General features: G+C 41.3%; 1 protein-coding gene across 1 annotated transcript; it reads right to left on the reverse strand.

Moving 5' to 3' along the window:
- Positions 1 to 13,703: 13,703 nt before the first annotated feature.
- Positions 13,704 to 90,559, reverse strand: LOC142142664 (alpha-1,4-N-acetylglucosaminyltransferase-like). Its single transcript, XM_075200524.1, has 3 exons — positions 90,476 to 90,559; positions 24,413 to 24,934; positions 13,704 to 14,321 (listed from the first exon to the last, which is right to left on the reverse strand). The coding sequence occupies exons 2-3, from the start codon at positions 24,911 to 24,913 to the stop codon at positions 13,749 to 13,751; spliced, it is 1,074 nt and encodes a 357-aa protein (XP_075056625.1). The 5' UTR covers positions 24,914 to 24,934; positions 90,476 to 90,559; the 3' UTR covers positions 13,704 to 13,748.
- Positions 90,560 to 144,179: the final 53,620 nt, after the last annotated feature.

A 144,179-nucleotide genomic window follows, 5' to 3' on the forward strand; every position in this document is an offset into this window, starting at 1 on the left:
ATGTGCGATGGTTGAATTCTGGTAGGATGTATATTTTGGAGAACTTCAACCACTGGTAAGTTAGAAAGTTATGAGTTAACAAACATTTAAGATTTAATAAACATTTAGTAGACTGTGTCTTTCATTATAGTTGCATATGTTGCAACACGCCTAAATGAAAGCAGATTTACAGTGTGAAATAAGAAATGATGAGCCAGGAATTTGAAAATCTTTTCCCTAAAAGGTAAAAAGGATTATAATTGTTTAAATATTTGTGTAACCTTCTGTCTCTGGCACCATATTTTTATATCTGGTATCAGCATCATATTCTGTCTTTAAATGACATCTAAAGGGAATTGTGAGGTTTCAGATTATTTCTACAATGATTTAGAGATGAGCGCACTCGGATTTCGTGAATCCGAAAACCTGAAACCGAGGCTCGGAGTCATAATTCCGCTGTCGAATCTCGCGATACTCGGATCCTATAAATTCCCCGCTAGTCGCCGCCATCTTCACTCGGGCATTGATCAGGGTAGAGGGAGGGTGTGTTAGGTGGTCCTCTGTCCTGGTAGATCTCGTGCTGTGCTGTTTAGTTCTGTGCTGTGCTGTGCTGTGCTGTGTTCTGCAGTATCAGTCCAGTGGTGCTGTGTGCTGTGCTCTGTCAATTGTGAGTTCAGTGGTGCTGCTGGGTCCTGTGCTGTGTCCTGTTCAGTCCAGTGGTGCTGTGTCCTGTGCTCTGTCCTTCTAAGGGCATTGTTATTTCCCCATTATTCCCAAATTATACAAAATTTCAAAAAAGTTATAAAAAAAATTACAAAAAAAGAAATTATAAAGAAAAAAAAAATATATCCCAAAACAATCCTGCAGTATAAGTCCATTGGTATACTGCTATATTACAAAGTTCACTGATTCTGCAGTATAAGTCCAGTGGTACTGCTATATTACAAAGTTCCCTGATTCAGCAGTATAAGTCCAGTGGTACTGATATATTACAAAGTTCACTGATTCAGCAGTATAAGTCCAGTGGTACTGATATATTACAAAGTTCACTGATTCAGCAGTATAAGTCCAGTGGTACTGATATATTACAAAGTTCACTGATTCAGCAGTATAAGTCCAGTGGTACTGATATATTACAAAGTTCACTGATTCAGCAGTATAAGTCCAGTGGTACTGATATATTACAAAGTTCACTGATTCAGCAGTATAAGTCCAGTGGTACTGCTATTACAAAGTTCACTGATTCAGCAGTATAAGTCCAGTGGTACTGATATATTACAAAGTTCACTGATTCAGCAGTATAAGTCCAGTGGTACTGATATATTACAAAGTTCACTGATTCAGCAGTATAAGTCCAGTGGTACTGATATACAAAGTTCACTGATTCAGCAGTATAAGTCCAGTGGTACTCTCCTGTGCCGCATACAATTTTTAAAGGCTTTGCCGAGTGTGTGTGGCTTAGGGGTACGCTCTCTTGTGCTACATATAATGGAAAACCAAAATTTGTAGGATAAAGTAGGGAAAGATCAAGACCCACTTCCTCCTAATGCTGAAGCTGCTGCCACTAGTCATGACATAGACGATGAAATGCCATCAACGTCGTCTGGCAAGCCCGATGCCCAATCTCTTAGTACAGGGCATGCAAAATCCAAAAAGCCCAAGTTCTCAAAAAATAGCAAAAAGAGAAACTTAAAATCATCTGAGGAGAAACGTAAAGTTGGCAATATGCCATTTACGACACGTAGTGGCAAGGAACGGCTTAGGCCCTGGCCCGTGTTCATGACTAGTGGTCCAGCTTCACCCAAAGATCTAAGCCCTCCTCCTCCAACCCCTACAAAAAATTTAAGAGAGTTATGCTGTCAGCAACAACAACAAAACAGCAAAGAACTCTGCCTTCTAAACAGATGACATCACAAATCCCCAAGGCGAGTCCAAGGGTGTTGGTGGTTATGAAGCCTGACCTTCCCATCACTGTACGGGAAGAGGTGACTCCATCCAGCATTTGCAGCACGCCCTCTGCATATGCTGGAAGGATCACCCACAGTCCAGTTTCAGATTTGGCTAATGAAGGTGTGAATGTTGTACACCGGGAGGAGGATATTGATGTAGCTGGCGCTGAGGAGGATGTTGATGATTATGATGCAGACAGATACCAAATTGCCTTTCTCAATTTCTATTTATATTCTAGATTATATAACGACTGAATAGTTTTCTATTTTACTCCTAGTGGAGAGGGGATCTGATGCAGACAGATACCAAACTGCCTTTGTCCATTTCTTTGTATATTTGAATTTCTAGTTCTACAGTCTATGCAGGCTGCTTTTTTTATATTCACTACAAGTGTAGGGCGGGGGGGGTGGGGGGGGGCATAGATAGCCACCAAAGTAACGTGGTCCATTTAATTTCACTTTCTAGCTCCACAGTCTGTGCAGCCTGCTTTTTTTATCTTCAAAGTATTTACAAGCCTTGCAATCTAAATTAACTAGAGGTAGTGACATGCTAGAACTCCACCCTCTATATGCTGCAGAGGATGGAGGAGCATCAAAAGGCCATTCAAGCCTACACAGCCACCTACGACATAGGAAAAGGAGTGGGGATGCGCCTGAGTCAAGCGCACTGGAGAATGATTTCCGTGTTGTGCAAGGTTCTGCAGCCATTTGAACTTGCCACACGAGAAGTCAGTTCCGACACTGCCAGCTTGAGTCAGGTGATTCCCCTGATCAGGCTTTTGCAGAAGCAGCTGGAGAAAGTAAAGGAGGAGCTGGTACACCATTGCTATTCCACCAAGCATGTAGCTCTTGTGGATGAAGCCCTTCGTACGCTTTGCCAGGATCCGAGGGTGGTCAGTCTTGTAAAGTCAGAGGAATACATTCTGCCCACCGTTCTCGATCCTCGGTTTAAAGCGTATGTTGTGTCTCTGTTTCCGGCGGACACAAGTCTACAGCGGTGCAAAGACCTGCTGGTCAGGAGATTGTCCTCTGAAGAGGACCGTGACATGCCACCAGCTCCACCTTCATTTTCATCACTGTTTGTGCAGTTCCAAAAAAGAGGAACTGCCATTTCTATTGCTACCTTCTTTCTTTCTATATTTAAAAAAAAAAAATAACTGACATTTATAGTACTACCTTCTTTCTTTCTCTATTTCAAAAAAAAAAAAATAACTGCCATTTCTAGTACTACCTTCTTTCTTTCTCTATTTAAAAGAAACTAACTAACTGCCATTTCTAGTACTACCTTCTTTCTTTCTCTATTTAAAAGAAACTAAATAACTGCCATTTAAAGTACTACCTTCTTTCTTTCTCTATTTAAAACAAAAAAAACTGTCATTTCTATTACTACGTTAATTGTTTGTGCAGTCACAAAAAAGAGGAACTGCGCCCTTAACTGCTATGTTGGTTTTAGACGTCCATCCAGTGTCCGCCATCTGTTCCCTGGAATTCAGACCAGTTGAGTTTTTTTTTTATTATATTGTGGGGACCACTCCGTCCACTACGCAGTCCAAATACTTTTTTGGTGGAATTCAGACCAGTTGAGGGTTTTTTTTATTATATTGTGGGGACCACTCCACTATGCAGTCCAGATACTTGTTTGGTGGAATTGAGACCAGTTGAGGTTTTTTTTTATTATATTGTGGCCCCGGTAAAAAATTGTGTACCGGGGCCACCCCACTACGCAGTCAAGAAACTTTTTTTTTGGAATTCAGACCCGTGGAGGGTTTTTTAATTATATTGTAGGGACCACTCCTCTACGCAGTCCAGATACAATTTTTGGTGTAATTAAGACCAGTTGATGGTTTTCTTATTATATTGTGGTGACCCACTCCTCTACGCAGTCCAGGTACAATTTTTGGTATAATTAAGAAGACCAGTTGATGGTTTTCTTATTATATTGTGGTGACTACTCCTCTACGCAGTCCAGGTACAATTTTTGGTGTAATTAAGACCAGTTGATGGTTTTCTTATTATATTGTGGGGACCACTCCACTACGCAGTCCAGAAAGATACCTCGTTGCAACGTTTTGGACTAATAATAATATTGTGAGGTGTTCAGAATACACTGTAAATTAGTGGAAATGATTGTTATTGAATGCTATTGAGGTTAATAATAGCGTAGGAGTGAAAATAAACCCAAAAACTTGATTTTTGAACTTTTTATGCTTTTTTAAAAAAAAATCCTAATCCAAAACCTTTCGGCAGGTGTTTTGCGAAACAAATCCGAACCCAAAACCTCAAGAAAATCCGAATCCAAAACACAAAACACGAGACACCAAAAGTGGCCAGTGCACATCCCTACAATGATTTTATCTTTCATACCATTAGATGTCTCTGTGTGAAAAATATGTCTATACCTATCAGGACATATTTAATATTCGTCTAGTTCTCACCAGGCCTTAAATTTGATAAATCTAATGACAGATAACACATAAAAGATTTTACTTTGTCATTCATATAAAACCATAGGTGCCTATTTTCCTGAAATGTCCAGGATACTCCCGAATTTCTGTGAGTTCTCCCAGACTCCCAGGGAAGCAGTGCAACATCCCGCATCCTACCCTCTGCCTTAGTGAAGTGGGTGGGGGCGGGGCTTAGTGTAGCAATGCAGTGGGAATCGCATCATTGTGGCCCCACCCCACACTATAATAGGCCAAAAATGGTGTCATTTTGCAGAGGGGGTGGTGCTTAATGACGCTGTTCAAATGATCATGTCCCCAGGATTTGGCAGCGAGATCTCCCCTCCTGGACGGGAGATCACAAATGCCAGCAAGTATGTATCAAACTATACATGTCCAGTTTTTTTCTGATGTAAGAGTCATTGTCCTTTGCATTTACCTTGGTGACAACAGACATGTAGATCCCTGTATGTAGCTTTTTCTGCTCATTCCTGGGTAGGCTGCTAGATGTCTTCAATGTTCTCCATTTGTGAATAATCTTTCTCACTGTAGAATGCTGGACTTCAAATTGCATGGGAATGACATTATAACTTTTAATATCCTGTCTAATGAGCAGTAACAATTAGTTCACTGAGATCACTGCAGATGGTATTAACACAAAATGCTCCAGATTGAACTGCCAAAGACTTTGATTTTATATATATAGAGCCAGCAGCACATCCAGATGGTCAAATAACAAAGTGCACCATATTAGCAGAACCTGATTCACGTTACCGTCTTTACTGATATGGAAGCAGAGGGCTTTGCTTACTCTTTCACACGTGGCTTCCTCAGGTTGGTTTATTTTTTTGTTGAATATATAATGGCAGATTTTACTTTTATTGTGTCATTTATTTTAAAATTACTTGTTATATTTTACGGATGGATAAACAAAATTGACAAAGGATCCTTGAAATAAGGATTAAGACAAATGAAAAAAGAACACTCAGCCATAAACATTATATGACATACAGTATAAACAACTAATGGATAAAACTGTATTAAGCACAACAGGTAGGTATACAGGTAAAAGTATATAATTAATATGTGTCAATAAAGCTTCATTAAATTATTTAAGACACATTTTATTACATTATGAGTCCTTTGATACATTCATTCTGCATATAACTAAATAGACTATTTTATATGTATATTATCTTTTCCTGCATATCACAGGTAAGTCTGCTATGTGTTTTAAATACAAAGAAGAAATGTTTCCATTCAGGAAGGATAATGCGATAAAATGACAAATATAATTAAAGTGACAGCATAGATTCATATACAACAACCTGTGTCTCTAGCTGAGACTTTAGGGAATTGTGTGTAAAAGAAACCTGTAGACGCTTCATAGGCAATGTATATAATCCATAACAGAGGCTTAATTAGAAATGTTTGGGGACCATCACAAATTTGTCATGGGGCCCTCTATGCACCGTCATCATCACCATATGGTACATGTATAGTTGTATTTGTTATTTCAATGTCAACTAAACAATTATTAATGATTCCATAGATTTCAAAACAGTATTTATTTTGATTGAGTGTATTACAAGGCATTGATTCAGTATCACAACCGGGCACAGAAAAACACAGTAATTCATATCTGACTGGAACATAGTATATATCCAAAGTTTATGTTAGAGATGGGCGGGCTCGGTTTCCTTAAAACCGAACCCACCCGAACTTACAAGTCCTTGCAGGCTTTTTGTCTGAATTTGCACCAATAAGTGTATGGTCTAATATACACCCAAAGAGAAGAGCTGTGTTGGTAATCTTACAGTTGATAACATAATCAATAAACATTATACTTAAACTTAACTCTTAAGTAATATATATTAAAGACACCATACCAACTTGTTGGCAAATAACTCATGTTTATTTAACTTAAATTAAAGCTGCAATGGTGGCGGGAGAACACTGTACTCGACCTTGTCCTTCCGTCCACAGGCATCACGGAACTTGTACCCCTCTTGGATAATCATAATGCACCGCAAGTCAGCCCAGAAGAGATGCACTTGCACCGAACCTAAGCTGCCTCTTTAAAGGGCATGAGTTCCAAAAGCCTGACTAACATAAATATGTGCTTTACCACATTGCTTATCCTGTACAGTGTTCACCTGCCACGCCAGGTTCCCTCCTGAACCTAGGCCCATCACCATACTACACCTTAAGCCAGTTGCCTAACGCCTCATAAATCTCCCATATAAAAATACTTAACCCTACCTCCCGTAAGGTGCACCCCATCAGGCCTGTAGAAGGCCGGGTCCTGAAACCTGATTCCCAGATGCTCAATGCGTAGCCCATCAATTGACCACAGATACCTGACCCTCCCGGTAGCGGTGAACATATCCACATATCGCCCCTTAAGAATCCTATCCGGCACTGAAGCACGAACCCCTGTATATATGGCCGTATTCTCGCAGCGCAGCATCTCAGATCCTGTGAGCCGGATCGCCCTACTATGCCCACCTGTCCTATGCACACCCTTCTGTGGGACAAAGCATTTGCGCAGTGTTTTCATCAATTTGGGAGGGCATGCACCAGAACTATCCGAATTCTGACTAGTGCTATAACATTCTGACCAGACAAGCAATTTGTCATCAAGATTGTCAACCAGAGACTCATCCATTCCCCGATATCCATCAGAGGAACCTGATATGGAATCCGGGCCCTCCTGCAGTTGCTCCGACCTGTAACTGCTGCTGTGAGAATACTGATCCGCATCCATTGCCTGGTCAGCCGCGTCCTCTGCTGGGAAAGATAGGTTAGTTTCATTCTCATCAAACAAACACAGTGACGCTTGGCAATCCTCAGATGACGCAGCACGAGAGCAGCTCCTGCCCCTCTGTGAACACTGTGAACTGGATGCCCTGCTGCGGAAAACAACCCTTGACTCAGCCTCTTGCGTCCCTACCCTGGGTGCTCCCATCATTACAGCAGTGCCGCGGGGCCGAGGTATCCTACTGGGGCACACTATGACCCTGGCTGCAGATACCACTCTTTCCTCCACTTGTAGCCCACTGCTCCCACCATGTCCTGCTCCTGAACTGGGCTGTCATGAAAGTGTGCCTTCCCTACTAAAAATTTGCTCCTGCTGACGCCTTGCTCCCCTGTCAGGTTCACTTGCCGGGTAGCGGCGGGCCTGATACCCATGGAGGCTAGTGTCTCCTACCAACCGTATGCCCCTGCGTGATTCAGTTGTAAAGTACTGAGTTTCAAGGAGAAGCCGATCAAATGGGGTGTTGAAGCCCTCCACTATTACCACTTAAATAGGGAGTTTACCCTGGTGATGGACCATGCACTGTTAAAATGGTTGTAAGTAAACAAAGAGATCAATGCCAGAGTGAGATATTGCAGCCTTTCCACTTCACTGTGGAGCATAGACTGTCAGCTATGCGTAAAAACACACATGCTCTCTCATGTAAATATGCTCTGTTAAGGGAGAGACTAATAATTTCTCTGGCAGTCTATAGACTCATGCTGCAGACAGGGTTAGTTCTCCACACTTCTCTACACACAGATCACAGGCTCACAGGTGGAGCACATGGGTGTGATTAATTTCTAGTTGAGGTAGTTAGCGGTGGGGAGGAAGCATAAATAGCTGGATTTGTGTTGTGGTTGGAGGAGACTGGCGCTGAAATAGTTGGCCGGTCATTAGTGAGATGACTGATCGTTTAGCTCAATGCAGGGTCGCGGGAAATTGTAAATACTTTTGTTTGTTTGACTGCTGGAATTACAAGACTTGCTGACTGTACCATCCTGACATCCCTGAGCAAAGTGCAGCAAACCTGTGTAAGCATCATCTGGTCGGCATGCTTGTCACAATATATAAATATAATGCATGAGATGCATAATATAGCTACCTGATGCATGAGATGTCTGTGTGTCCTTCTCTGTCTTTTGTACAACACCTATTGTTCACTCCAAATTTCTTCATCTCCCTTTTCCTTTCTCTCTCCTCATTTGTGATTCTGTTTGCTTCCTCCAACTATCTGTATTTTGTTTATACCCCATTCATCACTCTATTTCAGATTTTTCCAATGATGATCAAAACATTTTTCTCAGACTGCCTATCTGTATGTGAAATTTAAATTAGAGTGTCATAAATTATGTACAGTTTCCTTTCATCAAGGTATCTCCTGTGCTACTTGAATTGTAAATAACATATAAACAAGACAACAACACTGTACTACAACAGAATCATTTTAATTCGATCTTGGTAGTTGGTACAATCGTGTTATATCAACAAATGAACCTTTCCAATGTAACTGGAAATTCCTATTAGATCATTGCCTTTGGTAACATCTTCTTGTCAACAAATGTATCTTCAATTTGAATGACCCCTACCTTAGACAAAACATAATGAAAACCATTTCTACGTATAATAGGTATTTTAAACTTGAGATTCTGGTATACACATGTACATACACTTTCTACCCAGATATATCCTAGAGTCTATTTAATTGACTTATTGTCTAAACAGAAAGAGCAATTTTTTTTAAACATTTTATTTTCAACAGACAAAGGTAAAAGTTACATATGTTATGCTGATACAATGACAGAAAAGAATGCAAAATACAAGGTCAACTTTTTTCAAACAAAATCAAGAATAAGAGGTGTACAAGGAAAAAGGAGGATAGACTGGGGAGGAAACAGGGATGGGGGAGGCAAGATCACGTAGAGCTAATGGTTGCTAATGGAGAGGGAGACCAGGACAAGAAAACACCTACTATTTTCGAGGTCAATGGAGTTGGCAGAGTTCAACATAAAAGGATAGATGGGGCCACTCATTGGAAAGTTCTAAGTGTGAGAATGGTGACTCCTGTCAAGACCTATATTAATTAGTCTGATAGTCAGTAGTCTTACAATTTTAAAGGAAGTTACTGTGAAAACACCACACCCTATATTATATACACAAACAAATACACATACATATATATATATATAACCACAACAATAGATATACACTGGCGCTATCTACCACATCAGTTAGTATTATATATAGAGGTTCACAATACTATATAGTATCAAATATAATAATTAGTAGTCCACAATCACTTCACTCATGTGTGAGTGGCAGCCACGTATAAGCCTGTATCCAGATGGTCAATCCAGAAGAAAATAGTCACTAGAACAAAGCACAGGCGGGGCGCCTCATAGTGTTATACCAGGACAACAAGGAACAAAATATGTATATATATGCGTACCGTCAGGTAAAGATGTATAATCTAGACTTGAGTGGATCCTCTTAGGGAGTTGTAACACTGGATCTCAACTCAGGAACAATCCAAAGGCGTGGAAAAAGGCAAACATAGTATAATATTGTAGTGCAAAAGATAATGCACCACGTGAAACACCACAGAATATTCAAAAGGGTGTGATATTCAAGAATGCACCAGGGTATATATATAGAACAGCGTAGCCCAGGAAAACACACACCACTTTATGTGTAGGTAATAATTCATATGCGTACCAGAAATATGAGCATAATAGCCAAAAGATGTTTTCTTTATAAGAAGCTGTATCTCATACAATGGATACCCAGGGATATGGGCATAATAGCCAGAAGATGTTTTCTTTAAAAGCAGCTGTATCTCGTGCAATGGACACCTGAAACCAGGAACAGAAACACATGCAGGTAATCCAGGAACAGACACATGAGCAGGCTAGGAACTGGTCATTGAAGTTCCTAGCCTGCTCATGTGTCTGTTCCTGGATTACCTGCATGTGTTTCTGTTCCTGGTTTCAGGTGTCCATTGCACGAGATACAGCTGCTTTTAAAGAAAACATCTTCTGGCTATTATGCCCATATCCCTGGGTATCCATTGTATGAGATACAGCTGCTTATAAAGAAAACATCTTTTGGCTATTATGCTCATATTTCTGGTACGCATATGAATTATTACCTACACATAAAGTGGTGTGTGTTTTCCTGGGCTACGCTGTTCTATATATATACCCTGGTGCATTCTTGAATATCACACCCTTTTGAATATTCTGTGGTGTTTCACGTGGTGCATTATCTTTTGCATTACAATATTATACTATGTTTGCCTTTTTCCACGCCTTTGGATTGTTCCTGAGTTGAGATCCAGTGTTACTACTCCCTAAGAGGATCCACTCAAGTCTAGATTATACATCTTTACCTGACGGTACGCATATATATACATATTTTGTTCCTTGTTGTCCTGGTATAACACTATGAGGCGCCCCGCCTGTGCTTTGTTCTAGTAATATATATATATATATATATATATATATATATATATATATATATATATATATATAAAATATATAAAAGCCTAGCGGCGTGTGTTAGTGTGTGTGTGTGTGTGTGTGGAAAAAACTACCAGGTGACAGAGTGCTCAAGCTGCAGCGCCACCTGCTGGGCGGAGTTATATACTACACTGACCTACTAAATTCTTAGCATTATCTTCTAATATATAAAAGCCTAGCGGCGTGTGTTAGTATGTGCGTGTGTGGAAAAAACTATTTTCTCAGAAAGGGCTCATCCAATTGACCTAAAATTTGGTATACTGACATTATTTGACAAAAAAATTATAATAGTGAAGTCAGTTAACTTCCATCATCCTCCCTTCCCCCCGTGGTAGGGGTAGTAAAGGCTAAATTTACGAGTTGAGGGCTCAAACTCATTTTCGTGAGGTAATTTTACCTCATGAACACACATGCTGTGTTAGTGTGTGTGTGGAAAAAACTACCGGGTGACAGAGTGCTCAAGCTGCAGCGCCACCTGCTGGGCGGAGTTATATACTACACTGACCTACTAAATTCTTAGCATTATCTAATATATAAAAGCCTAGTGGCGTGTGTGTGTGTGGCGATGAAGATGACAACCTTTTTAACACCTTAAGTAGCTTGATTTGACTAGAATGCATGAGTATCATGCACGGGTTAACTTGTATATGTATATATATATATATATATATATATACACATATATATTGCACAGTGGCCTAGTGGTTAGCACTTCTGCCTTTTCAATTCCCGAACATGGCCTTATCTGTGTGGAGTTTGAATGTTCTCCCTGTGTTTGCGTGGGTTTCCTCCGGGTGCTCCAGTTTCCTTTCTCCGGTTTCCACTCCAAAAACATACTGGTAGGTTAATTGGCTGCTTTCCAGACATTGACCCTAGTCTCTCCCTCTCTGTCTGTCTCCCTGTCTGTTTGTGTGTGAGTGTGTGTCTGTATTAGGGAATTTAGACTGTAAGCTCCAATGGAGCAGGGACTGATGTGAATGAGTTCTCTGTACAGCGCTGCGGAATTAGTGGCGCTATATAAATAAATGATGATGATGATATATATATATATATATATATATATATATATATATATATATATATATCTCCTAGACAAAATACCTTACAGTTTAACATGACCGAATAAGGCTTCTGATACTTACTCATATATCAAAATTTAAGAAAACTATTGAAACTCTTCCACTCAAAATCCTTGAAGCAATACTAATAATAGATGCATACCTTTGGCAGCACGGGGCGTAGTGGTTAGCACTTCTACCTTACAGCACTGACGTCATGAGTTAAATTCCCGACCATGACCTTATCTGTGAGGAGTTTGTATGTTCTCCCCGTGTTTGCGTGGGTTTTCTCCAGATGCTCTGGTTTCCTCCCACAGGTTAATTGGCTGCTAACAAATTGACCCTAGTCTATGTGTGTTATAGGGGTTTTATACTGTAAGCCCCAATGGGGCAGGGACTGATGTGAGTGAGCTCTCAGTGCTGCAGAATTAGTGGCACTATATAAAATAAATGGTGATGTGTGATGGTGAATACATACATGGTGTGCCATCGCTTCCTGTGGTTAGTTCAAGATTCATCATTATCACGGAGTGAGTTTGGTCTTACAAAATGGCAGAGCTGCTAATTCACAGATTTGTGTGTTCTCTGGAATGCACATATGCAGTATATAAAACTGAAGTTTTGAGCAGTCATATTGCACAAATGATAGTCCCCACACCCATCCCACTTAATCCTGATGTAAGGTAATTTATTTTAGTGTGCATGCAAATTTGCAGCTACTTACTGGGCTGGAGTGTAGAATTGTCCCCTCTACAGGTTTAAGAAGAACCCATTTGAAGGCACAGGGATCCACATGGAGTATAGTTATAAACTACAAGGAGAGTTAGTACAATCCTACAAGGAAAGATGATCACCCAACATTTAACTTACAGAAAAACAAAGACATATTCATTATCACTAACACCAGAGGTGCCTAATCAAAGTATAATTCAAACTCCCACAAATTCAAGTCCCCTTATTGCGTGGGATATGTGAGACCAAGGTTTCACTTGACAAAGGAAGAGACTAGAATGTAGTATATAGAGAAACTAATATCTGTATAAGAATAATGCTTAGCGCTAGAATATGTACATGTATTGTGCCTTCATTAATCAAAATACACTTATAAACAATGTGGGACAGAGTCATTAAGCAGAGCAAAGCAAAATAATGGCGTAAATTTGCTCCTGGATAAACCATGTTACAATGCAAGCTGTGCAAATTAGTTTATTATTTTGCACATAACTTAAATACTGACTGTTTGTCATGTAGCACACAGATATCTGTTAGCTTTATTTTTACACTGAAATTTAAAGTTGTTCAAGGGCATGCCCTACCCAAACTATAAATCTGTCCCTACATATTAAATTTACCTCCCCCTTTAATGCAACATGGATTTGCCCAGGTGCACAGTTACTCATTTTTTATGCTTTGCTCTCCTTAATGATGCAGGCCCTGTAAATCATTGGGTTACCTGCATAAATTCAGTACATGGATACTGTTAATCCTTAGTTTGACACATCACCTATATGTAAATTACTATGAATGTTATAGCTGTGACATAGCTCCACATTTTCTAATTCGGTGGTAGTCAGTTTAACAGTACCGACTACCCCGACAACGAAGAGGACGACAGGAGGACACTGACTTGATACTGCAGCGACCTGAAAAAAATCCTACTTACCGAGATGCAAATGTCTTCAGGGGACGACTTGGTGTGTTGCCGACTGTGTTAGATGATGTCAAAAGAAAACGTGACTTGTCTTAAAACTGCAATGGACAGACCCAGCTGTCATTCACGGACCCAGCTGTCATTCATTTATTTAGGGGTTAGAGTTAGGATTAGGGTTAGGGTTAACCCTAACCTTACCTGTCTAAACCTAATACTCATAATCCCTAAAATAATACTTACATTGCATCAATGACAGCTGGGTCCCTGAAGACATCTGCATCCTGGTAAGTAGGATTTTTTTCAGGTCCTCTTCTTTGTCGGGGTAGTCAGTACCGTTAATAGGTACTACACCCTTCTATTTCCTTATCATCTCTGCATATGTAGAAGGACAATGCTGTTTGTAGAGATGTTCCACCAATGTGTTACTACCAGGAATCATAATTAATTTCCCACGGCCCATGTAATTCCACAGGTGCAATGCATAAGAGTCATTGAAAGTTGGCAATGTTTCCCACACCTCATGATACCTTTTCCAAGATGCGTCTCGAAGAGGATAAAACCGGTCAGGATGTAAGAAGGTGATATTTCCACATGTTATATCTTCAACACTCTTAAAGTTAGGTAAGACACAGTACTGTTTTAGAATGCGGGTAAAGAGAAGTGGTCCTTGTTGTCCCCATATTTGGCCATTATAATTTTGAGCAAAATCTATCATACTTTTCCAGTTGAAATAATCATGGGAAGTGAACCCAAAGACACCATTGCTAGAAATCTGATTAGATTCTCCAGCCAGAAAGTTCTTATGTGGGATGGTCCGAATTGAGATAGTGTCAGTGTCCATATAAAGGCTGCCATATTTCCACATCAGAGCCAACCTACAGGCATCAGCACTGATATGGGTCCAGTGGATTTCTGCTTTTGGATTGACCTGCAAGTAAAATGAAAACTCAGATAAGTGTCAGTATTTTATAAAGAAAGGAAAATAGTAAACAGATAGTGGATACTGTTGTTATGTAAACAGAGGGGGAAATAAAAATTATTCTACCAACTGAGACAATACATTTTTGTGTTTTTAATTGCTTTGTAGAAACTGCTATGCATTATTTTGAACACTTCTCATTTCATTTCAGTGCATTTGATATGTGTCCCCCCAGCCCAGTGGTAGTCATATACCAATGAGTAGAATTCCGACAACAGGGATGTACAGTCATGGCCAAAAGTTTTGAGAATGACGCAAATATTGGTTTTCACAAAATTTGCTGCTTCAGTGTTTTTAGACCTTTTTGTCAGATGTTGCTATGTTATACAGAAGTAAAATTACAAGCATTTCATAAATGTCAAAGGCTTTTATTGACAATTACATTAAGTTTATGCAAAGAGTCAATATCAGCAGTGTTGACCCTTCTTTTTGAAAACCTCTGCAATTCGCCCTGGCATGCTGTCAATCAACTTCTAGGCCACATACTGACTGATGGCCGCCCATTCTTGCCTAATCAATGCTTGGAGTTTGTCAGAATTTGTGGGTCTTTGTTTGTCCACCCGCCTCTTGAGAATTGATCAGAGGTTCTCAATGGGATAAAGTTCTGAGGGTGTTTCCTGGTCATGGACCCAAAATTTTGATGTTTTGATCCCCGAGCCTTTTAGTTATCACTTTTGCCTTGTGGCAAGGTGCCCCATCATGCTGGAAAGGGCCTTGTTCATCATCAAACTGTACTTGGATGGTTGGGAGAAGTTGCTCTTGAAGGATGTTTTGAACCATTCTTTATTCATAGCTGTGTTCTTAGGCAAAATTGTGAGTGAGCCCACTCCCTTGGCTGAAAACAACCCCACACAGGAATGGTCTCAGGATGCTTTACTGTTGGCATGACATAGGACTGATGGTAGGAGTCTGTCTTATAAACATTATTAACTGTACTGCTGCCAAAGTTAATAGTGTTTATAAAACCACCTCTACACTTTTTATTTTAGCTTTTGTATTAACAGTTGTACCTTATCCCTGCATCAGTTGGTTGCATCGTCCCCTTAAGACCAGCAATCTCACTGTCGGCAGGATAAGTGATGAGAATCAGACTTCCGGCATTGACTTTTTTCTGTAAGTCTACATTTACTACATGACGTTATAATACCCATGACCATTTTAGTGTCTATTCTTCTCATCGATAATTCATACCCCACCCCACCGCAGCCTCCCTCCTATTGTCACATATGCTCTCCCTACCCTCATATTGTAACACATGCTCCACTACTATTCTAGCTTGTCACATATGCCCTTCACGCTTCCTTTCCCCATCCCTACATCCCACCCTCCATTACCAATAGCACAGGTGATTTATGCTCATGACATCAGCAATGCTCTGAACAGACGGCCCAGAGCAGCAGCAGTGCAGGACAGCCCTTGGTTCCCTACTTCACAGGACACCACATGAGGGTAAGAGATACTGGAGTCACAAAATATCATCATCTCCAAGCAGTAAACAGTCTCTTAATGCAGAAATACATGTTTATTTCTCCTTTAATAAGGACATTTTCTTTCTCAAGTAAATGATAAAAAGATATTTAAAATTACGATTACAAATATGGCAGAATTTTTTATTAAATAAACTGGTTCCTAATGTATACTTAAAACATTTATTTAAAGCATATTTTAAAAGTTAGTACACCTTGTATCTGTTGAGATATAGCAACAGATTCAGTCTTAATGTTGCATGAGTGATTACATTGGAGGGACTGCAGGTGGAGTTGTTCCTATATGTGTTATTGTGTTGTCACTTTGTATTATAGTATTTTATTCTCTTGTACAAAGAATCTTCTAGTTTCTTCTCATGCTGATGTTACATGCAAGATGTGTTCTGTCTGTATGCTGATATAACTGCATAGTCTGATATAAAGTTATTAATGTAGCGCAATCTGCAACAGATTAGTGGCCTAGACACAAGTATAAGAAGCCCAGACACATGTATAAGGGCCACAATGACTCAATTCGCTAAGCCCCACCCCCACACGCCCACCTGTCCCCCATATCTCCCAGGAAGTTGACAGATGAAAGTTGGAAAGTCTGGACTTAGCAAAGAGGGACTAAGAGGAAAGAATAACACAGAATCTACAGTAAAAGAAAATTTCTAGCGGGCAGCACATTTCGAAAGTGGTTTCACAAACATCATTAAAAAGATTATCTTCTCAAAGGCAAAAGTTAAAGAAGACTTCTAGTACGTTTTCCAACACTAGAGGGATTATCACACTTGGAAACTTTGATCCTGATTGAGATTGAGCTATTAAGGATTTTGGACACTATTGGTACAAAAAGTGTTGCACTATTATTGTGTTTTTTTCTGTTTTTGTATACCGCACTTTAGAAATTTGTTGGAGAAACAGAAGATCTGCAAACAACATTTAATGACTTTAAATATATTTTTGTTAATGTTTTATGTGAATCGAATAAGAGATTTTTACAGTGCTTAATTTTTTTTAGTTATTATTGTTATATGTATGTTAAACTGGTGTATGTTTTTTTTAAGAACTATATGGGCTGCAGTTGATAGTGGAGCGCTTTAGGAACTTCTTTATTTAAACTTTCACTAGTAGAGTTTTCGGGCGTAAAGTATTTATCTTCATTCCCGTGGAAAGACTCAGTAAACTGTAGAACCAGGTGGAAGGAATTCTTGCTGTTTACAGCGAATGTTACAAAGGATACAGAATCTTACATCCAAATGCAGAAAAAAATGACTATAAGCAATAGTGTAACATTTGTTGAGGGACTGAGACATGAAATGATGATCCCAGAAGATCCAAATAAAGAAGAGAGCACAAACGCCAAAAACACAAGCAAGACAGCCACTGAACAAGACATTGAATTCAACTGTAAACCAGATACCAAAGGTGAAGAGAGCATGGCTGATGAAGTAAGGTGCTGAACTAGAGAAAACAAAAGTAAAGCACCTGTGCGCCTCTCATATAAAGCCACCGCAGTCAATATATGTGGATCCACATCCAGGGAAGGAATATCTGACCTACCAAAAAGTCTACAACCTGATAGATTGGAAGTTCTTGGAATAGAGCAGGAGAATGTGGTGAGCAAAAGGGCAGAGGGGCTAGTCCATTAGCTGGAGAATGACATCACAGACTATCCATAAATATGGGTCTAGTGGATTAAGCCTCATCTGTTGAGAAGTGGTGTTGAGATATAGCAACAGATTCAGACTTAATGTTGCTTGAGTGATTACACTGGGGGAACGACAGGAGGAACTGTTCCTAAATGGGGGTTGTATTGCCACTCTGTATTATAGTTATGTACTCTGTTGTACAAAATAATTTTCTAGTTTCTTCTCATGTTGATGTTACATGCATGATGTATTCTGTCTGTATGCTGATATAACTGCATAGTCTGATATAATGTTATTATTCCATAAAGAAATCACTGTGCCTATGGACAGTGTATGAAAGAAGTGCAATCTGCAACAATAACAGCATTCTCTCATAATGAGGACATAACTATACATTTATATAAAAGCAAATATTAGATGTTCAGGCAGAACACAATATTTTCTGCAATCTTGTATTGTTGCAACATTAGAATAAGTGCTTAATTCGCCACAATTATTGTCATACATAGCTACACACATGTATACACAGACATATATAGTCAAAATTGGTGGTATGTTATCAATGTTTATTTTTTATGTTAGTTTTAATGTGCGGTATCATTTCATTGCTAGCTTTAATGTGCGTTATCAATGATATTTTTAGTGTGCGGTATCTTTACTAGTTTTTAAGTGGTTATCAATGGTATTTTTAATGTGCGGTATCATTGTTAATTTTAGTGTGCGGTATCATTTATAGTTTTAGTGTGCGGTATCATTGCTAGTTTTAATTAGATATTGGTTTTGGTTTTGGATCCCTATTTTTTTTCTAACATCCCTATTTGTTTTGCTAAAATCACATAATTTTGTTTTTTTTGCCCCCCACATTTATTAACCTCAATAACATTAATTTCAAGTAATTTGCAGTCAATTTTGACCATCTCACCAGTCACAATATTATTTTCATACACTTTGACACAAATGACTCAAACACACGGTAGTTCATAGCACATCTAGGAAACATTGCCACACAGCAGTGGCAGAAAGAAAAGTGGTGCAAGATGGAATTGTTCTTGGATCATGAAATCAGTTATGGTTCATTTGATCGCTCCTCCTGTTCCTGGGATAACTGTGGTAAATCTACAGCTATTACATGGCGGCGAGCGCTGACCCCCTCCCGGGATGCGTGCTTTTATCAGACCCAGACCAATCCAGGGTGTCAGACAATGCACTAAAAAGAGCCATTGTAATCCACAACAGAAAGCAAGTTCATCACTGAGCTTCGAATCAGCCCCAATTCCCAAAAAATTATAATATAGTTAGGTACCTTTGATATAAAGTGCAGATTACAAACACTTTGTGCAATACTGATGAAACAGCAGCAAAGTGGAAGGTAATACATATACACGTCTATTTAGACATCCATGCTTACATTACTGTGGCTTTACAAATGCTACAAATGGCTAGACAACTGTTTTTACCCAAACAGGATTTGGGTAAAAATAATTCCACACATAAGAGGTGGATTTTTTGGTCTTATATCCAGGCATGACACTGGCTTCTTCTTATCACGTGCAAGAACTGCTTCCACTGGTGCAGGACTTACACAAACAACACCATCCTCATCAACATCCTCATTAGCGCCCTCGTCAGCTACACAAATATCCCCCTCATCCTGTTGCAATTCCAAAGTGGCATTCTCAATTTGTGTATCACCGTCTACACTTGGGCTGTTCATGCACACATCTGCAGAAATGCTGAAAGGGGCCTTCTTTATGGCTCCGCTATCAGAAAGGTCAGGATTACACATAGCACTCGTGGATAGACTCTCCTCAGGGATTTGTGTCATTTCTGAATCTGAACATTCATTTTCTTCTAATGCCTTACTGTTTTCTTCCAGCTCGGCTTTTACACCTAAAAGTATTTGGACACCAGTTTTGGAGTCCGAATGACAAGGTCTTGCTTGGACATGACTGACCTTGCAAGAAGATGCCTCAGTGACAGTTGCAGAACTCGCACTCATAGAGAGAGGAGAAGGCCTCACTATTTCTTTGCCACTGCGTGTATAGAATGGCATGTTGGCAATTTTATTTTTTTCTGCAGATAACTTTGCCTGGATTACAGGTATTTTTTTCTTGAGGTAAAAAGTGTTTTCGTACATTTTTGTTTCCCTGACTTAAACTATGCACTTTAACATCGGCTTTAACAAATGACATAGAGGGATTACTATCATCATAACTGGTACCAGCAGCTGCTTGGTGCTCCTGTGTCACTCACCGGACCGTGAGTGCCTCTGCGCTGGTGCAAGGTTCTCTAGCCTTCCTGCCGGCGCCTGTCCTGAGCCGCGGCCGTCCGCCATCTTGATGGACTGCGCATGCGCAGCCTCCAAGAACTCTTATGACCTTTGCTTTTAATCTAATTGGTGGATCAGGCTCCTTATTTAAGGCACCTGTGCTCATTACATCGTTGCCTGATCTTGAGTCTTATTCCCTGTGAGTCTCTGAAGGTGTCTCCTGTGTCATGCTCGTGTCTTCAGCTTCCTGCTGATTATCTGCTCCACTCATCGGTGGATCTCATAGCCGCTACTGACTTCTGTATCCTGCTCGTGTTCTCAGCTGTCTGCTGGATTACCTGCACTGCTCACCTGCGGTTCCCATACCCGCTTCAGCCGTTCAGCGCTCCTGCTGTGCCTGCATATCCTCGTGGACAAGCTTCTCTACTCATCAGCGGTATGCTTACTTGCTATTGACTTTCAACTGTTACCTTGCATATCTGCTTAGGACAAGCTTCTCTACTCAGCAGCGGTATCCATACCCGCTATAGACTATTAGCTGATACGCTGTATATCTGCTTAGTACAAGCCTCTCTACTCAGCAGCGGTACATACCGCCATAGACTATTAGCTGATACGCTGTATATCTGTTTGGAGCAAGTTCCTCTGTGCTCTCATTGTATTTATACAATTATTGACTCTATTCATTCCTCCACTTATCCTGCACCTGGACAAGTCTTCCCTTCACAGCAGTGGTACAACTTGCTGAACGCAGACCACTGACTTCCCGCTACTTACCTGCACCTGGACAAGTCTTCCCTTCACAGCAGTGGTACAACTTGCTGAACGCAGATCACTGACTTCCCGCTACCTACCTGCACCTGGACAAGTCTTTCATTCACAGCAGTGGTACAACTTGCTGAACGCAGATCACTGACTCTCCCATTACCTTCCTTCACCTGCTCACGTCCACCCTGCTCTCCGTGGTTGAAACCTGCCTTCCACTATAGCTGCAAGTCGCTGACTCATCTACCAGTATAGCTGCAAGTCGCTGACTCATCTACCAGTATAGTTGCAAGTCACTGACTATCATCAATTCCATTGGCATCCTCTCTCCATCTGCTGTTATATACGTTCCACTATTCACCCTGCTGCCAGAGGACCGCTGTGCAAACTCCGCCCCTCTGGTAAGCATAGTCAACTGGTGAATCCTGGGCAGAACTCCTAGTGCCCGTGACATCCTGGTCTTTTGTGTACTGCTGTGAATCCAATTTGATAACACAGTACAATGTGACTGCAGATTAAGACCAAGCCTGCCAGCCCTATTATTTCATTTTCAGCAATGAAAAATAGCAATGGAGCAATGGAGCTCTCCTGAATGTCACTAGAGACTTTGAAGAACACTGCTACACCTCCTCTTTCTTTTCTACCTATGACGCTGCCCAACTGCACTAGAGACTGTCAAGAACTGTGCTACCCATTCTGTGTCCCTCTGTGAAATGACGCTGGATCGCCTTGGAGGGCAGTACTTATAGAATCCAAAACTCGAGAGACTCGATGACGTTTTGCCTCATTTTCAATTCTGAGAGCACGCGAAAGTACCGAGCCGACTTGGCTAGTTTTAATGTGTGGTGTGAATACCCATTTTAATGTGGGGTTTTGATGATTGTTCTAATGTACAGTATTTTAGTTTGTGGAAGAAATGATTTTTGTTGTGCAAACAAACTAGGTGAGACCTCTGGGAGAGCTGTTAGTGTCATACTGTGGGCTGTAGGTGTAGGATGTGCCAATGCTTATAGCCTTATACCCAATGGTGTTATATTACATGCGTTTTATACAGAGGTGCCTGTACAATTTACATATATATATATTATATATGTATTACATCCCACCATCATACCTTCACGTCTTTGTGGACCTTACCAGCTTTCCAGAAGGAGACCACTGGATTGGAGTAGAGGCATGCAGCTGTAAGTAGTTGTAATATATATATATATATATATATATATATATATATATGTATATATATATATATATGTGTGTGTGTATGTAATAAAAATATATAAAATATAATAAAATGTAATATAATATATAAAACACTTTATTTTTTCACTATTATGTTTGGATTAGAGATGGGCGGGCTCGGTTCCCCGAGAACCGAACCCACCCGAACTTTGGGTATCCGAGTACCGAGCTGAGTAGCTCTGTACTCTCCCGCCCGCTCCGAATTCAAATCGAGGCAGAACGTCATCGTGACGTCGTCGGATCTCGGGGCTCGGTTCTCGCGATACTTCAAGATTATAAATACACGCCTTTACAGCAATCTATCGCCATTTGACAGAGGGAGAGAGCAGGGTGTAGTCACAGGCTGATTAGAGCAGGGACAGAGAATCCAATATTCTTATTCCAATTGTTGTAACAAAAATCGCTAGAGAAGAGAGGAGGATAGAGTTTTTTTTTCTTTTCAATATTTGGCACTCCCCAGTGCTTTTGGGGTGTCCCCCATAATTGTGCTTAAATATTTCTGGCTGTCAAAATTACTATCTGTCAGCAGTATCTACCAACTAATTGTTAGCACTCCCCAGTGCTTTTGGGGTGCCCCCCCCTAATTGTGCATAAATATTTCTGGCTGTCAAAATTCCTATCTGTCAGCAGTATCTTACCATATAATTTTTAGCACTACAAGTGCTTTGGGCTGAGAATGGATTCAAAGCAGTCCACATATGAGCAGAATGAGCAATCAGGTTCTGTCACCAGTCCTGATGTTAGTGTTCCCAGTACGTCATCTGGGCAAGGCGATGTCAAACTACAGAGTGTTTCGAAATCAGTCCAAAAAACAAAACAAAATATTTTTTTACTGTGTTGAAGCGAAAAAGAAGTGTTACTGAGCAAAAGTTAAGTGCCGATAAAAAAAAAATTGCCAACATGCCATTCTACACACGCAGTGGCAAAGAGAGAATGAGGCCTTCACCTTTGGCTATTAGTGGCAGATCCCAAAAAGTTACCGAGCCTACAATTGGTGCACAACTACTGTTACGCGTCACGTCAAAGCCGAGCTGCAAGATAACAGTAAGGCATTAGAGGATAATGTTTGCTCTGATTCACAAATGACACCAATCCCTGTGGAGAGTCCATCCAACAGTGGGATGTCTAATCGTGAGCATTCTGTTAGTGTACCCATAAAGAAGGGCCCTTTCAGCAGTTCTGCTGATGTGTACCTGAAAAGCCCGAGTGTAGCCGCTGATACACAAATTGAGGATGCCACTTTGGGAATAGAAGAGGATGAGGGGGAGATTTGTGGAGGTGACGAGGGCGCTAATGAGGATGTTGATGATTATGATGCAGACAGATACCAAATTGCCTTTCTCAATTTCTATTTATTTTCTAGATTATATAACGGCTGAATAGTTTTCTATTTTACTCCTAGTGGAGAGGGGATCTGATGCAGACAGATACCAAACTGCCTTTGTCCATTTCTTTGTATATTCGAATTTCTAGTTCTACAGTCTATGCAGGCTGCTTTTTTTTCTATTTTACTACAAGTGGATAGGGGGGAGGGGTCTGATGCAGACAGATACCTAACTGCCTTTGTCCATTTATTTGTATATTCAAATTTCTAGTTCTACAGTCTGTGCAGGCTGCTTTTTTATATTCAACTACAAGTGGAGGGCGGGGGGGGCATAGATAGCCACCAAACTACCGTGATCCATTTAATTTTACTTTCTAGTTCCACAGTCTGTGCAGGCTGCTTTTTTCATATTCAACTACAGTGGAGGGCGGGGGGGCATAGTAAGCCACCAAACTACCGTGGTCCATTTAATTTTACTTTCTAGTTCCACAGTCTGTGCAGGCTGCTTTTTTTATATTCAACTACAAGTGGAGGGCGGGGGGTGGGGGGCATAGATAGCCACCAAACTACCGTGGTCCATTTAATTTTACTTTCTAGTTCCACAGTCTGTGCAGGCTGCTTTTTTTAATATTCAACTACAAGTGTAGGGTGTAATATACACCCAAAGACGATGGCTACATTGCCAATAATCAAAGATGGAGGAGGTAGAGAACCAGGTTTGCCTGTATAATTTGCAGACATCAAAATTTGCAGACATTTGCAGTGATCAAATTAAGGACGGCCTACCAGGGATTAAACTGTTTTTTTTCATAATTTATTAGCTTTAGAATTACCTCACTTATCTAAGAAACTGGTGGAGCACTAAATTAGGTTATTTTAGACCAAACAAATGGTATTTTTTTCGAAAATAGCAAAACAAAACCAAACAAAACCAAAACCAAAACACGCAAGGGTGGTTTTGCAAAACTAAAACCAAAACACGAAGGTAATCCAGATCCAAAACCGAATACAAAACCAAAACACGGGGGTCAGTGACCATCTCTAGTTTGGATACATGTTAAATAGCTATTCTTTTTATGAATTCGTCTGATTCTCTCTTTAATATTCACCGCCTACTTGTAACTCTCTCTTGTGCATGATGACATGATGACACAATGCTCTTAGTTTTAGATCTTGTCTTAAGTACCCCGGGTGCCTTAAACCAGCTCTGCATGTATAACGCATGTTTGTTCTGAATGCATCCATATGACAGCATCTACAATACAGTGTAGTTCGATTTTACAGTATGTTATTACACCTGAGTTCATTGCCATGTTACGTACCTTTGTGTACCAGGGGAGAAGTGGGGTGTCTTTTAAAATATCTTCCATTTTCAGAGGAAAGAAATGCACATTCTTAAAAGATGACAGGGATGGGAAATATTCCTTTGCTGTGGCTTCAGCGTTAACATCATTCAGTCCTTTCATGAAGAAGACCACGGGTCTGTCCTTGTACACACGAGCTGCTGACTCAATGGCACATAGCACTAGTGAAGGTGGCGGCATTCTGTCTGTGGTCTCCAGAAATATGATATTGTCACCTCCTTCTAATATGTCTAATGGATATGGAGAGTTTGAAGAAATACTTCCTGTTGTTATATTAGACAACACATCTGTGGCATTTTCGTTAGTTGCAAATAGTTTTGAGTTCAAAACTTTAAATAATTTTTCTTCTGATATAAAAGACACATAGGAAAAAATAGGCTGCTTGTTGGTGATTCCATAGAAGAACCCAAATGCTACCAAGAGAAGCAAGACGACCAATATCTTCAGGGCTTTAAACATTGTTGTAATATGGTTGCCAGACTGCAAGAGAAAACATATTACTGCAGGTTAACACACTGTAATATTACAACAGAAATCTAAGAAAACAAAGAAAATTCACATGTAACATATAATATGTTATATCAAATTGAAAGGACCAAAGGAAGTCTGTCTTCCAAGAACCCATAGATAAATAGACTAAAGAACATATAAGGGCCCAGATTCTATACAATCAAATTTGGGATAAAAAGTTTACATTTATTGATATTGAGCAGCTGTAGATATTAAGGGTCATTTACAAAAGTGTACAGCTGCAATTCAAACGCTATTATGTAGTGTCAAGTGCCCACTTTTGCCCGATTGCACCCATCATCATGTGTGGGTGTGTGGGGGTGCAAAAGTTTGCACCGTCTGTGGAGTTTGGCAGAATGGGGAAGTTTCTGGCTGAGTATATATTAGGAGCAGGAGTCCGCATTCACCGCATTGTAGAAGGGCACAGAGCCTTTTTTCCCCCTCAAAAGTATTTGATTTTTCCACCACTTCTAAGGTATTGGATCTCAACCTATACTTTTAGGGGTTGGGTACGGAATAATGATAGTCATTATTCCGACACTACTTACCCCGACGTGGAGAGACCAAAGGGCTCCTTCCCCGACCAGCGTGCAGGACGACTTCTGTGTATTGTGACTGGAAGTAATGGCGATCATTGAAGAAGGCAGCGCCAGCTGATCACGTCACCGATAACCGTGTTGCGGTCATCGGTGCTGTGAAGGGGGTAATGTAAGTATTACCCCCTTCACAGAACTGATGACCGCTGTGCCAGCTGATGACATCACAGATAACCATGACACGATCATCGGTGCTGTGAAGGGGGTAATGTAAGTATTACCCCCTTCACAGAACTGATGACCGCTGTGCCAGCTGATGACATCACAGATAACCATGACACGATCATCGGTGCTGTGAAGGGGGTATTGTAAGTATTACCCCCTTCACAGCTTCGATGACTGCGTTGCGGTTATTTGTGACATCATCAGCCGGCGCCGCCTTCTTCAGGGATATCCATCACTTCAGAAGTCGTCCTGCACGCCGGTCGGGGAAGGAGCCCTTCGGTCTCTCCACGTCAGGGTTAGTAGTGTCGGGGTAGTCAGTATCGATATGCTGACTACCACCAACTTTTAGTGGGGTCTACATTCTAAATTCCAATTGCAATTTGGATGAAAAGTGCTTTTGTAGAATATAATAAAAGCATTCAAACACATGTGTAATAAATACAGTCCTAGAGCCTGAGTCATTAAGGAGAGCAGAGCTTAAAAAAGGAGTAAATTTGTACCTCGCCAAAACTATGTTGCGTTGAAGCCCCCCTCCAATGCAACATGGGCTAAATTTAAAATCTGGGGATACACATATTTATAGTTGGGGTAAGGCATGTCCTAGATCAACTTTAAATTTCAGTGTAGAAATAAAGCTATTAAGTATTTGTGTGATACATGAAATTAATAAACTAATTTGCACCCCTTGCGATGTGGCCCCTAATATCTAGAGATGTTCACTGACATGTTTTGGTTTTGGATCTGAATTAACTTTGTGTTTTGGCTTTGGTTATGGCAAAACTGCCCTCACGTGTTTTGGTTTTGGATCCCCATTCTTTTTTTTTGCTAAAGCCCCATAATGTGGCTCTTTTTTTGTCTCTTCATCATTATTAACCCAAACTTAGGGGATCCGAGTAGGCTTGCGAGCCGGTTCGGTACTTTTGCGCGTCTTCGGATCTGAATCGAGGCAAAACATCATTGTTGCGTTGTTGGATGTCGTGGGTTTTGGATTCCATAAGTACCTCCCTCCCCAGGAGATCCAGCGCCATTGCTCACACAAAAACAGGGTGTTCTTGTCACTCTCCAGTCTCCAGTATCATTGCTTAGTGCCATTGTTCATACAGAAACAGGAGGAGTAGTAGTGTTCTTGTCACTTGACAAAAATTTACTTCAAATGACTGGAAATTAATGTTATTGAGGTTAATAATAATGTAGGTACAAAAAAAGAGTCAAATTATGTGATTTTCGGAAAAAGAAAAAGGGATTTTAGAAAAAAATAGGGATCCAAAACCAAATCCCACAAGGGTAGTTTTGCCAAAACCAAAACCCGAAGTTAATCCAGATCCAAAGCCAAAGCCAAAACCAAAACACTGGGGCCAGTAAGCATCTCTAATCTCTACTAATATCCCCTCACTCTCATGGTTAATTCAAGCTATATCTGAAGCTGAACCACACAGTATTTTAAGAGAAATGGAAATTTTGAAATTATTGATGCAGATGACTGGTCTGAAATTAAAATTAAGTCTGGGGCTAATTGCTAGTTTTTTGCAAGCCTGTCATTAACATTCTTAAAAGTCAATTAAAATTGTAGATTGCAAGCTTAGTCCAAGTGTAATTATTACCTTTTTAAAGAAGCCTTGCAATAAAGGGGTGGCTAAAGTAAGGGTATTCCTTTCTACATGAGAAAGTGTGCAGTGCAAAAACAAGTTTTCATGTTAGAGATTAATTGAGCAAGAAAAAGGGGGTTTTAGGGGCATTCCATGCTGTGCACTGGGTCATTGGCAATTTTGACTCAAAAAAAAGACATTAATTTTGCACCAAATTAGAGCTGAGGTCTTTGGGTCTTATCTTATACTTTTAATGGCACATTTTTTTTTTGCATTTATTTTGTACATCGGTGAAGAAGCTCATTTCTAGGTGCACTCTGGGGAATATGATGAAAGGCTTTAAACACAAATGCCACATGTAATAAAAAGACTCCCTCACTCTCTTGACAAATTGAAACCACAAATTAAGATAACAATAGCAGTATTTTAGGAGAAAATTTTAAATGCAGTATAATGAAAGAGGTGGTGCTAAAGTGGTTGAAGCTTGGACTTCGATGTGACGGTTACACGTTTGCACACTGCACATTTTATTATTATTGATTATTATTTTTAAATCTTTAGATTTTTCAGTCTCTCCACACACGTCTGAACACTTCTTGATTAAGGAGGCATCTACTGAGTGTGGACAGTGGGCCGGAGTCATTAAGGAGAGCAAAGCAAAATAAAAGGAGTAACTTTGCACTGTGGTAAAACCATGTTGCATTGGAGGGGGAGCTAAATTTAAAATGTAAGGACAGATTTATAGTTTGATTAGGGCATGCCCTAGATCAACTTTAAATTTCAGTGTAAAAATAAAACTATCAAGTATTTGTGTGCTAGATGAAAAAGCAGCCAGCATTTTCCTTACATGCAAAATAATAAATTAATTTACACCCCTTCAATTGTAACATGGTTTGTCCAGGAGAAAATTTACTCCTTTTTTTGTCTTACTCTCCTTAATGACTCAGGCCCAGTACGTATACATTTTGATGTTTGCTGGGAAGAGCAAGAAGGCACACTGGTGCAAAAACAAAATGTTTTGAGATGCATTGCCTAAATGCTCCAATATCTCTTACTGTACCAATCAGTGGATACATCTATCTAGTTGAGAGGTGAGATGATGTTACCAGAGAGGAACAAGCTAAATTCTAAAAATACATAGCAAATAAGACAATGAGATGGAGAAGGTAGAAGGACAGTGTCATTTCTAACAATTATTTTTTTACAAGCACTGGTACTCTTGCATCCCCAAACACAATTTAAATGAATGCCACTGATTTAATGTCAGTTACTGTACTGTTAGAGCTAACCTGGTTCAATTGGGTGAATTAATCAGAAGTTATGGACCTGGATCTCTAGCATTACTTAGGCCAGCCATGCATGCAAAAAATGTCATTCAATTTAATCAAGTCTGCTTCATCTGCAAACACTGCAGCAGAGACTGCCATTTGTAGAAATCCCTCTAAACTGATTTTTGACAACATTTATTTTGCTTATGAGCTATAAAACTCCATCTGACATGTTGGAGATAAAGCATGTTGGGTGGCATACAGACGGCAGTTAGAGTAAGCTATAGATTAGCTCAGTTCTATCCCCAGGACCCACTATTCCTTATTCTCACAAATATAAAGCATTGGATATTTCTGAATACTTTTGGCAAACATCATAGTAGCACTGAGGATTCACTTCACATCAAAAACAAGGCTCCTTTTAGGATCTACTGAACTACCAACTCTATTCAGTTTCTGGAACCACTGATCTCATCTGTCATTGCTGTTGCTATCTCTGTTCAGCTGTGGGACCCTTGAAGTTAAACTGTCATTGCTGTTTCCATATCTGTTCAGCTACCCACTAAGTTTAATTGTGATTGATGTTGCAATATTTGTTTGGCTACTAGCCCTTCTGCAACCAAATGTCAGCATCCTGGTCTTCCTCATGTCAGAGCTGCAGAAACTGTCTACTCTATTAACCCCAGCCAGGGGGTGGTAAAGTGTTCTTCACTTCCACCATTGCCCTGCACAATTTGGAACAATTGTTCCTTCCCACTCTTGTAACCTACCATAGCTAATCCACATCTCTCACATATCTTCATTATGCATTTTCTCAATTTACACTCTATGAGGCACGCATACTGAGCGCAATGTAGGTTTGCTTTAGAACGCTCGTAAGTCCAGTAATCAGATGCCTGAAGTCATCAAGGAGCGGATGAGAGATAGGTGCGGCGACAGGGCCGGACTGGGACTAAAAATCAGCCCTGCCATTTAAAATACAGAGGCCCACCTCAGTTCAAGCATGAAAGAAGCTTTGTGCCGCCGCGCAGCGGCAGCACCGAAAAGGGCGTGACTTCATTGTTTTGTGGGTGTGGCCAACATGGGGCATTCATACATACATTATAATAACACAATACATTTATCACAGCCCCCCTCAGTGAAACAAAGGCCCCAGTCAGTGAGATACACACAGCCCCAGTCAGTGAGACACACAGCCCCCCTCAGTAATACACACAGCCCGAGTCAGTGAGACACACAACCCCCCCTCAGTAATATACACAGCCCCCCCTCAGTAATATACACAGCCCCACCTCAGTAATACACAGCCCCCCTCAGTAATATACACAGCCCCCCATCAGTAATACACACAGCCCCCCTCAGTAATACACAGTCCCCCCTCAGTAATATACACAGCCCCCCATCAGTAATATACACAGCCCCCCTCAGTAATATACACAGCCCCCCTCAGTAATATACACAACCCCCCTCAGTAATATACACAGCCCCCCCTCAGTAATATACACAGCCCACTCAGTAATATACACAGCCCCCCCTCAGTAATATACACAGCCCCCCCTCAGTAATATACACAGCCCCCCTCAGTAATATACACAGCCCCCCTCAGTAATACACAGTCCCCCCTCAGTAATATACACAGCCCCCCTCAGTAATATACACAGCCCCCCTCAGTAATACACAGCCCCCCTCAGTAATACACACAGCCCCCCTCAGTAATACACAGCCCCCCTCAGTAATACACACAGCCCCCCTCAGTAATACACAGCCCCCCTCAGTAATACACACAGCCCCCCTCAGTAATACACAGCCCCCCTCAGTAATACACACAGCCGCCCTCAGTAATACACAGCCCCCCTCAGTAATATACACAGCTCCCCTCAGTAATATACACAGCCCCCCTCAGTAATACACAGCCCCCCTCAGTAATATACACAGCCCCCCCTCAGTAATATACACAGCCCCCCTCAGTAATACACACAGCCCCCCTCAGTAATATACACAGCCCCCCTCAGTAATACACACAGCCCCCCTCAGTAATACACAGCCCCCCTCAGTAATATACACAGCCCCCCTCAGTAATATACACAGCCCCCCCTCAGTAATACACAGCCCCCCTCAGTAATATACACAGCCCCCCTCAGTAATATACACAGCCCCCCCTCAGTAATATACACAGCCCCCCCTCAGTAATATACACAGCCCCCCTCAGTAATACACACAGCCCCCCTCAGTAATACACACAACCCCCCTCAGTAATACACAGCCCCCCTCAGTAATACACACAGCCCCCCTCAGTAATATACACAGCTCCCCTCAGTAATATACACAGCCCCCCTCAGTAATATACACAGCCCCCCTCAGTAATACACAGCCCCCCTCAGTAATACACACAGCCCCCCTCAGTAATACACAGCCCCCCTCAGTAATACACACAGCCCCCCTCAGTAATACACAGCCCCCCTCAGTAATACACACAGCCCCCCTCAGTAATACACACAGCCCCCCTCAGTAATATACACAGCCCCCCCTCAGTAATACACACAGCCCCCCTCAGTAATACACACAGCCCCCCTCAGTAATACACAGCCCCCCTCAGTAATATACACAGCCCCCCTCAGTAATATACACAGCCCCCCCTCAGTAATATACACATCCCCCCCTTAGTAATATACACAGCCCCCCTCAGTAATACACACAGCCCCCCTCAGTAATACACAGCCCCCCTCAGTAATATACACAGCCCCCCTCAGTAATATACACAGCCCCCCTCAGTAATATACACAGCCCCCCCTCAGTAATATACACATCCCCCCTCAGTAATATACACAGCCCCCCTCAGTAATACACACAGCCCCCCTCAGTAATACACAGCCCCCCTCAGTAATATACACAGCCCCACCTCAGTAATACACAGCCCCCCTCAGTAATACACAGCCCCCCTCAGTAATACACACAGCCCCCCTCAGTAATATACACAGCCCCCCTCAGTAATATACACAGCCCCCCCTCAGTAATATACACAGCCCCCCCTCAGTAATATACACTCACCTTGTTGCTCGGCGGAGGGAGCTCAATGTGATGTGCGGCTGTTGCCAGTGATCACATGGGACGCGCACCATGTGACAGGTGCTGTCCCATGTGATTAATATCACATGACCGCACATCACATTGAACTCCCTCCGCCGAGCAGCGCACAGTGAGCTGCGCTGCTCGGGCGGGCATGGTGCCCCCATCGGATCGGCCCAATTAGCCATCGGCCCTTCTGGCATTTGCCAGAAGTGCCCGATGGCCAGTCCGGCCCTGTGCGGCGATGACTATGGGTGTAGGTTTACTTTACTCTACAAGACAAGACACTGCAGGATACATACAATTTCTATGTAGAATATAAACTCACTAAAGAATGCATGTAAAAGAAAAAAGAATCTAATCTGTTAATAATATGAAAAAATATATATAAATGAATAAACATGTAAATGACAAAAAAGTTTAGTTTTCATTTTTTTTTCATGAAAAACAATTAGGCTGTTCTCAATGTGTACTGTACATAGTATGCATGTTTACAGTTGCTCCTGACTGCAAACACATGTTTTATCACTAGTATTCAGCTTTCAAACTCAGCTTTCATCACTAGTATTCGAGACTTAGACTAACCATCTAGCTGGAGCAAAAGATGCAGCTGAAAACTAGCTTCAGCATGTGCCTGAACCTGACTTGGACGTTGCTGCACAGGAAAGCCCTTACTGAACATTGCCTACATGCATCTTTCCGTTCCACACCTCAATCCCTTCCCGATACTATTAGGTGGAATAAGTGTCCTTTGTGCTCCAAGATGACTTAGATGCGGCTGCATTCCTTCTTTCTCCAGCATCCTATTTCTCTCTCCTCTATTATTATTTCCCCTTCACTATTTCCGTCATCCCTAGTCTGTACCCGTTAACTGTTTTGTTTCCTGCATCCACCACACTCACTAGCCTACATAAACAGTACTATTCCTCACAAACACAATTCATCCTCACATGTCCTCTTTCTCCCTTTGCTTCTTCTAGTGGCTGCTGGTAACATTTGACCTAATCCTGGGCTCCAGAAAACCCCCATTTTCTCCACACGCTCCTGGCTCCATCACAAAAATTCTCTCTACCCCATAGTTCCAATCCCGGCAACCTTATCTGCATATCTCGACTACCAATCTTCCCTTCTCCTGTGCACTCTGGAATGCCAAATCTGTTTTAAACAAACTTTCAACCATTCATGATCAATTCATTTCTAAATCCCTCAACCTCCTTACCATTACATAAGCATAGCTGACCTCCTCTGACACTACATCTCCTCCCCGCCCCTCCTATGGGGGGAGCTCTCCTTCAGCCACACTCCCAGACCTGGAAATAGACAAGGTGGTGGAGTAGGCATTCTACTTTCTCCATACTGCACTTTACGAGTCATACACTCTTAACCCTCCCTCTCTTTCTCTCTTCTATCTCCCCCCCCAGGTCCAGTTTCCAAATTCCTTGACAACTTTGCTGCCTGGCTCAATTATTTTATATCTTTTGACCTGTCTACTCTCATACTAGGTGATTTCAACATTCCCATTGATAACCCCACTGTCTAAGCTGACACTAAACTTCTTTCACTTGCTTACTTATTTAAAGGCAATGAAATGGTTATGTCATTGTTAAGTATGGTAATATCACATTTGGGACATACATGCGCCACCCCATAATGCATTTTCCCCTTTACCTTTATAACAAATTTACCCCCACCACTTATCTGCAACCCTCATCTCTACCGCCCCACCCTTATCCATAACATATTCCTCAACTCATCTCTTTAACACCCACATGTCCACCCCTCACACATTCTCCTCCACTGGTACCAGCCACCCTGTCTGCATTATTCTCATCACTCAGCTTACCTATCCCATGGTGAGAACAAGGTTACTTCCAGACAGTGGCAGCTAAACTTAGTATCATGAGATTAGACTTTGATCATGTATTACTTATGAGACAAAGATCCGTGGCACAGTGACATTTTGGCAGCGATTTCATTCATTTTAATTAGCTGCCAGATTGTCTGATTTCACTGTAACAGTCAACACACCCACAACTTCAGTGAGAAAAAGGAGAATATTTACTAAAGTTTCTAAAAATGAAATGTGGAGATTTTGCCCATAGCAACCAATCACATTCTACCTATGATTTATCTAACACATTCTACAAAATGATAGCTATAATCTGATTGGTTGATCCTAGCTATCATTTTTCCTTCACTTTTCCTTTTTAGAAGCATAGTAATTATGTTCGGTGATTAGATTGCTGGAGTATGACCAAGTAATAGCATGTGTGTTCATAACTAACAATGGGAAAAAATCAGTTGTTACTGAAAATGAACTCCAGCATCCATAATGTATGGAAAGTATATAATGATGAGAGTATAATTTCTTAGACATTGAACAAAAAGACTGAACATTTACCCATATATTTCCTGATTAATGGGATATTCAATGAACACACTTTAAAAGGACTTGGTGACATTGTGAGACAGAAAAACATAGCTACAAAACTTAAAAGTCTAAGAATGCGGTTACATGAATCTATTAGAGGTCCTGCATGCTTTCATTCCCTTTATGTGTCTCAAATTAATCTTACATACAGTATGTTTTTGGAGAAAATCTGAGCACCTGGAAGAAACCCATGCAAATATATAAATTTAGCACAGATAAGGCCATGACCCCAGTGCTGTGAGGCATAAGTGTAATCACTGAACCACCGATGATGGGCTAAAGGTGTTAACTGTTTTAGTTATTAATGCAGAGCAGGGACAGAGAAGAGCACATTTGAATCCAAGGGTAGTTAATTCCATAGCACCATCACTGCAGGCAATATGTCAGCCTTGTGCTGTAGAACTGCAATTATCGCTAGTCACAACTAGTGACCCTAGAATTAGTATATCAGCTTTCTCACCTGCTTCTGTATCAACACCAATGTCCTCACAAAGCAGTGAGACAATGGAGGGGGACTTCAACCACAACCATTGAATGGGATGGACAAGAACCAGATGGAACAACTGTAATCTGCACACAAACTATGTCAGCCAGACAATTTTTCAAACCCTTATGTAACGCCCACTAGTGGCGTTTTAGTAAACCCTGCACCCCAGTGAATACAGGAGAGATTACCTAGAGCAGTGGTTCCCAAACTTTTGCAGTTCACGGCACCCTTAGAGTCTCCAAATTTTTTCAAGGCACCCCTCCAAAATAATTACTGAGCAGTCCTGTTTTAGAAGTAGTTGGGTCAAAAAAATGTAATAAGTATTTAGGTCAGGACAGAAATACTTATTTAGTTGTATGCAAAAATGCCCCCTCTACATCCAGACACACTGCCCCCTCTGCATCCAGTCACTCTGCCCCCTCTAATGCTGCCCCCTCTGCCCCCTCTCACTGCCCTCTGTCCTGCTGTCCCCCTCCTCTGTCACGCTGTCCTCCTCCTCTGCCCTCTGTCACGCTGTCCTCCTCCTCTGCCAGGCTGTACCCCTCATCTGCCCTCTGTCCCCCTCCTCTGCCCTCTGTCACACTGTCCCCCTCCTCTGCCCTCTGTCACACTTCCCCCTCTGCATCCAGTCACTCTGCCCCCTCTGATGCTGCCCCCTCTGCCCCCTCTCACTGCCCTCTGTCCTGCTGTCCCCCTCCTCTGTCACGCTGTCCTCCTCCTCTGCCCTCTGTCACGCTGTCCTCCTCCTCTGCCAGGCTGTACCCCTCATCTGCCCTCTGTCCCCCTCCTCTGCCCTCTGTCACACTGTCCCCCTCCTCTGCCCTTTGTCACACTTCCCCCTCTTCATCCAGTCACTCTACCTCCTCTCACACTGCCCCCTCTGCCCTCTGTCACCTCTCACTGCCCTCTGTCATGCTGGCCCCCTCCTCTGTCACGCTATCCCCCTCCTCTGCCCTCTGTCATGCTGTACCCCTTCTCTGCCCTCTGTCCCCCTCCTCTGCCCTCTGTCACACTGCCCTCTCTGCATCCAGGCACTCTGCCCCCTCTGCAGCCCTCTGTCACGCTGCCCCCCTCTGCAGCCCTCTGTCACTCTGCTGCCCTCTGTCACTCTGCTGCCCGCTGCCCCCCTCTGCTGCCCACTGCCCCCCTCTTCTGCCCCGCTGTCCTCCTCTGCTGCCCCACTGTCCTCCTCTGCTGCCCGCTGTCCTCCTCTGCTGCCCTCTGTCCTCCTCTGCTGCCCTCTGTCCCCCTCTGTTGCCCTCTGTCCTCCTCTGCTGCCCTCTGTCCTCCTCTGCTGCCCGCTGTCCTCCTCTGCTGCCCTCTGTCCTCCTCTGCTGCCCTCTGTCCTCCTCTGCTGTCCTCTGTCACTCTGTCCTCCTCCGCTTCCCGCTGTCCTCTGTCCTCCTCCGCTGCCCGCTGTCCTCCTCCGCTTCTCCCAGCCATTAAAAAAAGAAAGAGCACATAAACTTACCAATCCGCCGGGGGCCGGGACCCAGCAGCCTCCTCTCTCCCGCAGCTGTCACTGACGTCGATATTCAGTGACAGCTGCGGGAGAGAGGAGGCTGCTGGGTCCCGGCGCCCGGTGGATTGGTAAGTTTATGTGCTACTTCTTTTTTTTTATGGCTGGCCCGCGGCACCCCAGTGACAGTGCCGCGGCACCCCTGGGAGCCGCGGCGCACAGTTTGGGAACCGCCGACCTAGAGAGCAAGCTAAGTGTTTGTGAAAAGTGATACAAACTGGTTGCTATGGTGATAACCCAGCCCAGCCTGTGAGAGACTGAGTGAGAAGAAGGAGGGGCTTTCAGCGAGGAAAAAAAGAGAGAGACGCAGGGAGAGAAGAGATGTAGCTGGGGATCTGGGAGCTTCCTCCCAGGCTCCCTTAGTGGGAGTGTGAGCGCGGTGACTGTGCAAGGGCAAGTAACGTATGCCTGAATAGGAGGAGAGTCCCCAGAGCAAAGACCCTTGGAGAGAAGGGGGAATTGCTGAAAGTGGCTGCATGTAGGAGCTGCATATGTGTTGGAGATAAAGCTACCCTGTGATTCTGGCTGAACTGTGAGCAGCTGTGGAACTACTGTGACCAGGAGAACCTGGTATGTACTGTCTAAAGCCAGCAGGGTGGTTGCATATATAGAGGGGAGGAGTCCCTAATCCCAGAGAGAAGGAGAACCCCATGTCACTAAAAAGAAGCCCAAGAGAGAGGGGGACAATTTGCATGGAAGAGACCCTGGAGTGAGGGTTGCTACAAGGGGCATGGTAGCTGAAGTGTCAGAGCCAGGGTCTGTGCATACACAGGGGTTTATTTATTACCCTTCGTTATTTTCAGTTTCTCATATTTATAAAAAAATCAACACAGGAACAGCCGTTCCGAAAACCGACTGTTCCTGTAAAGAGTATCACTTACCTTTCACTTGAGTCTTCTCTTCTCTTCCCTTTGCGATGCTGCTCATCCCTCTTCCAATCCCTGTGCGCATGCGCCGACCAGTAGCCTCGGGCATGCGCACAGAGATCCCTGAATGAAGAACCTGAGGCATGTGATGGAGGGATCATATGATCCCTCCACACATGCGCTGTGCAGCTCTGCTCTTCGGAGCAGAGCTGTTTGAAATTTTCAATTATGTTAATGTGCGCCAGCTTCAGTTGGCGTACATTAACATGGATTTTTTTTTCAGTTCGGCTATTGATATATGTATGCATAGTGTTACTGAGCAGTGCCCATACACTGTTATGGGAAATGCTCAGTAAAACGAAGAGATATGCAAAGCAGCAGATATCTGAGATATCTGCTGTGATGCAGTCATAGTTATAGCAATTTTGCTTGTAATCCCCGAAAACCTCTGTTTTCGGGGCTTTGAACACAGTTTTTAGTTTAATAAATAGGCCCCACAAAGAGAAGTGTCAGAGCCTAAAGGAGAGATCATCCCCGCAGAGGAGGGGTGAGCTGCAGTTGAGAGTTACACAGCATGTGTCAGAACTGAGTTGAGGAGAAGCTGGCTGCCTGTCAGCATCCATATGAGTGCCCCCTGCAGAGAAGGGGGAACTGCAGTGAAGTATGGAGTACTGGAGTGCAAGAGACCTGTGAATTATGTTATATGACATCTAGATAACATTAAGAACTGTGCAGGAGGAGTAAGGAGATATATTTGTAACCATATTCATATTGCTCATTAAGAACTGTGCTGGAGAGAGTAAGGAGCTGTATATATTTATTTATTGCTGCAACCATTATGATTATCGTGCTGGAGGAAGAGGAGTGTAAATAGAGAGTTCAGTTTGTCATAGAGATGGTCTTGCGCCCAAAATATTGTGACTTTTATTGCACTGCACCACAAAGTGACATCACCTGTGTCCCACTTCTTACAAAAAAATACCTGCATGTGCAGGTACCCCCTGATCATTTACACCCATGCCCCTCAGCTAGCCAGGGCTTGAGAAGGAGGTGCACTGTGTACCCTTTGCACCCCACACTAAACACAGTGACAGAGGGTTACACTTAAGGGATGTTACTGTCCCTGAGGTACCTCATACTTGCCAACTCTCCCTGAATGTCAGGGAGACTCCCTGAAATAGGGATGATCTCTGATGCTGAGCCAGTACAAGACGTATTTGGCTTCGCCACCTGTGGCATGATGACACAGTTCAGAAATTGTCTCCAATGTCCATGTATTGATGCCTAAGGAGGTGGCCATTTTAATTCCGAGAGACTCCCCACATACAGATTTCAGGCCTCGTGGTCTAAATCTGAGTTACATCTAATTAATGAAAAGCATCCAAAGCCTAGGGCAGACATTGAAGGTGTAATTCAGTAGATAAAACAAGTTTTGACTATTTATCATCTTCTATTTGGTACAAATGGTACCAACACTATTTACAGGAGCATTTCACACATGCTTACTCAATCAATTAGATTGGGTAAATATGATGACACAACTTCCACATTCTCACTAACCTGCAGTTAGCACCTTTAGAGAGAACTGTTTTTGTCCAAGGTCTAAAAAGTAGGATTAGAGACAGATTAACACTTAATATGCCGCCTGGAAAGCAGACCTGATTACCTGTTTACATGATCTTGCAAAACAAAATGATGACAACTACAACACGAAGTAACAGAACAAAAAGCTTAAACTCATGAACATGCAGATCAAAGCTGCAGAAGCCATCTGTAAAATGGCCTCACAGCCAAGACCACAGCCAAGATTCACCAAACTTAAGGATTCTGTCATTTGCTTTAATTGCAATAGAAATAAAGGGTTATTTGTACTATAATTGCAGGAATCCAAGAAGACAGAGACCATGGACAACAGAAACATTCTTCTAGACACCCAATGACTAAGGTACATGAGGACAGCTTCACATGCTTGAAAAAGCCAAAGAGCAAAACGCACATAGACGTTTTGTCTCGCTTCCCTCATTATCCAGCTAACATTTATCTCCCTCTGATCGCTCCTCAGTTACCTATTTAGGCAGGGATTTTCACATATACCGCGATCGCAGGGAGCTTAGCAATATAACATCTCTTTATTTTCGTGATGCCAGTGTCATTGGGCAACATTACCTAATACTACTAGAAATACCTTGGGCTTTTCTGACTTTATGTGGCAATCACTCCAATTTTGGAGCATCTACTCAAGTTGATATCTCTCCCTGATCGCTCCCCAGTTACTTATTCAGACAGGGATTTTAACATATACCCTTGATCATAGGGAGCTTATTAATGCCATTGTCATTGGGCTACATTGTCTAATACTATTAGAAATACCTTTGGGCTTTTCTGACCTTATGTGGCAATTATTTCTATTTTGGAGCATCCATTCAAGATGGGATTTTTGCACTTATTAAGGTGCATTTTTGATGCCTAGCAGAGGCAATGCAAATTGTATTTGCATTTTAACTCACCTTATAATTGTGCAACAGTCATACACATTTTTAGTGGACACAGAAGCTGCAAAGTCCTGTATTGCAGGGTCCTCTCAACAACCTGTCACAAGTAAAACAGTTGAAGATATTGGAGTATCCAACAATCCAATACATTTGAAGGACACTACCCCACGAACAGTCACAGGACACTCCAATCAGCTTCTTCACAGCTACTGCAAGAAAATGTGAATCATGTTTGACTAGCTTGAGGAAAATCCAGGTATCAAACTCAGAAACCTCTCATATTCCTCATACAGATGATCCATTTTCAAGGTATCAAATAGACTCTATAGAGCTTTATAAGGCAAAATAATTCCAGTATGTTCTATTGTAGTAAATGTATTTTCAGGATGGGTAGAAGTGTTCCCAGTTGTCTCTGCAACTGAATCCCTAACTGCAAAGAAATTGGTAACTGAAGTAATATACAGTTATGAGTTTCCTCAAGTAATAGAAAGTGATCATGTAATGCATTTTACAGGAAAAGCTTTTTAAAAAATGTGTAAATTGATGTACATAAAACACCACATTCCCTATCACCCACAAAAGGATAGAGAAGGCAAAATATACAATGCTACCATTAAAAGTAGAGATGCTCACTGACCCCCGTGTTTTGGTTTTGGTTTTGGATCTAGATTACTGTCGTGTTTTGGTTTTGGTTTTGCCAAACCGTGATTGCGTGTTTTGGTTTTGGTTTTGGTTTTGTTTGGTTTTGTTTTGCTATTTAGTTTAAAAATCAATGTTTTTTGGCCTAAAATTACCAAATTTAGTGCTCCACCTGTTTCTTGGATAAGTAATGTAATTGTAAAGCTAATAAATTATCCAAAAGACAGTTTAATTCCTGGTAGGCCTTCATTAATTCTACACACAGACCAGATTGTCTTCCTCTCCATCTATGAATATTGGCAATGCAGTCATCATCTTTGGATGGATATTACACCCTACACTTATACTTAAATACGTAAAGAAATGGACAAAGGCAGTTTAGTTTCTGACTCTCTAGGCCCCCCTCCAGTTGTAGAAAATACAAAAAAATGCAGCCGTTATATACTGTACAATATTAATTGAAATGGAGAAAGCCAGTTTGGTTTCTGTCTCTCTAGGCCCCCCTCCACTTGTATAAAATACCAAAAAATTCAGCCGTTATAGACTGTACAATATTAATTGAAATGGAGAAAGTACGTCATCATCACAGACTATCAATTCATCACCACTTGAATCCGCCATTAGAGAACAGTCAGTGCTTGGATGTCTTGGATGGTGAAGGTCTTCCTCGTGGAAGATGTAGTTCATTTTTATAAACATCATTTTCTCCACATTTTTGGGAAGTAACCTTCTACGGCGATCACTGACTAAGTTCCCTGCTGTGTTGAACACTCGTTCAGAGTACACACTGGAGGGTGGGCAGCTTAAGTATTGCAAAGCAAGTTTGTACATGGGTTTCCAAATGGCCTGCTTTTCTTCCCAGTAAGGAAAGGGACTGTCTCACATTTCCATATCAATTTTGTATCTGTGCAGTATCTGTATAGAACAAGTTCCTTAGGAAGTCTAATTGCTCTGAAGTTCACATAGGGCCTGATTAATCATGGCAAACAAAACAAACGTAATGTGTCTTTTTAAAAAAAAGATATGGACGTAATGCAGGCATATGCACATCTGTATTCAAGTACAAGCCTATCTGAACAAACGTCTCTTGTTGAATACGTATTTAGGTATGTTCTGCATATACGACACTAGCCATATTGAGAAATATACAACACAATGCAGGATATGAACAATACATATATGAAATATAAAATCCCAGTAGACCACATAGAACAAAAAGTATTCACTTATTGTAGACTATTAATAATAGTCATAAATGAAAAATCTTTTTCCCAATTAAATACATTTATTAGGATGTTATTAATTTCTACTCTACATAAAATGCATTGTTACAGTTGCTATTTATTGCAAACACATGTTCAAGCATGCATACGCTACCGTCATCACTATCATTCTGCTCTTACACCTGCCCTGTAGCTGGTACAAGTGATATGACAGAAAAATATGTACCTTTGAGAGCTTGAATCGGACACAGCTGCATGTGCTCGAGCATGGCACACAGTTACTGTACATTGACTATCTGCATACGCCCATTCCCCTCCTCTTTCTGTCCTTGAAATCATAGGCTGTCGTTAGGTTTCTTTGCGCTCAAAGATGAATTGGATGTTCTGGTGTATGGTCTGGTTCTGGGCGTTTGCAGAACGATTTAATGCAAAATACTGCACATATTGGCATTTACATTCCTTAATGAGGAGAGAAGTAATAGGCTGAACGTGCCTAAACTAATTGCATATGGTCTGACAGAAATTTAAACGTTGGGAAGGGGTTAATGATGATGATGCAGAATATGGCCAATGAGGACACAGGGAGGAGCAGAGATTGTAGTTATATCCTCTTCCTGTGGGCGGGCCAATCTCTTGTTCCTGCATCGTTTGCCACCCTCCTGCCCGGGTGGTGAGATTTCGATTTACAGGTTTGATCGTGTCAGTAGGAGAGCAGGCAGTCAGCCGTCAATGAGCAGATGGTGTTACTAGTATGACTGGGGTCATTGCCCCCTCCGAAGAATCATGACTCATGGTCCTCCTGATTGAAGGACCCCTTGGAAGGCTTTGAGCAGGCACCAATGTCGAGTCCAGTAGGGGCGCAGCTGCCTCGTTAGCCCAAATTTAATTCCAGGTCAATCGTAAAGGAGTTTACTCCTGGGACCAGTGGGCAAGTGTATGACCTCCCATTGTTTGGCTTTGCGTTTTTCCTGCTGACTGCTATGCTCTCGCCGCCAATTTTAGGTCAGGATTAAAATTAAAATAAAATAAATAAACAAGTTTCATTTTGCCAATTTAAAAGTTGTCGTGTGGTTATTTCTGATTAAAGTGATAAGTTTAATGTTGTTAATGGTTTAAGTCCATGGTTAAAGACATATGGCATATATAGTTTATGAATCAGGACCACTATGATAAGTTTTAGGAGTATATTCATTTTAACTGCAATGATCCTGCCCAACCATGGCAATCATCAATGACCTCCAGGAGTAGAATTCTGACTTAATCCTAGAAATAAGATCTGGAAAACCCCTCAAATATTTTATTTTTTCTTCTGTCATTTAAAATCAAATTGGAAGGTGAGATATTGTATTTTTTTGTGTGATAGATTGAAAAACATGTCCTCATATTTTGTATAATTAATATTATATATCCTTATAGTTTGCTATAAGAGTCCATTGCTTTGAGGAGATTGGGGAGGAATATTCTCTATTGTTGAAGAGTTATTATAATTATTATTATTATTATTATTATCATCATTTATTTATAAGGCGCCACAAGGTTTTCGCTGCACCGTACACAATACAAACAGTGGACCATACCAGGTAAACAGTACAGAACAATAAACGAGTAAAAACAAGACTCCAGAGGCTCCAGGCATAGCAATTATAGTGGAGTTGGAGCAGAAGAAATGGTAAAGAGACAGGAGGGAAGAGGGCCCTGCTCAAGAGAGTTTACATCCTAAAGGGAGGGCAAACAGACAGCACACGCAAAGGGGAGTCATGGGATCAAGCACAGGAGGAACAAGTAAGGGACCGTGAAGAGTGAGGTGAAGAGACGAGCATGGATAGAGGGTTAGGTGGATGGCTAGTAGGTTTTAAGCAAGATGTGATTTAGCACTTCTGCCTTACAGCACTGGGGTCATGAGTTCAACTCCCGACCATGGCCTTATCTGTGAGGAGTTTGTATGTTGTCTCCGTGTTTGCGTGGGTTTCCTCCGGGTGCTCCTGTTTCCTCCCACACTCTAAAAACATACTGGTAGGTTAATTGGCTGCTAACAAATTGACCCTAGTCTGTGTGTCCATCTGTGTGTGTCCGTCTGTGTGGGTCCGTCTCTGTCTGTCCGTCTCTGTGTGTGTGTGTGTGCGTTAGGGAATTTAGACTGTAAGCCCCAATGGGGCAGGGACTGATGTGAGTGAGTTCTCTGTACAGCACTGTGGAATTAGTGGCGCTATATAAATAAATGGTAATAGTAATAATAATAATAATAATAATAATAATAAAGTGTCCGTTTGAAGGAGGCAAATCCAGTGGAGGGGGCAGCTTGGGAGAAATCCTGGATTCGGGAATGGGATGAGGTGATCAGGGTGGAGGAGAGGAGACGATCATTGGCCAAGTGCAGGGAGCGGGAGGGAGTGTGAATGGAGTAAGTGATGGTGAGGAGTTTGAAAGTATTCTGTAGTTAAGGGAGACAGAGAGGGGAGGCAGAAAAGGAGTGGCGTGAAAGGAAGATGAATCTTGCGGACGTGTTAAGTATAGAACAAAGGGGGGCGAGGTGAGAGCAGGGGAGGACGGTGAGGAGAAGGTTACAGTAATCAAGACGGGAAATGATAAGTGGATAATCATTTTGGTGTCATTCTGAGGTAGAAGGGCCAGATGCGGGCGATGTTACAAAGTTGGAAGCAACAGATTGGGCAAAGGATTGAATATGGGGGGGCAAAAGAGACGGAGAAGTCAAGGATGACTCCTAGGCAGTGGAGGTGGGGGTCAGAAGAAATGGTTGTGTTGTCGACACTGATAGAAAGGTCAAGGTGAGAAGGGAATTGAGAAGGAGGGATGACAATGAGTTCTGTTTTAGAAATGTTCATTTTTAGAAATCATGAAGACATCCAAGAGGAGATGGCGAAGAGGCAGTCATATATATGAGAAAGGAGGGGAAGGGAAAGATCAGGAGAAGAGATGTAGAGGTATATTTACTAAACTGCGGGTTTGAAAATGTGGAGATGTTGCCTATAGCAACCAATCAGATTCTAGCTGTCATTTTGTAGAATGTACTAAAAAAAAGCTAACTAGAATGTGATTGGTTGCTATAGACAACATCTCCACTTTTTCAAACTGCAGTTTAGTAAATATACAGCGTAGAGTTAGTTGTTATAGCAGTTGACTAGCACATCCAGTGACTAAACTCCAGGGTGCAGCATAGATGTGAGCACGGTGAAAGGTCAGGACCCAGTTATAAACTCTCTATCTTGGGTTTATTACCCAAGGTTGAAACAGCTAATTTTGCTACATTCCAAAGAAGCAGTTCTCTTTGTCTGTTATTCCCTCCTGCTGAGCTGTATTTACAATAGAAAGGATGATAATTATTTACTGTTGCTGATTTTAACCAACATAAATACAATCGCAGATCAACCAACCTACTTAATGCAGATCGCTGCAATTAAAACACATTTTGTGGATTGTATGATTGTAACTATATCAAAGATTGGTTTCCAATTAGGCAAATGATAAACAAAAATCGAACAGGGTTATTGGTACTTGGATAACAAGTCTTCAAAGTCTTTTAGTTATTCATTTAGACTATAACCGTTTAGGGCTCGATCACACAAGCGTTTACATTCATGTACTTTAAAGGTATCTGTAAAACACTAATAAACGATATTTTTGTTGACACCGTGGTTAGCATCAGTGCCGAACAGGACCATATCTGTTGGGAATTTGTATGTTCTTCCCGTGTTTGTGAGAGTTTTCTCTAGTTGCTCTCTGGTTTCTGTGTTAGGTAACTTAGATTTTTGTAAGCTTTAATGGGGCATGGACTGATGTGAATGACTATGTATCCTCTGTACAGAACTGTGTAATATGATTAATCTAGGTCGGGTCTCACGAACGTAGGCCAGGCCTCGCTGACGTTGGTCGGGCCTCACCAACGCAGGTTGGGCCTCATGAACATAAGTCACAAAATTTATACCAGATTTGGTTTTTTTAAAAAAAAGCTTAACAACATTTAAGACAAAGAAAAGTTGCCTGTTGATGAGCCTTTTATTGAAATATATCCTGAGAAAACTGTTTGTGAAACAGAGCAGGCTGGAGATTTACAGAACTGATGATAATAAATAAGAATTGTATGTCGTGTCACGTGCACTTTCCACACAGACAGTGGCAGAGCACAACGCTGGTGTTGGAGTTAATTATTGCTAATTTCAATTAATTTAATGCCAAATTGATCAAATCAATATTGTGTGGAAAACGTGGCAGAGCAAGTTAAAAAAGGTAGGTGGTAGAACGACATATAGGGAGAGAGCTCAGCCGAGCACACACAAAACACTATCTATAATGAATGCATAATGTCTGAGAAAAGTATTCAGAGAGCACAAAAGCTGTTCTAATCAAGAAGACTACTAATTAAACTATTACAGATTATTATTGATTACTACACTGAAAATATTTTCACACTATGAAATAACACGGTGTGTGTCCGAATTAGAGCAAACACGCTTGTTGACTTCAATTCATTTTATCATTGTTGCATCCAAAGGAATAAATCACGCAGGAACGCGGAAGTAAAGCATGTGACTTATAGCTTCAGTACATGGAATTTGGGCTATCCGAAGTTAGAAAAGAAAAACACAAGTAAAGACCTTTGAAGAGGCATATAATTTGAGCATATCTGGTAAACATACACCCCAAAAGGGGTTTCGGTAACCATCATCACAGGGTGTTTCAGTTCTTGATTTATTCCTTTGGACGCAACACGCTTACAAGATTACATCATTGTTTGAGTGATGGTGGACTATTATATCATTCCCATAACAATGCTATAGTATGTTGTATCATTTTGTATTTTTCTATATATGATGGAGCTATAACATCATTCATCAGTCACGAATAAGACTCATTCCAAAAGTGTGGACCTTAATGTATTTATATTCGAGTGCACTAAGAGGGGAGCACAAGTGTATGTATCAATTTTTTATACATATTTCGTTATTTTTAGAATATTTGTGGTTATTCTAGATATATACACTGATGTATACCTGAGTGGAGCGCCTAACACAGAATCTTATTTCGATTTACCCTCTTATAGTTGAGCATGGTAAAAAAAATTGTGCCGCCGCTATGCTCTGGCGCAAAACTGGAAGTATGTCTGTTCATATGATTGGGGGCGTGGCTATGCATCATTGGGGCGTGGTTAGCAGGTGGAAAGCGCTAGGCCACCCTCCTACAGAAAAAAACCTGCATTGTTGTGCGCTCCTGACTTTCAGGACATCTAGCACCATAGTGTAGTTTATAAAGAATGCAGTGTGTACATAAAGAGTTCACAGTCTTTGCCTGCCCCTTACATTGGGCAGAACAGTCACCAAAACTTGGGATTGTCCCACTAGAAACACAATATTTCACAGACTGTCCTGCTCTCTCCTACCTGTTCTTGTCACTTTCACCATCTGTGGCTGCTGTTTTTTTAGTCGTGGCTTGTCTGGATCCTGGAATGTTGCAGGCCCTATTTGAAAAAAAAAAATGGGTACATTTAGAAGATTCAAACCAGCCCCAGCGTTAAATCAATAGCACCCACAAATAATAATTAGGCCTTTCTCCAGCCCAACATTAAAATAATAGTATTCCCATTTAATAAATAAACCTATTTCCCTCCCTACAAACAACCCCAGCAATAATTTAATAGTATTTACATTTCACAAGTATAGCTATTTCCCGCAACCATCACTGCCATTAAATAATTCATAGTCACATTTAATAAAGAGACCTCATTCTCCCCAAACTCACCCCCACATTCAATAGCCCCCAAACCACCCCATCTTAAATTAATATTCCCCACTATTAAATTGCCCCACCATCACTCCACAAACAAAATAGAACCCAATAATTAGCCACCATCTACCTCACACACACTACATTGCCACAAGCCCCCTGTGCCATCACACACACATTACTGTGCCCCTTCATCACAACTATGTTGTGTCCCCTTATAATCACACTGCGCCTGCATGCTGTTTTTCCCCCCTTCACTTGGCAACCCATTGTCACTCTCTTTCATGCTGCTCCCCCTTCACCACTCTGTGCCATATTGCTCACCCCCTCCATCACTGTGCCATGCTTCTCCCCCACTCTCCATTACTGTGCCATGCTGCCACCACCCTCTCCATCACTATGCCATGCTGCTCCCCCCTCTCCTTCATCACTGTGCCATGCTGCTCCCTCCGCTCCCTCTCCATCACTGTGCCATGCTTCTCCCCCCCTCTCCATCACCATACCATGCTGCCCCCTCCCCCCTCTCCTTCATCACTCGGTGCTCTGTTGTTCTGTTTTCCTCCCATTGTCTCCATTCCTTTACTTACCTTTGTATTGGCTTCTTTCATCTTCTGTCTTCTGCCTTCTGTCTTGTCTGGGTCCTCTCTGCGTTGCTACTCACTGAAAAGTCACCACGTCACGTCCGACATTCGGTGCGAACGGAGCAGAGAGGAAGGAGCAGGGACGCTGCGCGCCGCGATCATGTGAGTATGTGTTTTTGTTGTTGTTGCTTTTTTTAAATACAAGGAATGTATATAATCCCCCGCACAAGAAAATTTATACTTAATATTAGTTCCTATTGTATTATGTATAATATTGGATACAACTTATACAATTATCATAGTTGGTTCCTGAATATTAATCTAAGGTACTGCTTCTGGTAGTAATAAATGGCATAGAAGCGAAAAAAGGAAAAGTACTACTTATAGAGAAGGCAACCTTATAGAAAAATGACTGTATTAGGAGGAAATACACTCTATAATGGTATAAGGAGATAAATAGAAATAAATAAACACTACACAATAAAAACTAATATTTATTGATATAATTAAAATAAAAATAAATGGGTTTAAAAAGCGAAATATTAAAATTTCGGGGTCTTGGTCAGACTTGTATATTCAAACATCAGGGATATCGTATTTCCCAATTTCATGGAAATGACTCGGGAGCTACTAAATAATTGGTAAGTATCTGAATTTTAAATTTAGTAAATTAACTCAGTAAATTAACTTAATTAATCAGTTTTAAGATATCAGAGAGATAGTGACAATATAATATTTATATTTTCAGCTTATTTTTGATTATTTATAACAGCATTATGGAATGTCCCAGTTGTTATCCAAAAGGCAGCACAGATTGTTTATATCAATTACAAGAATGTCCTTTGAATAAAGATTATGAAAATGTGTATGGTTTGTGAATTGAAATCATATAAGGTAAGTATGTTTCTTATTATATGCTTCTTTCACATGAAGATGGAAATCATAAGGGCATATGTATTCGTCAAGTTGGAGTGGTATGAGGTAAGTACATATTCTGGTAAGTATATCTCTTTTGTGTGATCACTAATGGTCAGGAATTAATATATATTAATATATATATATATATATATATATATATATATATATATATATATATATATATATACAAATCTTTGTTAAGGACTACTTATATGAATGTCCATGACAATCCAATGAATGCAGTTGATGTTTAACAATTTCATTCAATGATATGCAGAACTCATCCTACAGGTTACATAAACGTGTGGTATGCACAATAATCTGTGATCATATAAGAGTTGGCATGAGAGTTTAGGCATCAGCTGCTTATTTAGTGAAAGTAACTTGTGAATATCGGCATTTAGGAATGGACCTAATAATCGTTATAGGTTCATGATCATTAAGAGTTCTCTAATTATTGCTCAGCTTATATCCACATAAGTGTTTAAAGTTATTATCCCGTTATTGTTCCTACAGCATTTAATTCTCAATCATCATTTGCGGAACCTGTCCTGAATTCACATGGATACCGCCCGCTGGACAGCATGGACATAAAGCCTAAGGGGCACATTTAACAAATGACGGTATTGCACTATCGTGCACTTACCGTGTAATTTGGTAAAGGAAGTCTGCAATTGATATTTATGATAGCTCCGTTCGACTGTTCAATCTCCAAAACCATTAATTTTCGCTGCAGTTCGTTTTTTCTAACAGTCACCATACAACAGTATGGTGACTGCTCGGGGCCGGCATTTAACAAGTTCCGAAAAAACAAATTTTTCGGAAACTTGTAATGTAAATGTACGCCAGCTGAAGCTGGCGTACATCATCAGAACTGTAACATGTTCTTTTCTTCCTCGTTATGTCCAGCTCTGCTCCGGAGAGCAGAGCTGGACAGCGCATGTGTGGAGGGATCACATGATCCCTCCCTGTCACTCACAGCTCTCTCTCTGCAACGATAGTTGCAGAGACAGAGAGGGGATCTGTGTACTGGACATGCGCACTTGAAGAGTGAGGAGAAGACCCGGAGACAGCGCTTTCGAAAAGGGGGGTAAGTATGTTTTTTTTTATCACTGAAACAGCAGTTTTTCGGAACTGCTGTTTCTCTGCAGGGCTGTACATAAATGTGAGAAGTAGTTCAATCCTTATCATTGCGATAAGGATTGAAAACTACTTTTCACTTTATGTGAATAATGATAAATGTGCCCCAAAGACTCCTTCTAAAAACCTGAGGTACGTTTCACTAATTGCTTCTACTCAGAGGCAACCCGTGTGTTATTCGGGCTGGTTATTTAAGTGTCTATCTACCAATGAATACCATTAGATTTGATTGAGATATATTGTGGCCAATAAATTAAAGGTTTGATTTGACAAAAGAATCCACTATGGGGAATGTGATACAATATTTTAATGAGAATGCCAAGTCAATAACAATAAAAAATAAAAAATATAAAGGTAAAGAGATTCAAAACTAAATATTATTATTTGGAATAGTGTGTCTTTTGGGTAAGTATTATACATAGGTCTCAAAATATTTGATCAAGGATCTTTCATATATAAAATATATGGTGGTAAATGTATTAACATGCAGGTTCTTCAACACCCGCGAGTTCAGCGTCTTCGGCGATTAAATTTAAAGCGGCGCTGCATTGTAAAGGGAAACTTCCCTTTACAATGCAGCGCCGCTTTAAATTTAATCGCCGAAGACACTGAACTCGCAGGTGTTGAAGAACCCGGAGCTTCATACATTTACCCCCTGGTGATTGTTATATTGCTCTCACAAAGAGAGACAAAATTGACCATACAAATACATAGACAAAAACAACAATAATAAAGTCTCTAAATGAAAACTAAAATTAAACATATAGATAATATCAATATCATATAAAGAGGTGTTAGTATTAGATAGATGTCTCTATCAAAAATCCATGTACTGCTGATAATTCCTTTGTCAATATGTCAAATAAAATGATATAGATAGCATATTTGAGTGAAAAATGTGAGAATGCTTTTATGAATTCATGCTAATGGAATTATAATCATAATGATAGTGATTTGTGCAAAGTGCAGAAAGGGGGGTGAAACGAAATAAAAATTAAAAGACTAAAAAACTGATGTGAAGTGGAAAAAAGGGGGGAAATATAAAACGTGAGTGATAGAAGATGTCATAATGACAATATTTATAAAAGTGAAATAAAATAGTGAAAAAAACTAAGGATTATGTGTATGTATAGGATAATATATTATTGGAGTACATTCTCATGTGTTTAATAAACGTGCATGTAAAACAGTTATACTACAATTTTCTAGTATGAGGAGTAACTATTTGTGTTCAATCCTCCAATAATATGTGCCAAAGTGAAGAAAGAATATTTTATGAATTCCCCATATTATACATACAGTGATCAAAAATTAAAAATTAAATAGAATGATAAAGTGTATGGTAAATAAAATTATTTTTTTTATTTTTGTTGATTTCCCATTTTTTATATTCATCTTTATTTATTTTTTGTCATATTTATTTTTTTATTTTTTTATAATTTTATTGTTTTGCTTTTTTAATTTTTTATATATATCTCCATTTTATTATAGAGACATCAATAATCTGTAGTCCATTATTGTCACTCTTTGAGTACCTATGAAACACCTACAATTCAAAAGCTACATATATTTATAAAAAAAAGCTGTATAATTGATATTGTCATTTAGGCCTATAGGATGTATTGCATCCAGAAGAAAGATATATCTACTTTTGTTTTTCAACATTTCTTGAGTGAGATTACCACCTCGATTTCCCAAATTTGTCCTCATGATTCCAAAAACACTCACTCCTGTTGGATTGGCATCATGTTTTTTCAAAAAGTGTCTTGCTACAGAGGTTAAAGTTCTCAGATTTTCTTTATCTATCTTAGCTCTTTTGATGTTACCTATGTGTTCTTGGATTCTCTTTTTAAGAGGTCTACTTGTCATCCCCACATAATGTTTACCACATGGGCATGTAGGACAGTAAATAACTTGGGTGGCATTACATGTAATGTAATCCTTGATTTTCTGTCTATGTCCATATTTATCAAAGAGATTAGTGGGTTTTTTCATGTATGTACAACATTTACAACACCCACATTTAAAGCATACTTGTTTTTTATAAGGATTCTTCAATTTAGATGTTAGATGACTGTGAACTAGTATATCTCTTATGTGCTTTGCTCTTCTGCAACTCATTGAAATGCGGTCTCCCAAGACTTCCTTGAGGTCATTGTCTGATTGTAGAATATGTTAACTATTTTGTAGAATTTTGCAAATTTGGTACCATTGTTTACAAATCTATTTTTTTTGCCATTGCTCTCTTTCTTATTTTTCTGTGAATAGAGAAGAGTACCTCTATTTCTATTTTTAGCCGATTTGTATGTTTTTTTTAATAAGTGTACGGCTATAGCCTCTTTCAGTTAATCTGTATGTTAGTTTCTCAGCTCTTTTTTCAAAAGTAACGTTGTCTGAGCAATTTCTACGTATTCTGGGAAAATCACCTTTTGGTAGAGCTTTAATTGTGGATTGTAAATGAAAACTTTGACTGTGAAGAAGACTATTTGTCGCTGTAACTTTACGATACTGATCAGTTTTTATTTTTTAATTGGACATGACCGAAATGGATTAATCCAAGAAATTTATTGAGTTTTGACTAAACTCATAAGTCAATTTGAGATTGAACGTGTTTCTATTCAAGAGAGAGATGAATTTTTCCAATAAGGTTGCGGGTCCATCCCATAGGATGAAAATATTATCTATATAGCGGATCCACAATGTTATACATTCTGTGAATTCAGCATTTATGTCATTGAAGACACAAAAGTCTTCCCACCAACCTAAATATAGGTTGGCGTATGTCGGGGCACAAGTGTGCCCATCGCTGTGACTCTTAATTGTATATAGAATTGATCGTTAAATATAAAATAGATTTATTCATCTCCTTATCGTGATTGGTTTTCAGGAAATATTCAACTGCTTAAAACACTAGTATCATGTTGGATACAGGTGTAGAGTGACTCCACGTCACATGTTACTAACAAGGTCTCTGTATTTATTGTAATATCCTCACGTTTCTTTAATTCAACTGCGGTGTCTTGTACGAATGATGGTAACGCCGTGACATAATTTCTCAGATATCTATCAATAAATATGCTTGCCTTCTCGGTAAGATTTCCTATTCCTGATAGGATTGGTCTCCCAGGTGGATTTTTCTTTTTTTTGTGTATTTTCAGTAATAGGTAAAGGGTGGATATTTTGGGGTTATCAACCCAAAGAAAATATCTTTCCCCTTTAAGTATAATGCCTGCATTGTATGCCTTCTCAATACGTTTTTGGTATATAGTCACAAGGGTTCCAGAGGGATTAAAGATGAGTTTTTTGTAACAACTTGTATCGTTTAATTGTCTCATTGCTTCGTTCAGATACATAGTTTGATCCCATAACACAATGTTCCTGCCCTTGTCTGATGGTTTTACTACATTTTCCCATTTACAAATTTCTTTAATAGCACAACTTTCTGCTTGAGTAAGATTATTATCTGTTTTTACTGTGTGAGATGTATCTTTCATAAGAGCATCTATGTCACTGGAAACCAATTTCATAAAAACCTGTACTTGAGGACTAAGGCTTAAATCTGGAAAATATTCAGATTTTTTCTTACATAGGGGTCTTTGAGATGATGTTACAATTGTGTTACGGTCATGTTCCGATTCGATTTCCAACCCTATTAAATCTTGGAGGGCAATGAGTTTCTCCTCAGTATTTAAACTTCCAACATTTTCTAAGATATCATCTGGAGATTTGATATTTTGATTCTTAAAAAATTTGTGAAGAATCAATTTTTGGGCATACAAGTTTAAATCTCTTTCCCATCCGAAAATCTCGAGGTTACAGGTTTTTTTTAAATAGCCTGCTTCCCCCACAAACAAAGGGGGGGAAGCCGCCCCCCCCCCCCCCGAGCCCGCGAAAAATGCTAAAAAAAGAAGAAAAAATGTAAAAGAGATTAGATTAGAAAAAAAAAGTCAGTAGTGAGGGCCTGGGTAATTAGTACCTGCCCCACGCTCACTCAGCGGCCCGGATTACACTCATGGTCTCTCACATTCACACCTCAAATGTACTGGAATGTTCTAATATTTGCTGCTGAAGGCTTTATTACTGGTGTAAATATAAGGGTAACAAGGGGCATCCCTGACTAGCTCCATTTCTTATAGTGATTGAATCTTATAGAGATCCCCCAGGTGGGGGAGTGGGTCTCCTCCTTTCCCCTAACTGCACCTTTCGGGTCATTCCCTCTGAACCTTCCCTCTCTTTCTCCTCCTTCGAAGTCCATTCTATCCGCCTCTTCTCCCCCATTCACCTCCGTGTCTCAGTCTTATACCACCCTCCTGGCCCCACTTCCCTCTTTCTCGACAACTTTGCAGCCTGGCTTCCCCACTACCTCTCCTCTGACCTCCCCTCCATTATACTTGGAGACTTTAACATCCCTATTGACCTCCCCTCTGACCCTGTCTTCATTAAACTTCTCGCCCTTTCTTCCTCCCTTGGCCTCACTCAGTGGACCTCCTCCCCCACCCACTGCCTTGGTCACTCCCTTGACCTTGTCTTCTCTCACCTATGTGATCTCTCTGACTTCTCCAACTCTCCCTTCCTACTCTCTGATTACCATCTACTCTCCTTCAATCTGTCATTTTCCCCTTCTTCCCCCCTCCCTAAAACCACCCTCACTTGGTGCAATCTTGATGCTGTTGACCGTACCTCCTTTTCCTCCTCTCTTGAAACTCTACTATCCCCTCTTCCTTCCCTGGTCTGCCCTGACCAAGCCACCTCTCTCTATAACCACTCTCTCACCACTGCCTTGGATGCTGTTGCCCCCGCCACCTCAGTCTGCCACCGCTGCTTAATTCCCCAACCCTGGCACTCCAATATCCCCCGTTTCCTCCAGAAGTGCACTCATGCTGCCTAACACCTCTGGAGGAAAATCTCGCTCCCTGGCTGACTTCCTTCACTTCAAGTTCATCCTCTCCTCCTACTGCTCTGCCCTCACCCTTCCTAAACAATCTTTCTTTAAGTCCCATATTTCTTCTCAGTCCTCTAATCCCCGCCACCTCTTTGCCACGTTCACCTCTCTCCTCGCCCCGCACCCTCCTCCTATCCCACTCTCCCTCTCTGCTACAGATTTTGCCTCCTTTTCTCCTCTAAAATTGAAGCCATCCTACTTGATATCTCCTCCTCCCTTTCCTCTCCTGCCCCTCTCTCCGCTCCTCCCTCCCCCCGCATCCAACCCTGGTGCTCCTTCCGCCCTACTACAGGCAAAGAAGTCCACTCCCTCATTCTTTCTTCTCCCCCGTCTACCTGCCACCTGGATCCCATCCCCTCTCACCTTCTTCACTCCCTCTCCCCCACTGTCTGTGACTACTTAGCTCACCTCTTCAACCTGTATCTCTCCACTGACACTGTCCACTCCGCCTTCAAACATGCCCTTATCTCTCCAGTTCTAAAAAAAACCCTAATCTTGATCCCACCTCACTCGCTAACTACCGCCCCATTTCTCTTCTCCCCTACACCTCTAAACTTCTCGAGCGAATTGTTTGCAACTGCCTCACCTGTCACCTCTCAGACAATTCCCTCCGTGACTCCCTCCAATCTGGCTTCCGACCCCTCCAGTCTACTGAAACCGCCCTGACCAATGTAACTAATGATCTCCTCTCTGCTAAAACCAGGGGTCACTTCTCCCTGCTCATCCTCCTGGACCTATCCACAACTTTTGACACCGTGGACCACCCCCTCCTCTTGCAGACCCTTCACTCTCTCGGCCTCTCTGGTTCTGTCCTCACATGGTTCACTTCATACCTCGCCAACCGCTCTTTCTCTGTATCCATGTCCGGTTCATCCAACCCCCCCCCCTCTCTGCCCTCCAAGTAGGAGTCCCTCAGGGCTCTGTTCTTGGCCCTCTACTCAAAACACTCTACACTTTCTCCCTTGGTGCTCTCATCACCTCATTTAGCATTCAGTATCACCTATACTCCGATAATATTCAAGTTTACATCTCTTCTCCCGATCTCCCCCCCCCTCCTCTCTCGTGTATCTGCCTCTCTGCCATCTCCTCTTGGATGTCCTCATGCTTTCTTAAAATTAACATCGCTGAAACCGAACTCATTGTTTTCCCTCCGTCTAAATCCTCACCCCATCTGGATCTCTCCATCACTGTTAACAACTCCACCATCTCCTCTATCCCCCAACTCCACTGCTTGGGCATCACCCTCAACTCCTCCCTCTCTTTTGCCTCCCACTTTCAATCCCTTTCCCAATCCTGTCGCTTCCAACTTCGGAACATGGCACGCATCCGGCCCTTCCTATCTCATGAAGCAACCAAGACTATTATCCACCCGCTTATTGTCTCCCGGCTGGACTACTGCAACTTTCTCCTCACCAGCCCCCCCCCCCCCGCTCTCGCCTCTCCCTCCTTCATTCTATACTTAATGTAGCTGTGAGGCTTATCTTCCTTTCTCGCCACTCCTCTTCTGCCTCCCCTCTCTGCCTTGCCTAACACTGGCTCTCCTTCCCCTACCTAATACTTTTCAAACTTCTTACCCTCCCCTACAAGGCCCTCTCCCACTCTACTGCCCCCTATATCTCTAACCTCCTCTCCATCCACACTCCCGCTCGGTCCCTGCGTTCGGCCAATGACCGTCACCTCTCGTCCACTCTGATCACCTCACCCCACTTCAGAATTCAAGACTTCTCCCGAGCTGCCCCCCTGCACTGTAATGACCTCCTACGTTCCATCCGTTTGTCCCCTAACTTGTGCTCCTTCAAACGGGCACTCAAAACTCATCTCCTCCTTAAAGCCTACCAGCCTTCCACTTAACCCCCTCTCCATGCTCGCTCTCATCTTCTGGCTCCTCCTCTGAAGAGGAGTGCGCTTGCTCCCCTCCTCTGACTCCCTTTGTGCCGGACGTCTGTTTCCCTTCCATTTAGGATGTAAGCTCTTTATAGCAGGACCCTTCTCCCTTCTGTCTCTCTACCTTCTCTTCTGCTCCAACTTCAATATATTTGCTTTGAGAGGAGCCTCTGAAGTTTTGGTATTACTCGTTTATTGTTCTGTACTGTTATTCCCTGTACTGTCCATTGTTTGTACTGTGTTCGGCGCTGTGGAAACCTTGTGGTGCCTTATAAACAAATAATAATAATAATAGAGAGTCATTGACCATTACTCTAGCTGAGAAGTGAGTATAAAGAGCTTTAATGCCTGCAAGAAAGTTTCCAGACAGGCCAAAGTGTTATGAAGTTTTGGCCATAAATCACTTCAGTCACGAATTTGTCAATCAAATATATTTGTTTTTGTTTGGCATTTTTATTTTGTGGTTGTGGAAGATTGTACAGTTATAGATAACATTGTTGAAGATTTAGCTGAATCAATCAGGGGTCATAGGTCAAGTTTCCCTGTGGGTCTTTAATAACCAAAAGATTATGGGTGAATATTTTGGATCTAAGTTTAGAGGCTAAAAATCTCTTGATCCTCATGCACCTCTTTAAACTTTAAAATCCGGCTCCCAGAAATTAGCTTGATGGTGTTCTGGACGCCAGCAGGAGCAGATTGCCAGCCGACTCCAAGTTCATGTGGCCTCTGCACAATGCAGTTTAGAGTGCAGAGTGCTCTCCTGCCTTCCTCTGCAAGGGCTTCAGTGGCTGTGTAGGATGGTGTGAGAGGTAAGTAGGGGGAATGTTGTGAAATGTGATGATATTGTCACGAGCCGCGGCTCCAATACTGGCCATTATAATTAACAGCCATCTGGCTGATTGGGGCAGCTGGGCAACCTGTATTTTCATTGGCCCCCCCGCAGTATTTAAGGCAGTAAGGACTGAGCCTCACTGCCAGTTACAGTGTTCTGTTCCAGTTTGCTACCTGCTTCTGTGCTTTGCTGTTGATAAACCTTTGGATTGCTTTGCCGTGTATGATATTCTGCCTGTACCTGGACTCTGAACCATCGCTAGTTGTCCTGACCCTCTGTCTGTACCTGGATTTGAACAATTGCCTGTGGCCCTGACTCTGCTTGCACTTGACGTCTCCGCCTGTGCTCTGTTAGGCCGTCAGACATTATTATCTCTGTTCCAATCTGCAGTCCTCTGGCCTGTCCCTACTCTCCTGAGTGCCGCTGTGTGACCATAAACTTGTACTACACTGAGTGTAAGACCTGGGGGCATCCGAGTACCTGTGAGTATAACCAGTCTCTACGGGAAAGGCGGCTGCTATAGGTGAAGATCTCTTCTGCTAGTTCCACAAGTTTATGACGCATTGGTGGCCATAACAGATATTTGGGGAGATCTGATGGCATGTGGGGAGGCGGATGAGCATTTGGGAAGGTCTGAGGGCATATAAGGGGCATGTGGGCTGGTCTGATGGCATCTAAGAAGTATGGGGATAATCGTGTTGCAAGTGGGGTTGCTGATGGGCATGTAAAGGACATGTGGTGAGATTTGATGATATTTGAGGAGATCTTATGGAATGTCGGAAGGCTGATGGGCAAGTGGGGAGGTCTCTTGTTACGTGGAGAGTTCTGATAACATATAAGCGGCTTGTGGGGTAATCTTGTGGCATGTAGGAATTCTGATGGGTTAGTTGTGATATCTTATTGCATGTGGTGAGGTCTGATGGGCATGTAAGGGGCATGTGTGGATGTCTGATGGGCATGTAGCGAGGTCTGATGTGCATTTGGAGAGGTATGATGGCATGTGGGGAGATTTGATGGGTGTGTAAGGGGCATGTAAAGAGGTCTGAGGAGCATTTTGGCCATTAATGACTTATTTTGTCCCCACTTCAGATGTTCCCTCCACAATGAAAGTAGATGCACTAGCAGCATGAGCTACTGTGAAATTACTATAAGTATGCATTTGAACCCTCTTCCACTGGGCGAGGGAAGAGCTGTGCATGCAGAGCTGTGCTAATTTGATGATTATTGTGAACATTTTAGCAATGTTGTATATTTTCTTTTTCTCTTAACAAGATATTGTAAATTATGTTATATTTTCAATGTATGGGTATATGGTATGTATGCGTGTGTTTTTACTGTGTATATACACACATACTGTATATGAACTAAATGGGGCAAAGAAAAGGTGCTGTTCTCTGACTATTTCAAAATACCAACCAATCAGGGCCATCTTTTCCATTGGGCACGATGGGCAGGTGCCTGGGGGCCCCACGGGCAAGGGGGCCCCATAGGCAAGACTCTTAATAAGAATAAATAATCCTGCAAAAAAAAAAATCCTGCAAAAGAAAAACTTCAAGGGTCACTGAGCGAGTACATTTAAAAAAAGCAGTGCATTGGGGCCCCTATATATATATATAATATATATTGGGGCCCTCAATGCACTGCTTTGCCTGGGGGCCCGTAATGTTGTTAAGATGGCCCTGCAATTTGTAATTAAAACATTAATTTAATGTAAGTAAACATCAATAACACATAACCATTGTCTTTCCACAACATATAAAATACTCATCCACTGCAATTTATCAGATAGCATAAATAAAAGATAATAACAAAAATCCACCTTGTAAGTTATTTCTAGGATGACTATTTATTCAATCCTGGGGGTGCACTCCCCAGAAAGTCAATATTACACACTCCCTACAGAAGAAAAAAAATGGACTTACTACCACCTCACTACCCCCCACAACTGTAATTATAAGAGTTTTATTGGTAACACCGTTCAGTCCTTATTTACAAAGCGGATATCGCCGCAAGAGACTGCAAGCATTGAATGTTAGAGAAAATCTCTGGCCAGAGTATTGCTACAAAGGGACCTGCAGGTAAGAATATCCTGCTCACTTCTAGGGGACTGATTAAAATGGAGCCAGCAGGAGTGATTTTCATTTCACACTAAAGGAGGAATTGGAAGGTTGGTTACCAGCAATTGGTAATTGGCAATTAGCTGGAATATTGCTTTGTATGCAAGAAAGGTCTGTTTTAAACTCATTTGCACTTTGAACTACCTCAGTGGATTGTGGGCATCAAGAGCCTAGAATTTATTGAAGTATAAGTGGCTAAGGAACTGAAAGATCTTATCATTGCTTTTTCAATCTGATTTCACATTGTCTGAGTTATTATCAGACTGCATTTAACACCTATGCTGGTTTTCAACTGACTTTTTTTTTTTCCTCCTCTGTGGGGATTGTGTAATATTGACTTTCCAGGGAGTGCAACCCCAGGATTGAATAAATTGTCATCCTAGAAATAACTTACAAGCACTTTAAGAGGTGGATTTTTGTTATTATGTTTTATTCATGCTATCTGATAATTTGCAGTGGATGAGTATTTTATATGTTGTGGAAATGCAATGGTTATGTGTTATTGATGTTTACTTACATTAAATTAATGTTTATAATTACAAATTGGTTGGTGCTTTGAAATAGTCAGAGAACAGCGCCTTTTCTTTGCCCCCTTTTTTTCTTGTGATTTGTCTTCACCATTTTGGATATATCACAAACTATTTCATAAGAGGGCGACTGTTCTCTGTTAGTTTAGCAATGAATGTATGAAAAGAGAATAACAAAAAGAGAATAAGAAGTGAGGTATAATTTACCTAGAAGAGCACCTAATCAATACACTACAGTGAAATTCTGAAGGTATTGTGTTGCTTTGTTCCATGGTATATGAACTAAAACTGGCTCTTTGCGGTATCTATAGATATTTTATTGGCTCTTAGTCTCTGACTGGTTGGCCACCAATGATCTATCAGCTTTATCGACTTTCTCATAATAGTGTTGTTTTAACCAATTAGGGGCAGATTCAATTTCCCTTGTTGTTCCGAAAAACAACGCATGTGTGCATAATTACTGTTGCTATGGTAAAATCTCTGCAGATTTTACCTTTCTGAAAAGCCCTGACGTGTTGTTCATCGGAATAAGAGAATAGATAGGAGAATATTAAGCTCACCTCTTATAGCTTTAATTCTTTGACGCAGTTTGGGGTCTGGGATAGATTTATGTTGGAATTCTAGTTTCTGAAAGATTTCTGTTCTGTTTCAGTTGGGTTATCTCAGCCAAACTTTCTCTCTCTAATCTGGAGGCTAAAGCTATTAAGGGTCCTCTCAAGACAGCCGTATGGGCATCTCATATATTCATTGGAGTACTTTCAGTGGTAATGTTCTTTTCAAAGAATTCAGCAATGATGGTTTACAATTGTGAAATTATATTTGAGTCATGTAGTAAGGATTTATTAATCCTCCAGGTTGATCTAGGGGGCTTACGTGCCAGATTAGAGAGATCAGCTGAAATGGGAGCATGGTCTGACCATTCTGTAGGAAATATGTGGGTGTCATGAAGTTTTAAGGTGAGGTCGTGGCTGAGCAGTGTCAGGTCAATTCTGGAGTAGGTGTTGTAGACTGGAGAGAAAAAACTATACTCTCTATACAGGGAATATGTGACTCACCAGGAATCATAGAGATGAAGCTTTAAGAAATCTTGCAGGGCTTAGATTTGAAGATGACCCTTCTGACAGAGGGGAGCCCTGGAGGAGATTACTTTTCTAGATTAATTGAGAGGGCTGCATTAAAATCTTTTCTATTAATTATTCTCGTCTGATGTGAGATTGCATTGATCCTAACTACTTAGGGAATTTGTGTTGTTCTTTATTTGGGGCATATATGTTTATTAGTGTACATGTAAGGTTATTCAGATCAAGATCAGGAATCTGCATTCTTTATCCCTGTGGGTCTCAAGAGTGGCGTGTGATTAGTATAGTCACTCCGCATTGCTTCTATCCGGCATTGCACGCATGGAAAGCGATTGGGGATTTCTTAGAGCGGAGTTCAGAAAGGAAATGTTTAACAAAATGTGTTTCTTGGAAGAATACATTGTCTCCTTTAATGCATTTGTGGGTTATATTCAACCCCATTACATTGTAAAACATTATATAAAGGGCCATGTAAAATTAAATGTGTGTAATATCAAGCAGGTAAAATGAGTAGGTTAAGGAAAAGAAAAAGGAGAAAGAAAATGTGTATACTGGGGCACTCCGAGGAACAATTTATTAAAACATGTTTCAAGACTTCCGGTGGGTGGGGCATATGGAATGGCCGCTTTTTAGACTGCCTCCGTGTAATTACTTGCTATCCATTGATATCAGTGGACTGGTACACTCTAAAAATATCAGCACTTGGCTTATATTAAGGCCAGAAGTGTGTGAGACCTATATAGCATCACGGAGTCTATTTGTTATACATCCCTGGAGTTCGGCTCTGAGTGAAAGCCACGCTAATCTTCCTGCCATGTGGCGGATATATCTTCAAGGGCCAAAGTGTAACTTACTGTACTGCCTGTGTGCGCATCATCTGACTGGGGAAGAATATTATAACCCGTCAAAGCAAATCGAGTCGGAGTGGGTGCAGAATTTACCTTTCCAACTTCCTCAGTGGAGGGTAGTGGTGACCGGACCGAGAGAAGGCACGAGCCTGGAAGCGCTGACACCTACCTGGAATCCGTGCTGGAGGGTCCTACTCTGGCAGTGGAAGACAGGTGGAAGGCGTGAGAGGAATGCTCTGTGAGACTGCGGCAGAGAGAGGCAGTGACCAGACTAAGAGAGGGAGCAAGGCTGGTGGTGCTGTCGAATGCCTAGAAGCCATGCTGGAGGGTCTGGTTTTGGTGGAGAGAGGAGGTGACCGGACTAGGAGAGAGAGCAAGGATGGAGGTGCTGTCGCCTGCCTAGAAGCTGTGCTGGAGGGTCTTGATCTGGTGGAGAGAGGCGGTGACCCGACTGAGAGTGGGCGCAAGGCTATAAGTATAGTCGCTCACCTGGAGACCGTGCTGGAGGGTCTTGCTCCGGTGGTTGAGTTCGGGCGACAGGTGTGAAAGGTGAGCTTGGCGAGACTTCAGGAGCGGACCCACAGAGTCGTGGAGACTGGCCGACTGGGAGGCAGCAAACAGCTTTTTGGCGTAAGCGCGACAGTTACCGTGGAGGCGCCCCCTAGTTCTTTTTGCACAGTGAGGAAGGGAGAAGAGAGCCCGAAGTGTGCCTTACATCGTTGCAGCGGAGAGTAGCCGTATATTAGCAGAAGATAACTTTTTTTGTTGTTTGACATCATCTGGTGCACCTGTTTCCCCAGGGAAGAGATTGTGCAGCGTGGGCTGGAGATGCTGGACACTTCTGCGTCCTCTTGCCGTGTTGCGGCTGGCCTGGACTGGGTTCACCTTTTGCAATTGACCGCATATGTCCTTTCAGAAAAATCCCTGCTGAAACTGTGAGGTAGTAGGTTGTCAACCTCAAATATATTGGGAGACACTGCCTTTCTCTCATTTTGCTTCTCTTTATTTTGTTTTTGTTTTGTTTTTGTTTTGTTTTATTTTATTATTTTCTCAGCACAGCTAATGTAAAACCAAATATTTGACTCTAGAGAATTTACATCTTGCATATTTGTAAAAATTATCCATCTGTGCTAATTCCTGCATGTGATAGAATTGGTTTTGAACAGGCTCTCAATATTGCGAGACTTTGCTGACACCTGGTGGCGGTAGATACACAATACTTTTTAAGAACTCTTAGGATAACATCTGTATATCTACTGTTTAATCAAACTAACGTAATTGTAATTTCTCAAGGAGAGAAGAAAAGGTAACCCTTTTTCTCAAAATTAACAACCTAGGCATACTATCTTGAAAGTGATTTCTCTTCTCTAATTGTTTTGTCTATCTCATGGGAAAACCTTTATACAAATAAAATTAGAGACAAGCATTTTAATAGGTGGTTTTGAATAGGCTGCCATATTCATATCTATATGTTGTGATTCTGATATTACTGTATTATGACATAATTAGAACACTAAAAGGTCACTTAATTAACTATTGACCTATATGTGACAATTCAATTATATTAGCGACTTACTAATTTGAACAAACCATGTAAATGTAATCTCTCAAGGAGAGAAGTAAATGTAAACTTTTATCTCAAAATTGACAACCTAGGCACACCACCTTAACGGGGTTTTCCCTTTTCTATTTATCTTGTGCATCCCATGGAAAACTTCCTACATAAACAAAAAACAGGGACAAGTGCACCTAAAGGTTCTCTTACCACAAAGGGAATGCCGAAATCACAAATTAAAAAATCTAATTCCTCTCCCCCGCCTCCCCCATTGTCAGATACTGCTCAATCAAATAACTCTAATTCCACAGTGGCCCCATCACAAAGTACTTACCCTTCCATTTTGGCAATGGAATTCTCGGCCATCTTTATGCCCCAAATTGATAAACAATTTCAAGCTTTGCGTGATACGGATGAGAATGTCCTATCTAATATTGCGGCTAACACAACCCGCATTGCTGAGTTGGAACAACGTATTAGCGATGTAGAAGACAAAAATCAATCGCTAGAAGCCAAAGTGGATAGCCATTCCCAAGCTTTACAACAACTAACAGACAAGATTGATGAGGAGAACAGGAACCAGATAAATAATCTCCGGTTCATAGGTATCCCAGAGGCAATAAAGGGCCCTCAACTTATTCATTACCTAGGTGTTTTGATCCCTCTGGCGCTGGAGCTCGAGGAAACAATGAATAAACCCAAAATTAAAAGGGCGCATAGAATTCGCCAAGAAAGAGAGGGAGATAGGCCCAGACCGTGCCCAGTCATAGCCAGCTTCCCGGACTATAGAGCAAAAGAATCCATCCATATAGAAAACAGGGGTCACTGATTATTGAAGGAACAAAAATTCTAATCTTTCAAGATTTCTCAGTCATAGTGTCACAAAAACGAAAAGAGTTTTTAGCGTTTTGTAAACACTTAATAGACAGCAATAAGCGTTTTGCTCTAGTTTTCCCAGCCAGGCATAGGGTTGTGGAAAATGGAAAGATCCTGTTCTTTGAGGACCCAGCAGAGGCCACTAGATATTTTTTTACGCAAGTCACCGTCACAAGGGACACCAGCTGGAGACAGAGTATCCCCCCACCGCTGAGATAATACATACATTAATAATATTCTAGATATATGGCCACTCTAATGAGTATTGTGCCTGTTTTATGTTAAACAGTTGTATTCTGTATTAAAATACTATTTACATTTTTTTTCGTTATGGTTATGATTAACAAAGTTATTGAAATGTTCATATTTCTGAGGATGAATCCCGACTACATGTCCGGGATTTATCCTAGCTTGTTAATGGAAAAAGGGAAAAATAGAAAATGGTGGATAAAGATTGTTCAGATAATAATGCTTTTATTTTCTTCAACATGTACAAAAATTCTAGTTTTGAAAATGTGTGCAGGGTGCGGCAGAGAATATAATCTATTTGAATGGCTGGGGACATACCTGCTTCCTGTCACCTTAAGATTACATCAAGAAAGGCTGCAGTCCATGAGTAACCAATCCCCAGGTGGGGGGGGGTCAAGCTGACCATGCCGTCTACACACTCTGACATTACTTCTTCTCCTCGACCCCCTCCACCCTCGAAATTAATATCTTGGAATGTGGGCGGTTTAAACACTCCTATAAAGCGTAAAAGGGTTACAACACATCTTAAACGCCATAGTCCCAATATCATCTTTATGCAGGAAACGCATTGGAAATTGGGGGATGACTCTAGCCTTAAGGATTCTTGGATTGCTAAGTGCACATCAGCCCCATACAGAAATAAGTCTAGGGGGGTGGCCGTGTTGTTCGGAAGGAATGTATCATAGTATCATATACCATCTCAGATAGGGTGATTGATCCAAATGGCAGATACATACTACTAGATGTCCAGATTCATTACTATAAATACACGCTCTTAAAAATCTATGCCCCCAATGTGAACCAAAAAGAATTATTCCACTTTATATCCCAATTTGTTGCCTCAAGAGAAATGCCAAATCTAATAGTAGGGGGTGACTTTAACGTGGTACACGATCCAAATATAGACAAAAAAATCCTGTTCCCCAGAACCTTAGGTCTGAATTGTGGACCAACCAACATCTCTACCCTAAAAATGACACATGGCCTTACGGATCCATGGAGACTGTTAAACCCCTCAGACAAATCATTCACATTTTACTCAGGGGTTCACAACTCATTTTCTAGGCTTGATTATATATTGCTAGCAGATTCTTTAATAACTGAGGGTATCAAGACTGATATTGGTTCTATACTTGTATCTGATCATGCCCCTTGTATCAGTATTGCTCCGCCTTCCTTTGGAGGGACAATAGAATATTACTTGGCGATTCCCATCCTACTTATATACATCAGAAAACTTTAAACAACTCCTCAATTATCATTGGTTGGAGTACCAATATAACAACATTGAATATTTTGACAATCCTGCATTATTTTGGGAGGCATCTAAGGCGGTTTTACTGGGGAATATAATAGCATACATGGCCAACAGGAAAAAAGAATCAAATAAAATGTATCAATCCCTTATACAAACAATGCAAACTCAATATAATGTCTATCTCTCTGATCCCAAAGAAACGACATTTGCTACCTTCAAACAGGCGAAGCAAACATTAGAAAATTTCCTACTGGCCCAGGCCCAGTACAAAATAGATTACACAAAAAATAGATACTATAGGTGGGGCAATAGAACTGGCAGACTCTTGGCAAACCTCTCAAAGACTTTTAGACGCAGAAGTCACATAGTGGCTATTAAAACCTCAGATTATACATTACCCCTTACTAAATCTAAAGAAATAGCAGGGGCTTTCTTTAAATATTACCAGACACTTTATACAGCCACTCCACCTAGCAACCCACTTTTAAATAAGCTACTACAAGAAGCCAACTGGCCCAAATTATCTCCTGAACAACAGGATCTATTAAATACTGAGATTTCCTCTGAAGAGATCTCAGACACCATATCAGACCTGAAGCTTCATAAATCCGCCGACTCTGATGGATATTCAGGTGAATATTATAAACTTCTAAAAGTAGAAATAGTCCCGACACTGTTAGAACTCTACCGGACAATTCACCGTCACCGTCCTCACTACCCATCCTTCAACCAGGCATATACTACTCTGAATCCAAAACCAAATAAGGACCCTATGTTAATGTCCTCATATCGCCCTATTACGCTGTTAAACCTGGATTTTAAAATCCTCTCCCGTATAATGGCTAAATGCCTCCAAACTATACTGCCCTCTCTGCTGACCTCGCATCAGCTAGGTTTCGTCCACGGGCGCCACTCGGTGGATAGTATTCGCACTGCAGTAGCTTCAATAATTGCCTCTTCCCAAAACCCCCGCTCATCCAATATGCTTCTTAGCCTGGATGCCCACAAATCATTTGATACAGTATCTTGGTCCTTCTTATCAGCTGTATTGAATAGGAGGGAATTTGGTCTAGATTTTATAACAATGATGGACTATTTTTATGATGCCCCCGTCAACATCCTTAATTATTAACACATTATTGGGAGAATCACTGGTGATGACAAGAGGTACTCGACAGGGATGCCCAATGTCCCCACTGCTGTTCAATTTATTGTTAGACCCAATGCTGAGAATAATTCAGCAATGGCCTCAGCTGAAGGGCATCTCTGTTGGCACAGAATGTACAAAAATAACAGAGTTTGCTGATGATATTCTACTTTATATTTCAAATCCAGAGTCGTGCCTGATCCCATTAATGGAGAAAATTGGGAAAATAGGATCATTATCAGGTTTTGAAGTAAACCTTGAAAAATCAACGGCTATTTTATTGGGTAGAGGTCCAGCAGAACCTCCATGGGCCCAGTCTCTTAGGTTACAGTGGGCGGAAAAGTCAATACCATAATTGGGGGTCCGGCACCCGAAGAACATGGCCACTCTCTACAATCTTAACATTAACAAAGCCATAACTGATATGCAAAAGGAACTTGATGGTTGGGAACGTCTCAATGTATCCTACTTGGGCAGGGCAAACCTCCTGAAGATGATATTGTTTCCTCGATTATTATACCCCTTGCAAACATTACCACTCCTTCTAACACAAAAAGATACGCAACAAATTAATTATCTGTTCTGCAAATTTATATGGAAAAAAAAGCGACCTAGGATTAGTCTATTAAACTCACACAACCCAAGACGAATGGGGGTATAAATTTCCCTGACATAGTTCACTATAGTCTGAAGGATTGGTTAATGGATAAGAGCACTTATACTAATTTAGCTGTAGAAAAACAATTTCTCCTTGATATCCATTTAAAAGCCTTTCTTCATATGCATGATCAGGAATTACCCTACCATACTCTTGAAAATCCCCTTGTTTTTTCTGTTAGAAAGATCTGGCATATATACACTTCACCTTAATCCCTATAAATCCACACACTTACCGTTTGTCAAAAATCCTTCATTCCAAGATGGCATGGCGTCTTGCCCCTTCATTGTGTGGGAGAGGGAGGGACTGTGGACGGTTGAACAACTGTTGGACAAAACTGAGAGAAAGCCACTTCGTCATGTGGGGGCGCTGGAGTTGTTTCCCTTTAGGGTCGATGTGGCCTTTCTTTTGTTCAAGCCCAGCATTATGCCTGAGAGGTGATCTCGCTCTTTACAGCAGTGGATTGGGATAACCCTCTTGATACCTTATTACTAACTGCTCCCTCCAGAGAGGTGCAATTTCATTAAATTATGCTTTTTTGAGAACTATAATAGATCATACTAAAATTAATTCGGGCCTGAGTGGATGGTTACGCTACTTCCCTCAACTAACAGAACAGATGTTGTTGAAGGAATTGGCTTCTTCGATAAAATTCTTTCCAGCCTCCATGTATGCAGATATGTTCCTCAACATATTCCATAGAGGTTACCTCTCACCACATCGTCGAAATATCTTTGGTCTTTTAGCTGATTATAGGTGCCCCAAATGTGGTGAATTCCAAGCGGACTTATATCATTGTCTATGGGCTTGTCCTATCATTAAGGCCTTCTGGACCTGGGTATGGAGATTTGCTACTGCAGAATTAGTAAATTACCTGCCACTTACTCCTGATTGGGCAATTTTGGGCATTCTGCCTCCTGATACGCGGACCTCCGCAGGGGGGAGAAGGTTGCTTATGGCAATATCTGCAGCGGCTAGGAAATCGATCCTCCATATGTAGATCCAGAATTCCCCTCCAACTCTTGATTGGTTTAGGGTAAAGATGTACTTTCACCTGAGGATGGATTGGCTGGAGGCATCTCTCCAGAAGGGTACTTTAAATCACAAGTTTTTCGAAACTTGGGAAAGTTATATTAACATCCTACCCAACCAGTTGCAAATACAGCTTTATGAATGCTTCCATCCAATGCTTTGGTTTGAAACTAGAGTATTCCTTCAAGACCCTCCAATCCTTATACAGGACAATTCTGTCCTCTTCTTCTGGTCTCTCCGCACCTTGATGTTTTCTTTTCTTTGGCAATGATTGGCTATGAGATGGGAGGGATCGGAGTGCTTTGTCCGCTCCCGTTCTTTGGGGATGATGGTATGGTCATTGTCATTGCTACTATTATTATTATCCTTATAGTGTTTTATAGAATGATCAAGTCAGTCATGCTGAGACCCCAACATTGAGAGCATGTGAATTTGAGAAAATTGTGGTCTAATATTGATGAATCTCCCTAACTGTGCTCACACAAAATGTAACAATATATATGTACATGTATGTTGATTGTATCTGAAACTGAATTTCTATATGAAACTAAATAGTATTGCATTATATGTATCTGAACTTCTTCAATAAAAAAGTTTTGAAAAAAAAAACATGTTTCAAACTTTATTGGTATGCTTTAAATATTACTGTAATTTTCTGTGTGATTTTTTTTTCTTTTAAAAAAGCAATCAGAATTAGCGAAATATTAAAACGTGAATATTGAAATTGAAGACCAGAAAAATTAACTGTTAAGACTAGCAGATAGACACTGCTATATTGCTCCACAAGCCCCTATTGTCCTGCCTGAGGATCTATCTGTACCCAAACTGGGTTGTGTCTATGGAGCTGGATTATAAGACAAGGCTGGGTGGCCTGATAATGTCCCTCTGCATGTACTGAATGAACTGGTGCAGATGGTGGTTACACTAGCAGGGGGAAGCAAACAGGAACTGAATTGCTAGACCGGTCTGTAAACGGAATGCTGTAACCGCAATGCTGGAAAGGATTGCTATCAAAATAAGGGAACTGGGTCTAGGAAACAACATTTGCACATGGATCGAAAACTGGTTAGAGAATAGGGAACAGAGAGTTGTGATAAATAGAACATTTTATAATTGGTCAAAAGTTTTAAGTGGAGTACCACAAGGTTCAGTGCTGGGGCCACTCCTTTTTAATATATTTATTAATGACCTTGGTGATGGTTTCGAGAGTAAAGTTTCTATTTTTGCAGATGACACTAAACTCTGTAAGGTAATAAAATCAGAGCAAGATGTAGCTTCTCTACAGAGTGACTTAAATAAACTGGAGGGTGTTCAAATGGAATATGAGGTTTAACATAGATAAATGTAAGGTTATGCATTTAGGGATCAAAAACAAGAACACAATCTATAAATTAAATGGAATTAATTTTAGGAGTATCTATAATGGAAAAGGATTTGGGAGTGCTCGCAGACAGTAGACTTAGCAGTAGTATGTACAAATACATTAAGGGTCAATACAGAGAACTTTCATGAGAACTTTTTACCTCATGGACTATACACAGGATACCTGGTCACCCCCTAAGGTTAGAGGAGAGGAAATTTCACAACCAGCAAATGAAGGGGTTCTTTACAGTAAGGGCAGTCAAGATATGGAATTCATTGGCAGGGAAGGTTGTGATGGCAGATTCATTAGATATGTTTAAGAAAGAGTTAGACCAATTTTTAGCGGAAAAGTGTATCCAGGGATACGACCGTTAATTAAAATGAAGGATAGTAGTGGATATAGGGTAAAAATAAGACTGCAATATTGGGGCTGGGGAGATTTTCACAATTGAAACAGATTTCAACTTCAATTTCAAATATAAGTGCAGGATCACTGGAGATCCAAAATAGGTTGAACTTGATGTACTGGTGGCTTTTTTTCAAGTTCATCAATTATGTTACTATGTAACTATGTTACTATGTAACTGGAATGGAACCGGACTGCTGTGACCGCAATTCTATAACCGGAATGTTGGAAGAAGATTGATGTAGCTGGAATGGAAACAGAATGCTGGAAGAGGATTGCTGTGACTGGAATGCTGGAAGAGGATTGCTGTAACGGGAATGGAAACACAATGCTGTAACCGGAGTGCTAGAAGAGGATTGCTGTAACCGGATTGCTGGAAGGAACCAGAGTGGAAGGAACCAGAGTGCTGGAATCAGACTGGAGCCAGAATGCAGACTGCACTGTGAGAGCTGGGTTAGTAGCAAGACTGTAGCAAGATAATGAGACTGCACACTGCTGGGAACCAGGTTGGCGTCTGGAAGACAATGTTGCACTGGCAACAGGTAAGGACTCTAGGAAGTCTTTTTATAGTTATTGTTGATTGCTGATTGGAGACTGCAATCAGATGGGCAGAAGCAGCACTCAGAGTTGCTGAAATGGATCAGGTGACTATATCCAAGATGGCAGCTCCCATGAACTAGTTTTGGAGGGAATCTGAAATGGAGGCTCTCATCACCTGATTGGCTGAGAGGAATCATGCCACCGAATCCAAGATGGCCATGTCCATACTCTGATTCTGGAGAGATCTCTGGAGTGGAGACAGACTGGACAGCATCTTACAGATAGGTCTGAAACCAGCAGAGCCTGAGAACCACAGGGACAACTTAGAAAGGTAGCAAAGAGGTAAGTGAGAGTCTGGTGTGTGACACCTATGATATAGCTGATATATACTCCTATTTGTGTGGGTTGTACATTATTAATCACTTTTCAGGGTATTAATGCTCCCTAAACATTATAAGCAGAATGTTTTATATTATCCACGACAAAAAAGGTTTATGCCTTTGAAATAGGTATAGTCAATTTAGGAGAACCTAGAAAGACATTTAGACAACCCAAAGTTTGATTGTGTGTGTGGGGTCCTATAATGTGATCACCTTTCCCCCTACTATCACACTGCAAAAGGCACAATATTTTGTATTTATCCTATCAAATTTGTTTATGCCGTTACAAATAGGTACATGCAGTTAGGAGAGTTCGTAAATATATTAAACAACCCCAAGGGTATCAACCCCCAGGGGTATCTCTGATATGATATTCTTATCCCCCTCCTGTCACACTGAAAGAGCTTCTATAATAGCACTCTGTACTCTTTGTCAATGTTCAATTCATCTCTCCTAAATAGTATGCCCGGCAGCACACTAATGGTTAGTAAGAATCTGCTAAAAATATCTAAATAGAGTGGCATAGATTATAGAGAGCCAGCAGCGCGTGTGTAGCCGACACGCATTTCGCTAGTAATAACTTTATAAAGGCAACCCATCTAAGCCTTCCTATTGATTATCTATAGTGGAGGGGCCTAGCAACGTGTGCTGGTAACTAGTGCATAACCCATTGACTAACGCTGCTGACGACCAATAAGAAAGAGGCGCCTACCCTCCCCTCCAGTTGTTTTGATTGGATGGCAGAGAAAGGTACACAAAAAATTAGATATCACCAGCTAAGACCCTATTCCTGTAATGGAATCTCTGTCAAGCTGTATATGTCAATCCAGGTAAGTGGATTCAAAGTTCATATTATTTGTAAAGATCGGTTGTACCGGTCAAAGAAAGTCATCCTATAATATAAAGCCAAGGGGAAGAATGGTTCTATTGCATCTTTTCGTATGGAAATGATCATAGATCTTATCAATATGTATTTGCTCATATGTAAAGTACTTACAATAGATATGGAACAGATTAATACGCTTATCAAATAGATTTAAATAATATAAATATCATATCTAACCTGTTAAAATGCTAAAAAATAACAAGATAAAGTGTATTAAGTGACATTATTTGCCAGCAGTACAAGATCATAAGTACAAAAACTAGTGCACAAAATAAACTAATATACATTGTGGCAAGAGCCCGCTACTGCAGAAGCACACGCGAACAACAACTTCCTTTTTATGGTGCTTTATTGTCAGGATGGTAAATGTTTGACACTGTATACTTGTACAGCAATCATGGAGACCCTAAACACTAGCTATACATAGTCCAGCTCTCTCTCAGGACCAGCCAGCTCACCCAGCATTGTTCCCTGAACAAATGAAACAAACAAGCTTTTATACTTGGTGCTCCTCCCCCAGCCTAAGCTTGATGGACAGGTGACACACCCACCTTCTCTTTAAAAGAAAACACCCATCACTGCCTCTGTTTGCACAACCAGACACGCCCTGTCTGTTTGCTGAGAGGAAGGATTTCAGATCATGTAAGCTTAACCAAATTTAAACTATTGCTTTTCATACATAAGTCTTCACTCTAGGTGCATTACTGCACAAATGTTTTACTCTACTTCCCTGCTTTCTCTGTATATTGCCAGCTAAATGCCTCCTTTTGTTACAACATATACAGAAAAATATGTAAGGATAAGTAAAAATAACAAAATAGAAAACCATTGTCATAATTGGCCGTTGTTAGAACATTGTTGTCAGTGATGAGTAATACAGAACAACAGTGAAACGTACAGCTTACTCAAAGAAACATGTAAAAATAAAATAATATTCTTTATTAAAATAAAGATATCACATACAACCAATCTATGTGATGTCTGTTTGCTCTGAAAGTCATGTGTATAAAGTAGAAGTCAATTGTAAGGGAAAAGGAAAGTGGATGTGGTCGCACCAATTATGTGGAGTGAGAAGTACCCTCTGAAATCATTCAGTTTTGTATTAATCTCATCTCTGTGATTCGTGATTAAACAAGGGGTGCATCATAACCCTAGGGCAGTAACTAAAGGTAATAAGGAAACAGTAAACTAACCCTGTTGACTTCAATACATAATAATGACTTTTTAGGTCTTACACTTCTACTTTATATAAAGGCAATAAGGTAACAGAAAAGGAAGTGTTTAGAAATAATGCACTATTCACTTCCACATTATAAGTTAAAGATTATGCGGAAATTACGAAAATAAAACATAACTTTTATTAATTCTTATAAAATTGCAGCGAAATATAAATGAAAAAATGTGTGAAATAAAAATCAGATGATTAAAATAAAATGATTGTCCCTTTAATCATCTCCAACATACATTATATCTCCGGGTAAAAGAATCACTTCCTGTATATACATATATGTATGAAGTAGCTATTGATAATTTAAATTCCATTCAGATTTCTAAGTCTCAAAATCTATTATTCTACGGGAAAGAAAGTTTGTCCCTGTTTAATGTGTATGAGTTATTCAACACCTCACTCAGAATACACTGTGGTTATAGAAAATGCAATTGCCGTATAAATACAAGTTCAGAGTATTCAAAGTCCCGCATCAAGGGATGATGTAAACTGGATAGCCTTCTGCTATATGGATAAAGCTAGTGTCTGTAATATGACAGATAAATGTTCGAGTAGTTATAAAGCCAGAGAGGGGCTGTTAAATCAATTTGCTCTCCTCCGTGGTTAGGTTTGTCTAATTGTACATATGGATCACATTAATAGTTAAAAATACTATGTTCAGGAGTCATGCGGGTACATATATATTTTAAGCAGAGTCTAATTTAATAGTACTCCCGTAAATCCCCTGTTTAGTTTTAATCCCGTGTGTAATAGAGGGAATGTGATACCATACTAGTGTAATAAAATACACTATCACTGCGATCTTTCTCATTCGAGTATCTGCCACAGATCATGAACACATATTGTGATTATATGCTTATATAACGAAATAAATCAAGCAAATCAATGTGGTCTGTCTCATTAAATTTCCAGAGGCAGATCGTAAGCGCAGGTAATGATTTTGTGTTTATCTAGCAAAACGTGCTATTGAAACAATTTGTTTCAATAGCACGTTTTGCTAGATAAACACAAAATCATTACCTGCGCTTACGATCTGCCTCTGGAAATCATTCTATATCATTCAAATGCAGGAGGCAGATCGTAAGTATGAATGGATTCTCCCAAACTATTGGAAATCTAATCCCTGATGTTAGTGGACGGATAGTTATAAAAATGAGGTATTGCGGATATTAAACATGATGCCGCTTTTCTCGGTGTTAGAGACCTTTAGCCGTGAAAAAGCTATATCAGTGAAACGCGTGTCGTTTCACTGATTGTCTCTCTTTATGTCCTATTCTAATTAGATAGTAGCAAAATCAGATTCAAGTCTCTAACACCAAGAAAAGCGGATTATCCGTAAGGCTGAAATATCTATAAATAAGAGAAAAAGAGAGACCCTCATTTATCCACCTCCTAAAACTAACAACATTGACCAGAATGTCCGTATGATTGGCACATTCTGCTCTGAGTGGCAGCAAATAACCAACATTTTTCAAAAACACTGGGATGTTTTCAGGTCTGATAATGACCTCGGGTAGATTTTGGGAGACAGCATTTCCATGACGTGGCGCAGGTCCAGGAATTTGAGGAACTGTATTGTACACAATACCTTACCTTCTAAAACTGGAATCTCCAATAGACCAATGGGTTTCTATAAATGAGGCACGTGTCGGCATGTCAATTCATGGACCAAACGTAAGGATATAGGGACCGCTATTCCAAGACGTGGAAGATCAAAGGATTTTTGAACTGCAATTCTCCCAATGTAATCTATTGCCTAACCTATCCCTGTAACCAACATTATGTGGGCATGACAAGTAGACCTCTTAAAAAAATAATTATGGAACATGTGGACAATATCGAATGAGCTAAAAGAGATGTGAACAATTTTGAACAACTGACAATGGTGGCGAGGCATTTTATGAAATGCCATGATGGTAGCACACATGGACTCCAGGCCATTGCTATGGAGCAGAACAAGATGGATCTGAGAGGCGGAGACATGAATTTGGAACTTCTAAGGAGAGAATCGAAAAGAATTTTCCTTATGGACAGTTTGGCCCCACAGGGTCTTAATGACCCCAATAATTTCATGGCATATCTATAACTTGTGGATGATATACTTACTGGTATAATTATGGAGGCATGACAATATATAATGAATCAAAGCTTAACATTAAGATTAAATTATGTCTAACCCTGTTCACTTCAATACCTAATCATGACTTTTTAGGTCTTACACTTCAAATTTATATAGATGACTTTCAGAGCAAACAGACATCACATAGGACAGTTGTATGGGATATCTTTATTTTAAAAAAAAATATTATTTTTTACTTTTACATGTTTTTTTGAGTAAGCTGTACGTTTCACTGGTGTTCTATATTACTCATATTGCTCACAATCACTGACACCAATATTCTAACAACAGCCAATTATGGCAATGGTTTTCTATTTTGTTATCTTTACTTATCCTTACATATTTTTCGGTATGTGTATATTAGTTTATTTTGTGCACTAGTTTTTGTTATTATGATCTTGTACTACTAGCAAATCATGTCACTTAATACACTTTTTCTTATTATTTTTAGCATTTTAACAGGTTAGATATGATATTTATATTACTTAAGTCTATTTGATAAACTTATTAATCTGTTCCATATGTATTATAAGTACTTTACATATGATTAGAAGAAAAACCTTGAAAGGAGAGAATCTCCTGACAAGAAAAAGAATATGATGCACTCCGGTCTGAAATAGATTTATTATTTATTATTTATTATGTTTATAAAACATAACTTTTATTAATTAATGATTAATAAAGGTTCCTGGTCTAAAAAAAGTGAAATATAAGTGATTAAAAATAATAATTGTGGATGTGTGCCACAAAATTATACACACTAATCCAAAATTAGATTAAAAATGTCTAATAAGGAGAGCAAAGAGTCATAATTATATAGTGTCTGCTCTAAAATTCCAATTTGGGATATTTGAATAAGTCTGGGAAATTGTCCCTTTATAATTGTATCCCCAAAGTTAAGGCAGAAAATATCAGAATAGGATTCCCTTTGACAAAGCTCAATGTGAAATGTATGTCAGGGTGACGTCCTAGTTGACGTCTGTGCTTCTTAAAAGGAGAGCACGAGCGGCTGTTTTAGCCAGAACCGCTCCGTTCAGTAGCAATTCATACTAATTTTATGCAATTTAGGGGCAACAATAAATATCTTAACTATCATTAGAGCACGGTAACAACCTTTATGATACAGTGCAACATTTCACCTTAACATACATCTTCTCATTCATTCGGTGTGTATATCAGATCCACTGCAGGGAGTCCTACTCTCCCTTTCTGAGTCTCAATTGAACTCACATAGTATCAGCTGTTTACTGTTCGGTCATATATTATATCCAACTGCAGGGAGTTTTATTTTCCTTCCCTGAGTTAATCAATACCAGCATCAACTTTCTCTGATCCTTGATCATTTATACAGGCTCTGCTGCGAGACAGCACACATGTAAAATCCCTTTCTTTCTCCCTGAGTCACAATCGCTCTTACTCATACTTGCCAACTCTCCCGGAAAGTCCGGGAGACTCCCGCATCCCAGGTTTCACCGAGAATCGCGTCATTTGATTCATGCCATTTTGGAGGGCGTGAGGGGGCGGGGCGAGGCCAATTGCGTCATTTTGGCCCCGAACCCCGCAACTTTCTCTGATTCCTGAACGGTCATTCATACAGGCTCTGCTACGAGACAGTACACATGCAAAAATCCTTTGTTTCTCCCTGAGCCACAATCACTCTTAACAAGATATCAGTCATGCTGTGTTTTGAACCAAGCACTATCATCATTTGTTTAATTCATTCATTTGTGAGCTCTATATAGAGTCCCTTTTGCGGGGAGACTATCTCTTTTCTTTTGTCTCTCGGCAAGTTGTAATCTTTAACATGGAGCTCTACGGCTTTCTGCCTTTATAATACTGACATTGTTCTTCCTCATTATCTTATTTATTCAATAGCTATTTACAAGGCTTAATTGTGGGGATAGAGATACAACAATCCTTTTTCTCTCGAAAGTACAATCAGACCTTTAATGAATGAATACTGACATTGCCTTATTTCATTACATATACTCGGAGGGAGATTTACACACTACAAACCTATTTTTTTGAATGGAAACCTTAAACGTGATTGGAATTATTTAATCACACGCTGGGTATGAGTTCAAATAATGAGCTTTAGATTCTTGTTTCCCGTTTAATAGTATCTGATAGACCAATATATGGTTATACCCTTAGTGATAGGGAACGGAGTGCACATCTAATAATATTTTTATCTCAATTTGGGGATGGCATATGGTACTATTTGCATGATACTCAGTGCTTACCAATGAGAGCTTTCTGAGGCTTTTTCAGATAGATTGCTGACTCCATACTAATTTTAGTTTAATTGTTTTTATAATCTAATCTGGTGATTAAGCTCCGATTGCCTTCTTCCCAACCTTTTCAGGTCCTGAACATTTGTTGATTACTCACTCTAGTTTAAGTGACAAGAGACTACCATCAGCCAATAGTGATATTTTCTGCCTTAACTTTGGGGATACAATTATAAAGGGACAATTTCCCTGACTTATTCAAATATCCCAAGCTGGAATTTTAGAGCAGACACTATATAATTATGACTCTTTGCTCTCCTCATTTTTAATCTAATTAATGGTAATTGCTACAGCCTTATTGTCTTTTGCAACAGTCTGATCCGAATTAAGAAAATGCAGTTTTATTTCTAATGGTAATTACTACAGCAGAATTGCCTTTTGCAACAGTCTGATCCAAATTAAGAAAATGCAGTTTTATTTCTAATGGTAATTACTACAGCCTTATTGCCTTTTGCAACAGTCTGATCCGAATTAAGAAAATGCAGTTTTATTTCTAATGGTAATTACTACAGCCTTATTGCCTTTTGCAACAGTCTGATCCGAATTAAGAAAATGCAGTTTTATTTCTAATGGTAATTACTACAGCCTTATTGCCTTTTGCAACAGTCTGATCCGAATTAAGAAAATTCAGTTTTATTTCTAATGGTAATTACTACAGCCTTATTGCCTTTTGCAACAGTCTGATCCGAATTAAGAAAATGCAGTTTTATTTCTAATGGTAATTACTACAGCCTTTTTGCCTTTTGCCACAGTCTGATCCGAATTAAGAAAATGCAGTTCTATTTCTAATGGTAATTACTACAGCCTTATTGCCTTTTGCAACAGTCTGATCCGAATTAAGAAAATGCAGTTTTATTTCTAATGGTAATTACTACAGCCTTATTGCCTTTTGCAACAATCTGATCCAAATTAAGAAAATGCAGTTTTATTTCTAATGGTAATTACTACAGCCTTATTGCCTTTTGCAACAGTCTGATCCGAATTAAGAAAATGCAGTTTTATTTCTAATGGTAATTACTACAGCCTTATTGCCTTTTGCAACAGTCTGATCCGAATTAAGAAAATGCAGTTTTATTTCTAATGGTAATTACTATAGCCTTGTTGCAAGTTGTCCTTTCACTGTTTGTTTGTTTAAACATTTTACTGCTAAGGTTTGTTGGGGGGGGTGTATTGAGGGCTTGATTGAAGTACTCTGATCACATGTGTCTGTTAAGCAGATATATTCATAGTAGAATGGCTGCAAAGCCAGTGATGGCTGCTTAGTTAGTGTGTATAGCTCTAAGTGTGTATAGATACAAGTGTGAAACCAAAAATTTAAACAGCATAATTCGGACTTAAACCGGACATCAGGCTATGAGAAGTGTCTAATCTCTGCTTCCTCTCTTTCATCAACAGGTAATTACTACAGCCTTATTGCCTTTTGCAACAGTCTGATCCGAATTAAGAAAATGCAGTTTTATTTCTAATGGTAATTACTACAGCTTTATTGCCTTTTGCAACAGTCTGATCCGAATTAAGAAAATGCAGTTTTATTTCTAATGGTAATTACTACAGCATTATTGCCTTTTGCAACAGTCTGATCCGAATTAAGAAAATGCAGTTTTATTTCTAATGGTAATTACTACAGCCTTATTGCCTTTTGCAACAGTCTGATCCGAATTAAGAAAATGCAGTTTTATTTCTAATGGTAATTACTACAGCCTTATTGCCTTTTGCAACAGTCTGATCCGAATTAAGAAAATGCAGTCTTATTTCTAATGGTAATTACTACAGCCTTATTGCCTTTTGCAACAGTCTGATCCGAATTAAGAAAATGCAGTTTTATTTCTAATGGTAATTACTACAGCCTTATTGCCTTTTGCAACAGTCTGATCCGAATTAAGAAAATGCAGTTTTATTTCTAATGGTATTTACTGCAGCCTTATTGCAAGTTGTCCTTTCACTGTTTGTTTAAAATTTTACTGCTAAGGTTTGTTGGGGGGGGTTTATTGAGGGCTTGATTGAAGTACTCTGATCACATGTGTCTGTTAAGCAGATATATTCATAGTAGAATGGCTGCAAAGCCAGTGATGGCTGATTAGTTAGTGTGTATAGCTCTAAATGTGTTTAGATACAAGTGTGAAACCAAAAATTTAAACAGCATAATACGGAGTTATACCAGAGTTAAACAGGAGGAAACAGGAGAAGATCATTCTACCTATTGACACAGCTTCACAAGGACAACAGTCAGTATTCACCTGAAATTCCATATTCAACCTCTGATGTTTTCAACTCTGGCTACAAGCTACATGCAACATGAGGACTGTTTTGGACACTGATCTCATTTTCCTCTCAAGTTTGTTCTATTTTTCAGTTTGTTTTCAATGCAAAATCCACTCTGTTTAATCAGTCTGCTGTACTACTTGCTCAACCACTCCCTACCCATGCTACAGTTATTTCAGTCCCCTATCTCACCACTGTGCTTCAATTCTATTTAAGCTTTGTCTCCCTTTACAAGTAGGAAGAAATTATACTGTCTTTCAACCAATCTCCTCTCTCATGAGTCTGCAAAATCTCAGCTACTCAATTACCTGCTCTTTATTACTCTCCATTCAACACTTCCACCCACTCCCCCACATGGCTCCCCACATCATTACTTTATACTATCCAGACATCCAGGAATACACTACATTTGCTGCAGCCTAGCACTGCACTACTTATCTGATTACACTGGACATTGCAATTAGGCAATTCCTTTAATTCCTCATTTTTGCTATTTGACTACTAGTCCCAATGCTTGCCAAAATATTTTTCTTTCTCTCTTTTTATGGCATTATCTTTAGGACTATATCATCCCTCACCCATCCTGCAACACACACGTCTGTCCACATTGCCCCTTCATTACTTCACTCACCTCTAGTGAACGCTCATGGACTCTTTTGCTATTTAAATTCAATAACTTTAACAGCCTCACCCTGCCGCCAGAAACTAAAAGAAAACACATCTTACAATCATCTTTGCTACCTTTCTTCCTCCTTGCTTCTATTAGCTGGTGATATATCACCTTATCCAGGTCCCCCTCACTTCTCCCACACACATATATCTGAACACTACAGAAATCTGGCAAACCTCAAACACATAACCTGTCTCCCCTGTCTTCCAAAGTCCTTTAGATGTGCCCTTTGGAATGCACGCTCTGTTTGTAACAAACTTACCTCCGTACATGATCTCTTCCTCTCATACAACCTCAACCTTCTAGCAATAACAGAAACATGGCTCACGCATTCAGACACTGCCTCACCTGCAGCCCTTTCACATGGTGGTCTCCATTTCACCCACACCCCCAGACCAGGAGGCAGACAAGGAGGGGGTTTGGACTACTTCTCTCTCCACAGTGCACATTCACAGTTCTACCAAGTGTCCCATCACTCACATTCACTTCTTTTGAAGTACATGCTGTTAGGATTTTTAACCCATTCTCTATGCATGTTGCTGTCATCTATCGCCCCCCTGGTCCACACCAACAATTTCTTGAACACTTCTCTGCATGGCTCCCTCACTTCTTATCTACTGATATCCCCACCATCATCATGGGTGATTTCAACATCCCTATTTCTCATCCACGTTCCAATGCTGCTTCCAAACTACTCTCTCTAACCTTCTCACTTGACCTCTCCCAGTGGATTAAATTTGCTACTCATCAGGATGGCCATTGTCTTGATCTTGTTTTCTCTAGACTATGCTCAGTTTCTAATTTCCTTAACACTCCTTTCCCCCTCTCGGATCATCACCTTATTAGCTACGCACTCACCCCCAGTTTTTTTACCCTCCCTAGTGTCAAACTCTTCCAAGCCTCCTCGTACCCGCAGGAATATCAACGCTATTGATTTTCAACAGTTTTCCACCTCTCTCCAACACCTTCTCTCACCAATTTCTACATTCTCCTCCCCTGATCGGGCAGTACCCTATTTCCACCAAACCCTAGCAACTGCCCTGGATCAACTGGCTCCATCGACACTACATACTTCGCATAGAATTCGTTGCCAACCGTGGCACACTACAGTAACACGAACTCTACAAAAACTTTCTCATAAAGCAGAACGTCACTGGCGTAAATCTTGTGCCTCTAATGATTTCATCACATATACTGATATCTACCACTCCTACAGAAATGCTCTGGACACTGCTAAACAAGCATACTACCGTTCTCTCATCTATGCTCTGGCTTCTAACCCCAAACACCTCTTTAACACATTTAACTCTCTTCTGAATCCTCCTGCCCCAAATCCTCCAACTAACATCAGTGCACAGGATCTTGTTTCCTATTTCAAGGACAAAATTGATAAGATCAGGCTTGAAATGGTATCTCCCTTGACAAGCAATCTGCTCAATTCCTTTGTAGCACCCTCTGACACTCTCTCTTCATTTGATCCTACTCTCTTCTCATCTTCCTACTCTACCTCCTGTCCTCTTGATCCCATTCCCTCACAAATGGGTATGTCCCTGTCTCCTGTGCTCATTCCCCCTCTAACTAAAATCTGTAATCTATCTCTTTCTACTGGTATTTTTCCATCTATATTCAAGCATGCAGTGATTACTCCCATTTTAAAAAAACAGAATTCTGACCCTAACTCTCTCATAAATTACCGCCCCATCTCCCAGGTCCCATGCCCCTCCAAGCTTCTCGAGAGAATTGCCTACACATGCCTCCACACTTTCTTACAGCAAACAACCTATTGGATCATTTATAAGAAAAAATCATGGGTTCTATAGTCCCGTGCCCTTTTATGGGCGAGATTTCATTTGAAACAGAGTAAGCATACATCCGAAAGGGTGCTGCAATATAAAGAAGACACGGGTGTCCGTATTGTTTGCTGATCATAATTTAGCACGGGACTATAGAACCCATGATTTTTTCTTATAAAGTTGTTTTACAATGTAATAGACATACTACACCATTATAAGTTTTATGTTGTAGGAAGGTACGTTGCATTGTTCCTGGTAAGATCTCCTAGAACAACGTTTTCAGTGCAAGAAAGTAAGCGCCATAGGTATATAACAACTTTTTTGTATAGGTGTAATCCTTGATTCACAACTGTAGTTTATTCCCCACATCAACTCTATCTAAATCATGCTACATACACCTAAAGAACATTTCCAGAATACGCACATATCTGACACAAGACACCGCAAAAACATTAATTTATGCACTGGTCATGTCCCGCATCGACTATTGCAATTCCCTCCTTAATGGTCTTCCCAAAGTCAGACTTGAACCCCTACAATCTATTTTGCACGCAGCGGCTAGACTGATTTTCCTTTCAAACCGTTATTCCTCTGCTGAACCACTCTGTCAGTCTCTACATTGGTTGCCTGTATTTCAACGAGTCCAATATAAAATTCTTCTACTAACATACAAGGCCATCAACAAAATTGCACCGACATACATTTCCTCACTTGTCTCGAAATATCTCCCTACTCGACACCTCCGTTCTGCACAAGATCTACGTCTCTCCTCCACTCTCCCATTCTCGGTTACAGGATTTTTTCCGGGCTGCACCTACTTTGTGGAATTCCCTCCTATGCACAGTAAGACTTTCCTCTAGTCTTCAAACCTTAAAGAGTTCACTGAAAACCCACCTCTTCAGACAAGGTTATGATATTCCTTAACCATCATCTTAATTTCCCCAGATTACACTATTACCATCCTCTACACTGCTAACGCAAGACAACAACCTTCTGACCAACATTGCAACACACACAGCCCAGTCAGTACTTTTACATTTGCAGTCTGGCTGGTCCATTGTGCAATATGATGTAGCACATGCCCTTGTGTTTCTAACTCCCATTGTCCTATAGATTGTAAGCTTTCGAGCAGGGTTCTCTTACCTCTCTGTCTGTATGTATAACCCAGTATTGTCTTATTAATGTTTGTTCCCAATTGTAAAGCGCTACGGAATTTGCTGGCGCTATATAAATAAATGTTGATGATGAACCGTCTAGGAGGAGTTAGGTCCACCTGGTGGTAGTCTAGTGCATGGCTCACCTGAATAGCCTCCAGATGTCTGATAATAGAGGTGATGTTGCTGTTTAATTCTCCACTCTTACAAGCAGAAAGCCAGGTATATGTTCTGAGGAGCAAAATGTTCTTTCTGTAGTCATTTTAAATATAAGAGAACTATTTTAATAATTCAGACTACTATTTTAGGCTAAATGATGGATAATCTTTCAAGTTATATTGCCATTTAATGCTGAGTATTATATATCCGTGCTATGATCTAATGAGGAATTACATATAAATTGCATCGGATATGCGTATTTATCCAGAGTTAGATAGAGTTCAATTCATCAAAAGTTTAAGCTGTCAAATCTTTATTCAAGACATCACATTTTGAATATATAATTGTGGTAACGTTTTTAAGATAGTGTGGCTGCACAAGAGTAAAACGGATGATAGATTTTAATCTCCTTCACAAGTTATAAATAGTATAAATAGTGATTCAGTCAGTTAGAGATGTCGCTTATGAATTTGTCCTTTAAAGTTAATGATTTAGATGTGTAAATTGTTTTTTTTTTAACCCAAAAAGTCACTGTGAATTATAGTTAGAACTTCTGTGATGTTTAAACATTGGTAATAAAATGTTATTATATAAGTGTTTATCAGGGGCTGTCACTCACTGCATCCACTCAATGTCACCACCAGGACATGCCCCCAAGCCTTTGTAACTTTAATGCATTAGAAATAGTTGTAACCTAACAAATAGGTTTCATTGAAGAATGTGCTATATCAATATCAATGCATCTACCCATTGCACATCTAGTAATTTATTACTTCAATTTACAATCTTCTTGGAAATATATAATAAGCACTTACATGTTGTATAATTCAGATTATGTACCAACCTAGGTACCTGTATCTACTAACTCAAATATATGTGTTTCAATGAACTCAGTGCATTGAAACAACTTTGTGGGTTTTTCATTGATAAGACTAAGGAATCAATGAATTTCCTTTCAAGTCTGAAAATATTAATGGCAACGAGGCTCCCAAAGTTTTGCTATTTTAAGTTTTTTTATTAACTATATGATAATAGTGCCGCTGTATTTATGTATTCTTTTTTTATGTAAGGAAACTGATTATTTTTCCTTTTCTACTCTCTTTTGGCCTGAATTGAAAGGAAATACAGAGTAGTAAGAGTATCACCAAGTAATTAATTGCTTTCACATGTGGACCTATCTCTCTATAAAATATAGGATTTCATGAACTATATTGTCCATGACACATGACTATCATCCATAAGTGAACTACTTAATTATTAGAGATGTTCTCTGCCCCGTGTTTTGGTTTTGTATCTGTATTAAGTTTGTGTTTTGGTTTTGGAAAAACCGCCCTTGCGTGTTTTGGTTTTGGATCTGTATTTTTTTTAAAAAAATTCCTAAAATATGGTAAAATAACATAATTTGATTCTTTTTTTTTTTTTTGTTCCTACATTATTATTATTATTATTATTATTATTATTATTATTATTAGTATTATCCTCAATAACACTAACTTCCACTTATTTTCAGTCAATTTTGAACACTTCACAGGTCACAATATTATTTTCATCCACTTTCGGGCCAAAGACTGCAGTGAGCTAGCTGGATAGTAAGAGACAGAGCAATGGCACAAATACACGGCAAATACTTATTTTTGATCGTGTATCCGATTTTCTTCACTCTCCAATGATGGTATATATGTAAAGAGAGAAGAAAAGACAATAGTGTAATCCGTATGATATTAGATGGAATAATACCAATCTGGGTATCCAACTATATACAAAATACAAGAATCAATATAAATAATATAAATAATAAAAAATACAATGAAAAAATATATAAATCGTGGTTTCAAATTGCAAGCTTTCAAAATGAACATTCCATCAGGTGCAGTCTGTAATCCTCCTATGATGTGGGAAATCTCACGCAGGGGGTATTACTTACAACAGATATTCTTTAATATTGGCACTTCAAAACCTTCTATTTCTTAATCATCTCAAACGATGTAGCAGAAGAGAAGGAAGACGGACATCTTTAGGATAAAATGTTTCTTTAATAACTATAAAACATAAATACTCCTACCGGAGCAAATTTGATAATCAGCATGTAGTAAATAGAACTCCGATCCCACAATCTCTGACACTTAGATGAAAAATATGTGAAGTCCGACGGAATCCAACCTGCAAACGGCAGCCAGCGTGGAACACAAGCCGTGGAGCTCAACACTCACAGACGTCCCTCCCGAGACGTGGATACCGGTAGATCTAAGTAAATGCAGAGATAAGCAAATCCACCGACGCGTTTCAATCCCCTATCACGGGATCTTTCTCAAGGTGAAATGCTCAACAGTTCAGACCTACTAAAAGGGTGGCCTTCCTTCCCACACAGGTAACATTTGATTTTTGTACAAGTGCGGGACTTATGAAACAACCCACCACAATGGCCACGCTTCTGCACCGGGCAGTTCATGCTGAGACTGGAGAGTGACAAGAAGACTGTCTGCTACACATGTTTCTGTGTTAGCAACGGCAGCTAGTTTTGTCACAGGAGACTGGAAAGTGATAAGAACACTGCCACCCCTCCTTTTTCTGTGTAAGTTATGGCACAGAGGAATGTCACTGGAGGCTTTTAAGAACACTGCCAACCCTATTGTTTGTTTCTGTGTGAGCAATGGCACTGAGGAGACTGCAGACTGATAAAAACACTGCCACCCCTATTGTTCTTGTTTGAGCAATGACACTGAACAATGGCATAGACACTGTAGATTGCCAAGAACACTGGCACTCCTACTGTTCCTGTATGAGCTATGGCACAGAGCAATGTCACTGCAGACTGCCAAGAACACTATCACCCCTATTGTTTCTGTTTCAGCAATGACGCTGAGCAATGTCACTGACACTGTCGACTGTCAAGAACACTGCCAGCCATTCTGTTTCTGTGTGAGCTATGGCACAGAGGGGTGATTAAAGAATAGTTTAGTAGTTAGTGCTGGGTAGGAATTATAAATTGCTGCTTTTGTGTTGTGGGCGGAGCCACCGATGCCAAAGTATTTGGGCGGTAACAAGTGTCCTCACTGAGGGCCTGAGTCAAGGAAAGTAAGGCAAAAATAGGAGTAAATGTCCTCTGGGACAAACCATGTTACAATGCTAGGGGTGCAAATTAGTTTATTATTTTACACATAAGTTAAATCATACTTGCCAATATTAACAAGTACTGCTCCAGGAGATCAGTGGGAGGTGGGCATGTTGGGGGCGGGACCAAACAGATTGCATTTTTTTGACCAATTACAGCAGGGGGTGGGGCCACTATGAACACAGAAATACAAAAGTCATACAACCCATCTGATATAGCGAATCTGTTTGCCAAATACATCACTGTCCTCTACAATCTGCAAAATGACACCAATCTGCCACAACCAACACCAACCTCAATTACTGCTTTTTTGCCCCACCTACGTCTCCCAACCCTTGATGCTAACGCCTGGCATCTCTTAACCTCCCCTGATCCCAACTGGAAGTAGAAGCAGTAATTTAGACCCTGCCGAAGGATACCTAGGCACCTAGTCCAGATGGATACATTAGCTCCTTCTATACTACATTCAGAAAGACTTTAGCTCCACTCTTTACTGCCTTGTACAATAACGTGATGAGCAGAGATAGCTTTCCATCAGAAATGCTGGAAGCACAGATCATTACGATCCCGATACCAGGTAAAGACCACTCAGACTGTAAAAATTATAGACCCATCACCTTACTCAACACAGACTTAAAGATCTTTGCTAAGTTAATAGCCACCAGGCTGAATCCATTTCTCCCTCACCTCATCCATCCGGACCAAGTAGAATTTATACCTGGTCGCCAGGCATCAGATAATACTAGGCGTATTTTAAATGTGATCGACTCTGCAGCAGAACTAGTCTTGCTGTTTTTATGTGCAGAATAAGCCTTCGATAGGCTTCATTGGCTAAATATGAAAGATGTCCTAGTTAAATTTGGCTTCCAGAGGGACATCCTTCATTCTATTCTAGCACTCTACCAAAGAACAACAGCTAGAAGATTTAGTAATGACTTTCTTTATCCCCCCTTCAGCATCTCAAATGGTACTAGACTGGGCTTGCTTCTATCCCCACTTATGTTCGCCTTGGCCATTGAACCCTTGGCTCAAACAATTAGGTCAACATCCAACTTCCCAGGGGTCACTCTTCTCAGAAAATTGTGGATGATGTGTTCTTGTTTGTCACCATCACGGAGACCTCGTTAGCGACCCACCAGCTCATACTAGATTGCTATAGTACTGCCTCCTACTATAAACTTAATATCACCAAATCGGAGGCTTTGTCCTTTAACATTCCCCTACCCACCCTTACGCTTCCTCTTTTGTATGGGTACAAAAATTCCTGCCTTACTTGGGCATTAATATTCCTGCCACCACTGCTGATCTATTTGAATCCAATTTTACCCCACTACTTGCGCACCTTACTTCATTGTGTCACGACTGATAGTGGGTGTATGACTGGTAGAAGGTACCTGCTGTTGTTGGCGCAACTCAGAGGAAGGCGCGGAGTCTAACGTGCCCCTGGTATTCACCAGGAACCCCCGCAAGGAAGTATGGACTCCGCTGCAGGGATACGCAGGTCGCGGTCCTTCCTAGAGTCCACAGCGAGATACAAGGGGTTGTCAGACAGGCCGGTTCAGCAACGTTCAGGTAGAGGAGGTACAAAGGGAAATCCAGAAGAATGGTGAGGCAAGCCGGGTCGGTAACTTTCAGGGAGTGCAGTACAAAGGCAGAATCCAGATAGGGGTGGTCAAACGGTCCGGGTCAAAAGGGTCACAAGCAGCACGAGGAATGTCAGGAACAAATACAGCAACTGGAACACACAAACGCTGGAGACAGGAAGACCTGATACTCTGGCGCTGATTAGAGGGCAGGAAGAGGTTTAAATAGTGTGGTGATCCAATCAGCATCAGCGCTGCAGCGCTGTCATACCTGCCGCCGGGAATCCTACATAGCGTCCCGTTGCCTAGCAACGGGGCGCGTCATACAGCAAGGGGTCAGATGGCAGGGGGAATCCGGAAGTGATGCGTCTGGTTGCATAGCAACCAGACGCGCGGTCAGGCAGTCAGGCGGCCGTGCGGACGGCGCCTGACACATTGACTAAGATTTGGATCAATTACGAGGTCTCCTGGCTGGGTCGTATAGCTACTTTTAAGATGATGCTTCTCCCAAAACTGATGTATCTCTTTCGCACCACACCCTAAATTGTTCCTAAAAATTATATGGATCTATTATACAAACTAATGATAACTTATGTTTGCAAACATAAACGTCCACTTATGGCATACCATTGTATGACCCTCTCAAAGCGTCAGGGAGGCCTAACACATCCCAACCCGCCCTCTACCAAGAAGCATGCCTAATGTCACACCTTAGGGACTGGTCTCACCCCTCCAACACTAAACCATGGGTGGACCTAAAACGACCCTCCTTTCTGGCCTATCCCCTAGTAGACTTGTTATGGATCCTCACTGGTGCTCGCCCAGTACCTACCTTCCAACTCCTCTTCATCTCGGATGCACTGCTGATTATGGACAACTTATAAGTCGACTAAAAAGTTTGTCACTCCCTACCTACAACTTGTCCCTCCAAGCCCTCTCTAAACTTATTCCGGAGCTTAATCTTTCTTCCTGGTGCTCCAGATATTTGGTCTCTCTTAAAGACCTATATGCTCAGGACCTTTTTCTTCCCTTTGCCCTCCTCCAGGAACATTTTGACATACCCTCTAAAGACATATTCTACACTTTGGTCAATCACCACAACTCACCAGAAAAACCATTTTCAACAGAACCATCTTACCTTATCACAGAATATACAATTAGTAGAGTATATTAAAATATACATTTAGCTCATAGCTAATATTTTCTATAGAAAATACTTGAACTATCCATGTCCATACTAAAAACATGCAAAAAGCACAATTATAGTTTACTTTGCAGAAAAAAACAGAAGATTATTTACAAAATTTGTGTACATAGACTCCCATAAATCCTCAATCAAGATATCATATTGGTTAGGGGGATGTCGTAAAGAATAGATAAAATATAACTTTTATTAACTTGATTAAAATAATAAATAAAAATAGTGAAATATAAGAGTGCTCGTGAATAAACAAAAAGTGATATTAAAATTGCTGGATGCACTTACTAATATCTCCTGAATAACTGTAGGTTTAATGCTTATTTTGATTGGACTTGATTCTATTACTAAGTTCAGTTCTTATGAAGTTATCTTTCACTTATATTTCGCAAATTATTGTCCAATCTAAGGGTTAATCTGTAAAATTGTAGCTCTCATGTCTTACATCAGACCTGTAGGTTTCGTTTAACAAACTATCATACATTTCCTTGCTTGAAAAGATACATAATCAGCTCAGAGATCTATATCTGTCTCTTGTGTATGTCCAAGCCGTGGTGGCCTGACACTTTTATGGAGCTATAAGAAAGTCAAAAAATAAAATTAAAAACAACATTGCATGCTAAGTAACAAAAGAATCACATAGTTGACCTTATATCTGTAGACGGATAATACAGGCAATGTCCATGCACCAGATAAACTAGAAAACTATTGAATCTCTACTAATTAACCATGCCTTAGGATACTGTGTAGCTCTGTCCTCTTCTTTTCTTTTTTTTTTTTTCTTCAACCATAAATGACGCATTTGAGTTGCGATTAGGCACTCTCCCTTAAAAGGGTAGCTCATTGCTAGCAACACTTCCCTTCGGGGAGTTATGGGGTACTGTCTGTGCAGGTGGGTAATACATAATGAGCCAAACAAGGGACAGTGGGCTCCACGGCCTAGACGTGTCAGAGGTCGACATAATTTGGTAGAGAAAGGTATTGGATCAACCGCTAGGCGACCTGTCGACTTAAAGCAAGTATTTAGCTTTTATTAAAAAATGAAGCTCGTGAGAAAATGATTTAAAAAACATTTAAAAATTGCAATTCAGAATAGGTACGGACAAAATGTACACACCAATATAATATACTCTCTGTTAATGTATTTAGTCTACAACAAACTCTGTGTGCATGTGCGTTACAAACTTGAATATTCTACATTTTGGTCAATCACAAAAACTCACCAGAAAAAACATTTTCAACAGAACCATCTTACCTTATCACAGAATATACATTTAGTAGAGTATATTAAAATATACATTTATCACATAGCTAATATTTTCTATAGAAAATACTTGAACTTTCTATGTCCATACTAAAAACATGCAAAAAGCACAATTTTTGTTTACTTGTCGTAAATTGCATAAAAAAACCCAGAAGATTATTTACAAAATTGGTGAACATAGACTCCCATAAATCCTCAATCAAGATATCTTATTTGTTAGGGGGATGTCATAAAGAATAGATAAAATATAACTTTTATTAACTTGATTGAAATAATAAATAAAAATAGTGAAATATAAGAGTGCTCGGGAATAAGCAAAAAGTGATATTAAAATCGCTGGATGTACTTACTAATATCTCCTGAATTACTGTAGGTTTAATGCTTATTTTGATTGGACTTGATTCTACTACTAAGTTCAGTTCTTATGAAGTTATCTTTCACTTATATTATGCAAATTATTGTCCAATCTAAGGGTTAATCTGTAAAATTGTAGCTCTCCTGTAGTTCCCTCTAGGTTATGTTTATCAAACTATCCAACATTTCCTTGCTTGAAAAGATACATAATCAGCTCAGAGATCTATATCTGTCTCTTGTGTGTGTCCAAGCCGTGGTGGCCTGACACTTTTATGGAGCTATAAGAAAGTCAAAAAATAAAATTAAAAACAACATTGCATGAATCACATAGTTTACCTTATATCTGTAGACGGATAATACAGGCAATGTCCATGCACCAGATAAACTAGACAACTAATGCATCTCTACTAAAGAACAATGCCTTATGCCACTGTGTAGCTCTGTTCTCACCCTACAGGTTTTTCTGGTGCTTATTAATTTGTCAAGCACTATTTATTACACAATATTGCAAATGTAACTGTCCCATTAATTTTACTTTACATATTCTTTTCTTGACAAAATATATGGAAAATATGATCAGACACTTTTTTGCTGCATTATTTTTCTTTATTATTTATTGTAATGCTTTAAAATCAGAAACATACTACATATATCAGTTTCACTGTAATGTATATACACAGATCAACATTCATAACAGCAATCCCAGGTACACAGTTCCTCATAGCTACTACACTAATTACATGAAACATGATTATAATGTGGTAATTTTGTGTATAATCTGTTGTCAATAATTTCTTTATCAATAGTGAGTTCTGATGTCACTGCTTCCAATCCATGAGTTCTGATGTCATAACTTCAGTGTTCATTAGGAAATCTTGTATATTTTAAAGAACAAATCACATCTACTATAAATTGTTGCAAATATAAAAAGTACCAACAGAGAATCATGACCTTTAAATGGTTATGGAACCCTTTGTTGGCTTAAACTTATATAATTTAAAGTAGGTGTATATTGCTACATATATCAATTAATAAAGGCAGTGTAAGCATTTTCTCTGTGCATCCCATTTGCCTTCATTTAATCAATACTATATTATTGTGTCCTGCATGTTACTATAATTAATTAAGGTAATAAATCTGCACAGACATGTTATTCCTATTATTATTAATATCATTAAAGTAAGGAGAGGGCCTGACATTTTTGCCAGCATGTGGATGAAATTTACTCTCTCTCTTTCTCCCCACCTAATCTCCCCTGTGCGTTACCGTATCTAGATATTTTAGTGCCCTGGGCGAGACATCTTCGTGGGAGTGACATTTGTCGAGTGGGTGTGGCCATCCTACTGTGGGGGTGTGGCTAGCACTTTTCCTACTATGTGTCTCACTGACATTAATGAAAGCTGTAAAGAAGAGCAACTATGGTGAAAAAAATTGTATCTATAAGAAAACCCATACACACTACACTATATATATATATATATATATATATATATATATATATATATATATACACACAACGTATGTCTATTAAATAACGAGACTGATTAAATAACTCACCTTTATTTATTGGTATTACAAATTTAATGTTTGTCTCCTTCAATATACTCCCTATTTGCACTAATACATCGCTTTAGTCTTGTTTTCCACTGATCAAAGGCATGAAGCAAATCAATTTCTGTCACTCGTTTCAACATATCTGTCGTTTTCTTCTTTACAGCATCAACCGACTCAAAATGTGTCCCTTTTAAGCACTGAATTAACTTTTGGCAAAAGATAAAAATCGCAAGGTGCTAAATAAGGTGAATATGGAGGATTTTCAAGTATAGCAATGTGTCTGTCGGTCAAAAAATGCTTCACAGAAAGTGCTATGTGAGCAGGCGCATTGTCCTGGTGAAGAAAGAAACCATCTTTCCACAGTTGCAGCCATTTCTTTCTGACTCTTTCTCTCAGCTTTTTCAAAACTTCCTTATAATAATGCTGATGAAGTGTTGTGCCTTCTGGAACCCATTCTTCCAAAACTACACCCTTGATATCGAAAAAAACAATGAGCATTGCTTTGAATTTAGACTTGCTTTGACAAGCTTTTTTCATTATTGTTGATGACGGTGTTTTCCATGCATTGACTGTCTTTTCGTTTCAGGATCGTACTGGAAGATCCAGGTCTCATCAGAAGTGATTACGTTATGGAACAAGTTTGGATCTGTGTCAAGTTACTGCAGAATGTCAACACAGCATTCCTTGCGACTTTCTTTTTGCTCTGGTGTGAGAACCCCTGGGACCATCTTTGCACAAACTTTCGTCATGTTAAGATCCTCACGCAAAATTTTCCATACAATGTCTTAATGTTCACGGATTCAGCTATCATTCGAACACTGTTTTCGAACAATCTGACTGATTTTTTTCTATATTTTCTTCAGTTTTTGAAGTGCAAGGTCGTCCAGGGCATTCATCATCTTCAACGCTCTCACTTCCCTAGCTAAATCTTTTGTGTCACTCAAACACACGAGACAGGCAGTCATTCCCATAGGCCGTAGTAAGCATTTGAAAGCATTCTGTTGGTGTTTTGTGCAATTTTGCTAAAAATTTCAAATTGCCACTTTATTCAACTATTAAACTTAGCAATTTTTCGGCACTTTACAGAAAGCACAACCAAACTGATTGGCGACTCACAATCAACTGAACGCCATAGAGTGTTGCAGCTGGTCATGCAGGTTCAGATAGGTTCAAAGTCACTATGTATGCAGTTATAACCGGTTCTGAATGCTTTCTTTACTAGGTGGAATCACAGTCTCGTTATTTAATAGACATACCTCGTATATATATATATATATATATATATATATATATATATATATATATATATACATATATATATATATATATATATATATACACATGTGTGTATATATATATATATATATATATATATATATATATATATATATATCTAATACATAAATGCTTAGTGGCGTCTGTGTGTTGAAAAAAAAAACCAAGTTGCAGCGCCACCTGCTGGGCAGAGTTATACACTGACCTACTAAATTCTTAGTGTGTGTGGGAAAAAAAATTCAAAAAGGGCTGAAATTTGGTAGGGCTCAAACTCATTTTCGTGAGGTAATTTTACCTTATGAACACACATGTGTAGAGGCGTGCGTTAGTGTGTGTGTGTGTGTGTGTGTGTGTGTGTGTGTGTGTGTGGAAAAAACTATTTTCTCAGAAAGGGCTCATCCAATTGACCTGAAATTTGGTATACTGACATTATTTGACAAAAAAATTAGAATAGTCAAGTCAGTTAACTTCCATCATCCCCCCTTCCCCCCGTGGGAGGGGTAGTAAAGGCTAAATTTATGAGTTGAGGGGTCAAACTCATTTTCGTGAGGTAATTTTACCTCATGAACACACATTAAAAAGGGCGCTTGCGTCGGGAAGTAACGATCTTCCCCTGAGGAGGCCTGGGCTAGGCCCAAATGCATGACAAGAACCTTTTTAAGACCTTAAGTATCTTGATTTGACTAGAATGCATGAGTATCATGCACGGGTTAACTTGTGTATATATATATATATATATCTATATATATATATATATATTGCAACAGAAGACAGGCAGGGCGCCTCATAGTGTAAAGTCAGATATAAAAACTTGGATGTAGAGATGTATTAACATGCGTACCGTGAGGTTAAGTAAGGAGATCTTGCCATATACTGGGTCATCCTCAATGGCTGTGCCTCTGGACCTCAGCTCAATAAAAAGATAATGCAGAAAAAAGCAGACATAGTGTAGTATTGTATGTATGATAGATCACACCACGTGTAAAAATGATGACAACACCGTTTACCAGTATCACAGCCATTTATAGTGAGAAAGGTGTTTATAGCCCAGATGTAAAGCCCGTTAACATAGGACAACAAAAAACATATATGCAATCTGCGTACCAGACGTCTCTGAACGAAACAGCACTTCTCAAATAGCACTTCTCAGATGATAAACCAGAAGTTTCCTTGTTTAGACATGTGTTCCACAACCAATCATTCTCCCAAATGGCGGCAAAATAGAATTGGAGAGAATGCGATGTAATATACAAATGGATTTAATAAACAAAGTAATAAGAGAATTTACATCAGGTATTGGAAATAGCATAAAAGAACAACCAAGCTCGACGCGTTTCGTCTGTGTTAATCCAGACTTCCTCAGGAGCAATTAACCGATCATGCATACCGCATCATCCTCCGGTTATTTATGGACCGGCTCCACCATATTGGCGCCTGTGCACAAACCACCCTTTAGTGCGCAGGCGCGAAAGACACGACCAACTTTATTGAGGCTCGCAGAATGTGAGCAATCTGCATTATAAAGCGTTTGTGTCCTTGACTTACCAATAATTACTTTGGACACTTTAACACATTGGGTTACAGAACAAGTACTCAGTGAAAAATATACAAAATTACTCTGCATAAAAATATATATATATTGTAACCGGATCCATACCATTAATGCTTGTTTATACAAAAAATGCAACATGTAAAGTGCATAGCATAAAGTGGCAAAAACAAATTCATATGACCTCAAAAAATATATGTATATATACATGAGGAAAACCCCACTTATACATGATATTTACTGTAAACAAATACTCATCTTTACATTACCATAATAATTATCATACTATAAAGTGCATATGTGCAAGGTGACATAATAAACCACTGTGAACCAGTCCTATATAACATAAAACATCCTACAAACATGTATACAATAAATAAACTAAGATGTAAGACCTGAAAAAAATTGTAAAAACTATTGTAAAATTAGTATAAAAAGTATATTATAAAAAAGTAGTTCTCATTTAAACCCATAGGAGTCATAGATCCTACCTCAAAAATCCAGAACATTTCCTGTTGAGAAAGTCTCCTTTGTAAATTGCCCCCCCCCCTGGACCTAGCTTAACGTGTTCCATTCATTAATTCTATTGGTAGCATCCTCTAATAATTTAATGGGATACCCTCTCTCTTTAAATTTCTCTGCATATACAGTTAATTGTTCCTTGAAATCAGTTTCCTGGCTACAGTTTCTTTTAATTTGGTTGAACTGAGAGTAGGGTATGTTATTCTTCCACCTTTTTGTGATGACAGCTTTTGTAGTGTAGGTAGCTGTTTGTATAAACTTGCTTCATAAATTTTTTGTTAATACTTTATTATTCTCAGATGTTAAAATAAGGTCCAGGTATTCAACCTGTACACTACTAATCGTTGCCGTAAATTTTAAATTATACTCGTTGTCACCGATAAAGTCTAAGAATTCCTGTAATTCTTGAAGGCTGCCGTTCCAGACTAATAATATGTCATCTATATACCGTTTATATAATTTTATTTTATCTGAATATACATTATATTGATATATACATTTGTTCTCCCAACTACCTATATGCAGGTTGGCAAAGCTGGGCGCGAAGGTTGTGCCCATAGCTGTACCGCAAATTTGAAGGAAAAATGATTCCAAAAAGCAGAAGTGATTATGGGAAAGTATGAATTGTATTGAGTCACAGATGAAATTCTTATATTCATCTGAAATTGATGAGTCCCTCTCTAAGAACTCCCTATATGAGCTAATACCTTTTGTATGTTGATTAGATGTATAGAGAGATTGGACATCTATAGTGACCCAGTAGAAACTGTCCTCACATATAAAATTTTGTAGGATCTGTAAGATGCTACTGGTATCTTTTAGATAAGAATCCAAAGATGTCACATGTTTGCTAAGAAAAAATCCACATATTTAGATAAGTTGGATGTTAGGGAATCAATCACTGCGATTATTGGTCTCCCTGGTGGTTTCCTCAAATAATCTTTGTGCATTTTAGGGAGATAATAAAAAATAGGGATAATAGGGCATGAAGTATAAAGAAACTGAAATTCTTCTTTAGTTAGAATATTATCGTGAAGTCCTTTGGATAAAAGCTCACACAAACTTGAAATATATTCTTGGGTGGGGTCCGCCTCCAACTGAAAATAAGAGGAACTATTCCCCAAAAGGCGATTCGCCTAATCAATGTAATCTGAGTGATTTAAAATCACTATACCCCCCCTTTATCAGCTTGTTTGATTACAATATCCTTATTAGACTCTAGTTACTTTAAAGCTGATTTTTCATGACAGGTTAAAATCTCAAAAGATTTACCCTTATTATCTGAATAACATAACTCCTGTATAACCAGATCTTGGAAAATATCCAAATAGTTACTTTTAAATTCCAGTGGTTAAAACTTCGATGTAATTTTAAAACCTGTTTTGGATAATAACTCATAGTTATTAATACATGTCATATCATTCCTAGCAAATTGCCTCTTCAAGGTTAGCTTACGGACATATTTATGTATGTCTATATATACTTGGAATTTTTTAAGATGTTTAGTGGGGGCAAACGATAGCCCCTTATCAAGTACAGAAATTTTTGGTTTAGATAATGTGTGATCCGATAAATTGAAAATGCCTTTAATTCTCAATGCTTCATTAGCGTTTAAAGAAACCTTGTTTTGTGTAATTTGGATTCCCCCTAATTTTCCTCGTCGTCTATGTATCTTCTTTTTAGAGGCGAGGCTACTCTTATATTTTCTTTGAAATGGTGTTTGCGGTGTAACAATCTCTCTCTGTTTGAGGGGCTCGGGGAAAAAAATCATCAGTGTCACTATCGGACACAGATAGAGTTGAAAATCTTTTCCTTAATATAGGTTCAAAATGTACCTGTTTGTTCAATTTTGGGCTAGATTGTGTAAAGTCTTTTCTTATAGAGACTTTTCTCCATTTGTTACCCATATTGGAAATCACCCCTGGATGTTACTCACGTATAGATTTATAGTTATTCCTATTTCTAACCCAATTTTTTTACATTAGCTTGTTGATAATCTTTTTTTATCTCTATGGAATTTACGTTCTTTAATTTGGATGATATATTTTTCTATTCTATCCAATTTTTTATTTAATACTGCCTCATTTGCTTTGAGATCCTCATGATCTTGAAAGGGTTGTAGAAGTGTTTCTTTACCCTCTAGCTCTTTCTCGACATCTTTAAAGATTTTTGTCTTTTCAAGTACAATTAATTTAATCAATTTGAGTGAGCAGTCATTAAGTATACTGTGACATTCTTTAATAAAAGTGTGATTATCATGTCCGAAGCTGGGTGTTTTAGTTATTCTGAGACCCCTAGGGATTCTGTTAACATCTAAATAAGTTTCAAGACATTTGATATCCCACCAAGCTTTTGTCTCTTTTATCAGTAACTTCTCAACATCCCAGAATAACTGATCAAGTTCATTATTTTGATCAGTTTTCACTACATTATCAAATATTTTTTGACAAAACTTATTCCTTGAGTTAATTCTGTTAGCTGATTTCCACATTATCAAAATACCTTCAATCAGGGAGTACAAAGCAGCCTATATAAAAAAAAACAAAAGTCTATAATACAGAGATAAAGATATCCTGGTGCTATATACCACCTCAAATGAGGAAATATAACATTAGTGTATGACATACACATAAAAAAGTCCAAGTTATGAAAAGGTCCAAATCACTTTCGCTCATGTAAGATCGGCAGCCCACAAAGGCCTGGAACCAGATGGTCAATCCGGGAAAGAGATGGTAGTCACTGCAACAGAAGACAGGCAGGGCGCCTCATAGTGTAAAATCAGATATAAAAACTTGGAGATGTATTAACATGCGTATCGTGAGGTTAAGTAAGAAGATCTTGTCATATACTGGGTCATCCTCAATGGCTGTGCTTCTGGACCTCAGCTCAATAAAAAGATAATGCAGAAAAAAGCAGACATAGTGTAGTATTGTATGTATGATAGATCACACCACGTGGAAAAATGATGACAACACCATTTACCAGTATCACAGCCACTTATAGTGAGAAAGGTGTTTATAGCCCAGATGTAAAGCCCGTTCACATAGGACAACAAAAAACATATATGCAATCTGCGTACCAGACATCGCTGAACGAAACAGCACTTCTCAAATAGCACTTCTCAGATGATAAACCAGAAGATTCCTTGTTTAGACATGTGTTCCACAACCAATCATTCTCCCAAATGGCAGCAAAATAGAATTGGAGAGACTGCGATGTAATATACAAATGGATTTAATAAACAAAGTAATAAGAGAATTTACATCAGGTATAGGAAACTGCATAAAAGAACAACCAAGCTCGCCGCGTTTCGTCTGGGTTAATCCAGACTTACTCAGGAGCAATTAACCGATCAAGCATACCGCATGATCCTTCGGTTATTTATGGACCAGAACCGCCATATTGGCGCATGCGCACAAACCGTCCTTTAGTGCTCAGGCTCGAAAGCCGCGACCAACTTTATTGAGGCTCACAGAATGCATTATAAAGCGTTATGCGGTATGCAAGAGCCCAGTGCTCAGTATCGGGCCTTTTCCTCTTGGAAGGGCTGAAATAATGAATGTGTTCCCACACATGGCTAATAGCACTGCTCCCTCCTGGTATTCCTGCATAGTGGGTACCAGGGTAAATAAGTACTTGTGCCCCTATTAGTAATAAATAAATATTAGTGCCCCCATTTATTAATAACATTATAAGTAGAACCCTACTTCCTAAAATAGGTAGCAGTGTCCAGGTTAAAAGGAAATAAGTAGCAATGCCCTTGTTAACAGAACACAATAATAGTGCACCTGTTAACAGAAAACAAGTAGAAGTGTAACTGTTAAAAGAAAATAAATTGTGGTGCCACCAGTAGTGAAGAATAAATTAATATGGCTGCCTTAATAAATAAATTAGTATTGCCCCCATAATTTTAAAAATGTTTTTTTCCTAATAAATACTTATCTAAAATCTTTTTTGTTACTTGATCCAACTTAATCCAAAGTGAAGATGGGTAATCCATATGCAAATTTGGAGAGAAAAAACCATGGACAGAATGAACCACTAACAAGGAGCACTCAACACAAAATGAGTGAATCTCAGATGAGAACAGTTGCTTAATAGCCGGGAAGCTGATTAAAAGTGGTCTCTTACACACCACAGCCAATCACAGTTAAGAGGCTGCTCCTGATTTGCTGCTAGACTATAAGCTAACACCTTCATATCACCAACTTAATGGTTATTTAGGCACTATTATTTCATTTTTACAAAGCCTGGCACTTGGTCTGAGTTTCTAGTTAAGTGCAGACAATTCTACCTCTTCATACTTCTCAAATCTCATCTTAAAGTACTTATGAACTGTGTCTCATCTCTGGTAATCACCTTTCACTTTCACCTACAAGACCTCTCACGTGCCACTGCTCACTTATGGAATTCCCTAACACACCCAATTATACCATCCAACAGCATTCAGATCTATAAATACTCTCTAAATAGAGCATTATCTTCCTTTTGTTTAAGGTCAAGTGTAGATGCCTATCTACGAAGTGAATCTTAAATTATTTATTGACATTATCACTTATAAACAGATAGCAAAATTTTAGCACAGCTTTTAGTTGGTTTGCTTTTTGTTGTACAAATGGGTTTTGGTATAGACCCTTATGGGCTATCCTCTGAAGAACCAGTCCCCCAGGAAGCTTCTGCCACTTTCGGGGAAAGGGGACTGCCCAAGCCTTGCAGCGGAGGTAGATCCAAAAAGCCTTGCCTATCACGGTTATAATGCTAACCTCTGGGGTTCGGGGAAATAAAGGGCCTCCCTAGCCTTGTGCAAAGGGGTGCCCTTTATTTGTCAAACTCTCTACTCATTTTAGCCGTTCAGCTGTGCCCTATTGCAAAAAGAAGGCAAGCTCTCTATTAAGTAGGACCTTCCCTACCCTTTTTTTCATGTCTGCATTTATTTTGTCTACCTTATATGTCCCTGTTTTTTGTATGTCCTGTTTTCCCCACTGTCTGGCACTATGGAGTACAATGGCATCTTACAAATCATGGACAATAATAATAATAATAATAATAATAATAATAATAATAATAATAATTAAAGATGTTCACTGACCCCCGAGTTATGGTTTTGGTTTTGGTGTTGGTTTTGGATTTGGATTAACTTTGTGTTTTGGTTTTGGCAAAACCACCCTCGTGTGTTTTGGTTTTGGATCTGTATGTTTTTAGAAAAATTGCTAAAATATGCTAAAATCACATAATGTTGCTCTTTTTTTGTTCCTACATTATTATTAACCTCAATAACACTAATTTCAAGTCATTTGCAGTCAATTTTGACCACCTCAAAAGTCACAATATTATTTTCATACACTTTCAAACAAGGACTGCAGAAGTTCTTGCCAGTGATAAGAAGGCCATTGTCATGCCTAAGACAAAAAAAATCAACTTCTTATGTGTGGAATTATTTTTACTCAAATTCTGACAACAGTTGTCTTACCATTTGTAGCATTGTAAAGCCACAGTTAGTAGAGGTAGGGACCTTAACCATCTAGGATCCTCATACATGTTACGCCATTTGAAGTGAGTTCATGGAAAGCTCTTGGGAAAATCAGAAAATTATGCTAAAAAAATAACAACAAGCAGTCCAGCATCAGCTATCTCCCTTCTCTCATCTATATCCCTGCACCTGCAATCTACATCGCCAACACCTTCATCGTCAATATCCTCACAAGTGATTGGAGTTAGTCCTGCATCCAAGTTACTAATGCGAGATGACTCCTCCCTATCCAGGACTCCTCAGAAGAATCCTTGAGCACTAGGCCCACTGCTGCTGGGGGTGGATCTTCAATCCAGAAGCAGACCAAGAAGAAGACTATTAGTAGTTTACAACAATTGACTGTTAAACAATCTTTAGCAAGATTGAAAGCTGTCACCCAGTCGCAAAGCAAATCACAGACACCATGGCGACTATGCTAGCATTAGATCTGCGTCCAATATCCACTATTAATGCAGCTGGTTTTAGATAGTTACTTGAGGTCTTGTGTCCCCGTTACCAAATTCCATCACAACACCATTTTCCTAGAAAAGCTATCACCTCTATCAGAAGGTTCATAAAAATGTATTTATTGGGATACAAAATGCCATTCTACCCACTGTACACTTAACCACAGAAATGTGGACAAGCGGAACTGGGCAAACTAAAGATTATATGACTGTGACAACCCACTTGGTTGGTGATTTGCTTTCACCAGCAGGAACAGCAGCAGCATGTACCAAAGTATGTCACATTTGTCAGAGGCAGGCTGCTCTGTGTATCATCGACTTCATTAAGAGGCATACAGCTGACAATCTGTCACAAAAACTAAGGGATGTCATTGTAAAATGGCATATCCTGCTTGGACTCTCCTGAGGATATGTGATTTCTGATAATGACACCAATATTGTAAGAGCATTACAGTGGGGGGGGGGATTCCTTCACATTTCCTGTTTTGCTCATACAATCAACTTGCTGCTACAGAACTTTTTAAAAAATGACAATGACATGCAGGAGATGCTGTCTGTGTCCCGAAATATTTAAGGTCATTTTCGGAATTCTGCAACAGGATGTAGGAGAATGCAACAGCTGCAAGAAGAATAGAATTTGAGGGGGAATGTACTTTAGTCCAGCGAAGTAGTCATCTGTGAAGACAGTGCACACACTGTTAGCTTGAGTCAAGTGATTCCCCTAATTAGACTTTTTGAGAAGAGATTGAGAGAAATTGAAGGAGGGAATGAAACAAAGCATATCCGCTAACTATATTGGAATTGTAGATTAAGTAATTAATTTGCTTTGCCAGGATCCAAGAGTTATCAACATCTTGAAATCGGATCACTGCATTTTGGCAACTGTGCTTGATCCTAGGTTTAAGAGCTCTGTCTTCTCTTTCTTTAGAACTGACCCAAATCTCAAGAGATGTAATGAGCTCCTGGTCAGCAGGCTGACAGCTCAAGTGGTACATGACACAACGACTTCTCCTTCAGTTTCTCTGGCAACTGCTTCTAGGAAGTGGTAATGTAGATAGGTAAGCACAACATTTTGACATTTGGTGTGGTCTAAAAGAATTGCCCAAAAATCGTGACAGCTCTGACATAAAATGAACAACAAATTCCATGAGGAAGGCCATTACCGACAATTACATCAAAGTACACAGACATCTGTGATGGTGGATTCAAGCAGGAATGAATTAGTATTGTGTGAGGATGATGTACACACTGATGAGGGTGAATATGATGACAGTGTAGATTGCAGGTGCTGAAACTAGCTAAGAGAAGAGAGCTACCTGATGCTGGTATGCTTGGTAATAATTTGGGTAGAATGGTATCTTGGCAATTTTATGTTTTTGTATAGTAAACTTTCACCTTTATTAGATAGGTTTTTTGTTTTTATTTAAAAAGGTACAAGCTTTTTGTTTACAATTTTGTTTCCCTGACTTATAACCACTATGCACTTGAACATAGGCTTTAGCACATGAGGTAGAGGGATTAGTATCATCATGACTGAGACTGGGAACTGACAAAAATAATGCCATCCCTCCTGTTTCTGTATGAGCTATGGCAGAGTAGAATGTCACTGGAGACTTTTAAGAACACTGACAGCCCTATTATTACAATTTCTGTTTCAGCACTGAACCCTGCCTCCTCTCCTGTTTCTGAGTGAGCTATGGTACAGTAAAATGTAACTGCAGATTTAGACCAAGCCTGCCTGCCCTTTTATTTCTATTTCAGCAATGATAATCAGCAATGGAGCAATGAAGCTCTCCTCTTTGTGTGTAACCTACATAACACCGTACAATTTGACTGCAAATTCAGAAGATCAAGCCTGCCAGGCCTAGTATTTGTATTTCAGCTATAATAATTAGCAATGAAGCTCTTCTCTTTGTGTGTTACCTATATAACACAGTACAATGTGACTGCAGATTTACACCAAGCCTGTCAGCCCTAGTATTTGTATTTCAGTAATGACAATTAGCAATGGAGCAATGGAGCTCTCCTCTTTGTGTGTTACCTATATAACACTGTACATTATGGGACTGCAGATTTAGAAGCAATGGAGCAATGGAGCTCTCCTGAATATCACTGTAGACTTTGAAGAACACTGCTACCCCCTCCTTTTTCTATTCTACCTATGATGCTGCCCAACTGCTTTACAGACTGTGCTACCCCTTCTGTGTCCCTCTGTAAAATGGCGCTGGATTGCTGTGGAGGGCGGTACTTATAGGATCCAAAACTCCTGAGATCCGAGATCCGCCGACAAAACAATGACGTTTTGCCTCGTTTTCAATTCCGGTTCGGCTCGGTACTCGGATCTGCTAAGTTGGGGTGTGTTCGGTTCTCGGGGAACCGAGCTTGAGCATCTCTAATAATAATAATAATAATAATAATAATAAAATACTGGCCTATCACGGTTATAATGCTAACACTTTCTATTGGGATGCACAATAGTATTCAGCAGCAAAACTGGTACATGTTGCTCAGTAGCAATTAGTGTTGTGGTATGGTGCCAGAGGCCTCTGGCCCCACTATCATCTGTCTCCTAGTCAGCTTCTCCATGCAATGCACAATGCAGTGAGACTCCAGCTACTGGATGCTCTTCTACTGTATCACCATCTGTGACTGGCCTGGTGTTCTGCATATATTGCTCCCAAGCAGGGTCTAAGTAAGGGTTCTGGCTGCCCTAGCCTAATACACCCATAAAGCCCCCCTCTCACCATCACCACAACCAATGTATATGCTTATAGGAATACTCCTGAATCTTAATATTCAGGTGTGTTCTCCAGAATTCAAACTTAGACAGATTGTGCCGTTCTCTCTTATCTGTTCTTGCTGTTCTCTCTTGCTTGTTCTTGCAGATGTGTTGTGTTCTTGCTGACTACTGGAAAGTTGGGGTCCTAATCTGAAAAAATTGTATTATAATGCAAATGTTAACAAACCCTGAATGATTAGGCTCTTTAGTTCAAACACAACACTCCATTATGGCCAGGTAAAATTACCCCATAACACAGCCATATATAGTCAACATATGAACATTTGTACTATAATGAAATGCTAGCACCATCTGACTAGCATTTATCTTTCTAGTGAATGCAGGCACAAAAGAGATAATACTTGTAACCACATATTACAAAGATCATGCAGGCCCCAAAGATGCTCTATTTTTTTTAAAAAAAATCCTCAGCCATTTCATTACCCTCTTCAGCCATTTTCATAACTCACTTCAGCCATTTTCGTTACCCACCCCCTTCAGCCATTTTCATTACCTCCCCTTCAGCCATTTCCATTATCTCCCTTCAGCCATTTCCATTCACTCAGCTTAATCCATTTTCATTAACTCCTCCACAGCCATTTTCATCAACTCCCCACCTGTAGCCATTTTTGTTACCCCCCCTCCCACAGTAATTTTCATTACCTCCCCCCTTGCAGCCATTTCATTATCACCACCCTCCAGTTGCTATTTTCTTTATCCTCCATACAGTCAGTTTCAATATGCCCCCCCACCCTACAGTCATTAACCCCACCCACCAAACTTAACTTACTCACAGCAGTCTTCTTCATGGCAGGCACCCAGGCCACAACTCTGCTTGCTGTTGGATGGCTGTCAGTGTGTGGGCAGACAGCACTTCATCCAGTCTTGTGAAATGTGGTAATCTTACGAGACCAAACTAGGAACTGCAGCCACATTGAAAGGCAACTAACAGCAAGTGGATTTGTTATCAGACTGACTGTCTGCTATAGTAATTGATGGGGTCTCTCCCTTTGGACCAGAGACAGCCCCGATGATGTCAGTCAGCCCTGACGGCAGGGCCGGTGCAAGGCTTCTCGATGCCCAAGGCAAAGCTTCAGCTTACCGCCCTTCCTCCTCCCATTTCCCACTTAAAAGCCCCTCACACACTTGACATTTGCAAAATAAAAATAGTAACTCTTACCTCTTCTTGTCTGGTAAGGCAGCAGTCCTGATGCACTGATGTCTGATGCAGAATGCTACCCAGACTTCACTGCTGCTCACGATCAGAGCATTATTTTTAGAGGAACAAAGAACGAAAACTTGATATCACTCACCTGTTACATACTGAATGTCCCCAGCTGCCATCCAGCTTTACTCACACATGTCCCCTGCACACCAGCTTTTGTCGCAAATACCCCCCTCCCCAAAAACTTTTCTCTCAAACGGCCACCCTGCCCACCAGTTTTCTGAAACATGCCCCCTGCCAAATACCTTTTTTCTCACATGCCATCTTGCTCACAAGCTTTTAATAAATAACCAACTAATGCATCCTCTCCAATCCATTTTCCCAGCCACTTCTCATCCTGTTTTCTCCCACCTCTCTCTAGCCCCTTCTCATCCTGTTTTTGTTATTTTCCTCTCATCCTGATTTATCCAGCCCCCTCTTCCCCATTTTATGACCCCCCCCCATTTTTTGTAACCACTTCTCTCCACATTTTCTGTAGCTCATTCCCACCGGTGTTCGCAAGCCCCTCTCCACATTTTCTGTAGCCCCCTGCAGCCTCCATTTTCCCAAGGCCCCTCTCCATGTTTCCGGTACCCCCTCTACCCCCCAATTTTGCCAGCCCCCCTCCACATTTTTCTTAGTCACCTCTGACCCCCCCATTGTCCCAAGCTACCTCTCCATGTTTTCTGTACCCCCTCTACTCCACCATTTTCTCCAGCCCCTTCTCCACTTTTTCTTTAGTCAACCTCTGGCCCCCCATTTTCTCCAGCCCCTCCATTTTCTCTATATTAGTGTAATTTTAAATTTTGTTTTCTTCTTTTTCTTTCGCCTCTTGCTTCTTCTTTCTTGTTTCTTCTCACTTCCCGGGGCCTCACGGCTCCACTCCAATGACAGAGCCATGACGGTGATCGGGAGGGCGATCAAAGCAATTGCTCTGGAGTGGGTGGTAGGGACCCTTTTGGAAGGGCTTACCTGGGGCGTCTGCGCTTTGTTTCGTTGTTATGAGGGTTGGTGCTGCCTTGACGGATGTTCCGGATGTTCCAGTTCCGGTTTTTGTTGGTTGTTTCTTTGTTTTTTCCGTGGCGCGACCTGTGGGGAGATAAGATGGGGATAGGGAGGGAGAGAAGGGGGGGGGAAAGGGGGAGGGAGAGAACAGTCGAGACAGTATACACGAATTCGGCCGTCAGGTGGCTCTTCTAGAGTAGGAGATGTTTATAGCTCCTTTTGCAGTATTGTTTATAGCTGTTTTGTCTTGTTTATAGCTCTAGTGCCGTGTATACTGGGGCGACTATATGGGTATGCAGAGTATTGAACTCTTGGGGGTGGGCCGGGCAGTGGGATTACTGTGCCCGGTTCCAAGCTGCTTCGGTAAGAGCTCTGCAGTAAATCTGCTAATTAGTACATAAACTTGCTTTCTCTAAAATAGTGTAGTGTGTGGCTGGAGGGTGAGGGGGTGGAGCAAGCTTTATTTAAATATAAATTTGGTAGTGTTCCCTTATAGAAGGGAGAAGCGGTGTGTGTAAATATGTTTAGGCTGATAAGGGGAGAGATATGTGGGGAGTTTAAAGTTAACAGGAAAGTGTTATGTTGTGGGTGCTATGAAGATGCTTAGGTGGATGGGTAACAATGTATTAGCGTTCTGCTGTAAGGCTCTAAAAAGAGCAGTTTAGTGTACAGGATACCTTGGGTGAGCGGGTTGGCTGCTGCTCTGGATGCTGGATCGTGGCGCTGGACTAGCGGTCGGGGTGGCTGTGGCCCAGCGTTTTCCTTCCTGTGTTCTTGGAACGCAGGAGCGCTCCAGACACCTCACTTCCGGTTTTCGTCTGGAACGCACAGGCGCCTGTGCGTTCCACTGCAGGGGTTGATTCTCCGCTTTTGAGGTTCCTGCTTACAGTGTGGAGTTGCTTTCTCCTGGGGTCTTGATGCTTTTGTGGAGCTTCAACGGGAGGCAAGCACTTCTGTATAGCTAGGTGTTGTAGGGTAGTTCAATTGGATTGGACTACCCTACAACACCTACCTACACAGAAGTGCCTCTGTAGAGGTGTATTTCTGTGCCACTCCCACCAGTACTAGCGCCTGGGACTGCAGGAAAATGTAATTCTCCTAGCAGCCAGAGAGGAGTAGAAATAGAGAGGAGTTTTTTAGAACACCAGATGCTGCTTAGTAATATGTCTGTCTGTTTCCCGCTAATAAATGCTTGCAGAAGGCAGCAGGTTACACTTGATTTACACCATTTGAAGGCTGAGGCATATTGACATATCATCTATAGTCCAAATTACTGGGGGGGGCAAGTCTCGGCTTGGCATGGTGTAGAAAGAATTTCCACTTGCTCTCCCACATTACCCGATATATTATCCTGATTTCCCCTACCTGTGGTCCTGTGCTCTTTCACAGACGCTATTGAGGGGCTCCTGACTCCCTGGCTGCTGGGTCTTGACCTCCGGTGGTCCTCACAGTACTCCATTACAACTATATCCTGCCAACTGACTTGTATAGCAGGGAGTGCCCAGACTGCGCTGCTGGTTCAGCTGTCACGGAGACACAGACTTCACTGCAAATATTACCGACTGGCGACGGGGTCCTGTGGTGGGCTGTACACAGATTTACTGCCCTTGATCTTCCCATGTTTGCTTTAGGGACAGGTGCCCCGGGTCCAGTTCCCACATGCTGCCACCATCTTGCCTGCACCTACAAGAAGCTGCTAGCATGCAGGGACAGTCTGCCTGCTCAAGTCCTTTGCTGAAGCGTTTATAGGTTTATTAAGGTTTTCGGCCATGAGGCCTTCTCTCTGCAGTTCTTAGTAGAATGGGCTGTTATGTTCGTCTAGTCGTTATTCGATGAAAATTGTCCACTTGCAATAATGTGGTTCCAACTCACAAAGTGTTTTAGTAGCAAGTAGTAAAAGAGTAACATTTAATAAAATAAGTACAGCCAATTACATACGCAGGCACTCTGGATCCAGCATAGAGTCATTAAATCCTGAAGTCTGTGGTCAAGAAGACTGTATGATAGTCCCAGAGCTCAGTTTATATACAGTTGGTGTTACATTGAATACTGTAGAGATGATTTGGCATGTTTCCATTGGTTCAGGCTTCAGAATAGTCCGGTATAATGCAGGATTTAGGTCAGTTCAAACAATGCCCTCCTACGGTGGGGGTCAACTCTCCAACAGCTGCATACCTATCTTCCCACCGAAAAGCTGGTTCAAACTGGTCTATTTGCATTACACACACCGTTCTGATCATTAATTCCCTATCATCCATAACTCGCATACGCAAGGTGCGATCTTTTGGCCGATAGGTTCGGATGTCTGAGGATAACTAGGGGATTAGAATGATACTAAACATGATATGTTTCCTGTATCCTGAACCTTAGATCTCAATAAAGTGCATTTAACATTATTATATTGAACTATAAACTCTATTATATTTGATTATAAACAACTGTGTGTTGGAAACTATTTTAATGTGTACTATTTACAAGTGAATGTGTAAGTGCAAATGTGTGTAGAAGTGTTTGCACGTGTTGTGGTTAAAATACGCCCTTCTAGCCGTAGCGCGCTATTCGCATATTTTCAGACAAAGACAACCAGATTAATGAATTTTAATTTGAAATGACTACAAATTATATGACTTCAACAGCTCCACCCTTTGAAAGTATACACAATTATCACCTAATTATGCTTTCTATTTCAGGATTATAATGCCGTTCTTCGCTAACCTTGACACCTGTCCTTCTCATCACCATTACAGTCTCATTTTCAGTGTTTACGTCAGTAGAACATTTTCCACACTTCAACACAATAGGAACACATCTGACACATAAGCCAATTACTAAAATGACACCAAATATAAGGATAAGGAGCTTACCTATACTAGCAACCAGTTCCTGTACCTAGTCCCCTAGACCAGTGAACCATTTTGCAGGATTCAACCACGAGAACCAACCTGCTACCTTTTCTCCTATCTCGTACAGTGAAGAATTATGGTTTTTACGAAATTACTATTTTAATTGTAAGATTTCGTCCATTTTCTGGTCAATAACTTCTGTGGGGTTGTCAGTATTATTGGTAATATATGTGCAACATTTGACACCAATTGGGTGGCCAAAGTCACAAAATATCCACCAGTAATAGATGTGAGATAATTTAACACCAGTCTATGTTGCTCTAACTCCTTTATATAAGCCTGTAGCTCCTTACCCGTATACCTGAAAGTGTCATCATACATCTCTGTGATATAGTCTCTCAATTTAGCCAGGTCTTAAATATGCTTAAAATGTAACATACCCGAGCGATCTTGGTGGGATCTAATGCAACCATAATTTTGGAAATTAGTAGTTTCACTAATTAACTTTGTAGCAACGTGTTCTTCACCAAGAATCATATTTCTTTTGCCACGATGTTCATACTGTGTGTATGTATGGAGGTGATGTAGTTCTATGGATATCAATCATTTCATCCTGTGTAATGGTCATAACTTTGAGAACCAATTTACCTAGAAAACATAAACCTTTGGAACTCAGAGTTAACCAGGAGTAAGCCTTTCTTCCACAAACATAATACACATCATTTGGGAGGACATAAGGTACAGTACGATAATTGATAATATTACTAAACTACCCATGCCTATTGTCTCCATCTGTTCAAGAAAAGTTTCGGCATGGATAACATTTTGATAATGACCTAGAGGAACTTTCCCAATGAATACTCTCCTATGTCTGTTCACATGCCCTCGTCTATGATGTCCATCACTATTCCTGGTTATTGGTGATATTGATAGTCTCCCATCAATAATGGTGTGGTGAGCCATTGTCTGATCAGGTAGGTCAGCTTCCCAATTCTCCAGTCTCTTAACATGCAAGATATTTAGGCACAGCAAAGACTGATCTATGGTGTATTGGAGAAGCTTTAGACTAGCTTTAGGGGACCTAGTGATATTATACCTCCCGTCTATGGACCTCCTTCCCCGTAATTCGAGGACCTCAGAGATGTTTAATGGGACTAGTCCTATATTATGTTGTCCCTGAGGCACATGAGAGCACACCCAGCTCTCAGATTGGTTTAAGACCTTACCCACTAGGGAGTGACAACGGTCCTGGCGCCGTGCGGATTGGTAATATTTTGTTTTCTTCGTTTTTTTATGGCTGGTCCGCGGCACCCCAGTGACAGAGCCACGGCACCCCTGGGAGCCGCCGGATTACACAATAAAATATAACAGGACAATGTATCAAAACAACTGATCAAACACGTGGCAGCAATACAGGAAGTATGCATACGCTATGCAAAATGAATCACATTAAATCGCACAGTGACAATAAAAATAAACAGTTCTTCTTTGTTGTCCCTAGGTTTTAATCAGCGCTCCTTGGATTATACAAAAACGGACATTCGGTTTCACAACACAGACTGATAAACAGGCCTTGAACACATTGCGTTCTTACCCGTATGTGACGCGTCTTCACCCTTTATTTGAAGAACCGAAATCCGTAGGCTTTGCAAATCTTACGGTAGTGTGATCTCCGCTGAAGAGTCCCCAAATTGTTAGGTTAATCTAGGCGCTATTCAATGAAAATTGTCCACTTCGAATAGTGTGGTTCCAACTCACAAAATGTTTTAACAGCAAGAAGTAAAAGAGTAACAATTAAAAAAATAAGTACAGACGATTACATACGCAGGCATGTGGTCTGTGGTCAAGAAGACTGTATGATAGTCCCAGAGCTCAGTTTATATACAGTTGGTGTTACATTGAAAATAGTAGAGGTAATTTGGCATTTCAGGCTTCAGGACAGTCCGGTACAATGCAGGTCATAGGTCAGTTCAAACGATGCCCACCAAGGGTAGGGGTCAACTCTCCAACAGCTGCATACGTATCTTCCCACCGAAAAGCTGGTTCAAACCGGTCTATTTGCATTACACACATAATACCATTCTGATCATTAATTCCCTATCATCCAAGGTGCGATCTCTTGGCCGATAGGAACGGATGTCTGAGGATCAATATGGGATTCGAATGATACTAAACATGATGTTTCCTGTATCCTGAACCTTAGATCTCAATAAAGTGTATTTAACATTAATATATTTAACTATAAACTATAAACTATAAATAAACTATATTTGATCATAAACGGCTGTGTGTTGAAACTATTTTAATGTGTACTATTAACAAGTGAATGTGTAAGTGTAAATGTTTGTAGAAGTGTTTGCACGTGTTGTGGTTAAAATATGCCCTTCCAATCCGTAGCGTTCTATTCGCATATTTTCAGACAAAGATAACCAGATTGATGGATATTAATTTGAAACGACTACATCCAATTATTTGATTTCGACAGAGCCCATCATTTGCCCCCCAGCCGAGTACACCTGCACATACTTTTATTGCCAAACTTTTGCATTTCAAGGATCATGATCAGGGTCCTCTGCGTTTTCAGAATCATACCGTCATTGTGTTCCCTGACTTTGCACTAGAGGTCCAGAAGACCAAAGCACAGTTCACTCAGATAAAGAAGAAGCTTCGGGTTCTGCAACTTTTGTACACCATGTTGTTCCCGGCTAGATTGTGGATCTCGGCTTATGGCAGATCTCACTTCTTTACCACCCTGTAGGAGGTAGGGGAATGGTGTCACGTTAATAGTACTGAAGAGGCCACTGACTGGTATTGATGCAACTAGATCGAGAGGCGCAGAGTCTAACACACCCCCGGAATTCACCAGGGACCCCCGCAAGGAGGTATGGGCATGGCTGCGTGAGGTGTGCAGATTGCAGTTCTCCCAACTAGTCACCAGTACAGTGGAGCACACACAGGAGAGCAGATTGCGAATGCAAACAGCCAAGATGAAGTACACAAGGGAATAGCGAGGAGAATGGTCAGAGGAAGCCGAGGTCAGGAACTTGCAGGACAAGAGGTACTGAATCACAAAGCCAAGAAATAGTCAGGAAGCAAGCCAAAAGTCAGCAATGGAAATAGTAACAGGAACAGGTAACTGAAATGCTGGAGCCTGGAAAACCAATACTCTGGCATTGGTCTGTAGTAGGGAGGTTCCTTAAATAGAGGGAAGTGGTGCCTGATTGGATGGTAGCAATTAGGGATCAAGTGCAGCAGAAATAGGAAATAGCGATCCATTGCTTAGCAACGGACATGGATGTTACCGCACATGCGTGCGCAGCAATAACCGGAAGTGCATCCCGTTGCTAGGCAACGGGACGCGACTCGGTGGAAGAACAGGCGTACGTCCCAGTCACACATGCACAGTGCAGGGACGGCGCCTGACAAATGGCTTGAGAGGAGATGAGCTGCTGGACCTCGTTAGCCCTGAACTCCAGTGTTTATTATATTTACAGTGTGGGGTTACTGTCACGGGCACTAGGAGTCTTTACCCAGGGATCACCAGGTGGTAGGCTTACCAGAGCAATGTAGGTGGTAATAGGGTACTCTGGTAGCAGGGTGATCACGGAACAGGAAATAGCAGATGATGAGATGCTCAGGAAAGTCTATGACTAGCAACACTGGTAATATGGAGGTAATAGTACACGAGGAACTGTATGGACAAGGACACGTGAAGGTAGTCAGTGGTCTGCGATAGCAAGTTGTACCACTGCTATAGTGAGGAGGAATGTCCAACAGAAACGAGGAGGTGATGAGAGTCAGCGGTCTGCGGATAGCAAGTTGTACCGCTGTCTGGGTGAAGGAATGGAATCCAAGTGGAGGTATCCGGGGAGTCAGTGGTCTGCGATAGCAAGTTGTACCACTGCTATGTGAGAGGATACTGGAACAGGTGATACTGGAAACAGGGATCAGTGGTCTGCTACTAGCAAGTTGTACCACTGAATATATATGTGAGGAGGTGCACGGGGAGAGACTGCAACACAGGGTAAACACGGCACCTTAACACGATCCACAGTAATATGCACAATATAGATATATATATGACTGACTGAACAGCACTGCAAATATGGAAAGTCTCTTGAAGTAATCCGGCACAAGATAGTACAGTCAATGATGGCAATAGACTCAGCGGATAGTAGACTCCAGAGGAGAACCAACACAGTCCAGCAAGATATGCAATACACCAGCACAGTCAATGAGAAGTATGCATACCGTGGTTCAGAAGCAGGCAGTCAGACAGGAGTGCAGCGATACCTGAGCGGCAGGAGGCCGGCAGGATGAGACGTCCCTGAATGGATGAAGCAGAGGTCTAGTAGGTGCAGCGCACAGGTAAGTAAACCAACAGGGACACGAATCCACAGGAATCGGGAGAACGCGGAACTGGACTCTTGGAGGACCCAGGAGAATGGTGATGGTCTAGCAGAAGGATAGCTGATGAGACACGAATCCAATGCTGACAGGCGGGTAGAGACCAGCGGAACACAGGAAGGCGTGGAGAGTGGATCAGCAGTAGATGGACGATTAGCGCTGGCAGCAGCAGCAGGACTCTGCGGACACACGGAGGTAACCAGTAGCAACCAGCAGGTGCAAATAGCGATGGAACACGGTTGAGCAGAGTAGACCAGGAGCTGTTGATCACGGAGAGTAGCGGATGGCAATAATAGCAGCAGTCTCGAGGAAACACGGGAGAGATGAGATGAAGACTGCAGTGCACAGAGGCAGCGGATAGGAATCAGCTAACAGTCACGATGATGAAACACAGACGAGTTGCAAGCTGGAGACTGTAGTGCACGGAGGCAGCGGATAGGAATCAGCTAACAGTCACGATGATGAAACACAGACGAGTTGTACGCTGGAGACTGTAGTGCACAGAGGCAGCGGATAGGAATCAGCTAACAGTCACGATGAGGAAACACAGACGAGTTGCAAGTTGAAGACTGTAGTGCACGGAGGCAGCGGATAGGAATCAGCTCACAGTCTTGATGATGAACAGGTGAGTGGATGTGGAGAGTGGCTGAAGTGCACGGAGGCAGCGGATAGGAATCAGCAAACAGTCACAATGATATGAGATAGAGTTGAAGTGGCTTAGAAGACTGTAGTGCACGGAGGCAGCGGATAGGAATCAGCTAACAGTCACGATGATACACTTGATGGTAGAAGTGGTATGGGAACCACAGTAGTAGAAGTGGTTTGGAAACCACAGAGGTAGAAGTGGTTTGGAAACCACAGGAATCAGCAGCGCTGAATAAACGAGGAAACACAGGAACACCTTCAGAGACTCATGGGGAATGAGACTCCAAGATCAGGCAACGTGGTGTTGACCACAGGTGCTTAATATAGGGAGTGTTGCCTGATCTGCCAATTAAGTTAAAGGGACATACACTGAAGGGTAGGAAAGGGCTGCGCATGCGCAGACCCTCAGGATGGAGGACGGCCACGGTTCCTAAATGTCCGGGAAGAAGCACTCACGGTCCGGTGAGTGACAGTACCCCCCCTTTTAAAGGTGGGCACAGAACGCCTGGAACCGGGCTTGTCCGGATTTTTGGAATAAAACTTCTTCAAAAGGGCAGGAGCATTAAGATCTTCAGCTTTGATCCAAGAGCGCTCCTCAGGACCAAAGCCCTTCCAATGAACGAGGAAACGGAGGACTCCTCGCGAAATTTTTGCATCCAATACCTCAGTAATCTCGAAATCCTCCTCCTGATGAACTTGAACTGGCTGCGGAGCTGAGGGAGGAGTTGAGAAACGGTTGATGATAAGAGGTTTGAGTAAAGACACATGGAAGGCATTGGAAATCCGAAGATTCTTAGGAAGAAGAAGTTTAACACATACTGGATTGATTACTTGAATGATCCTATATGGACCAATAAAACGAGGGGCGAATTTCATAGATGGGACCTTCAAACGAATATTTTTGGTAGATAACCAGACACGATCTCCAATTTTTAGTGGTGGAATAGCCCGCCTCTTCTTATCTGCAAAAGACTTATATTTGTTAGATGTCTTCTTTAAACAGGTTTTGACCTGAGACCAGATATTTTTGAAGGTCTGACAAACAGTCACCACAGCAGGAACTTGGGTGGGCGGGAGGTTAGGAAATTCCGGAAAAGACGGATGGTGACCGTAGACCACAAAAAATGGAGTTTTGGATGATGACTCATGGTACATGTTGTTATGGGCGAATTCAGCCCAAGGAAGCAATTCTACCCAGTTGTCTTGATTGGCTGAAAAGAACATCCTTATAAAAGTCTCAAGATCTTGATTGACTCATTCAGTTTGTCCGTTAGATTGCGGATGGTAAGAAGATGAGAGTGCTAATCGTATGCCCAAGGTTTTACAAAGGGCTCGCCAGAATCTGGAAACGAATTGTACTCCTCTATCAGACACAATCTCCGACGGACATCCATGGATACGGAAGATCTCTTTAATGAAATGTTCAGCCAGAATAGACGAGGAAGGCAAACCAGACAGAGGGACGAAATGAGCCATCTTCGAAAATCTGTCCACCACCACCCAAATAGTATTATGATTCTTACTAGGTGGTAAATCAGTAACGAAATCCATACTAATATGGGTCCACGGTTTGGACGGAATGGGTAGTGGTCGCAGCAACCCTGCTGGAGTTCTGCGGGAGGATTTGAACTGGGAACATAACTCACAGGAAGCAATGAACTCTTTGACGTCTCTCCTCATTGAAGGCCACCAGTAATTTCGAGAGAGAATCTCAAAGGTCTTGTGTTCACCGGCGTGTCCAGAAAAACGGGAGGCATGGAACCACGAAAGGATTTTCCTCCTTAGAGTAGGAGGCACGAGGGTCTTCCCAAATGGTAGCATTTTGGTGGATGAAGCAGCCAGTGAGATACATTTGGGGTCTAGAATAGTATGGTTGGAAACCTCTTCTACATCAGAGGACGTCACAAAAGCTCTAGATAGAGCGTCAGCTTTTTTGTTCTTGGCAGCTGGTTTGAAGGTTATAATTAATTCAAAACGGGAAAAGAAAAGAGACCATCTTGCTTGACGAGGGTTCAAGCATTGGGCAGACTGGAGATATGACAAGTTCTTATGATCCGTGAAGATCGTCACCGGATGGCGAGCTCCTTCCAATAAGTATCTCCATTCCTCTAATGCAGCTTTGATAGCCAGTAACTCCTTGTCCCCGATAGTATAATTCTTCTCTGCGGGCAGAAGACCCCGAGAATAGAAGGCACAAGGATGGAATTTTTGCTGTTCCGAGCGTTGGGAGAGAATGGCTCCCAAGCCCACATTAGAGGCATCTACTTCTAGGAAGAAGGGAAGTGTCACATCAGGCTGTCGAAGAATTGGAGCCGAGGAGAAGGACTCTTTGAGAATTTGCAAGGCTTGGAGAGCCTCAGATGACCATTGCTTAGGATTAGCCCCTTTCCGAGTCAGGGCCACAATAGGAGATGCAATGGAAGAAAAGTCTTGAATGAAGCGTCTATAGTAATTGGCAAAACCTAAAAAACGCTGGATAGCACGAAGAGTAGTTGGCTGGGGCCAATGTAGTACAGCATTCACCTTGTCTGGATCCATCTTTAGGCAACTCCGGAAACTATATACCCCAAGAATGGAATCTGGGGCAATTCGAATGAACATTTTTCTAATTTACAGAACAATGAGTTTTTCCGTAGCCTGGAGAGGACTTCTGCCACATGTTGGTGATGAGAAGGCAGGTCCTGTGAAAAGATCAATATGTCGTCCAGGTAGACGACGACACATACATATAATAAGTCCCGAAAGATCTCATTGATGAAGCCTTGGAAAACAGCGGGGGCATTACACAGCCCGAAAGGCATTACCAGATATTCGTAATGCCCGTCTCTGGTGTTGAACGCTGTCTTCCATTCGTCACCGGAACGAATTCTAATTAAATTGTAGGCACCACGAAGATCCAACTTAGTAAAGATACGGGCTCCCTTGATGCGATCGAATAACTCAGTGATCAGCGGAATGGGATACCGATTCTTGATAGTAATGGCATTGAGTCCACGAAAATCTATGCAAGGGCGTAATGATCCATCCTTCTTTTTGACGAAGAAGAACCCAGCTCCAGCGGGAGAGGTGGAAGGTCGAATAAACCCACGCTGGAGGTTCTCCTGTATGTACTCAGATGTGGCTTGAGTTTCAGGTAACGAGAGTGGATAGACCCGGCCCCTGGGAGGAGTCTTGCCAGGTAGAAGGTCGATCGGACAATCCCAAGAACGATGAGGAGGAAGACGTTCAGACTGAGCTTTATCAAACACATCAGTAAATGAAGCATACTGAGGAGGGAGTCCCGGTGAGGAAGATGAGATGGAAGATTGCTGTACTTTGAGAGGAATAACCTGGGAAAGGCAACGATGGTAACATTCAGACCCCCAAGACGTAACTTGAGGAGTGCGCCAGTCAATCTGGGGAGAGTGACACTGAAGCCATGGAAGGCCTAAGACAATCGGACTTGTCGTAACTGGAAGGATTAAAAACGATATTTCTTCATGGTGCAGGGCACCAATCTGAAGTGTTACTGGAGACGTACTCTGGGTGATGAGACCGTTGATGAGACGTGATCCATCTATAGCCGTCACAGTAATGGGTGTTTTTAACGTACTCACTGGTAGAGACCATTGATGCACTAATGATTTGGAAATAAAATTTCCTGCTGCTCCGGAATCAATCAATGCCTGTGACTCAAAGGTTTTGGTAGCAAAGGAAATCGTAACATCAAAAGCGCAGACTTTAGATTTCATAGAAGATGGAGAGGACTCCAGGGACCCTAACTTCACCTCTCCAGAACTAGTTAGGGCCTGGCATTTCCCGATCTCTTAGGGCAAGAGCTGAGCATATGAGTGGAATCAGCACAATAGATACAGAGTCTATTCTTTACTCTTCGTTTCCTCTCCTCTGAAGATAATTTGGAACATCCTATCTCCATGGGAATCACAGAGGGTGAAACTGGACGAAATTGAGGGTTTGAACGAAGAGGTGCTTTAGCAGAAGTTGTTTTCTCAGCTTCTCTTTCACGAAATCTCATATCAACACGATGGCAAAGAGAGATCAGATCTTCAAGTGACGAAGGAAGCTCCTGGGTAGTCAGTGCATCTTTAATTTTATCGGAGAGCCCCTGCCAGAAGGCGGCAACTAGGGCTTCAGTGTTCCACTGAAGTTCAGAGGCTAAGATCCTAAATTGAATGACGTACTGGCCTACTGTATGAGATCCTTGTCGCAAACGGAGGATGCTGGAAGCAGCGGAGGTCACACGACCTGGTTCATCGAACACACTTCGGAATGTAGAAATGAATTTGGCACTATCTTGCAATATTGGGTCGTTTCTCTCCCACAGAGGGGAGGCCCAAGCCAGGGCTTGTCCAGAAAACAAAGAGATAAGATAGGCCACTCTGGAACGATGGGTAGAAAAATTTTGAGGTTGGAGCTCAAAATGGACTGAACATTGGTTAAGGAAACCCCTACAAGTTTTGGGGTCCCCATCGTACTTTGACGGAGTAGGCAGGTGAAGCGTGGAAGCTGTAGACACCTGGGATGGCACTGGGGAAACGGAGGAAAGCACAGGAGCCTCAGTAGTGGCTGTCACAGTCTGTCCAGATGTTCCTTGGGAGGTTAATGATTGATAACACTGAAGTAACAGCTGTTGGCGGGCATCCTGTTGCTCCACACGGCTGACCAGATGCTGCAGCATCTCTTTGGCGGTAGGTTCCGTATCTGGGTCTGTCATGGCCTGATCTTACTGTCACGGGCACTAGGAGTTTTTACCCAGGGATCACCAGGTGGTAGGCTTACCAGAGCAATGTAGGTGGTAATAGGGTACTCTGGTAGCAGGGTGATCACGGAACAGGAAATAGCAGATGATGAGATGCTCAGGAAAGTCTATGACTAGCAACACTGGTAATATGGAGGTAATAGTACACGAGGAACTGTATGGACAAGGACACGTGAAGGTAGTCAGTGGTCTGCGATAGCAAGTTGTACCACTGCTATAGTGAGGAGGAATGTCCAACAGAAACGAGGAGGTGATGAGAGTCAGCGGTCTGCGGATAGCAAGTTGTACCGCTGTCTGGGTGAAGGAATGGAATCCAAGTGGAGGTATCCGGGGAGTCAGTGGTCTGCGATAGCAAGTTGTACCACTGCTATGTGAGAGGATACTGGAACAGGTGATACTGGAAACAGGGATCAGTGGTCTGCTACTAGCAAGTTGTACCACTGAATATATATGTGAGGAGGTGCACGGGGAGAGACTGCAACACAGGGTAAACACGGCACCTTAACACGATCCACAGTAATATGCACAATATAGATATATATATGACTGACTGAACAGCACTGCAAATATGGAAAGTCTCTTGAAGTAATCCGGCACAAGATAGTACAGTCAATGATGGCAATAGACTCAGCGGATAGTAGACTCCAGAGGAGAACCAACACAGTCCAGCAAGATATGCAATACACCAGCACAGTCAATGAGAAGTATGCATACCGTGGTTCAGAAGCAGGCAGTCAGACAGGAGTGCAGCGATACCTGAGCGGCAGGAGGCCGGCAGGATGAGACGTCCCTGAATGGATGAAGCAGAGGTCTAGTAGGTGCAGCGCACAGGTAAGTAAACCAACAGGGACACGAATCCACAGGAATCGGGAGAACGCGGAACTGGACTCTTGGAGGACCCAGGAGAATGGTGATGGTCTAGCAGAAGGATAGCTGATGAGACACGAATCCAATGCTGACAGGCGGGTAGAGACCAGCGGAACACAGGAAGGCGTGGAGAGTGGATCAGCAGTAGATGGACGATTAGCGCTGGCAGCAGCAGCAGGACTCTGCGGACACACGGAGGTAACCAGTAGCAACCAGCAGGTGCAAATAGCGATGGAACACGGTTGAGCAGAGTAGACCAGGAGCTGTTGATCACGGAGAGTAGCGGATGGCAATAATAGCAGCAGTCTCGAGGAAACACGGGAGAGATGAGATGAAGACTGCAGTGCACAGAGGCAGCGGATAGGAATCAGCTAACAGTCACGATAATGAAACACAGACGAGTTGCAAGCTGGAGACTGTAGTGCACGGAGGCAGCGGATAGGAATCAGCTAACAGTCACGATGATGAAACACAGACGAGTTGTACGCTGGAGACTGTAGTGCACAGAGGCAGCGGATAGGAATCAGCTAACAGTCACGATGAGGAAACACAGATGAGTTGCAAGTTGAAGACTGTAGTGCACGGAGGCAGCGGATAGGAATCAGCTCACAGTCTTGATGATGAACAGGTGAGTGGATGTGGAGAGTGGCTGAAGTGCACGGAGGCAGCAGATAGGAATCAGCAAACAGTCACAATGATATGAGATAGAGTTGAAGTGGCTTAGAAGACTGTAGTGCACGGAGGCAGCGGATAGGAATCAGCTAACAGTCACGATGATACACTTGATGGTAGAAGTGGTATGGGAACCACAGTAGTAGAAGTGGTTTGGAAACCACAGAGGTAGAAGTGGTTTGGAAACCACAGGAATCAGCAGCGCTGAATAAACGAGGAAACACAGGAACACCTTCAGAGACTCATGGGGAATGAGACTCCAAGATCAGGCAACGTGGTGTTGACCACAGGTGCTTAATATAGGGAGTGTTGCCTGATCTGCCAATTAAGTTAAAGGGACATACACTGAAGGGTAGGAAAGGGCTGCGCATGCGCAGACCCTCAGGATGGAGGACGGCCACGGTTCCTAAATGTCCGGGAAGAAGCACTCACGGTCCGGTGAGTGACAGTTACTTGATAAGGGAGAGCCTGCACTAGAGGAGATAGATTTTATTTAACCTCCCCCTTTTTTCTCCCCCCCTTCTTTGTTGTGGGTTGGTAGGGGCTTTAGGAGTAGGAAAGAACTGATGTTATCTTATGCTGTCTATTGTCATGCTGAACTGTCTCTATATATTCCTTAAGATTGTACTATGCTCTACTGATGTCTTGACTGCACGGGGCTGGTTGCTGTTCATAATCTCCAGACTCTACCTCTTGGTGCACCCTCCCATCCTCTCTTCCCATTATGGTGCTCATCTCCGATGGCCGACACAACTGTGAGTAGACGTGCTCAGAAGAAACTCCGTCTGCTCGCCTGAAATATTAGGGGCCTCAATGACAAATCTAAATGGATATTAGTGCTCACCCAGATTCACAAATATAATCCTGATGTAGTCTGCCTATTGGAGACTCACCTCACCAGTAGCAAGGTTCTCTCCCTTAAAAAGGTGTGGGTTGATTAGGCCTATCATGCTACTCACTCAACGTACTCTAGGGGTGTGTCTATTCTATTGCGAAAACAGCTGAACTTTCATCTTGACCACGTTCAGATTGACCAAGGTGGTCATTATGTTTTTATTAGGAACATGCTGGCTGTCTATATCCCCCCCCCCCCCATGCGAGTGATGTCTTGTGCAGAGGAGCACCCTTTATGGCCATGGACCCGAAAACTCCTGTGGTCTATTTAGGAGATTTCAACACAGTGCTTTGGATAGATAGCGGGAGGGTAGCCCCTTACTCTTAGGTTGACACCATTTGCCAAACTTGTTGATGACATGGGCCTGGTAGACGTCTGGAGATTTCAGAATCCGGATGCCCAACACTTCTCCTGTCATTTTCTGACCATGATGGATGTTCATCTTTTCTCAGATCGTGGTGTGCAAATCTATAAGCTTCATCCCCACTGGCAGACGAGGCTAGGCAAGAGCACGGGTCTGACTCGTCTCTGGGAGGAATATTTCAGTGAGAATTCCATAAATCTTTTTCTCCAGTGGTCTTGTGGGACTCTTTCAAGACCTATCTAAGAGGTACTTTTATTGACGAGATAACAGGGCTTAAAAAGCTTAATTTGAAAAAGGAGGGTGAGTTGAAGCAGAAGTGCCAAGACCCGGAGGCCCTATACCTCACTGCTTTATGGCGGACAGAGTAAGGTGGTTGCATGCTCAATCCGACTAGTCAAATCATTTAGTGGACAAAAATAGTCAGAAACTCCTCTTTTCCAAGCATAATCAATACTTCCAGGTTGACATGGGGTTAGTTATTTGGCCTGTTTGGCCAGGAAATGTCTAACTATTTTGGCGATTCTTGATGCCAATAATAAACAACATACTGAAGACAATATTGCTAGGATGTTTTTTTATTATTGTAAATGTCTGTATGGAACACAAGCTACCCATACCTTCTCCCAACTTGCGGATAACTTAGGTACAATCTAACCACCCCGCCTGTCTCAGGAATCTGTTGAAATGCTGAACAGAGAGAGAGATAGATGCAGCCGTCTCATCGTTTCTTAATAGAAAACCTCTGGGTATTAATGGTATCTCCATAGAGATGTATAAACAATATAGACAATTTTTCGTTCCTAAGCTCCTGGAGACCTGTTCCCAATTCCTAGAACACAAGTCCTTGCCTCCTTCTATGTCATAGGCCCTTATTGTTCTTGGGGTTATTTGTGGCATGTGTTGACCTGCTTTGGTATAGATGCTGGATTCCTCCATTTAGTACAGATGCTTTATTTAGCGCCGGCTGCCAGGATCTGTGTCAATGACTATATGTCTGCCCCATTTGGTCTGGGGAGATGAGCTCGCCAGAAACACCATTTTTCCCCTGCTATTTTTGCAGTAGCCATAGAGCCAGTAGCATGCCTTATCTGATCGCATCTCATTATTTGAGGTCTAAGGACGGGGAGAGCCATCAACAAAAGAGTCCTGTATGCAGATGAAATTATTTTTTTCCCTGGAAGACCCAGTTTCATCGTGATTCATCTACTACAGACAGTTGAAAAATTTGGCAAATTCTTTGGCCTCAAGATCAACTGGACCAAATCTACTGTGTTTCCCATGGGTTGCTCGCTTCCACAAGACGCTACCCCTTGTCACTCCCTGTTGTGGTCTGTAAAGTTCAAATAACTGGGCATATGGATAACTGGGAATCCTTCTGAATATGTCCGGCTTAACATAGATCCGGTAGCTGAATACCTTAAGAAAAAAATCATTCCTGGCAAAAGCTTCCTTTCACGGTCATGGGGAGAATTAATCTGATCAAAATGGTGGTCCAGCCTAAATCTTTACTCATTGCAGAACTCCCTGTTGTACCTTCCATCTAAAGTGTTTCATACTATTAATCAACATCTAGTTTCCTTGGTGTGGGGCTGCAAGAGAGTGAGGGTTAGGTTCACCATGCTGTGTAAGTCAAAGGGCTCCGGGGAACTGGCCTTTCTGAATCTCAGTCTTTATTATTTAGCATCCCAACTCACTCAGCTGCTTGCATGGCTTGTGGATTTTCGGACACATATTTTCACACTTCCCTGGGGCACCTACATTTTCTTGGTCTGAACTCTAGGTCACGAAGCATGGTCCCTAGTATATGGCAGGCCTCTCTGGTTTGGTTGATGGTGCATGGCAATATTGGAGGGCGAGAGGCTGGATCCAGCAACTCATTTGTGGTTTAATAGTGGTCTTCAATGACCCATATCCTGGGTCATTGATATCTTAATGGCCACCTAAAATCCTTTCAACAACTAAGGGCTGAGTTTTCAGTTCCCAATACCAACTTTTTTTTGTTACCTTGTTACTTCCTCAATTGTAACCGGCGGGGTTAAACCCTCTCAGGCCAAGTGGGAGACTGACTTGGGGACATTTCTAAAGAGGATTGTGGTTGTATTGGTGTCACTAGAGAAGCCACCTCACGTCTACGGTTCCAGCAGGTGCATTTCTATATTTTGCATAGGGTGTATTTTACCCCTGCCAGACTGCACAGGCTGGTGCACTCTAGCAATTCCAGAATGAAATGCCCCCTCTGGCACCTTCTGGCATATGGGACTGTACTGCGTGCCTTTTGGAGATCAGTATGGTGCTGCATCTCCTCCACCAGGGAAGCTGCCCCTGTTTTATGTCCGCGGGTGTAGCGGACTTACCTTCTTCGTCGCTCCGGAAGCCGCACTTCCGCATCCAACTTCACGTGACCGCACCCGGAGGCAGTCACATGACCGCAACTTAGAGGTGGGGATTTTGAATTCCTGTCAGGATAAAAACCTCACTCTGACACTCGCTGAGTGTCAGAGCAACACTTACCTGTTCCTGGCTCCTGTGCTTCGTGGATTGCTGTGTCTTCCAGTCTCCTGTGTCTTCCTGTGTGCTGATCTCTGCCTGTTTGACTACTCTGGCTCTCCTATCCCTGTGTACCGACCCGGCTTGCTGACCATTCCACTGTTCTTGTGACCCTTGTACCGAACCTGGCTTGTTGACTCCGAGTTGCCTCCTGATTCTGCCTGACTCCATTCCTGTGTACCGAACCGGCTTGTCTGACTCCGCAACCTCCACTCCACTCCGCTGTACTACATCTTGGGGTGAACCTGAGGACAGCGACCTGCGACTCCTGGCAGCGAAGCCCACCCCGCCTTGCGGCGGTTCTTGGTGAACACCGGGGAGATCGTTAGACTCCGCACCTCAGGTAAGCCAGCGCTAATCAAGATTAGTAGTAGAAGTATCCAGAATCTGTTACAGTTTGCTCTGACCATGGATGCCGCAGTTAAAGATCTGTTGGAGCATTTAGTGGGAAGGATGGATAAGCAAGAGGCTAACCAAGAGCAACTTTTAAAATTCCTCAATAGTTTATCTACGCGGTTGGATGTTGTCCAGAACACCCTAGTGGCTGGTGGACCACCTGGGCCGGCAGTGGCCCCTGAACCTCAGGCCGTAGCAGCAGCTTCTTCCTCGCAGTTATGGATACCTAACCCACCCAAGTTCGATGGGGACCCCAAATATTGCAGAGGATTTTTAAATCAATGCTCCATACAATTCGAGCAATTACCAGGGAACTTTCCTTCCGAAAATTAAAGTGACCTATGTGATTTCTTTATTGTCCGGTCAAGCCTTAGCATGGGCTTCCCCTTTATGGGAGAGGGATGATCCCATTCTATATAACTTCAGCGTCTTTTTGTCCACTTTCAAGAAAATATTTGATGAGCCAGGAAGGGTGTCCAATGCCGCTTCCGGCTTATTACGTCTTCGCCAGGGAAACCAGTCTGTGGGACAGTATGCGGTCCACTTCAGAACTATGGCCTCTGAACTTCGCTGGAACGATGAGGCCCTAGTAGCTATGTTCTGGCAGGGCCTTTCAGACCGGATCAAAGACGAGCTGATATCTCAGGAACTCCCTACGTCTTTGGATGATATTATCTCTCTCTGTGTCAAGGTTGATTTGCGTTTTAAGGAACGTAATTCCGAGAAGGATCAATCTCGGCGTAGTATGATTTGCTTGGTCCCCAACTTCCAAACCCCTGTTCTTCCTCCCAAAGAGACCATGCAACTGGGGAGGACCCGTCTGTCAGCCGAAGAAAGGGAGAGGAGATTTTGGAAAAACAAGTTGTGTTTATATTGTGGGGAGAGCGGCCATCTTCTGGGTTCTTGTTCCAAACGTCCGGGAAATGACAGGGCCTAACGAGTTCGGGAGCTGTATCGTTGGGCCTCTTCTCTCAGTGTCAGTCAGTTCCTGGTAGTAATGATTGCCTGTCTATTCCCATTTCCCTTCAGTTAGGACACAAGACTTTCCCGAAGTCAGCACTTCTTGACTTCTTGCGGCGGTTTTTGGTGAACACCGGGGAGATTGTTAGACTCCGCACCTCAGGTAAGCCAGCGCTAATCAAGATTAGTAGTAGAAGTATCCAGAATCTGTTACAGCGGGCCTGTCTTTTTGGTCTTGCGCTGGAGGATTTCTTTGCAAAGCCATTGTTTAAGTATGTATTCAACTTAACCTTATTGCCAAGGTGATCATAGCACAGGGGTGGATGACTCCAGAACCTCCCAGTGTACATACCTGGAGTACCTTAGTGGGTGACGTCTGGAAACATGAAAGATTTATGTATGAGCGTGGGGCAACCCTGCACAATTACCATAAGGTTTGGCATTTCTGGTATAAGTCTAATTATGTCATTCACCCTTACCACGATGATACTGATTTTTGAGTGTGAGTGAGAGTCCTATATGTTGCCACCCCCCAAGGGCAGGCTCGGCCAGACAAAAAAATATTATTTTGGGCCGCTCAGTATAGTCTGTACTTAGTGACTGGCCCCTTCCCTGGGACTTTCCACCTTCTTATATTGGCCGTGGAATCTAACGATCCGTCCCCCCTCCCTGCCTTCCACTATGTGTGCACCTCTTATGGTGTCACATGGGATGCACACCATGTGACAGGTGCCCTCCTATGTGCAAAGTGGTGAAGAAACTGCGTGGATGTAACTGGGTAAGTGGGGGTGCAGTAGTAGTATGTTATTAGTGTGTGTGTGCATATATTAATATAGTGTGTGTCAGTATATGAATTTAGTGTGTGTCAGCAGGGGCGGATTGGCCATAGACCTTACCGGGAAGATTCCCGGTCGGCCGATGGCCTAACGAGACCGCTGGAGGCCACCTCCAATTGTCAAAGAATTAAAAGAAAAAATTGTTTTAGCCGCGAGGGAGGAGGGGCGCCCGCAAAGGGAGAGGGGGCGCGTTCGGCCGCAATAGGGGGGGGGGCTTGCAGGGAAGCAATATAAACCATAGGTGTTTAGTGGGCAGCAACAGGCAGCCAATCGATAGGCTGCCTGTTGCTCTATGGGCTCTCACGGTGCTGTTCGGCAGACAGAAAGTCTGACTTCACTTCCTTTCTGCCTGATGTGAGAAAAGACGCCGGTCAGAGCAACTGAAGGTAAGTGAGGGGGGCCTGCCTATACTATACTAAGGGGGGGCTACCTATACTATACTCAGGGGGAAGCTACCTATACTAAGGGGGGTTGCCTATACTATACTAAGGGGGAGCTACCTATACTATACTAAGGGGGGCTGACTATACTATACTAAAGGGGAGCTACCTATACTATATTAGGTGGGGCTGCCTATACAATACTAAGGGGGGCTACCTATACTATACTAAGGGGGAGCTACCTATACTATACTAAGGGGGGTTGCCTATACTATACTAAGGGGGAGCTACCTATACTATACTATGGGGGGTTGCCTATACTATACTAAGGGTGGGCTGCCTACACTATACTAAGGGGGGGCTACCTATGCTATATTAAGGGGGAGCTATCTATACTATACTAAGGGTGGGCTGCCTATACTATACTAAGGGTGGGCTGCCTATACTATACCAAGGGTGGGCTGCCTATACTATACTAAGGGGGGCTGCCTATACTATACTAAGGGGGGGCTACCTATACTATACTAAGGGGGGCTACCTATGCTATACTAAGGGGGAGCTATCTATACTATACTAAGGGGGTTGCCTATACTATACTAAGGGGGGGGGGCTGCCTATACTATACTAAGGGGGGGCTACCTATACTAAACTATATGGAGTGTGAAGGATGGGGGGGCTACTATAATTTGTGAAGGAAAGAGGGTATGTTGCTATAATGTGTAATATGAGGGAAGGGATCAGGGCTGTCTAAATAACACATTGGTTGAAATTAGGCTATAAATTAAAGGTGGCGTTTAGGTGGGGGGCTAATTATTTAATGTGTGCTATTTTATTTGTGGGGTGATGGTGGGGCAATTAATTTATTTGTGGGCTATTTCATTAAATAGTGGGGCCTATTAAATTAAGATGGGGTGGCGGGACCTTTAATTCAAAGCTGGCGTGATTTGTGGCTATTAATTTAATGTAAGACTGAGTTTGGGGAGGAGAGTTATTTACTAAATGTGAATATGAAATTTTTATTGCCAGGGATGGTTGTGGGAAATGGGAATATTAAACGTAAATGCTATTATTTTTTTGCTGGGGTTCATTGGAGGGAAGTAGGTCTACTTATTAAATGTGTATACTATTAATTTATTGTCAGGGCTGGTTGGAGGGAAATAGATCTACTTATAAAATGTGAGTACTATTATTTTAATGTTTGGGGAGGAGGGAGGCCTAATTATTTAATGTGAATGCTATTGATTTAATGCTGGGTGTTGAAGAACCTTCTCCTATGATATGATTCTCAAGCCATTTCATGCATTGTTTAAAAGTATCTCCCATAATCCCAGCCACATGGCAAGATTAGCTATTTTGCATGTGTTTGTAAACCCCCCACACAACTCTGGTCAGTTTCAGATAACAGCTTTGAAGCCTGAGACAAAGGAGGGTGTTGGGACACTGGAAGGATCACTTGCTTTTTACTGCTGGACACATACATAGTGGGGAGAACCGACAGTGGTGATGACATCATCATCCCTGGACCCAAGAAGCTCCATGTGTTTGTGTGGTGAATCACCACACACATGCTGTTACTTGGGAGGCTGGGAGTTTCCAAGTTTGGACTATAAAAGTCCAGACCCGGGACCCTCTCTCTCTCTCTGGATGCCTGCTGCCCCTTGACAAAGTGCTCTACACTACACTGCAGGACATACACTAGGGATACACTACACTAGGGATACACTACACTAGGGATACACTACACTGCAGAAAACATCTATAGGATTATATGTATATTACACTAAGCTACAAGAAAGGATTCTATCACTAGGGATACACTACACTGCAGAAAATATACTAGGAACATTATACAAATAGGGATACACTACACTGCAGAAAAGATCTATAGGATCTACTATACTATATATATATATTACACTAAGCTACAAGAAAGGATTCTATACTACAGGAACGTTCCCTACACTGCAGATAAGAATCGGACCGAGGATACAAGGACTTGATAAGTATAAATATTATATATATACCCATAGAGCTATATGTGTATTTGTAATGTGGATTTAACTATTTATATACATATAATTGAGTAGCTATTGTCTGATATCTGTGATAGTTAAATCAATATTATAAATACTGATTCTTATTAAGGATACATATGCAAAGCTAAGATAGTGTAAGGAATAACAGTGGTGAACCTAGGGTTAATGTTATATTTATATACTACGTTATGTTGAACAACTTTATAATATATGTGTGAATTGTGAATACAAGCTTTTCTGTGTTAACAGTAAAATACTTTGATTTAAATACATACATATGTTGTGAGTATTGATTATTTATAACGAATATATACTGTGAAGTACTGCTGAGATACAGTGAATATTGGATAAATAGTTCTGTAAAACTTGTGTTATTTAGTGTGGTCAAAAGACTGAGTAAGGCAACACTGTGTAAAGAAAAGTGCATAAAAGTGCGAGTTTTATAGCGAGTGTATCTAAGAATATAATTAAAGGATAGCGTGCGCATGTGAGGCGCTACTACGGGTCCTTTAACATTGGCGAGCTTAGCCCTGGCTGTTTTAATTGCAATATACTAGGATATAGTAGTGAAAATTGTTATATTGTTAATCTAATTCGGTAGAGGAGCGGGGACGAATAGCATAGGTACACAAAGGAGGTGATACTTATGTGTTATTAGCGTACGCTTTCTCTGGAAAGAGGTTTGGACAGATAACATTGTTTTACTTGAGGCCTAGAAGAAATACAATTAATTACAGCGAATCTAGTTTAAAATTTAAAGTTTCTTGGATACTCGTTGTTTTATTTCTTTCTTTAAGAAGGAACGGTTTGTCGCACTGTGAGCGTTTGTGAGAAACGTGGATTCACTTTTCAAGGTTGCAACAGTCATTTGGAAGGGTCCTGCCGTAAGAAGAAAGACTTTCCTGCACTGAAGAGGATCTTTCTGGAAGCAGCATTTTTAAGTCTCGGAGGCTTAAGGGGACCTGTATTACTACTAGAGATGGGCGGGTCCGGTTCTCCGAGAACCGAACCCACCCGAACTTTGGGTATCCGAGTACCGAGCTGAGCAGCTCGGTACTCTCCCGCCAATTCCGAATCCAAATCGAGGCCGAACGTCATTGTGACGTCGTCGGATCTCGGGACTCGGTTCTCGCGATACTTCAACTTTATAAATACACGCCTCCACAGCAATCCATCGCCATTTGACAGAGGGAGAGAGCAGGGTGTAGTCATAGGCTAATTAGAGCAGGGACAGAGAAAGAATACAATATTGTTCTTGCAATTGCTCTAACCAAAATCGCTAGTGCAGAGAGGAGGATAGAGGTTTATTATTTTTTCTTCATATTTGGCACTCCCCAGCGCTTTTGGGTTGTCCCCCATAATTGTGCATTAATATTTCTGGCTGTCAAAAGTCATATCTGTCAGCAGTATCTACTCAATAAATGTTAGCACTCCTCAGTGTTTTTGGGGTGTCCTCTCTAATTGTGCATTAATATTTCTGGCTGTCAAAAGTCATATCTGTCAGCAGTATCTACTCAATAATTTTAAGCACTCCTCAGTGTTTTTGGGGTGTCCTCTCTAATTGTGCATTAATATTTCTGGCTGTCAAAAGTCATATCTGTCAGCAGTATCTACTCAATAATTTTAAGCACTCCTCAGTGTTTTTGGGGTGTCCTCTCTAATTGTGCATTAATATTTCTGGCTGTCAAAAGTCATATCTGTCAGCAGTATCTACTCAATAAATTTTAGCACTCCTCAGTGTTTTTGGGGTGTCCTCCCTAATTGTGCATTAATATTTCTGGCTGTCAAAAGTCATATCTGTCAGCAGTATCTACTCAATAAATGTTAGCACTCCTCAGTGTTTTTGGGGTGTCCTCTCTAATTGTGCATTAATATTTCTGGCTGTCAAAAGTCATATCTGTCAGCAGTATCTACTCAATAATTTTAAGCACTCCTCAGTGTTTTTGGGGTGTCCTCTCTAATTGTGCATTAATATTTCTGGCTGTCAAAAGTCATATCTGTCAGCAGTATCTACTCAATAATTTTAAGCACTCCTCAGTGTTTTTGGGGTGTCCTCTCTAATTGTGCATTAATATTTCTGGCTGTCAAAAGTCATATCTGTCAGCAGTATCTACTCAATAAATTTTAGCACTCCTCAGTGTTTTTGGGGTGTCCTCCCTAATTGTGCATTAATATTTCTGGCTGTCAAAAGTCATATCTGTCAGCAGTATCTACTCAATAAATGTTAGCACTCCTCAGTGTTTTTGGGGTGTCCTCTCTAATTGTGCATTAATATTTCTGGCTGTCAAAAGTCATATCTGTCAGCAGTATCTACTCAATAATTTTAAGCACTCCTCAGTGTTTTTGGGGTGTCCTCTCTAATTGTGCATTAATATTTCTGGCTGTCAAAAGTCATATCTGTCAGCAGTATCTACTCAATAATTTTAAGCACTCCTCAGTGTTTTTGGGGTGTCCTCTCTAATTGTGCATTAATATTTCTGGCTGTCAAAAGTCATATCTGTCAGCAGTATCTACGCAATGGATTCAAAGCAGTCCACATATGATCTAAATGAGCAACCAGGTTCTGTCACCAGTCCTGATGTTAGTGTTCCCAGTACGTCATCTGGCCAAGGCGATGTCAAACAACAGAGTGTTTTCAAATTAGTGCAAAAAACAAAAACCAAAAAAAAATTTACTGTATTGAAGCGAAAAAGAAGTGTAACTGAGCAAAAGTTAAGTGACGATAAAAAAAAAATTGCAAGCATGCCATTCTACACACGCAGTGGCAAAGAGAGAATGAGGCCTTCACCTTTGGCTATTAGTGGCAGATCCCAAAAAGTTACCCAGCCTACAATTGGTGCACAACTACTGTTACGCGTCAAAGCCGAGCTGCAAGATAACAGTGAGGCATTACAGGAGAATATTTGCTCTGATTCACAAATGACAACAATCCCTGTGGAGAGTCCATCCAACAGTGGGATGTCTAATCGTGACCATTCTGTTAGTCTACCCATAAAGAAGGGCCCTTTCAGCAGTTCTGCTGATATGTGCCTGAACAGCCCGAGTGTAGCCGGTGATACACCAAGTGAGGATGACACTTTGTCTTTAGAAGAGGATGTGGGGGAGATTTGGGTATCCGACGATGAGGATGCGGTTGATTGTGTAAGTCCTGCAGCAGTGTGGCACCAGTGGGAGCAGTTCTGGCATGTGAGGTTCTGGCACCAATATGCACTTTCCAAACACAAGCAGGGATGACGCAGGGGGCAGACCACAACAGTTTGACATCTGGGCTGGTTTGAAGGATTTGTCAAAAAAATGTGTGACCTTGACCATAATTCCAACCAATCCTACTATTAACATGCAAAGGATGGTGGAGGGCCTATCAGGGATTAAACTGTATTTTTCATAATTTTCACTAATAATGTTTGGGTGTAATATACACCCAAAGACGAGTGCTCAATTGCTAAGAGTCATTGATGGAGAGGAAGACAAGCAGGCTTGTCTGTAGAATTTGCAGGCAAATTGTGCTGCGTTATATAGGTAACACCCAAAGAGAAGAGCTCCATTGCTCCATTGCTAATTGTAATTGCTGAAATAGAAATAATAGGGCTGACAGTCTTGGTCTAAATCTGCAGTTACATTTTATTGTACCATAGCTCACTGCGAAACTGGAGAGGTGGCAGGGTTTAGTGATAATCTTCCTCCAACAATACTAATTCATCCCAATATCCCAATATCATAGAAGTCTGTGTAGTATGATGTAATTGCTGATAATGGCCTTCCAAAGGGAATGACTAGTTGATTTTAGGGCAGAGCTGTCACGGTTTTTGGGCAATTCTTTTACAGCACAGCAAATATCAAAATGTTTAGCGGACTCATCTGCATCACCACTGGGTGTCTTGGGAAAGCAATTTCTTTTACTACAAGCAGTTGCCAGAGAAACTGAAGGAGAAGACGTCCCAACAAGATGTTGATAAGTCTGGGATCCTTGCAAAGAAAATTAAGTATTTCATCTACAATTAAAATATAGTTAGCACATTTACTTTGTTTTATTGCACACTATAATTTTATGTAGCACCTTTTCAAAATCTATTATTAAGGCAATCACTTGACTCAAGCTAACCGTGTCTGCACTTTCTTCACAGGTAACTACTTCGCTGGACTAAAGTATATTCCCCTCAAATGCTAATCTTCTTGCAGCTGCTGTATTCTCCTACATGCTGTTGCAGAAACCACAAATTGACCCTAAATGTTTATGGACACAAACAGCATCTCCTGCATGTCATTTTTCAAAAGTTCTGTAACACCAAGTTGATAGTGTGTGCAAAACAGGAAATGTGATGGAATTCAGCCCCGCTGTAATGCTGGACCAATATTGGGGTCGTAATCAGAAATGACATATCCTCAGGAGACTCCAAGCAGGATTAGCCATCTTTCAATGACATCCCTTAGTTTTTGGAACAGTTTGTCAGCTGTATGCCTCTTAGTGAAGCTGCTGATACACAGAGTAGCCTACTTCTCAAAAATGTGATGTACCTGGGTACATGCTGCTGCTGTCCATGCTGGGGAAGGCGAATGACCAACCCAGTGGGCTTTCACAATCATATAATATTTTGTTTGCCCAGTTACGCTTGTACACATATCTGTGGTTAAGTGTACAGTGGGTAGAATACCATTTTGTCACCCAATAATGACATTTTTAGTAAACTTTCGGTACAGGAGAGAATTAGCTTTTCTAGTAAAATGGTATAGTGATGACATTTGCTAACAGGGACATAACACCTCAATTAAATGTCTTAAACCAACTGTATTAATAGTGAACATTGGACGCAGATCTAACACTAGCATAGTACCCAGGGCGTCTGTGATCCGCTTTGCGACTGGGTGACAGGTTTCATTCTTGCTTCCTCTTGCAGAGGATTGTTTAACTGCCAATTGTTGGGGGGGAAGACTGCAGGTGCTGGGATGTAGATGAGAGAAGGGAGGTAGATTATGCTGGAATGCTTGTTGTTATTTTTTTTTTAACCGAAGTTTCTGATTTTCCCAACAGTTTTCCAATAACTCGCTGAAAAATGACGAAACATGGATGAGGATCCCAGATGGTTAAGGTCCCTACCTCTACTGAGTGTGGCTTTCAAAATGCTACAAATGGATAGACAACTCTTGCCAGGATTCGTGTAAAAATAATTCCACACTTAAGAGTGGATTTTTGGTCTTATGCCCAGGCATGACAATGGCCTTTTTGTTATCACTGGCAAGAACTGCAGCAATTTTTCTTTTCAAGTGTATGAAAATCATATTGTGACATAGGAGGTGTTCAAAATTGAATAAAAAATGACTGGAAATTAGTGTTACTGAGGTTAATAATAATGTAGCTACAAAATAATACCTAAATTATGTTATTTTAGCACCAATAAATGTAATTTTTATAACAAATTGCAAAACAAAACCAAACAAAACCAAAACCAAAACCAAAACACGCAATGGCGGTTTTGCAAAACCAAAACCAAAACCAAAACACAACGGTAATCCAGATCCAAAACCGAATCCAAAACCAAAACACGGGGGTCAGTGACCATCTCTAATTACTACAGTGAGAAGTAACACTGAACACAGAACAAAAATGACTTCTGTATCTGGACAGGCGAGTATGAGTTTTATTACCATTGAGAAGTTGTCAGCAAATAGTATGTTTAACCCAGTGATTCCTAATAACTACACATCTGCTGAAACATTATGGACAACACTTTTAGAACAGGCTTATACACATGATACGCTGTGTATTAATAGGAGAACCGTGTTCAACAAAAAAGCTAAACGTCTCCAAATGTTAGCTAAATTGGTACTTGCTTATGAAGATAGGATTTGGACATCTGAACACGCTGAGATGGTACTTAAAAACAAAAAGGGCACTGATGCAAATTCTCATTGCCAGTGCTGCATTGAAAAGGTTAAAAGTGTTTCCATACTTGAAGCACAATTGGAAGACAAAGATATGGCCAATATAGATAGGGGAAGGCAGATTTGTATGCTCAATTCCCAAATATTAGAGAAAGAAAAATATTACACAAATGTTGATAAGGAATTGGCAGAACTGTATACAGAAATCAATGTATTCAGGGATAAGGTAGCATCTAATGAAGTTCTAATTGCTGAATTACAAAGTGATTTAATCAATAGAGCACAAATGATAAAAAATATGCAAAAAATTATCAATGAGTTATCACCCTTCTCCACAACACAGAATACATCCATGGCTAGAAAGCAGGTATGTATAACAGATAAGAGAAGCAGTGAAACAGGGAGTATAGGACATAATATACATATGCCCATACTTACTTGTGCAATACATCAGTGAAATCCAATAGCCTCAGTGGCTGACCCTGTAGCACGCACATTAACTTATTCCCCCACACCCATGGGGAATGGCTCTAATGGTCGTGCACAATTTTCGGATGATCAAGTTTTTGGCCTAGGCAGCAGTTGGGAAACTGTACATACCGCTCCTACACCACAAACAAGTCACGGTAATGGCACAGGATTGCATGTTCCCCATCAAAATTATAGTATGGAGAAGACTCAATTTCTGTTAAAAACCCGTAAGGAAATTCCAAAATATGATCCCATTATAGACCCTTTTACCTCCTGCGATATTTTTGAGGGACATTGTGACAAATTTAGTGTCGGCCCAAAACATCGCATGGACTTGTTTAAATTGTGGTTACCCACTCACCTCATTCAGAGGTATGCAGCAACTGGAAAAACTGCTCCCAAAAATGGTCAATTTCACGATGAGGAAGAGAGACTTTCCGTCCTCATGAAATTGGCAACTGGCCATTGGGAAGTTACCCCAGAGATCCTATCTAAGTTTAAACCAACCATTCACGATGAGCCATTGTCTCTATGTGGTAGGTTTGAAGCAATGTATAGAAAAGTCACCAAAGATCAAGGTGCAGACGTTCCACAAGGCATGATACGCATGTTTGTGGAAAAGTTTCCTTACATTGACACAGCAATTCGCTTAAGTGCAGCTAAAGAACCAACGCTTGCAGATGCAGCAATGGTTATAGAACAGTATAGACAAGATTTGATGAAAAATAGGAAGTCACTGAAGATGAGGGAATATGTTGTGGTAAATGGCAGATCACAAGATAACCGTTACACAACATATGGCAATGTGCACAGACAGACACATATTACACCTACAGCTCCTCCACAGGAGAAATGGGTGAATGTGCAATGTTATGCATGCCTAAACTTTGGCCATGTAAGACATAACTGTCCACAAGGTGTTCGCAAAGAGTATATAAGGGACTCTGAACACCTGGGCAATAACAATGGCTTTAAAAACAAGCCTCACGTTAGAGAGTTAGATAAGCAAACATACCCAGTCAAAACTGCAGCACCTGAATCAGATGCAAAAATGTGTGTCGCTTGTAAGTACACATACTGGCCAAACAGGACAGTCTCATGTACAGTCACATAACTTAGTGACTCCACAGACACAGAACTCTTTAGAACAGGTAAACAATTGTGACGTACAGAAAGCACAAGTAGCAGTTCGCACAGCAGATATCCCTACTGGGAATCTGGTGCAACTAGATTCAAGGTTAGGGACCCCTAAGGATCTAGCACCAATATGCAATATCATATTGGATTCCTCAGGGAGACCCCACATAATGGCCAAAATAAAAAATGAATTACTGAAAATTCTGCTTGATACTGGGGCAGAAATTTCAATCACTAATGTAGAACATGACTTACTACCAGACAGCCCTCAGTGTGTGGTGACTGGATTTGATCACCAACAAGGTGGGGGTAAAAGCCCAAAGAATTGAGGAAGTCACTGTGGAAATCAACAATGATTTCACCTTAAAAATTCCTATGTGGTATTATTCAGGTTCTGATAACATTATCGGAACTGATGTAATGACACAGAATGGCTGGATCTTAGATCTAGCAAACTGTTTACTATGTGTCACTCACCAGACTGTGAGTGCTTCTTCCTGTGTGTTTAGGAACCGTGGCCGTCCACCATCCTGAGGGTCTGCGCATGTGCAGCCCTTTCAAACCTTCAGTACATGTTCCTTTTAGTTAATTGGCTGATCAGGCAACACTCCCTATTTAAAGCACCTGCTGTCTATTCCTCGTTGCCTGATCTTGGAGTCTCATTCCCCATGAGCCTCTGAAGGTGTTCCTGTGTTTCCTCGTGTATTCAGCCCAGCTGATTCCTGTGGTTTCCAGACCACTTCAACTCTCCTGTGGTTTCCAGACCACTTCAACTCTCCTGTGTTTCATCGTGACTGCATTAGCTGATTCCTATCCGCTGCCTCCGTGCACTACAGTTATCAGCTCACTTCAACTCTCCTGTGTTTCATCGTTACTGCTCCAGCTGATTCCTATCCGCTGCCTCCGTGCACTACAGTTATCAGCTCACTTCAACTCTCCCGTGTTTCATCGAGACTGCACCAGCTGATTCCTATCCGCTGCCTCCGTGCACTACAGTTATCAGCTCACTTCAACTCTCCCGTGTTTCATCGAGACTGCACCAGCTGATTCCTATCCGCTGCCTCCGTGCTCAACAGTTCCAGCTCATCTCAACTCTCCCGTGTTTCATCGTGACTGCACCTGCTGATTCCTATCCGCTACCTCCGTGTATCTGCAGTGTCCTGCTTATCGCTAACCTCCAGTACTCCTCGTGTCTGCAGCCAGCTGATCCGCTCTCCGTGCTTCTACAGTGTTCCTGCCTGTGTCAACTCGTCTGTCTGCATTGGATCAACGCTCCGCTGCTGTCTTCTCGGCGATACCACTTCTACACTTCAGTGATCTCCAGGTGACCTGTCCAATATACTACTGCTTCCTGAGTATTGTTTCCATCGTTGCTGGTCTACCTACCTGTGCGCTGCACCTACTTGGTTACCGCTTCCATTTCCCTGGGACTTCGCATCCTGCCGGCCTCCTGCCGCTCAGGTATCCCTGCACTCCTTTCTGACAGCCTGCTCTTCTGAACCACGGTATGCATACTTATCATTGACTGTGCTCGTGTATTGCATACCTTGCTGGACTGAGTTGTTCTTCTCTGAAGTTGCCTATCCACTGAGACTATTGCCATCATTTGACTGTGTTACCTTGTAGTCTGGATAGTTCCTGTGACTTTGTATATTTGTGCAGTGCTGCTCAGTTATTACTACTTTGTGTATATCATCGTGGGATCAAGTTCAGTGTGTCCGTGTATACTCTGCATTACATTTATCTCCCCGTGCTCCTCCTCACATTCCTCACATTCCTGTTTCAGTATCCTTCCATATAGCAGTGGTACAACTTGCTAACGCAGACCACTGACTTCCCGGATACCTCCACCTGGATTCCGTTCCCTCACCTAGACAGCGGTACAACTTGCTAAACGCAGACCGCTGACTCTCATCACCTCCTCGTTACTTCTGGACATTCCTCCTCACTATAGCAGTGGTACAACTTGCTACCCGCAGACCACTGACTACCCTCACGTTTCCTTTGTCCATTCAGTTCCTCGTGTACTATTACCTATATATTACCAGTGCTGCTAGTCATAGACTTTCCACGAGCATTCTCTACCATCTGCTGTCTCCTGTTCCGTGATCACCCCGCTACCAGAGTATCATATTACCACCTATACTGCTCTGGTAAGTCCATCACCTGGTGATTCCTGGGTAAAGACTCCGAGTGCCCGTGACACTATGGAAGGGACCACGAAACTCAAAGATCTGTGTGATAAAGAAACATCACTTAGGACCACCCATACATAAAATTGCTAGAACAGTTAACATGGTTGTACACAAATGGCCAGAGGTCTCGCATAACACAGACCTTGAACATATTGTATACAAATTCCCAGAGCTGTGGGCTCAAGGTAAGAATGATTGTGGAAAGATGATTGATGTTCAGGTGGACATACAAGGACCAGATCCACCACCTCAACGCCAATATCGTTTCCCCCCTGAAGCTATGGAACCAGTGATAGAAGCTGTGACTGACTTAGAAGCAAGGGGGGTGGTCATAAAGGGAAATTCCAAGTGCAATAATCCCTTATGGCCTGTCAAGAAGAAGGAGACTAACACCTGGAGACTCACAATTGATCTCAGGGTTTTGAATAAATATACCCCCATGTCAGCACAGGTGGTAGCAGAAACACCAGACACATTGGCAAGAATAAACGGCAAAAGTAAGGTATTCTCCACCATTGATGTAGCCAATGGTTTCTTTTCGATACCATTGACAGAAAGCTGCCGTTACAAATTTGCATTCACCGTGCAAGATACGCAATACATGTTTTGCGTATTACCCCAAGGATTTCACAGTAGCCCCACATATTTCCATCAGGCATTAGCAGAAGTACTGAGTGTATTTTCACACCCAGAATGCCTGCTGCAATATGTGGATGATCTACTACTCCATACAGAGACTATGGAGGAACATTTGACTCTCCTAAAGGAATTGTTAGCCCTCCTTGTATGTGCAGGGCTCAAACTGAGTCCTCACAAAGCAAACCTGGCTAGGTCAGAGGTCATATTTCTGGGAGTCAAGATCGCTCATGGGACAAAAGGTATAATGGCCGCCCGAGTTGAGGCAATGGTCAAATTACCTAGACCAAATACCCTTCAAGATTTGCGAAAATTTCTTGGGGTTACAAACTTCATGAGGGAGTTCATAGAGGATTTTGCTATAAAAGCGAAACCTCTGTATGAATTGCTCAGAGGTGAGGAACCTTCATTGAGAGGATGGGCAGAAGCACAGGAAGAGGCATTTTCTACTCTGAAAAGAGATCTCTCTTCTGCCCCAGTTTTGGCCACTCCACACCCAGAGGGTGAGCTGGCAATTCAGGCTCACGCTGGCCCAGAGTCCATATCAACAGTCTTACTACAAGAAGTAGGATCTGAGACTAGACCACTAGGCTATTTCTCAAGACTTCTTTCTCCTGTGGAAAGAGGTTTTGATGAATGTGCAAAACAACTGGCTTCAATACATTATGCTGTCAAAGTGACAGAACATATTGTGGGCTTTAGACCCCTTACTATACAGACCCCACACTCTCCATTAACCCTTCTACTCCGGGACATGCTGCCTGGAGTCTCTCAACAGAGGTTTGGGAGATGGATAATGGATTTGAGTGGACACAATCTCCAAGTAAGTCACAAGGCCAAATATGTATTGTCCAAACTGCTAAACACAGCAGGGACGGAACACGACTGTGGACAAATGTCATATGATGAGACAATGACTTTGTTTAGACAAACAACACATCCGGATGACCGAGTCATTTTTGTTGATGGGTCTCGGTCTCACACGGATGGGAAATATGTGACAGGTTTGCAGTCTTGGATAAGACTACAGGGCTTCAGAGTCTTGTTAAATTACTTGGTCACCTGTCAGCACAAAGGGCAGAATTGGAGGCAGTAAAAGAAGCCTTACTACTCCAACCGTCAGGACCACGTACTATATATAGTGACAGCTCATATGTAGTTCGGTCCCTGACATTACACTTGGATACCTGGCACAGGCTCGGATTTGTGGACAGCCAGAATAAACCCCTTGCGCACGTTTCAGTGCTCAAAGAGTTGTGGGAATGGGGAATGATGCATCCTGAAGAGGCTGCAATCATTAAAGTTCCTGCTCACCAGAAAGGGAGTGATCCCCTTGTCCTGGGTAATAACTCTGCAGACGAAGCAGCCAAACTGGCTTCTTTATCTGGGTTTTTCAGAGACCCAGATTACAAGGAAGTATCATCCTATAAAGTAACGATACGAAACAAGATTCTGGATGAAAGCCCAGTGTCATTTGAAGAGGAACAAGCAAAGGATCCTCTTCTTATACCCCACATTACCATGCCACAAGATCTCTGGTCAATCAAAGAGGGCATCCTGTGTCATACGAACAATGAGGGTTCAGAACCCCTGCCAGTTGTTCCTGTACATCTTCAGGTAGAGCTGACAAGACTCAACCATCAGCTCCTCGGACACCCTGGCCGAGATAAGCTCATGTCCCTCTTAAAGGACAAATTATACTGGTCAGGGATGTCAAAGACAGTGGAAATTGTCACACAACAGTGTCTTGTGTGTGCACAAGTGAACCGCAGAGCTCCAGCTCTCAAGCCGATTTTACAGCGTGTGCCCCCTGCAGAAGGACCCTGGGCTGCCCTACAGATAGATTTTATAGGACCACTACCAGCTGGCAGTCGCAATTGTCGGTATGCCTTGGTAGTGGTGGATGTATTTTCAAAATGGGTTGAGGCCATTCCAACTGTAAATGACTCTGCTACTACCACAGCAAGGGTCTTATGGGAACAGATTTTGTCACGTTGGGGAGTTCCCAGGATCATCGAATCTGATAGGGGAACACACTTTACTGGCAAGGTCATGAAAGCGCTTTGTGAACTACTGGACATTAAACAGCGATTTCATGTACCATATCAGCCCCAATCAGCAGGAATAGTAGAACGAATGAATCGAACAATCAAATCTCGTTTGACCAAGACACTGTTAGAGAAGGGCTCCTCTTGGATGACAGCTCTGCCCGCAATACTGATGGGTATTCGGGCAACTGAGGCAACGACAACAGGGATCACCCCATTTGAGCTCATGACTGGTCGCAAAATGCCACTTTGCTTCCCCAATGAACCACAGTTGTCAAACCCCATCAAAGAGGCGATTGCCAGAGATGTGTTCTTACAACAGGTGCAAAATAACCTGAAAGAACTGCTGCCATACGCAGCCATCCGGCTGAACAAACCCTATCTACAGGGGGAGACTCCCATGCCTCCAGTAGAAAGTCTGGTAATGATCAAGACATTCCGAAAGGCAGGTCCCTGGGATGCAAACTGGGAGGGACCATATCAGGTCCTTGAAATCCTGGGTGACACAATGATAAAAGTACAAAGGCCAACGACTACAAAGAAAGACTCTCGGAGAAGACGTAAAGTTCTCTGGGTCCACGTTGATCAAGTGAAAACCATGCAAGCCTCCTTAACTCAATAGAGTGCTTCTGTGCTCATTGAGATGGGTAGATTGAGAAATCATACCCCTTCCAAATAAAATAAAAAAAAGGTTTTAACTGATCATTGGGAACCAAAATGTAAGGAAAGGAAAATCCTAGAGCCCTACCCTGATTACATCTTGTACTGTATATGCAACTAACAGCGCTCCAAGAGGGACACTCCTCCGAGGAGCATATTTTACTCTTTCTCCCACTGTAGGTGTGGATGTAGCGGAGGAGATGGGAAGAACACCAGCAACCCCAGAGAAGCGACTAGGTACCCATCCAGATACTACTGTGTGGCTTCAGAAAATCCTGCTTGGTTTTGGTTCAGAACTCAAGAATTGGCTGCTCGACTTCGGGAAGTTAGAAGACATACTGCAGAAACTTTCTGGGAATCAAGCTACAATCAAGCTGGAACATGATGCCAAAGTATCATTTTCTCATTCATCCCATAATAGTTCTCATTATATTGGTATTAGTAACACATGAAGACTAAAGGACAACAAATGATGAACTATTAAGGAAAGGGGGGGTATGGACTTTGCAGGCATCATGGACTTTGCAGGCATCATGGACTTTGCAGGCATCATGGACTTTGCGGGCATGGGATCTGTTTTACATGAATGTCTTTGTTTTTTTATTATTCCTTTGTGCCTTTTTCTCTTTTCCTCTTCTCCTTTCTTCTCTCCTGCTCTTCACACCCTCGGGGAAAGGGTGGTTTTTTTTCCACTATGGTTCCCCCTCTAGGAGGTTTTTTTCCTGTTGTACGCCAATAACATAAGAGTTTTTTTTTTTTATCTCCTCCATAGTTGGTAGGGAGAGGAAGAGAGAGTTGAAAATTATCGGGGTCTCTCTCTCTCCTTCTCTCTTTATTTTTTTTTAGTTCACCACCAAATCTAGGGACAGGTAACTTCTAACTTGTAGTGTCGGTTTTCCGACAACAGGGGGACTGTTGAAGAACCTTCTCCTATGATATGATTCTCAAGCCATTTCATGCATTGTTCAAAAGTATCTCCCATCCTCCCAGCCACATGGCAAGATTAGCTATTTTGCATGTGTTTGTAAAACCCCCCACACAACTCTGGTCAGTTTCAGATAACAGCTTTGAAGCCTGAGACAAAGGAGGGTGTTGGGACACTGGAAGGATCACTTGCTTTTTACTCCTGGACACATACATAGTGGGGAGAACCGACAGTGGTGATGACATCATCATCCCTGGACCCAAGAAGCTCCATGTGTGTGTGTGGTGAATCACCACACACATGCTGTTACT

This window comes from Mixophyes fleayi, chromosome 3 (genome assembly GCF_038048845.1).
Source record: "Mixophyes fleayi isolate aMixFle1 chromosome 3, aMixFle1.hap1, whole genome shotgun sequence".
NCBI classification, from domain to species: domain Eukaryota; kingdom Metazoa; phylum Chordata; class Amphibia; order Anura; family Limnodynastidae; genus Mixophyes; species Mixophyes fleayi.

Bases quoted from the DNA above. Each gene is read 5' to 3' on its own strand.
- LOC142142664 (XM_075200524.1), bottom strand. From the start codon at position 24,913: ATGTTTAAAGCCCTGAAGATATTGGTCGTCTTGCTTCTCTTGGTAGCA. The intron at 14,322-24,412 runs GTACGTAACATG...TTTTACTTGCAG, and splicing joins TTCTCCCCTGGTACACAAAG to GTCAATCCAAAAGCAGAAAT.